At 40.9% G+C, this 129110-nt stretch overlaps 2 protein-coding genes across 3 annotated transcripts; both read left to right on the plus strand.

Moving 5' to 3' along the window:
- Positions 1–16712: 16712 nt before the first annotated feature.
- On the plus strand, positions 16713–24096 carry atp5mc3 (ATP synthase membrane subunit c locus 3). Its single transcript, XM_003226424.3, has 5 exons — positions 16713–16860; positions 16971–17065; positions 19468–19545; positions 20127–20323; positions 23851–24096. Exons 2-5 carry the CDS (start codon positions 17024–17026, stop codon positions 23963–23965), a joined length of 432 nt encoding a protein of 143 aa, XP_003226472.1. The 5' UTR covers positions 16713–16860; positions 16971–17023; the 3' UTR covers positions 23966–24096.
- Positions 24097–26280: 2184 nt separating this feature from the next.
- Positions 26281–106713, plus strand: atf2 (activating transcription factor 2). 2 transcript variants are annotated; one of them, XM_008119223.3, is made up of 13 exons: positions 26281–26439; positions 38542–38616; positions 38957–39026; positions 44989–45085; positions 48272–48390; positions 49448–49576; positions 50417–50595; positions 53004–53118; positions 54022–54108; positions 85535–85684; positions 87519–87725; positions 100580–100685; positions 103799–106713. In XM_008119223.3, exons 3-13 carry the CDS (start codon positions 38979–38981, stop codon positions 104023–104025), a joined length of 1464 nt encoding a protein of 487 aa, XP_008117430.2. In that variant the 5' UTR covers positions 26281–26439; positions 38542–38616; positions 38957–38978; the 3' UTR covers positions 104026–106713. The 2 variants fall into 2 exon arrangements, with proteins under 2 accessions (XP_008117430.2, XP_016852334.1); XM_016996845.2 differs by lacking the exon at positions 44989–45085.
- The last annotated feature ends 22397 nt before the right edge of the window (positions 106714–129110 follow it).

Here is a 129110-nt window from a genome sequence, read left to right on the forward strand (position 1 = left end):
TGCCATAGATGTGGGTGAAATGTCAGGAGAGAATACTTCTGGAACATGGCCATACAGCCCAGAAAACATACAACAATCCTGTGATCTCAGCCATGAAAGCGTTCGACAACACGTTCCTGTGTTACTTTGTTTTGCAAAGCTGAGTGGTGCATCATTCTGCAGTGTGTCTCTGGGCTCACAGGCACACGTAAGAGCTTCCATCTATCATCTACAATCCCCAACAATTTGATTGTATTTTACTGTGTATTGCCAGCCTCCATGTGAGCCACCCCGAGTCCCTTTGGGGAGATGGGGTGGGATATAAAAATAAAGGTGGTATTATTATTATTATTATTATTATTATTATTATTATTATTATTATTAACAGGAGAAATTGAGATGATTGGTGCAGTTTCAGGATTCGCGGTTCCATCGGGTGAAGGGGCTCACCCACCCTTGCCGTTGATAGATTGAAAGTTTAAAGGTCTGGGAATCCTGGCTGCTGACTGGCCGAGCCATCTGGTGGGAATTTCAATTACCTGTCATGGGTTGAATTTGAAATTGTCAGTTGCCTGGTGAATCCGTCCCTTTGGGAGGGTCTGGGAGTGAAAAGAGGGCCGGGTTGGGAGATTAAAGGTGCTTGACAGGATTATCCCATGAGACACAATTCCCTGGTTTTTGATCATTGGATTCCCAGATACTTTGATGGGTTCAGGGATTTAAATATAATGGGTACTTGGGTGCCCTGATGGGCTTCACAAATGTGACAAAGGGGCAAGGAGTGGTTTTAAGCCCCTTCTGCACTGCTATATAATCCAGATTATCTGCTTTGGACTGTTTTATATGAGACTACACTGCCATATAATCCAGTTCAAAGCAGATAACCTGGATTTTATATGGCAGTGTAGAAGCAGACTCCTCCCCCTCCCCCATTCCCATTTAATAATCTCATCATGGTTTTGCGGTCTAGCTGAAGAAAAGAGTCAGCTTTGGGGAAGGCAATGTTACAACAAAAGATAAAACAAGCACTTTTAAGTAGCCAATACCAAAAATGACCATATGGGGTCAATGATCACAACAACTGTTCCATTCTCTGTAAACCCAATGGTCCATTCAAAGAACTACAGTTGTAAGAAACTAATTAATTCATTCCAGTTAAACTAATCAAAATATTTCCGGTATTAATGTTAATAATAATGAATGAATCTCCCAATTTCCATTGAATAGCAATGACAAATTAATATTAACATTTCAAGCTTTGGATCTAGAGTGGAGAGCTTCCTGATATTCTGAGCATTTAGAATGACAGCCAACCATACTATTGTGTATTTTCATGAGAGGTTATAATACTAGTAATCTATATATATTAAAGGATTAAAAAAATTCGGCCTAGGACAAAACAACAAAACTACACATCCCAGAAACACTAAACTTGGCAACACAACCCCTCATCCATGCCTCTATGTTCATACAACAAAAAGAAAAGAAAAATAAAGTCCTAATTAGAGGGAGATGAATAATTGTTTTTTTATCCAATTGCTACCAGTTACAAGGCTAAACTCTGCCCACTTGGTCTCCTAGCAACCTACTCAGCCCAGAGGACAGGCACAGTTAGGCCTCAGGCCTCTTCCCCACTGCCTATAAGATACAGATTATCTGATTTTAACTGGATTATATGGCAGTGTAGACTCAAGGCCCTTCCACACAGCTATATTACCCATTTATAATCTTATATTATCTGCTTTGAACTGGATTATCTTGAGTCCACACTGCCAGATAATTCACTTCAGTGTGCATTTTATACAGCTGTGTAGAAGGAGCCTCATATAATCCAGTTCTAAGCAGATAATAGAAGATTATAAATATACATCCAACATAAACAGGCCGGCAGAACGTTGGATAAGTGAATATGTTGGATAATAAAAAGGGATTCAGAAAAAGCTGATTAAACATCAAATTAGGTAATGATTATAGAAATTAAGCACCAAACATCATGCTATACAACAAATTTGACAGAAAAAGTAGTTCAATGTTCAGTAATGCTATGTTGTAATTACTGTAGTTACAAATTTAGTACCAAAATATCACAATGAATTTAAAACATTGACTACAAAAAACATTGACTACTAAAAGGCAGACTGCGTTGGATAATCCAGAACACTGGATAAGCGAATGTTGGATAAGTGAGATTCTACTGTAATATGAAATAATTGCTGTGGTAATCCAGTCCAACCCAATTCTGCCATGCAGGACACAATCCAAGCACTCCCAACAGATGGCCACTCAGCCTCTCAATACTAATACTACTACTACTAATAATAATAATAATAACAACAACATCAAAGGTTTGGAGTGACCCCAAAGGATCATCCAGATCAACTTCCTTCTACCATACAGGAGGACACAATCCAAGCACTCCTGACAGATGGCCATCCAGCCTCTACATAATAATAATGTTGATGAAGATAATAATAATAATAATAATAATAATAATAATAATAATAATAATAATATAACTGAAAGCACAGCAGACACAAAACCAGTACAAACTAGAGCTGACAGGTGGCACAACAAAACATTGCATGGGAAGTTCCTTGACAAAATTGAAGGAAAAGCTGATAAGGAGAAGACCTGGCTCTGGCTCACGAATGGGACCCTGAAGAAGGAGACAGAAGGCCTGATCCTTGCAGCCCAGGAGCAAGCCATCAGAACAAATGCAATTAAGGCCAAGATTGAAAACTCAGCTGATGACCCAAAATGCAGACTGTGCAAGGAAGCTGATGAAACCATTGATCATATCAGCTGCTGTAAGAAAATTGCACAGACAAACTACAAACAGAGGCACAACTATGTGGCCCAAATTATTCATTGGAACTTATGCCTCAAGTACCACCTCCCAGCAGCAAAGAACTAGTGGGATCACAAACCTGCAAAAGTATTGGAAAATGAGCACTCAAAGATACTGTGGGACTTCCGAATCCAGACTGACAAAGTTCTGGAACACAACACACCAGACATCACAGTTGTGGAAAAGAAAAAGGTTTGGATCATTGATGTCACCATCCCAGGTGACAGTCGCATTGACGAAAAACAACAGGAAAAACTCAGGACCTCAAGACTGAACTTCAAAGACTCTGGCAGAAACCAGTGCAGGTGGTCCCGGTGGTGATGGGCACATTGGGTGCCGTGCCAAAAGATCTCAACTGGCATTTGGAAACAATAGACATTGACAAAATTACGATCTGCCAGCTGCAAATGGTCACCCTGCTGGGATCTGCGCGATTCATCCGAAAATACATCACACAGTCCTAGACACTTGGGAAGTGATGGACTTGTGATTTTGTGATATGAAATCCAGCATGTCTATCTTGTTTGCTGTGTAATAATAATAATAATAATAATAATAATAATAATAATAATAATAATAATAATAATAAATAGAAGCATAGTATCCAAGAGTTTGGAGGGCCATCCAGCCCAACCCTTTCTACTATGCAGCAGGACACAATCCAAGCATTCACAACACATGGACAATGTATAAATACTAGGGTTGTCCAAATATTCGTTATGTTTCTCGTTTCGTAATTATTTCGGATTGTTCTCATTTTTTGAAACGAGTATTGAAACGTTTTCCCTGGGCGCAACTGGCAATGTAATTCGAACCATCATTGGCCCATTCTCTAATTGTTTCTTAAAATTTTCGTTAATTTTTTTCCTTCCAAAAATTTTTTTTAATATTTTTTTTAAATTATTATTTTTTATTTTTTTGTTTCTGCAACCTAACATGAATGGGAGCCTAGCGCAGCCTAACATGGCCACTCTCTGGCCAATCAGAGTCTTCCACGATGGCTGCCAAAGGTGGGGGCTAGCGTCCTCCGTGTCCACGTGGAGGATCTCTATGAAAATCCCCAACCGCAGCCGACCCAAGCCATTCTGGGTTGGGATACCGAGGAGAGAGGGTGTTTGGCGCGCGCTGGGAAGCTGCTGCTTGCTTGTTTGGGGGAGAGAGGGCTAACTGGGGGTAGAGTGTTTCTGTTGTTGCTGGTTCGATATTGTGTTTTTTTGGGGGGAAATTGGCTGGGGGCTTGGGGCAGAGTCCTTGTTGTGGCTGGCTTTAGGGAACTTTTTTTTTCCAAAGGACGTCTGCGTCCCTGCTAGTGCTGAGCTTGGGGTGCTTTCCATCTACTCCTGTGGGAGACCTTTTGCCTTTCTGTTTTCTTTTTTGGAATTTAGCAATCACCACATCAGCCCTTCTTTGCAATCCTGAAAGGGGGGGAACTTGAAAATAATAGTTTCCAAAGGACGTCTGCGTTCCTGCAAGTGCATTGCTTCCCTCCCGCTCCGTTTGTAATCCCAAGCCCCCGGGCTGAGTGTTATTGCAGCAATCACAAAGACACACATTGTTTTCAAACCTAAAGGGTACATTGGAAGAAATAGTTTCCAAAGGACGTGGGGCACCCGCCAAGGCATTGCTTCCCTTCCGCTCCATTTGTAATCCCAAGCCCCCGGGCTGAGTGTTATTGCAGCAATCACAAAGACACACATTGTTTTCAAACCTAAAGGGTACATTGGAAGAAATAGTTTCCAAAGGACGTGGGGCACCCGCCAAGGCATTGCTTCCCTCACGCTCCATTTCTATTCCCAAGCCTTGGGCTGAGTTTTATTTCTGCAGTCACAAAGTCAGACATTGATTTGATTCAATAGAGGGTCCACAGCAATTTATAGTTTCCAAAGGACGTTGCCAATCCTGTCAAGGCATTGCTTGGCGTGTGCTGCATTTCTAATCCAAAGTCCTCAGCCAGAGTTTCATTTTTGCAATCACAAGGTCAGCCAGTGGCACCATTGATCAAAAGGTTCAAAGGCAATTTATAGTTTCCAAAGGACGTTGCCAATCCTGTCAAGGCATTGCTTGGCGTGTGCTGCATTTCTAATCCAAAGTCTACACAAGTAGAAGAGGGACTTTTACAGTGATAAGAACCCAATTGAACAGGAAATAAGACTTTCAAACCAGGAACAGGTTTCTTCAAATATTGAAAAATAGTGTATTATAAAAAGGTATGAAAATTCACCAAAAATCATAGGAGACAGGAAACATTCTGCAATTTGTTGAGCAAAGAGTGTGGAATGTGTTCTCCCACTGTACCAAATTTGATGAGAATAGCTCAAGAAATGAGGGCGGGAGACCCCCAGAAAAGTCCCCCCCCGGTTTCCTGTTTTTTGGCGATTGCACATGCGCGTCCGCCATTTTAGAAACATTTTAGAAACATTACGAATTTTCGGAAATATCCGAAAATTTTGGGTGAAACATTAAGAAATAATTTCTATATCGAAGAGCCGGCACCCCCTACTTTAGAAACGAGAATTGAAACATTTTTTCCATCGATCGGACAAGCCTAATAAATACTATATAATACTACACAGGGACATAGACCCCCTCTACCCTCACCACTTTCACAGCACACAAACAACCAAATCCATACTAAACAAAAAGGCAACCATACAACAGACATTCAATACCACCACTACCTCAACAAGTTTTCACCAACACGACCAGACAACGCCACAGCAATGTGTGGCCGGGCACAGCTAGTATGTTTCTAAAATTGTAAGGGCCCTTCCACGCAGTCATACAACCTACAATATCAAATCAGATAATCCACAATATCTGCTTCAAACTGGATTATCTGAGCACACACTGCCATAAAAACCAGTTTAATGTGGATTTTATACAGCTGTGTGGAAGGGGACTAAGAGGCTGATTCACATTTTCTGTACAAGGAGGGAATGAAGGACATGGGGCAAGATACTTATTAAAATACAGAAAATGCTTTTGAAAGCACTAATATCTCCAAGAACAAAAATGTGAGAGCCAGTTAATGATAACGTATGTCTCATTTCTATCTGTAGTCATGGGGTTCTTAACAAAGCTGCCCCCCCCCCCAAATGCAACCCAAGTTTAAGATACAAAAAATAATATTTAAAACAAAAATGATCCCCATGATAAATAAAATACCTATATCACATAGCTTTTTTACAGACACTTTTGGCTGCAAGCAAGAGACAAATATTCCTAGTCAAGTTCAGAAAATTGGACAGAGCTTGGAAAGGTTTTTTTTATTATTATTATTGGACTAACAGTGTGACCAACATCCATGCTGGCTGAAAAATTCTAGGAACTGGAGTCCAGAAAATTAAAGTTTCCAAGCTCTAGATCTGGAAATACTACAGCTTCGTCCTTCCGATTTCAGACCTCATATACTTCCAACAGACTTACCACAGATTGTGCCAAAAAGCAAAGACTATGGAGGGAAAGAACTGCCAAATTTTGTACCTGCATTAATATTATTTGTTGCATGTGGTGCCAGTTTTACTAGTAAATTATGTCAATTATACATCTTTGGCTATCCTGGCTGAGGAATGCTTTCAGGGGAGCAGTCTTGGATTGTCCTGCTTTCTCCCCAAAGTCTATAAAGCTGTGTAGAACCAATTAAAATCCACCAAGCCATGCAAACTCCAAATATTTCTTAAGATGAAGTAGGGATCTGTCAAAATGTTTCAGTACATAAAGCTTTTTGCTTCAAGGCCCAGCGACACTTTCCCATGCAATATTCCAAGTGCCAACCCAGACTGGAAGAGAGCTCCATTAGATATTTACTGCTTTTATGATGCCTACAAGCACCTACAGATGTGATTTCACATAATGAAGCATGTGGCCCTAAGCTGGAATTATCTGCAAACAGCAGGATCTCCTGGCAGTAGAAATGGCTCTTGCTGTGTTATGGAGGCTCCCCCTCCTCGAAAGCCATGTTTGGTTAACACCTTGCCCTGTTGCAATTGGCACAGCATATTTTCAATGGGATTGGTGCCAAATAAACAGATGGTAATTAATTGAGCCATGCCAGACAACAAGTATGTTCATGTAATTTGAACATTAGAAAGATGTGCCCTTCCAGGAATGTAAAAATGGCAATCATCATAGATAACTTTAAAATAAATCTTGGCTTAAGAGAGTGTGTCAGCCCTTTGAATGACAAAAATAAAGTGCGAGCTGTGACTCAGTAAAATAACTTACTGGTATTATATTTATTTATTTACGTATTTCTATCTTGCCTTTCTCACCCAAAGGGACTCAAGGCGGCTTACAGACCTGGCAAAAATTTACTGCCAATAAAACAACAATACATAAAAAACATAAAGCAATTAAAACATATGAGACAGTATACAAAACTTAAAACATATGAAATGCATAAATCCATTCGTCCAAAGACCTTGCGCATAATCCTTAATCCAGACCATGTCGAAGCCGTTAAAACTTATTCGTTAAACGCTTGAGCACATAGCCAGGTCTTTAGTTGCTTTCTAAAACCCAGAAGGGATATCTCCTGTTAGATCTCTCAGTGGTTTCTACCAACCAGTTGTGTAACAAAAGCTAAAAGAATCTGATTCCTTCCCACTGTAAAGCTGGATCTACTGCATATATGGTCAGTGCAGACCCATGTAAAGCAATTTAACTGCACTGAACCACACTATAGGTCTACACTGACTATATATTGCAGTTTCAAACTGCATTATTTAGCAGTGTAGATCCAGCCTATGTTGACATCCTAATTGTTTTAACTGTTGTTGTGTGCATCAAGTTGTTGCTGAGTTATGGCAACCCTGAAGTGCACCTATCACATAGTTTTCTTGGCAAGACTTGTGGGGGGTGTAGAGGTTGCCTTTGCTTTCCTCTGAGGCTGAGAGGGCATGGATTCAAACCTGACTCTCCAGAATTATAGTCCAACATTCAAACCACCATATCATGCTGGCTCTCTTTTAACTATGTAATACTGTTAATGGTGCAATTTTATAGAAGTTTTATAAAGAGGTTGTTTTTTGTTGGTTTTTTTTCATGTCAGGAGCGACTTGAGAAACCGCAAGCCACTTCTGGTGTGAGAAAATTGGCCGTCTGCAAGGACATTGCCCAGGGGACACCCGGATGTTTTGATGTTTTTTTTACCATCCTTGTGGGAGTCTTCTCTCATGTCCCGCATGGAGTTGGAGCTGATAGAGGGAGCTCATCCACAGTCTCCCCGGGTTGGATTTGAACTGGCAACCTTCAAGTCAGCAACCCAAGCTTCAAGTTACCAGTCCTGCCAATACAAGGGTTTAACACACTGCGCCACCAGGGGCTCAATGAGGTTGCTATATCTCTATCTATCTATCTATCTATCTATCTATCTATCTATCTATCTATCTATCTATCTATCTCTATCTATCTATCTATCTATCTATCTATCTATCTATCTATCTATCTATCTACCTATATCTATCTATATCTATATATCTATATCTGTGTATGTATGTGTGTGTATATATGTATATGTATGTATCTATATATATAAAAGAGTGATGGCATCACAGCGACCCACAAAACAACAAAAGTACAGGCCACCCAACCTCGAAATTTGACAACACAACCCATCACCCACGCCTCAGGGTTGATACAACAAAAAGAAAAGAAAAATAAAGTCCTAATTAGAGGAAGCGCAATAATTGTTTTTATCCAATTGCTGCCAGTTTAGAGGGCTAATCTCTGCCCACTTGGTCGCCTAGCAACCAATTCAGCCAAAGGACAGCCAGGATTCAGTTAGGGGACAGGCAGATTTAGGCCTCACTTAGGCTTCTTCCACAGATTATCTAATTTGCACTGGATTATATTGCAGTGTAGATTCAAGGCCCTTCTACACAGCTATATAACCCATTTATAATCTTATATTATCTGCTTTGCACTGGATTATCTTGACTCCACACTGCCATATAATCCACTTCAGTGTGCATTTTATACAGCTGTGAAGAAGGGGCCTCATATAATCCAGTTCTAAGCAGATAATTTAAGATTATCAATATACAGTAGAGTCTCACTTATCCAACATAAACAGGCCAGCAGGATAAGTGAATATGTTGGATAATAAGAAGGGATTCAGGAAAAGCCGATTAAACATCAAATTAGGTAATCGTTATACAAATTAAGCACCAAAACATCATATTATACAACAAATTTGACAGAAAAGGTAGTTCTACGCGCAGTAATGTTATGTAGTGATTACTAGGCTTCTCCAATCGATGGAAAAAATGTTTCAATTCTCGTTTCTAAAGTAGGGGGTGCCAGCTCTTCGATACAGAAATTATTTCTTAATTTTTCACCCAAAATTTTCGGATATTTCCGAAAATTCGTAATGTTTCTAAAATGTTTCTAAAATGGCGGACGCGCATGCGCAATCGCCAAAAAACAGGAAACCGGGGGGGGACTTTTCTGGGGGTCTCCCGCCCTCATTTCTTGAGCTATTCTCATCAAATTTGGTACAGTGGGAGAACACATTCCACACTCTTTGCTCAACAAATTGCAGAACGTTTCCTGTCTCCTATGATTTTTGGCGAATTTTCATAACTTTTTATAATACACTATTTATCAATATTTGAAGAAACCTGTTCCTGGTTTGAAAGTCTTATTTCCTGTTCAATTGGGTTCTTATCACTGTAAAAGTCCCCCTTCTACTTGTGTAGACTTTGGATTAGAAATGCAGCACACGCCAAGCAATGCCTTGACAGGATTGGCAACGTCCTTTGGAAACTATAAATTACCTTTGAACCTTTTGATCAATGGTGACCTTGTGATTGCAAAAATGAAACTCTGGCTGAGGACTTTGGATTAGAAATGCAGCACACGCCAAGCAATGCCTTGACAGGATTGGCAACGTCCTTTGGAAACTATAAATTGCTGTGGACCCTCTATTGAATCAAATCAATGTCTGACTTTGTGACTGCAGAAATAAAACTCAGCCCAAGGCTTGGGAATAGAAATGGAGCGTGAGGGAAGCAATGCCTTGGCGGGTGCCCCACGTCCTTTGGAAACTATTTCTTCCAATGTACCCTTTAGGTTTGAAAACAATGTGTGTCTTTGTGATTGCTGCAATAACACTCAGCCCGGGGGCTTGGGATTACAAATGGAGCGGAAGGGAAGCAATGCCTTGGCGGGTGCCCCACGTCCTTTGGAAACTATTTCTTCCAATGTACCCTTTAGGTTTGAAAACAATGTGTGTCTTTGTGATTGCTGCAATAACACTCAGCCCGGGTGCTTGGGATTACAAACGGAGCGGGAGGGAAGCAATGCACTTGCAGGAACGCAGACGTCCTTTGGAAACTATTATTTTCAAGTTCCCCCCCTTTCAGGATTGCAAAGAAGGGCTGATGTGGTGATTGCTAAATTCCAAAAAAGAAAACAGAAAGGCAAAGGGACTCCCTCTGGAGTAGAAAAGTAAAGCACCCCAAGCTCTGCACTTGCAGGAACGCAGACGTCCTTTGGAAAATAAAATTTCCCTAAAGCCACAGCAAAGACTCTGCCACAAGCCCCAAGCCAATTTCCCAAAAAAAAACACAATATCGAACCAGCAACAACAGACAGACACTCTACTCCCTATAGCCAGAACAGTCACTTAGCCCTCTCTCCCCCAAGCAAGCAAGCAGCTTCCCAGCACGCGCGAACCACCCTCTCTCCTCAGTATCCTAGCCCAGAATGGCTTGGCTCAGTTGGGGAGGGGATTTTTATAGAGATCCTCCACGTGGACGCGGAGGACGCTAGCCCCCACCTTTTTCAGCCATCGTGGAAGTCTCTGTTTGGCCAGGGAGCGGTAGCCATGTTAGGCTGCGCTAGGCTCCCATTCATGTTAGGTTGCAGGAAAAAAAAATTTTTTTTAAAATATATATATATAAAAAAAAATTTGGAAGGAAAAAAATTAACGAAAATTTTAAGAAACAATTAGAGAATGGGCCAACGATGGTTCGAATTACATTGCCAGTTGCGCCCAGGGAAAACATTTCAATACTCATTTCAAAAAACGAGAACAATCCCAGATAATTATGAAACGAGAAACATAACGAAAATTTGGAAAACCCTAGTAATTACAGTAGAGTCTAACTTATCCAACACTCGCTTATCCAATGTTCTGGATTATCCAACGCATTTTTGTAGTCAATGTTTTCAATATATCGTGATATTTTGGTGTTAAATTCATAAATACAGTAATTACTACATAGCATTACTGCGTATTGAACTACTTTTTCTGTCAAATTTGTTGTATAACATGATGTTTTGGTGTTTCATTTGTAAAATCATAACCTAATTTGATATTTAATAGGCTTTTCCTCAATGCCTCCTTATTATCCAACATATTCGCTTATCCAACGTTCTGCTGGCCTGTTTATGTTGAATAAGTGAGACTCTACTGTATATACTTATCCAAGGATCCCATAGCATCAAGCCCTGTTTGTGGTGGGTCTATATGGTTTGGACTTCGTTTCCCAGAATTCCTGCCCTTGGACACACTGCCTAAGGCTTCTGGGAGTTCGAGTTCCAATGTAGGCTTGAGAGGCGCAAGGGGGCTGACCAGGTCCCTCTGTTTGTTTCTTCTCTCGGCCTCCTTTGCGTCTCCGTCCGGGTGACAAGGAAAGGGCACCACTCCAAGTCCTCTCCCTCTTCACCAGGCGTGGACCCAGCCACCCCCGAAACCCAGGCGAAGGAGATAGAATGGCGCCGGCTCTTCCTCGTGAAAGGTTCCCTGCCTCAATTTTTGCAGGAGGAAGAAACAGGGTACATCTACAACAGGCATGGGCAAACTTGGACCCTCCAGGTTTTTTGGACTTTAGCTCCCACAATTCCTAACAGCCTCAGGCCCAGGGGGAAAAGGAAGGCTGTTGAGGCTGTTAGGAATTGGGGGAGTTGAAGTCTAAAACACCTGGAGGGCCCAAAACAGGCATTCCATACAGGAAACAATCACAGCCAGCTAACACCTCCCAATAAAGGATTCTTCCAGATAGTAACCAGCCAGACCTTGAAGCTGCAAGGCTATTCAATCCTAATCAAGGAGCTCCAGTGCAACATTCACACCTGCCTCAAGCAGACAAGAGTTCTTTCTACCACCATGGACATTGCACAAATATATAAACCCCTTTGTGACCCAGCTTGATTAACACTGAACAGCCTTGCAGCTTCAAAACCAGGCTGCCTCCTATGCAACAGCAAAAAATAAAATCCAGTTCGGTGTGGATTTTATACAGTTGTGTAGAAGGGGCCTCATATAATCCTGTTTTAAGCAGATAATATAAGATTATAAATATAATATGTAATAATTACTGTGGTATAATAATAATACAGGACAATTTAATCTCTAAAATCAGGACACTAAATAAAGAACAACACTCAGAAGACAGGGGAATTCCAGACAGGAAACAATCAGGCCCAGCTAACACCTCCCAACAAAGGATTCCCTCAGGCAGGAAGCAGCCAGGCTTTGAAGCTGCAAGGCCATTAAATGCTAATCAAGGTAACTAATTGCAGCATTCATACTTCCTGCACTGAGACTTTTCATTGCTATTCGACTTGGCCAACCAAGAATTCCACAAGGTAGAAAGCAGCCAGGCTTGCAAGCAGCAGGTTATTCAGTGCTCTTCAACCTGGCCAACCAAGATTTCCCCTAGATAGAAAACCCTCAGGTTTTTTTAGCCATGAGGCCACTCCATCCCATTCAACCAGCCCAAGGAAGGATGCCCCTATATAGAAAGCGGCCAGGCTTTGAAGCAGCGAGGCTATTCAGTGCAATTCCAATTGGCCACAGCAACGCGTGGCAGGGCACAGCTAGTATTATATAATCAACTTTATACCCGATTATGATAATGATGGTGATGGTGATGGTGATGATAATGATGAATTTATTACCCGCCTCTCCCTCTGGCTCGAGATGGAATACCACATCATCAAAACAAAAGATAAAAATGACAACAAGATACACAGGGGTAAAATCCACTGATGAAATGCAGATTAAATTTCACAACTTAAAATTGACTGGGTAGGCTTGCCAGAAGAGATGGCTCTATGGGTCTTCAATAGGGTCTTAAATTCTGACAGCTGATTTAGCTGCCAAATATCTGCCTTCCACAGTCTTGTAGCAGCTGACAGAAAGGTCCTATGGGCAGGGCTGAAGCCAAAGGGGGGAGGGGTTAGGGGTTCAACCCCCCCACCGAATTTTTCAGGTTAAAAAAAACCTGGTTTACTCATGAAATTTAACGGGTTAACCAAATCCCCGTAAGTGTCCCCTGAAGTTTATTGGTGGAGCCTGATTTCGAAATTAATTTGTGTTATGGAACTATTCTTCATGATTCACTTTAAAGAAGTTTCAATCCCCCACCCCTGAAATTGTTTTCTGGCTATGGTCCTGCCTATGGGCAATGGTTGCCAGAGGCATTCTTCCCAAGATGTGATTCAAGGAGGCTAACAATTGAAGTAAGCTGAGGGTGAAGGAGAGACATTATAAAAGCAGCTGAAAGGTAGGATAACAAGATGATTAGTTGTGACTGCTGCCGCCAAATCAAGACAGTTGAAAGGTATATAGTACAAGAATGCATTTATTAACAATGCATTCCATTTGGCAATGAGCAGGATGGGCAATATTGGAGTCACCAAAAGAGTTATGTTGCCACCACCAAAGACTGGCTGCTGCTACATATTCCCACTGTGTTGGTAGTAGCGGTGTTCTCTATAAGGAAAGCAAATATTTGTCTTTCTGAGCCTGCAGACTGACAAAGCATAGTATTCCCTACTTTCTAGAAGTTCAGGTCCAAAACACTGGTTCTCCCTTCCCTTTTGATGTTGATAATCTTTCTGTGAGGCAAGCTTAGCTGAGTGCCTGAACAAGGGTTTAAGCCAATTTCTTCCCAGTTATAGCCTCAGAAACACTGTGCTAGACAATCTGTTCTGTTTTTTTCTCCATTGTGCTGGAGACTAGCACCATATGTGTACCTACTAATGAGAACTGTTTTTTATTTTCCCTTTCTTGAAAACTGACTTTGGTCCATCAGCCAATAGCTTAGAGATCAACACTGATCCAGTACTGCACTACACAATTACAGTGATTTAATATGATTTTGACCGCCATGGAGTCTTGGAAATTGTATTTAGTGGGTCTCTAAAAGAGTTTTCTAGCTATGGATGCCAAATACTCCCTTCCCTAACTGCAAATTCAAGATTCCATTGGATATTGTCATGGCAGTTAAAGTGAAATCATAGTGTTATTGTTGAGATTTCAGCTAGGACCGCCGATAAAGAGGTCTGTGCCCAGTGAGCTACCACTAAATTAGATCACCCAGGATAGAGAACAAGCACTCTGGGTTGGAAACAAAGCTTCAGAGGTTTAGTCAGTTTAGCCAAAAGGGATGCAAATACCAGCAAGGACTTCAAAATGTACAAACATAAATTTACCAAAAAATACAATACATTTTATGCAGTCCTGGCTATTTGGGCCTTCCTGCCGCAGCCTAGATCGACCTTCTCGCCACGGCCTGGCTGAGCCAGGACGCGGCAGGAAGGCCCATCCAGGCTGGCTGGGCCAGGCCGCACCGCGCGGGAGGTGGGGCCAGGGTGCGTGGGTCATGGTGGGAAGGCCCAGCCAGCCTGGATGGGCCTTCTTCTTCGCGCTTGGATGGGCCTTCCCACCACGGCGGGAAGGCCCAGGCCCGAAGGAGAAGGAGGCGGGGGGTGGCGCCATCCTCCCGGGACCTCGACTGCACCCCTGGGATGATTGCGCCACGGCAAATGCTTCCCTTGGCGGGCGGTTGGACCGCCTCTGTATGCAGATGATTCCTTGATTGACTTTAAGTGTTCAGTTCCATGGAGACAATAGTGCAAGACCTACATCACAAAGGGTGACAATCCCAAATAACCAGTGGCTGGGCTGCCTATTCAGGAGGCTAATGTATTTGTATTTATGTAGCCTTCTCTTCCATTGGAACGGCAACCTGCAGCCTTAGCTGAACAGGAAAACATATTAAGCTCATGTTGGCCACAAAAGAATAATCTGTTTCACATACATACACAAAAGATTTGATTTTATCCAGCTTAGGAGATAACTAGAAGGACCCTTTTGTTAAATGTACAGCAATCTCCATTCCCTGGAGCTTATGCAAACAGGGGCATGGGGACAGCAGGTGTCTTCAGGAAACATTTGATACAAGTTTACACATTTAGAAATTGATACAGTCCACAAATAATACAAGTTACATAAAAAGTATCATTTTACATGTATTAGGGCTTAGCTTTGATAAGAGTTTGGGGTACAGTTGATGCTAGGTTCTTCGGGAGCCTCTCATGTAACTTCCTTAGTAACTTGCAATGTATTTAAATGAAGTCTTCTTAAATCACTTCACATTCCTAGATTACATTGTTTCTTATGTAAGGAGACTTCCATCCTTTTCACCAGAGATTCCCCCCATTCATTTTAAGTACTTGGGGGGGGGGGTATAGACCCCCATCTAATGGACTTTCTACACAGCCATATCACCCAGAATATCAAAGCAGACAATTCACAATTTCTGCTTTGAACTGGGTCATCTGAGTCCACACTACCATATTATCTAGTTCAATGTGGATTTAAACAGCTGGGTGAAAAGGGCTTACACTGCCAAATAAAATCCATATTATCTGCTTTGAACTAGAATATATTAGTCCACACTACCATATATTCCAGTTCAAAGCAGATAATCTGGATTTTATATGGCAGTGTAGATGGGGCCATAATTGAAACATCCTGCTTTGCTCTTGTTGTGTGCCTTTCAGTTATTTGTAACTTTTGTGTGTGTCAGGAGCGACTTAAGAAACTGCAAGTCGCTTCTGGTGTAAGAGAATTGGCTGTCTGCAACGACTTTGCCCAGGGGATGCTCAGATGTTTTGATGTTTTTAGCATCCTTGTGGGAGGCCTCATTCATGTCCCCACATGGAGCTGGAGCTGATAAAGGGAGCTCATCAGTGCTTTCCCCGAGTTGGATTTGAACTGGCAACCTTCAGGTCAGCAACCCAACCTTCAGGTCATCAGTCCTGCAGGAACAAGTGTTAAACCCACTGTGCCACTGGGAGCTTTGTAATTTAAGACAACCCTATCATGGGGTTTTCTGAGGTTGAGAAAGGCCCCTTCTACACTGTCAAATAATCCATATTATCCAAGCAGATAATCCACATTATCTGCTTTGAACTGCCAATACTACACTATCATATGATCAAGTTCAAAGCAGATAATCTGGATTTTATACAGCAGTGTAGAACAGGCCAGGGTGTGCCTTTCCCAGGATCACCCAGGCCCCTTCTACACTATCATATAAAATCCAGATTATCTGCTTTGAACTGGATTATATGGCAGTGTTGACTCATATAACCCAGTTCAAACCAGTGGATTATCTGATTTGATAATCTGGATTATATGAAGAAGCCCCAGTGGGTTTCCACAGCCGAGCAGGGAATCAGATCCCAGACATAAAGTGCATCTATGCAGTAGAATGGATGCAGTTTGACACCACTTTAACTGCCATGGCTCAATGCTATGGACATGCGGGAGTTGCCAAAGAGGGGTCCAGCATTTCTATGTTCTCAAATAGTGTCCAGGTTGGATCATCAAGTACTCTGTTGTGGCTGACTTCTCTGGTTGAGTTAGTCTGCAGTGCCTTTCATGTTCCTTGATTCGTGTTTGGGCAATGCAGCGTTTAGGGGTTCCTATGTAGACTTGTCCACAGCCTTATGGTATACCGTAGACTCCTGCAGAGGTGAGAAGATCCCTCTTGACCTTTGCTGAACGCAAAGTACCTGACTTCTCTGGCTGTAGTCTGACATGGTTTCAGATTGCTTCTCCCTCCCCTCCTTTTACAAAAGTCCTTTCCTCCCCCTCCCACCTCTAGCATCCGGGAACTTGGGGAGGGGGAATGAAAACACCCGCCTTGTGCGCATGCGCAGAGTGGTTTGCAGTTCCTTCGACCTCTACCGCTGCACCACCCGGTGAAAGGAGCTACTACTGCTGCTGCCGGGTCAGTGCTAGGCCAGGCCAGGCCCCTTTCCCTGTCTCGCATTTCCTCCTCCGTCCGTCCGTCCGGCCAACGAGGGAGACGCCTAACGGTCTCTTTTTCTCCCACTGCAGCGAGCCAGAAGGCCCGGGACCCGCCACTTCTTTCCTCACCGACAGCAGCCATTATGTTCGCCTGTGTCAAGCTCGCCGCCGGCTCTCCCGCCTTGGTGAGTGAGTGAGAGGGGGCTCTCGGCCGGGCAGGACTCCTCCCTCTCCTGCTATTGCCCTTCTTCTCCATGCCCCCCTCCTCCATCTGTGCTTTCCATGGGTGAACCTACACTGCAGAATTAATGCAGTTTGACACCGTTTTAACTGCCGTGGCAAATGCTATGGAGAGTTGCAATTTAGAGAGGCACCAGCCCTCTTTGGCAGAGAAGACTAAAGGCCATGTAAAGCTACACCTCTCACAATTCCATAGTATTGAGCCATGGCTATTTAAGCGTTGTCGAACTGCATTAATTGTACAGTGTAGATGCACACTTATGTATCCCTTCCTCTTCATTGTTTTTGCTTACGTGCCCTCTTTCTTGCCCTTTCTCTTGCTCTCCCCATTGCTTTAGCTTTCTAAGGGGCCGGTCCTTCCACACAGCCATATAACCCAGAATATCAAGGTAGAAAATCCCACATCATCTACTTTGAACTGGGTTATCTGAGGCCAAACTGCCATATATTCCAGTTCAAAGCAGAAAATGTGGGATTTTATTCAGCTGTGTAGATGGAGCCTAAGCCCTCCTCTCTAGTGCCTTTGTTTTCCATGCTTTCTTCTCTATTGTTCTTGCTGTCCCTCCTCTTCAAGGCTAGTCTGGACTCTTGGACCAGTTCTTAAACATGCTTCTGGAATGATCTTCGTGTATTCCAAGTAGACTGGGACGTACTTAGTCCTAATCTTTTTTATACTGGTTTAAACCACTTCACTGGATGTGTTGCAATAGCAGATTCTCAGATTAATTTAGTGTTTACACCTTATTTTATTTTTTGGGTTATTTAATGATTCGTTTATTTTACTTAAGTGATATTTGTCTTTACTGTTCTAATGTAGCATAAATCCTATATAAAATCATACTACATATTTTTGACATTAATATTGAAATCTGAAATATATTACTTTACTTTCTTGTCTTTGCCTTCCATGCCTCTTTCCCTATTGCTTTTATTTTCTATGTTTCCCTTTTTGTATTGCCCTTCCTAGGGGTCACTTCCTCTTCCTCCTTGCCAGGAGGCCTCTGGGGCAGAAGGGTCACTATCCCTTCTGTAGCTTGTTCTCCCCATTGTTTCTTGATGGCCCTCCTAGCCTTTTCCAGATCTGTGATTTTATAAAAGGGAAAGGTTCTCCTTGTAAAGTGCTTGTGCTGCGGGAAGAGGCTGGAGTGGAAATCCCGTGACCTTAAGCAAGTAGGTGGTCCAAGGACATGCATAGGCCGCAGCCGGGCCATTTTCCTTTCCAACAGTCATTCATTCCTTAGGCCTTCCCTACAGTCTGTACTTGCAGTCAGTTCAAGAAGTGATTTTCCGGAATTGCTCTGAGTGCAGTTTTGATCCGGAGGATACACATTATTAAGAGAAGTTTAGGTTTCATTTCTTTGGATCTGTCTTCAGAGTAAATCTGTTAGAATTCAAATGTCTTGAGTTTCTTTTTAAGTCCTGTAGGATTGGAAGCAAGTGACCTGAAGGTCATCATGTCCAACTGTAATTCAGCATTCTGTATTCAGGTGCACTCTTAATAGAGTACCTCATACTACCTAGGAGTGTTGTATGTTTTCAGGATTATCTATTCAGTGAAGTCAAGAGAACATTTGGCTCAGTATTGTTTGGTTGTAATGTCACAGGAGAGGCCAGAAGCTAGAATTGCTAACACAATCTCCTGCTCTAACCTGGCTCTGACGACTGTCCTTAAAGAACTTCTCCTTTATTTAGTCATTCAGTATACATTTAAAATCAACATTGCCTGTTGTGGAATCTTACTGAGCAACACAGGAAAAGAAACCAAGTTTTAGGCCCCTTCTACACTGCCCTCTATCCCAGATTATCTGTTTATTCCAGATTATCTGGCAATGGAGACTCATATAATCCAGTACAAAGCAGATAATTTAGGATTCGATCCTGGAATATAGGGACATTGTTGAAGGGGCCTTAGTGTCCTCTCAGTGCTGTAATTTCATTATAGTCAGAAATAATACCTTCTCTGTCCTCCACACGTACACATTTTGCTGTGAATTTGCCTGATACAGAGATGAGGTTTGTGTGTTTAGCTCTAGCTAAATGAACTGGGTTCTCTACACATTTATTGAAAGTGAATGTCAAGCTTTCAAACCAGTTGCTGTGGTCAGTGTGGATACTTTTGTTGTGGCTGTGTAGATATAAACGTGCCAGCTTTTTACAACTTCTGCAATCTTACATCCTTGAAGGGGCCAAAGAAGTATTTCCTTTGTGATTGGAATCTTCTGTCATTATGGAGATAACAAACTCTTCAGTTTAAAAACCACTGGGATTTTTGTGTTATGTTGGAAGACTGGTAGTTGAGTTCCATCATTTTGTTGTTATTTTAATACTCTTCCTCTCCCTCTCTCAGATGCGTATGGGATCAAGAGTCCTTTACAGACCAATTTCTACAACAGTGTTGTCTAGGCCAGAAGTCAGGACTGAAGAGGTACCGTAAAAAATTCTGTAGCTTCCTAAACTATCTGGTGAGCCTGTAAGTTCTTGTCCTAGTAACCATTAACCACAACCAGTATTAAACTGTATTTATGGCAAAGGCATGATACCTTTTTGTGTAGTGTACAGTTTTCTCACCTCCCTGCACACCCCAAAACTTTGTGTGAATCTGACTTATTCTAAGCAACCTGTGTTGCAGTAGTAAACTTGAAAATTCAGATTTGCAGGTCAGTTGGAATGAGCTTCATTGCTCTATTTATTGGAATATCCTACTTTTGTTACAAGAACCTTATAGCTGCTCTCTAGTTTCCAGGTGGTCTTCCACTGCATTGGGATCAACTTCCTGAGTTTCCTCCCTTTATTTCTTTAGGTCATAACTTGTAGACTAGATAGCAATTTCTGGCTTGCAGGTTCTCAGTACAGTAGGAAAATAAGAGTAAGTTACTATTAAGTACTTTCCCAGAGGTGACTTAAAAGTTTTCTTTCTTTGATGTGGAATGTTGGTAGCTTTCATAATACAAATCTATGGCTGTCCTTGCATTCAATTAAACGTGGTTTTCTTCTTGTTCTTTATAGGGTAGCGCACTTTTCCTTACTGGGACTCAAAACAATGGAAATCAACTAGCATTAAGGGAATTTCAAACAAGTGCTATCAGCAGGGACATTGACACTGCTGCCAAGTTTATTGGTGCTGGTGCTGCCACAGTAGGAGTGGCTGGTTCTGGTGCTGGTATTGGAACAGTTTTCGGGAGTCTAATCATTGGTTATGCAAGGTAACATATCTTAGATATCTAACATACGACATTATATGAATACATCTTAGTGTCATTCTCCTACACTAGCTCTTCAGGAATGCAGATGCAAGAAACTATAACTCAGGTGTGGCCAAAAATGCCCATTAGAAGGTGTAAGAAACATTTTCATAATGCTTTGGGCCCTCCTTTGCATGAACCCTCCTTTGCATTTTAAGCTCAGTAAGGAAGGTCTTTAAAAATCAAATAAATTAGAAATTACTTCTGTTGACTTGTCTTAAAAAATCAAATAAACTAGAAATTACTTCTCTTGACTTCGTATTAGTAAAAATAGTAAAAATGCCTTCAGAAGCTATGATTGGGTGGCATTTTGGGCAAACACTTGGGTGGAGTTTTCTTGTGTATGGTGGGGGTGTTCAGCCTCCAACAAGGTGGTGTTGGCAGTATTGTAGCTCCCTAAGCTCCCACAGTTGTCCATCCCTTCTAAAGTTCCTGTTTCCAGTCACTTACCATAGTAGACTAGCCTTATCTGTGGAAGCTAATATGGTCTATAAGGCCGGAAACAGCATGTCTACAGCTGTTGTATTTTCTCTGGGGTTAAAGAAGTGCTAGCACATTGAGATTAAAAGATATATTTGTGTAATGAGAGGAAACTGCTGACTGCTTTTTTATCATTTGCAAAAGCAAATGATAACTGCCAAGAATGTAAAGATCTTTCATAAAGGAATGAAATGTAATAATTCATTCAATGTATTTCATTTAGTACATCTGAAGTCACAATTACCCATTCCTGGTTTAAGAGGATTAAGATGTTTAAATTGCCTGGCACCTAAAACACAACACAGCTGGTGTACCACGAAAACCTTGGGAACATGTTTTACAACTTGGGTACTGTGAGCAAAGAACTCTAGTAACTGAAAACAGTCTTTGTTTATGATAGGAATTTTAGTTGGAGAATGGGATCAGCAGATGAACTTAAAGCATGGGCAGGCCAATAAGGGAAGAAGCATTTCCTCAGACAGAAAAAGGCATACTTTTTAAAAAGTGGCTTGTTAGTTGAATTCTTAAGCAAAAACCTTACATTAAATGAAGCTGTTCATGTTAAAAGCAGAAGTGTTTCCCTGTATGTTTAAATACACATAGGATGAGAATGAGGAATGCATATTGTTGAGTGGTGTCTCCCTGACCAAAAAGGATTAGAAGTTTTTACTCTTCAAAAAGCCTGCTCTGTCAGGAAAGTATAGTGTGGTCACATCACAACAGTTTGACCAGGAAGCAAGTCCAACTCAATAACAGTAGTGTGTTCGTGGTTCGCTTACCGCAGAAAATTTATTTATTTATTTGCTCACCCCATTGCTGCTTTTCCTCCTCAGGGCTGCCCCCTTGCTTTGTGCCTGCCATGTTGCTCTGGCTGCCTCTGCTCCTGCAGCCAGGGAAGAAGGAACGCTTCTCTGCCCAGTTAGTGAAAGAGTGAGCGAGAGTGGGAGGGAGAGTGAGGGCGGCAGCAGAAGAGGAGCCCATAAGAAGCGGCCAGGCTCCTTTTTCTGCAGGAAACATGGAGGACTTGGAAGAGGTGGTGGGACTTCCAAGTCCCTCTTCGGAGTCCTCCACGTTTCCTGGCACGGCCCAGCTGGAGTGGCAGTAGCAAAAGGAGCCTGGCCACCTTTTCCAGGATCCTCTTTTGCTGCCCTGCTGCCACCCGCCCTTACTCTCTCGCCCATCCACCCTGCCCCACTCACTCACTTACTGGGCGGAGCGGCGTTCCTTCTTCCCTGGCTGCAGGAGCAGAGGTAGCCAGGGCACATGGCAGGCACAAAGCAAGTGGTCCACCGGCACTGGTAGGAAAGGCTTCACTCTCCCCGGGACTTGCAAGGGGGAGAAAGGCCACTTAATGATTAAAATAATGTTTAAATATTAAAATAAAAAGTGTCCCTACTTTGTGGAATGTAACCCCCGCGATAAGTGAGGACACACTGTAGCTGGATAAATACTTTCAATCTTTTTTCCTGTCTAATATACCTAAACTGGTCCATGTTGATGGTATAATAAGATCTGGGTTATGACAGATGAAAGCAGCTAGCAAAAGGGCATCATATATTAAAGCCCAATGAAATAAACTGCAATATTTGACAATGTCTATGAATCTAAACTGCTGTCTCGGGTGCATCTAGTCTAGCTTTAAAATACATTTTCTTAAATCAGAACTACTGTAATTGCCTGCTTAATGAGTGTGTGATTGTCAAAAATGAATATAAGCATCAGTGAATTAGGAAAGACTCCAATTGAAAACCATTGCCATCCATCAGCTAGCACCAAGTTCTTTAATCACGAAATCTCACTAGGTTAGAAATGATTTTGTGTAATAGAAACTACATGTGTTAAAAGAAAATTCTCCATTTTGCACAGTTAGGTTTTTGAAATAGTGTTCTGTATAATTAGATTTGTAGTATTGGTCAGGATTGCGGATTCAGTTGGTGCTTCAGAAAATAATTAGAAATCCCACTTTGTCACTTGCATCTTGGTTGTAACTATCCATATGGATATAATTGAAACTGTATCTTGTAGTAATCTGCAGAAATCAGTTTTCCTAGTTTGACAGATATGTTTAAGAGTGATAGTGAGCTTTGGAGTCTGACATTTTGTACTATGTACTTACAACTACCAACAGTAAAATTTTAAGCATCTCCCTACAAGCATCAAGTTGCAGGGTTTTTTTTTAAGACGCATCCATTCTCTTGCAACAAAACCAACTTGTGGTATCTTTTGTGTACTTTTGGCAGGTGCTTCTTGCATGTGATGGAAATAGATGTCAGTCTGCAAAAGCTTAGGCCAAATAAACCTTGACTCTTTACTGTTCCACATGACTTTGTTTTTAGTAATTGCAACAGAAGTAATGCTCAAGAGTTCTATAAATTGTGACAGTTTAACTGCTCTTTAGTAAACTATATTTCTGTCTTGCATTAAGCTTTTTATAGTGTTCTGTGTGAGGAGGTGATTTGGAGTGCATTTACACTAAAATTAATGCAGTTTGACCTCACTTTAACTGCTATGGCTCAGTGCTATGGCATCCTAGGACTTGGAGTTTTGTGAGGCGTCAGCATTTTTGTAAAATTGCTCATTTCATGATTCTATACTATTGCACTGTGGTATTTAAAATGGTGTCAAACTGCATTCATTCCACAGTGTAGATTTACTCTTGGATATTGTTACAACCTGTGGGTCCCCAGATGTTTTGGCCTTCAATTCCCAGAAATCTTAATAGCTGGTAAACTGGCTAGGATTTCTGGGAGTAGTAGGCCTGAACACCTGGGGAACAACAGATTGAGAACAACTGCATTACATGGATACGGAAGTTTTAGCACTCCACATGTTTTGAATTACCCAAGCCAAGCTAGTATAGTCAATCAGTAAGGAACTAAGAGTTGTAATGTGAAACATCTAGAGGGCTGGTGATCCCCCTTCTCTTTCAGAGGGTACCATACTGATGTATCTGTTTAAAATATGTTATCTTTATACAAAAATGACATACATTTTGACTTTTATTTTAGAAATCCATCCCTGAAGCAGCAGTTGTTCTCCTATGCTATTCTGGGATTTGCCCTGTCTGAAGCCATGGGTCTCTTCTGTCTGATGGTTGCTTTCTTGATCCTGTTTGCCATGTGAAGAGACCTTTTCATACTTTTGGCATTAATGATCTACAATGTGATTCTGTGAACCTGAGGTTGGGAAAATTTTATCATGGAAATGTATGCTACTTTCAAAGCAGATTAATTAAAGATGGTAATGAGTTTAAACTGTCTGTGACTTATTCTTGTATAATTGTTTTGTTCCAGAGACCACATGTCTACATTTAACAGTCAGAAACTTGTGTCAAGGCAATTCAAGGTTAAAAAAAACAGTGGAACAGCACTATCCCAGGGTGTTAATGATGACATGATCAATTTGGTGATTTATAGTGAAGAGTCTTTTCAAATGAATGTTTATTCAAATAAACTGCTCATGGAGAAAACAATACTCATAGTGCCTTTAATAGAAAATTCAGTATTGATTTGAGAAATGACATCTGAACAAATTCTATGAAGGAAACCCCATTAATCAGAAATAACTTGAAAATACACAACACCATTTGTGTACGATGTTACACCGCAGCCACAATTCAGATTGAAGGTTGCGAAAGGCAGCTGTCATTATACTTAATCAACATACTTCACTGTAGATTTAGATTTCGCTAATGACACAGCCATTTCAGCAAATGTATGTGAAGGAAAACCCCATTTATATAAATACGGATAAATCAGCATTGTGTTGCCAAAGGATTCAATTGCCAGAATCACTGGGTTGCTGTGAGGTTTCCAGGCTGTATGGCCATGTTCTAGAAGCATTCTCTCCTGATGTTTCGCCTGCAGGCATCCTTAGAGGTTGTGAGGTATATTGGAAACTAGTCAAGTGGGGTTTATATAGCTGTGGAACGTTCAGGGTGGGAGAAAGAACTTGTCTGCCTGAGGCAAGTGTGAATGTTGCAATTAGGCACCTCGATTAGCATTGAATAGCCTTGCAGCTTCAAGGCCTGGCTGCTTCCTGCCTGGGAACAATAAATGCTGCATTCAGCAAGGGACAAAAGGGATCCTCTCACCTCTTCAGGAGTATACCGTGCAGCTGTGGACAAGTCTACATATGGATCACCAAATGCAACATTGTCCACAAACATGAATCAAGGAACATGAAAGGCCCTGCAGACTAATCAAACCAGAGAAGTCAGCCATAGCAGAGTACTTCATGATCCAACCTGGACACAGCATATTATTGGAGAACACAAAAATGCTGGCCCACTCTTAACAACCACCATGTCAGACTACACAGAGAAGCCACTGAAATCCAAAAGCATGTAGACAATTTCAACAGAAAGGGGAAAACCATGAAAATGAACAAAATCTGGCTACAATATTTTAAAAAAACTCTAAAATCAGGACAGTGAATAATGAACAACTCTGAAAATGGGGGAATTTCAGGCATGAAACGATCAGGGCCAGCTAACACCTCCCAATAAACACCCCCCCCCCCCCCCGCAGGAAGAAGCCACGCCTAGAAGCTGCAAAGCCATTAAATGCTATCAAGGTGGCCAACTGCAACATTAACACTTTCCTCAGACAAAAGCTTTTTCTCCCATCCTGGATCTTCCAGCGATATATAAACTCCACTTGCCTAGTTTCCAACAGACCTCACAACAGGGTTGCTTTCGGGCTGTATGGCCATGTTCCTGAAGATTTCTCTCCTGACGTTTCGCCCATCTGTGGCAGGCATCCTCAGAAGTGTGAGGTATGTTGGAAACTAGGCAAGGGAGGTTCATATATCTGTGTAAGGTCCAGGGTGGGAGAAAGAACTCTTGTCTGTTGGGAGGCAGGTGTGGATGTTGTCATTAATCACCTTGATTAGCAGAGCTCACAACCTCTGAGGATGCCTGCCATAGATGTGGGCGAAACGTGAGGAAAGAATGCTTCCAGAACATGGCCATACAGCCCGGAAAACAGACAGCAACCCACATCTGAGCATGTTGGGGAATATGTGGCCTTGCAGAAATTCTTTTGACTGCAACTCCTCTGGAGGGCCATATCCTACCCATTACTCATGCTAGCAAGATACAATAAAAAGTAACAAAAGACCTGAACTAGGTGAAATTCAGAATTTCGGATACATCTCCACTGTAGAACTAATTCAGTTTGACTCCCCTGTAGCTGAGTGATGGAATCCAGGGAGCTTTAGTTGGGCAGGGCCTTAGCTTTCTTATTGAGGCTCCATCCTGCTGACGAACTCGCCGCTCTTTGCGGCCGGGGGGGGGGGGCTACTGACTGGGCCGCTTCCGGCCACCCAGGCAGCAATGGGTTGTCCTTGGCCCCGCCCCCGCAGCGCCCGAAATCATGTGTCCGTTTTTCCGCCGCTCTCCTTCTGCCCCTCCCCTCCAGAGCGGGTAGCTCCGCCTCCTCCTGACCCCGCGGCGGCCGAGAAGGGGAGGGGGAAGGAGGAGGAAGAGTATGAGGAGAGAACGAGAAGGAGATGTGTCAGTGAGTTCCCGCGAGATGTGACGGAAGCCTGTGGGGGACACGGGCTTTCATGTGCGGCTCGGCCGGCGGTCGTAAGGGGTGAGGCTTGTGTTTTTCTTTTCGGGTAAACAGCGGAGCGGGCGGGGTATGCAGCGGGTATCCTGCCTCTCCTAACGGGCTCCAGGTGTGGCTCCAGTTTAGGAAGGACCTGCTTTGAGGAGGGGAGGCTGTAACATGGCGCCTCTGCCGCTCCTTCTCCCTTTCTGTCAGGAGATGGGGGCTTTCTCCTTGCCACACAGAGGCTGGAGCTCCGCCGCCGCCCCTTCTGTATTGCTCTGGAGGGAGAATATGGCTTCCCAGCGAAGCTTTCTCCCCCTGCTTCCCCTTCATACTTTGCCCTTGGGTCAGAGCCCTCATCCCTCTGGGAGGAATCACAGCATTCTCCTTCTACTTCAGGCTAGCTAGCAACAAAATGGAAATGCGTTGGGTTGCTGTAAGTTTTACAGGATGTATGGCCATGTTCCAGAAGCATTCTCTTCTGACGTTTCGCCTACATCTATGGCAGACATCCTCAGAGGTTGTGAGGTCTGTTGGAAACCAGACAAGTGGGGTTTGTTTATTTTTTTAAATGTATTTACTACATTTATACCCCGCCCTTCTCACCCAGTGGGAGAAAGAACTCTTGTCTGTTGAAGTCCAAGAACAAGCCATGAGAGGAAAGACAAAGATCCACCCAGAGGAAAAGTGTTTTTACCATACATCAAGGGAACCACTGACCGTATAGGGAAGCTGATGAAGAAACCCAACCTACAAACTATTTACAGATCCACTAAGAAAATCCAAGAAATGCTATATTCAGCAAAAGACAAGAGGGATCCTCTCAACTCTGCAGGAGTCTACTGTATACCATGCAACTGTGGACAGGTCTACATAGGGACCACTAAACGCAGCATTGCTCGGGCACAAATCAAGGAACATGAAAGGCACTGCAGACTAACTCAACTAGAGAAGTCAGCCACAGCAGAACAACCTGGTCACAGCATATGATTTGAGAACACAGATGCTGGACCACTCCAACAGCCACCATGTCAGACTACGCAGAGAAGCCATTGAAATCCATAAATATGTGGGCAATTTCAACAGAAAGGAGGAATTCATAAAAATGGACAAAATCTGGCTACTAGTATTAAAAAAAAACACTAAAATCAGGACAGACAGCACTCTGAAAACAGGGGAATTCCAGATATGAAACAATCAGGGCCAGCTAACACTTCCCAACAAAGGATTTAGGCAGGAATCAGCCAGGCCTTGAAGCTGCAAGGCTTTTCAGTGCTAATCAAGGTGATTAATTGCAACATTCACACCTGCCTCCAACAAGCAGTTCTTTCTCCCACCCTGAACCTTCCACAGATTTATAAACCTCACTCACCTAGTTTCCAACAGACCTCACAACCTCTGAGGATGCCTGCCATAGATGTGGGCGAAACATAAGGAGAGAATGCTTCTGGAACATGGCCATACAGCCTGAAAAACTCACAGCAACCCAGGAATGGGTTCTTTTTGGACTCTGGTCACTCCCAGCTCCCACAAGGGACTGATTCCAAAGGAATTAGAATCCTGGAACTGAAGAGACCCGAGTGGCATCCAGTCTAGTCTCATCCTGCCAGGCAGGAACACACAACAAGAGCACCCCCAACAAATGGCAATTCCAGCCTCTGCTTACAAACCACCACACTCCCAGGCAGCAGCATAATCCACTGCTGAACAGCTCTTACTGTCAGGAAATCCTTCCTAATGTTTAGGTAGGATCTTCTTTCTTGCAATTTGAATCCATTGCTCTATTGTGTCATAGGGCGCTTCCAGACAGGCCCTATATTCCAGGATCTGATCCCAGGTTTTCTGCATTAAACTGGATTAATCTGCATTAAACTGGATTATATGATACCTCACTACCAGATAATCTGGGATAAACAGAAAATTTGGGATCAGATCCTGGGATATAGGACCTGTCTGGAAGGGACCCTAGTCTCCAAAGCAGCAGAAAAGCTTCCCCCCTCCTCAGTGTGACGTCCTTTCAAATACTTAAAACTATTGGACTATTGGATTAAGACATGTTAGGATCATAACCTATTGGGTAGCAGAGTTTCAGGAGTGTTCCTTTAGTTTATTGAGTAATAAAATATCACTGGGCGCATAAATATCTTGTTATTATTCAATGCTCTCAGCAGACAAAGATTCAAGTAGACTTCTTTAAAATAACATGTTTGTTTTACTCATAACTTCATATATAGGTACATTTCTTGTCAGGTTAAGCTTTAAAACTTTTAAGTTTGTATCTTTAACTTATAGTCTTTAACAGTCTTTCCAAAACTATATTGCTCTGTACAGCTCTCTTTAATAACAGTCTACTTCCAGGGATCTCAAGCCTCAACTGACTTCTAATTTATTACACTGGCTTCTGTAGTCAAAAAGACTCAAGCCTCAACTGTTATCCTTTTAAACTGCATTCTAAACAGTCACTGAACCAGTCACATGGTCTGCAGCCCCTCCCACTGCCTAAAGTACATAGAGCTAAGAAAACTGCAAACCAAAGAAGACATACACTTTAGGAAATAAACAATACATTATAAACAGACAAAAGAGGAGGCTTGAGAAGGTTGTTATTTTCAACATAAACAGGACTCTTATGTCCCCTTTCAGCCTTCCTTTCTCCAAGCTAAACAGACATAGTTCCCTCCAACTGCTCCTCATAGGGCTTGGTCTCCAGACCTTTGACTATTATGGTTGCCCTTCTCCGAACACGTTCCAGTGTGTCCATAGCCCTCTTGAATTTTGGGGCCCACAATTGGACACAGGGTTATTTCATGTGAGGCCTGACCATAGCAAAATAGAGTGAGACTGTGATTTTCCTCAACAACAATCCTAATTTACTTGACTATCTCATTGGCCAGAAGCAGGCCCACACTTCCTATTGAAATCCTGATAGGTTTATGCTAGTTACAAATGTTTTCATTTTTAAATATTGTATTGTTCTTTCATTGTTGTTTTGCACTACAAATAAGAAATCTGCAGTGTGCATAGGAATTTGTTCGTTTTCCCCCCCAAATGATAATTCGGCCCCTCCACAGTCTGAAGGATTGTGGACCGGCCCTTTGCTTTAAAAGTTTGAGGACCCCTGGTCTAGACACTATACTCCTATGGGAAGGTCTTGCCTGGCTAAGGACCACACTCACATTGAACCAGAATCTGTAAAAGTGGTTACAGCTTCCCTAATCTTTTTCTGGTTAAAGGCAATCCTAGCTTCATTCACTGGCCTGTTGTGTTCTTTTGTAAATGGACAATAATGGGAAACCGCAAGGCTGCATCTACACTGCAGCATTAATGCAGTTTGACCCCACTTTAATTGCCATGGCTCAATGCAATGGGATCCTGAAGGTTGTGATTTTACAAGATCTTTAGATCTTATTTGGCAAAAAAATGTTGGTGCCTCACCAAACTACAAATTGATACTTGTTTTGACTGGCTTGCGTTTTGTCATTTCACATCAGAACAAAAGTGGGTGTAGTTCTGAGACAGGACGCTTTAGTTGCTGAGGGTTGTGTCTGCAAAAAGGTGTAGCACAAAGTGGTGCTCTGCCTCAAGGCAATTCCTTGTTGATCTTGAAAATACCCTAAAGCAGTGGTTCTCAACCTGTGGGTCCCCAGGTGTTTTGGCCTACAACTGCCAGAAATTCCAGCCAGTTTGTCAGCTGTTAGGATTTCTGGGAGTTGAAGGCCAAAACATCTGGGGACCCACAGGTTGAGAACCACTGCCCTAAAGGCTTCAGATCCCATCTTGTCTTGGAAGCTAACGAGGGTCAGACCTGCTTAATACATGGGTGGGAGACTGACAATAAATATCAGGTGCTGCAGGCTATATTTCAGATGAAGAACCTGACAAAACCATCTCTGAGTAATCCTTGACTCAGAAAACCCTATGAAATTTATGGTTGCCCTAAGTCAACAGGCTATTTGAAGGGATATGAATGCTCACACATCCTTCAGCTGGTGAGGTGTTGGAGAACGGAGCATTGGATGACTTTGATAAAAGTTGGAAAACCCACTTGGCCATTGAAACCCACTAGGTATCTTGAGTAAGTCACACACACTCTTAGCCTCAAAGGAAGGCAAAGCCCCTGTGAACAAATCTTACCAAAAATCCTCCATGATTATTTCACCTTGGGGTCATCATATGTCAGTGGTTACTTAAACTCATCAAACATGTCCTTAATCAAGTAAACACTTCAATATTCTGATTGATATATATTTAAGTAAAGAATAAATGTAGTATAAAGGCAAGCTATTTTCCATAGCGATTATTTATTGGTGTAGCGATTATCCTACTTTTTCATTTGTTGGATCTTTGTGTTATGTATAGTTTGTGTGCTTCTTTTTATTTTAGCTATATAAAGTTCTACAACTTAGATGGTTTAGATCAGGGGTCCTTATACTTTTTAAGCTGAGGGCCCGTTCACAGTTACTAAGTGATAGGCCTTAGTACATTGCCTAAGTATATATCGTCTTCTGTAAGCCTTATAGTGTTCATAGGACTGAATACTTTAGTCCAGTTGAATTCTGTTGTTGTATTGAGAGAACTTTAAATTGACTCCCACTTTCTTGTTCCTATAAATGCAGTTTAATCACATGATTGTGGAACTTGGCTATAATGTATTGCCAAAGCTGTTTTCTTGATAGCCATGTAAACCCAGTATGAACCCCCCCCCCCCCCCTCCACACACACACACATACATTGTTTTACTGTTATATTTAATTAAGCCATTCTACAACTTCAGAATAAGGTAATCATTCTTGATTGGTTGTTAGAAAAGCATTTTCCAAGAACAGATAATTCTGCCAAAATGAAATAGTTTGTTGTTGCAAGAAATCTTTGTTAATAACTTGATATATTACATCTAAGGCCGTTGAGTTTTTATCAAAAATAACTTCAGGAGGAAATACTCCAATTTTCTTTTTTAAAGGTTTGTTAATATGTTTCTTTAGAGACGGTGACTTGCTTTTAGTAGTACTAGCTGTGCCCGGCCACGTGTTGCTGTGGCGAAGTATGGTGGTATGGGTATTGAGGAATTGGTGGTAGTTAAGGTAAAGGGTAAAGGTTTTCCCCTGACTCTGGGGGTTGGTGCTCATCTCCATTTCTAAGCCGAAGAGCCGGTGTTGTCCGTAGACTCCTCCAAGGTCATCTGGGATGACTGCATGGAGCGGCGTTATCTTCCCACCGGAGCAGTACCTATTGATGCACTCACATTTGTATGTTTTTGAACTTCTGGGTTGGCAGAAGCTGGGGCTAACAGTGGAGGCTCTCTCCGCTCCCCCAGTTCAAACCTGCGGCCTTTCGGTCCAGAAGTTCAGCAGGTCAGCGCTTAAACACGCTGCGCCACCAGGGGATATTATTTCCTAAAGGTTGTGAATATACAATATTTCTGATTGTTTTTTTTGTGTCTGTGTGTGTTGGAGGCAAGTATGAATGCTGCAATTAGGAAAAATGATTAGGATGTAATGGCCTTGCAGCTTTAAAGTCTGGCTGTTTCCTCTGAGTGATTTTTTTGTTGGGAGGTGTTAACTGGCCCTGATTGTTTCCTGTCTGGAATTCCCTTGTTTTCAGAGTGGTATTGTTTGCGATATTTTATGTGCTTCTACTGTCTGTGGCCCTGAGAAAACAGAGGATTTGCCAGACTTTGATGATGGGAATACTTTGTTGGGAGGTGTTAGCTGGCCCTGATTGTTTCCTGTGTGGAAGTCCCCTGTTTTCAGAGTGTTGTTCTTTATTTAGTGTTCTGATTTTAGAGATTGTATTGTTCTGTTTTATTATACCACATTAATTTTATATATTCTGATTTTAGTGTTTTTGAATACTTGGAGCCAGATTGTATTCATTTTCACGGTTGACCGCAACACAATAATAATAATGATAGTAATAATAATGACTTTGGTAATACACAGTGCTTCACTCCCTTCTCAGCTTCCTTTCTGGTAGAATCCTTTCTTGGGAGGTGTTAGCTGGCCCTGATTGTTTCCTTTGTGGAATTTCCAATTTCCCTGCTTTCAGACTGTTGGTCTTTATTTACTGTCCTGGTTTTAGAGATTATATTGTTCTGCATTATTCTATCCCTTAATTATTTCATATTAAAGTAGAATCTCACTTATCCAACATTCGCTTATACAGTGTTCTGGATTATCCAACGCAGTCTGCCTTTTCATAATCAATGTTTTTGTAGTCAGCGTTTTAAATTCATTGTGATATTTTAGTGGTAAATTTGTAAATACAGTACAGTAGAGTCTCACTTATCCAACATAAATGGGCCGGCAGAATGTTGGATAAGCGAATATGTTGGATAATAAGGAGGCATTAAGGAAAAGCCGATTAAACATCAAATTAGGTTATGATTTTACAAATGAAGCACCAAAACATCATGTTAGACAACAAATTTGGCGGAAAAAGTAGTTCAATACGCAGTAATGCTATGTAGTAATTACTGTATTTATGAATTTAGCACCAAAATATCACAATATATTGAAAACATTGACTCCAAAAATGCGTTGGATAAGCGAGTGTTGGATAAGTGAGACTCTACTGTAATTACTACATAGCATTACTGCGCATGGAACTACTTTTTCTGTCAAATTTGTTGTATAATATGATGTTTTGGTGATTAATTTGTATAATCATTACCTAATTTGATATTTAATCGGCTTTTCCTGAATCCCTTCTTATTACCAACATATTCACTTATCCTGCTGGCCTGTTTATGCTGGATAAGTGAGACTCTACTGTATATTGATAATCTTATATTATCTGCTTAGAACTGGATTATATGAGGCCCCTTCTTCACAGCTGTATAAAATGCACATTGAAGTGGATTATATGGTAGTGTGGAGTCAAGATAATCCAGTGCAAAGTAGGTAATATAAGATTCTAAATGGGTTATATAGCTGTGTGGAAGCGCCTTGAGTCTACACTGCCATATAATCCAGTGCAAATTAGATAATCTGTGGAAGAGGTCTAAATCTGCCTGTCCCCTAACTGGACCCTGGCTGTCCCTTGGCTGAGTTGGTTGCTAGAAGACCAAGTGTGGGTAGAGATTAGCCCTCTAAACTGGCAGCAATGGGATAAAAACAATTATTGCTCTCCCTCTAATTAGGACTTTATTTTTCTTTTATTGTTGTTGTATCAACCTAGAGGCGTGGATGATGGGTTGTGTTGTCAAATTTCGAGGTTGGGGGGGCCTGTTGTTTTGTCCGGTGCCCTGATTCCATCACTCATTTATATATATAGATGAAATTACCATGTGTTCAGATCTGAAAAAATGTGTGATTTGTTTGACAATCCTGTGCCATATGTTATCACTTTTTCTTTAATAGATACGTATGATCATATCTAGGCAGCATTGTGTTTAAAATTTATGAATTTCTGTGGGAGAGAATTAAATACATAATAATTACCTCTTTGAATGTAATTAGGGAGCAATCATAAATTCCTAAGGGGAGCAGCTGAAATGCCCATAGGAAGATTCAGGCCTGCCTCCTTGCAGTGAGGGAGATCTGCTGGAAAATAACAATGAATGCCATTTTGATAGAGCAGTAGATAGCTTTGCTGTCATTGCTCCTTTGAGACTGTTCTGACAACAGTACTGTAGTTGAAAAAGCATGTATGCTATAGACCAGTGGTTCTCAACCTGTGGTCCCCAGGTGTTTTGGCCTACAACTTCCAGAAATCCCAGTCAGTTCACCAGCTGCTAGGATTTCTGAAAGACCAAAATACCTGGGGACCCACAGGTTGAGAACTACTTCCATAGACCTTGTTAGCTCTTAATTTCATCTTACACTCCCCAAATGGGGAAAACTGGGCATGGGATGAAAAAACTATTCCATTCCTCTTCTGGCTAATTGATACATCTGTCATGGATCTCCCCCATCAAAAATACCTTAAGATTGTTTTTGGGTTATGTCTGTACATACTACTGATAGGTTTTATGTAGTCATAATATATTTCACTGTTACCATAGGTGCAGTCTGCCATGGCTTTAAAATCCCCCCAAATACAATGGAGGGGGAAAGTATTTAGTCAGATACCAATTGTACAAGTTCTTTCACTTAAAATGATGAGAGAGGCCTGTAATTGACATAATAGGTAGATCTCAACTATGAGAGACAACATGAGAAAACACATCCAGAAAATCACATTGTCTGATTTTTCATGGATTTATTTGCAAATTATGGTGGAAAAGAAGTATTTGGTCACCTACAAACAAGCAAGAATTCTGGATCTCACAGACCTGTAACTTCTTCTTGAAGAGGCTCATCTGTCCTCCACTCATTACCTGTAGTAATGGCATCTATTTGAACTTGTTATCAGTATAAAAGACACCTGTCCACAACCTCAAGCAGTCACATTCCAAACTCCACTATGGTGAAGACCAAAGAGTTGTCGAAGGACACCAGAAACAAAATTGTAGCCCTGCACCAGACTGGGAAGACTGAATCTGAAATAGACAAGCAGCTTGGTGTGAAGAAATTAACTATGGGAGCAATAATGGAAGAGATGCAAGACCACTGATAATTTCCCTCGATCTGGGGCTCCACGCAAGATCTCACTCCATGGGGTCAAAATGATCACAAGAACGGTGGACAAAAATCCCAGAACCACACTGGGGGGGGGGGGGGGGCTTAGTGAATGACCTGCAGAGAGCTCGGACCAACGTAACAAAGGCTACCATCAGTAACACACTACGCCGCCAGAGACTCAAATCCTGCAGTGCCTCAAATCCTGCAGTTCCAGACGTGTCCCCCTGCTTAAGCCAGTACATGTCCGGGCCCGACTGAAGTTTGCTAGAGAGCATTTGGATGATCCAGAAGAGTATTGGGAGAATGTCATATGGTCAGATGAAAACAAAGTAGAACTGTTTGTCAGAAACACAACTCAGAGTCATGTTTGGAGGAGAAAGAATGCAGAGTTGCATCCAAAGAACACCATACCTATGTGAAGCATGGGGATGGCAAGATCATGCTTTCGGGCTGTTTCTCTGCAAAGGGACCAGGGCGACTGATCCGTATACATGAAAGAATGAATGTATTGTGAGATTTTGAGTGCAAACTTCCTTCCATCAGCAAGGGCACTGAAGATGAAATGTGGCTGGGTCTTTCATCATAACAATGATCCCAAGCACACTGCCAGGGCAATGAAGGTCCTGGAGTGGCCTAGCCAGTCTCCAGATCTCAACCCTATAGAAAACTTTTGCAGTGTTGCCCAGCAACAGCCCCAAAACATCACTGCTCTTGAGGAGATCTGCATGGAGGAACCTATACATCTATAATTTTCTGATATGCGAGGGTAGCTGTTGCTCCTTTACTCTTTCCTTTCTATTTTGCAGTTTAAACATTCTCAGCTCACCTTTCCTGTTGTATGTAAGGACACACAGCTACAGTAGGATCATCGAGGGGAATCCTGTTATTTCCCCAGTCAAATGTTACTGCATTGTTTATTTTATTTATTTCCAACATCAATATCCTGCCCATCTTACCTGAAGGGATTCAAGGCGGCTTACAACAATTGGCAGAAATTCAATGCCTACACATAGTTAAATTCACAAACAGTACATACAATCAATTAAAACTATTAAAATACAGTGTAAAAAATTTAAAACATATGATTAGATCCATTTGTCCAAGAAACCTCATGCTTTAGCCATAAATCTGTCCATGTCGTCTTTGTCATTTATTCATTAAAAGCCTGAGCACATAACCATGTTTTTAGAGTTCTTCTGAAGCCCAGGATGGTTGGGGCTTGTTGAATATCTCTCAGGGAGGTGTTCCACAGCTGGGGAGCCACCACCGAGAAGGCTCTGTCCCTTGTTCCCACCAGCCGTGCGTGCAAGGCAGGTGGGACTGAGAGCAGGGCCTCATCAGATGATCTTATGGATCTTGCTGGCTCATAGGAGGAAATACATTCGGACAAGTAGATTGGGCCAGAACCATTTAGGGCTTTATAGGTCAAGACCAGCACTTTGAATTGGGCTCGGTAGCATATCGGCAGCCAGTGGAGCTGGCCTAGCAAGGGGGTGGTATGCTCCCTGTATGTCGTCCCAGTTATTAATCTGGCTGCCGCCCTTTGTACTAATTGGAGCTTCCGGGCCGTCTTCAAAGGCAACCCACGTAGAGGGGTCTTTCTCTAACCTTTCATCACCATTCTCCCAGTACCAGTGATTGGGAGAAAATACCTTCCATCTAAATCAAAGAGTTGGGCTCACTGGGTTTCCATAAAAAGGCTTAGTGAAAAAGACAACTTTTTTCAGAACCTTTATTAACTGAAGTATGACTGTATATCAATATTTCTCATTATACCTGATGTGGTAGATCAGCAATTTTCCCACCCAGTGTGTCATAGACTGGTGTCATGTTTATACCATGTTATGATTGTATTTGTTTAGTTTCGTGGAAACATGCTATGGGACAGCAGCCAATAACTATTGGACTGGCACTCGTCTATAGACCATCACCGTACAGCATTGGTTTACATGACATGTGTAACCTGGTTCAGACTTAGGTAATGTAGTAAGAACCCTGAATACTTGGGTACATTTCTGCCTGAACCACAGTTACATGGAACTGCATCTATGACTGAAAACTATTAAGTTATCTCTGGTCCCAGCATACCATAAAGTTGTGTTGGAGGACTTAGAGAATCTTGGAGAGATGTTATCTCTAGGAACTTGCTGGGTTCTCCTGTGCGACTCTGTGATAACTTCTGGACTTAGCAATTGTCTGGAGGACCTAACAAATTCCTATAGAGAACATGAGTTCTGAGGTAACAGGGGTCTTACTGTGTTTTGCGATTTGTAGTGGTTCTCTACAAAACGTCCAAAGCATAGAATGCTTGTCAAAGATCTTTAAACTGATCTTTAAACATCAGAGCATTAATCTACAGTGCTATTAAATTATATGACAGAGATATGTCACCAATCCATGTCATTTGCATAGACAAAAAGCATTGCCAGTGTGAATGGCTATTCATATTAATGTTGTGTGGACATATTAAATGTCTATGTAAAAACCTACCCTGTTTCCCCGAAAATAAGACATCCCCAAAAAATAAGACCTAGCAGAAGTTTTGCTGAATTGCTAAATATAAGGCCTTCCCCAAAAGTAAGACCTAGCAAAATTTTTGTTTGGAAACATGCCCAGTACCTGCCAAAAAGAACACCAGAGCATGCAGGATTGGTAAACGTACATACCAGTTGTACATGGAAATAATGGTAGTAACAATAAATTCTTGATAGGATTCAGTTTGTCTGGTTATGTTGGTTTGTGATGACAACTACTGTACAGTATATAATAAATGTTCATTTTTTGTTCAATAAATGTGAATTCTTCTTCATAGAAAAATAAGACATCCCCTGAAAATAAGACCTAGAATATATTTGGGAGCAAAAATTAATATAAGACACTGTCTTATTTTCGGGGAAACACGGTCTGACAGAAATCCCTAGTTAATTGTATTTAGTCTCTGTTCAGCCTATCTCCCCAGACACTTTTCTGCCAGAAAGATTCACTTCTAGTATGAAAGCTCTGAATGAACAAATTACAAGGAGGTAAACAGTTGAGTTGGGCAGCCTAGCCATCCTTGCTGTTTTGCCTGCTTTGCCCTTGACACTGAGCCTCCATTCCTGCTTGCAGTGGAGAACAGATATGCTAATTTGCTGCCTAAATTTATTTTATTTATTGAGGTTCCTCTGAAAGTGTCCCTGCTAAAGTGTGCAAAAGAAGGTCATGCTATTGCTTGTTTTATTGAGCACTATTGTTATCATACTAATTGTGTGTCATATTCAGACAATGTCATTGCCTAACTTAACTACAAGGATAAATTACAATTGTTGGAGAAAGTGCATGTGTGTGGGTTTTGATGTTTTCCATATTCACAATCATCTAGTTTCATCCTTTTGGTTTGTTCATGTCTAGTGAGAATTAGGAACTGTTAGGAGTACTTGCATGTGCAAAATTTAGTTTTGTGAGCCAGCTCTTCAGATTATCTTCTTCAGAACATTGCTGCAAGGATAAATTGGATGAAGAGGTGTTTTAATCCACTCTTAACAATTTCAGTTAGGATAGAAAGTGGTAATGTAATCTCTAACCTTTCCTTCTTAATTTGCAGAACCATTGTCATGAAAAGAAGGCTATAATAATCTGTTTACCTTATGGTTGTGGAGTTACATGTGAAATCTGCCAGGTATAGCTATTCCAAAATGTTTTCTTATCTATTAATAAAACACATATTTTCTATTTTGTAGGTATGTTCCCCAATTTAGTATGTGTAGGCAAATGTGAGATTCAGTTTCACCTCTTACAATGCAAATGTTCCAAGTCCTTGGTTTCTTTTCTTCATGCGATTTTGGAAAAAAATATTTAATTACATTTTTGTGTTAATTATATATTTCCTCTTATAAAGCTTAATCATTTAGAAAGTTTTATTTCTATAACTATCAAAATATTAATTCTTTTGGAGTTGTTTAGGATGTTAATTCGGGTAACTTGCAGCAAATTCCTCTGACTTTTTAATTTGTATATAGGTAATACAAGGACCTGTGGAATATGAGTGATGACAAACCCTTTTTATGTACTGCCCCGGGATGTGGACAGGTAATATATATATTTGATATATTAATGATAGTCAACAGGTCAATATTTATTATATCCCAAGAAGTAGTTTGCATTTTTGGTTTAAATCCTGAGAACAGTTTAATGAGGTGATTATTGTAATCCAGCCACATGTATGCTAAAGGGCATTAAGATAGCCAAAACTGTTTGTTGCGAAATGAGGTGAACAGCAGAAGATTTAGTCCTTTTAGCTTCCAACAGAGTAGTAACTGTAAATACGAACACATGGAACAGTAGGCACCATGGTAATTGTTTGTAATCTGGAATCAAACATCTCTTAACATGTTAGCCCTTCTTTTATGGTGGTTTTTCAATCCAAGGTGGAACCCATGTGCAGAAACTTTGGTGCATTAGGAAAAGCAACTCAACATCTGTTAATGGCCTGAATCTAATGTGAACTTTTTCTGAATCCCATGGCTTCTTCCAGAATCAGAGACACATATACCATTCCTTGCTCCCCATAGCCATCAGTTAATCTAAAAGTCTGCTCCAAAAGGCAGAGGAAGCCTTTTGAAACAACAAAGCAGAGTTGTAGCAGGAGGAGGAGGAGGAGAAGAAAACTGAAGTTCCACCAGAGTTCGGTACAGAAGTACAGCCAGCCCTTCACTTTTGTGAATTTGAATATTCACTCCTTTTGCCATTTTAAAATATGGACTGCAAGCCTTGCAAGACTGAGGAAGACCACAAATGCACAATGAGGCTTGTAAGTTGCCTTGACTGCCCTTCAGGGTAGAGAAAGGCGGGCTATAAATAGGGTAAATAAATAAATAAATCCCTATACAAATGATATAAGACAATAGAAAAGACACCAGGTAGGGGAGAAGAGTATGGAGAAAATAGGCATGGAACACAGCATGGTGCTCAGTTACCCATACAGAACAGAGACTCATGCAGTGTGCAGTAATGTTGTGGTTCAGTCTGATGATGAAGGGGGATTTGGGTTTCAGCAGGCTGACCAAGGAAATGTTGAAGTCTCTGAGTTGTTAGAAAGGCTAGCAGGGAAGCTCAAGTTAGTGATAAGGATGACCTTTCACAGGATTTTGAACATCAACAAAATCCAGGTGGCTTTGGCAGCGAGCCAGAGGAGTCTTCCTTAGATCGAGATACAAGGTTAAGGTTAAGGGTTCATCGTCCCAGGCGTTCTCTGGAAATAGCTGGGAAACGTGTGGGAACTCAAGGACAGAGAAATGCTTTCTTAGCCTGTAAACATGGTTAAATAGAGAGAAACAGGGAAAGATTTCAGACAAAGCAACGTTGATTTTGGAAGTTTAACTCCTGCCTTGTCTTTGCTCATGAAAAAGACTTCTTGTTTTTGTTCATCTTTTTTGTACACGCTGTACAAGGATCATCTATCCCTAATAACGGTCCATGTCAACCCATTTGGTTATGTATTCTTGTTCCTTCTGGTTGTTGTGATTGTTTCTTATGGTCTTTACTGTTTTACGAGTTGTATAGGTCTTTAATTTTGTTTAATAATGTGTGTATTGCGTTGCTTGCAATGTATGTTGCTATTTTTATGCTTGTAAACCGCCCTGAGTCCCTTCGGGAAGAGAGGGCGGTATATAAATAAAGTTTTACTTACTTACTACTTACTAGTTTCTGAGTTTTGGATTGCATTTTGGAGTTCACGTTGCCTTGTTTTTCAGGACTGAGTTTCTATATTCTACAGAGACTTTGAACTATATTCTGCATATTGCCTTTACAATTGGATTACTGCTTTCTTTACTGCTTTTTATTAAGACTTTGCTATCTTTTATCAATAAACTGAAAAAACCAAGTCTGCTGAGGTGGAATGTGTGTTAAGAGCAAGGTGAAACCAGCACTGAGGTACAATAAGTAGTAGCTGTTTTCACTCAGACCTTTTCTTCATGAGAAGATGCCTGAGCCTGGCCTCTGGCCAGCCTCTTCCTCCTTGCCTTTTTTCACTCAAGCACCGGTTTCCTGCCTGCCTTTCTATACCCACCTCCCCATTTGCTCACTACCTTCCTCCACCCAGGGAGCAAGAATGATATTGAGCAAGCTGTGTGCAGAAAAAGGAAGGGATAAATTAGACACTTGGATAGAGGGAGGTAGCAGGCAGGCAGAGAAAGACAGGGATGCCTGATCCCTCCCTTTCTCAACCTGGTAACTGCCTTTTTTTTGCTCACTTGTTCACTCCCCTGCCTCTTTCTCCTGTGGCCAGAGCCAGATGCCGTATGCCAAATGGACACAAGAAGGCAGCTGGGCCAAGTAGTAGAACTGTATTGCCCTCCCCTGGCTTCACCCAATTTTTAATATTTCAATTTCTGCATGAGGCTACAACCAATGGTGTACAGGTGTGGGTGAACTGTACACCATTGGTTCTTGGCCAGTATTGGTACATTTTGATACTACTACTTAATAAGGATGGGATTCATTTTATGAACAAAGCTTGGATGCTTTATGACAAGAATATATTAAAGGATTAATACATGTAGTCCCTGTTAAAGTATTTTATGCCTTAAAACTGACACAAAGTACATTTAGATTCTGATATGTTCGTGCAGTTTCCATTGATTTTAAAATATTTAGTGCATTTCTAATAGTGCATTTCAATTTTTTTGTATTCCTACTCCTTTTGTGTGTGTGTGTTGTGTGTGTATCTGTCTCACACACACAAATGGCAGCTCCACTGGCTTCCAGTTTCCTACTGGATGGAAATTACAGTACTGGTTGTCACCTTTAAAGCCCTAAATAGTTCAGGTCCAGATTACTTGGCTAACCGCATGTCCTCATATGAGCCTGCCCGGGCACAGCACATATCAGGGGAGGCCCTCCTCTCAGTCCCACCCTCATCACAAACCTGGCTGGTGGAAGCGAGAAAGAGAGAGAAAGAGGGCCTTCTCTGTAGTTGCCCCCCGCCTCTGGAACTCCCTCCCGAAGGTGGTCAGAATGGCCCCATCATTGTCCTCCTTTTGCTGCTGCTCAGTTGTGTAGGAAACAAATAAAAACTTCCTATGTACTCAGGCATATGGAGATGTGAATATTTAAAGATTTGGCACTATGAAATAAGGAATGGAATTTAGACATGGCTTTTAATTTTGTTTTATTAACATCGTGTAATTTGTTATTTTCATATGGTTTGCTTTATTGTTGAATGCTCTGTTATGTTTATTTTGAATTGTTTTAGTCTATTGTTGTATTTTACTGCATTGAATGTTTGCCTTTTATGTTGTGAACCACCCTGAGTCCACATGGGGAGATAGGGCGAGATAGAAATAAAGTTTACTTTCACTTACAAATTTACTCCGGCTAGCAGGAGTTCATACATAGTACAGCTTTTCTATGAATTTTGTAACAGAATGTGTGTTGTAATTTTGATGTATTTCTATAAATTTCTTTGAAAAACCTTTAAGCTTTCAGAAGTATCTGTTTTTGTTCTGTATATGAAACATTTCTGTCATCCTCAGATCATTTAAGAACAACTGGTTAGTTCATATGACTGTTCACCATTCAATTTCTGGATTTTATGATCTTTATTTATAATCATATAATTAATTAGGCTGAAAAATACTAGTAATACAAAATTATGGGAAATTGGATTGAAAAAACTGGTAGCCTTTTGACTGCTAGGTATTTTGATGTACATCTCTCATTATTCCTTGGCTTTGGCTGTGCTGACTACATCTTCAGTTAGTTAAAAGTCCAATTTATCTAAGGGCCAGATTTTCCCATCTTGGCTTAAAGAATCTTGGCTTAAAAAGTCTCTTTTTTATAGATATGATTAGAAGGAAACGTAGCTAATTCACCCAAACCATTTAGAAGCCAAAGGCACAACTATACAAGAGCACTTTTCTGATGTCACCTAGAGTTGTCAGTGGAGCTATTTTAAAAAAGACTAAAAAGCATTTAGTGGCCAATTATTTAATATGAGATTATGTAAGTTTAGAGCAGCACGAGGTATGCAGAGTAGGGCTATAAGTCCCATCAACACTAACTTCAGGGACGATTGAAGTCAGTCCAGCAACATCTAGAAGGCCACACATTGCCCAAATCTTCAATAAGTTCTTCAATGACAAAAATGTCATTGCAGACCTTTGAGCAGGAACTCACTTGCAAGACTAATAGAAGCCAATAATAGCATCAAACTATGTTAGCCAACATCATGCAAAAAGGCAGAACTTGCAGGATGGAGCTTCTCCTGCAAGTTTTAACGGATGGAATCTGCATCAACACATATGATCCAGTAGTTCTAAAACTTTAATATTTCAATACCAGTAAACTTTATATTGCAATCTACATCAGGTTTTCTATAACCACTGTGATGGGGCTGCCCTTGAAGATGGTTCAGAAACTGCAGCTAGTGCAAAGGTTGGCTGCCAGATTACTAACTAGAGCTAGCTACAGGGTATATACCACACCCCCTGCTGAAGCAGTTCCACTGGCTTCTGACAAGTTTCCGGGGTCAATTCAAAGTGCAGGTTATTACCCATAAAGCCCTATATTCTTTGGGTCTAACCTATCTTCATGACCGCATCTCTTTATATGAACTGGCACAGGCTCTGAAATTGACTGGGAAGGCCCTTCTCTTGGTCCCACCACCATCTCAAGCGCAGTTGGTGGGGACGAGAGAGAGGGCCTTCTCTGTGGTAGCTCCCTGGCTCTGGAATACCTTCCCAAAAAGGATAAGATTAGTCCCCACCCTTAAATTCTTCCGTTCCAACCTGATAACATTGATATTCAAATAGACTTTTGACCTCAAGTAGGCTGAATGGGCCCATATGAATTTGACACTTGGCACTTTATGAATTGATGGCAGTTTTATCTACTGTTGTTTTTAAAATTGTATTATTTTGATTTTATGCTATATATGTTGACGGGGGTTGTTGTTATAAAATTATAACAACAATCCCCGTCAACATATATAGCATAAAATTTTATGTGACTCTTTTTATACTTTGGTACTGTTTTTACCTATTGTATGTTATATGTGCACCCTGGAGTGCCTTTGCAAGCCACCCTGATTCCCTTTGGGGAGATGGTGGTGGGATATAAATAAAATATTATATATATATATATATATATATATATATATATATATATATATATTAAAAAAACACAACACAGCATTAGGAGAGTGACAAAATTAAAAATGCAGATATATCAGAGTAAATACCATTGAAAGACTATTTTGAAAGTGTTCATTATAAAATTACAAAATGTTTAGTTGTCTGGAAGATGTTCCCATTTAATCTTTTGAGCAATTCCAGTTTAGAAATAAAATGCCAATATGACCATACTGCTGGTGCTGAGAACCATGACCACTATTCAGATGGAGATGCACATGTATGGCTCTGTGAATCTAAATATGTACAAAGTTTACTTCTCAGGCGGTGATTTTTTAGCAATTCCATCTGCACCAAGGAGTTGGGAGTTTCTTCTTGTTTGTCCACAGTTAATAAAGCTCAACGATTAAAATGAGTCACTTAATAAATTGACACATCTGGTTCTGATGCTGTTGTATTTCATAGAATCATGAGTTGGAAGAGACCTCGTAGGCCATCCAGTCCAACCCCCTGCCAAGAAACATGGAAATTGCATTCAAAGCACCCTCGACAGATTGATAGATTAACCCTCACATGTATGATTGCTACATGTTAGGGTAGTTGCGCTCCTGAAGTTCATAAGCAGATGTTCATCAAAAAGGTTTAGAGTGAGTTGAAATCTTCATTAAAAGTTTAAGAGGGCCTCAAAATGTTTATAATGTTGCTGCCTAAATGCGGAGAACATTCTGAAGATTTTAAAAAGATCTTTTAAAAAGATCTATGATTGTGAAAAAGTATTATCTACTGTATCGTCAACAACTTCTATTAAAAAGCCCAGCTATTAACTAGATTATATTTTATCGTAAAAATGATATAATTTATTGTTATCGCTTCAATCAAAATTTGAATTTATAACTGTATTTTAAAACTTTTTGCCACAGCGTTTTACCAACGAGGATCATTTGGCTGTCCATAAACATAAACATGAGATGACACTGAAATTTGGTCCAGCTCGTAATGACAGTGTCATTGTAGCTGGTTAGTATATATTTTTATTAATCCTTCTTTTAGAATGTGCACGTATTTTGTGTAATTTTTTAATATGATTTCAACTTTGTAGGCTTCTCAGAGACACTATCAAAGAATATTGTACAAATAAAGTGCACGTAGAAAGTATGTCTTTGTTGTTCAAATCATTCTTACAGAAATCGTTTTTGGACTACATAGGATTTAGCTACAGTAGAGTCTCGCTTATCCAAACTCCGCTTATCCAACGTTCTGTATTATTCAATGCAGTCTGCCTTTTAGTAGTCAATGTTTTTGTAGTCTATGTTTTCAATACATTGTGATATTTTGGTGCTGAATTCATAACTACAGTATTTACTACATAACATTACTGTCTATTGAACTGCTTTTTCTGTCCATTTGTTGTAAAACATGATGTTTTGGTGCTTAATTTGTAAAATCATAATGTAATTTGAGGTTTAATAGGCTTTTCATTAATGCCTCTTTATTATCCAACGTTTTCGTTTATCCAACATCCTGCAGGCCCGTTTATGTTGGATAAGCGAGACTCTACTCTATTAAGTACTAGTAAACAGCAGTCCAGTTAAATTCTGTTTCATAAAGGATGTTGTAGCACATTGTGCATGACAGTAACAGCAAAATATAAACCCTAGGAAAATAAAACACTTCCATACACAGTCCTTTTAAAATGACTGTTATGCGCGCATAAGCCATTATGGGTTTAAAGTTCTTTTGCTTCTTTTAATAAATGTAGTTATGTAGTTCAAAAATATAGTTATAACTACAAATAGTCTCGGTCTCAATATAACACTTTCTGATCTCTCTATATTTCTGACAGCCTTTTCCTTTTCAGTGATGTTTTATTCTGAAACTTCCCTTTAACAACTTCTTTGCCGGTACCAGTAGATGACAATGTTGTCTTATTATGCTCAAAATATATGTTTTAAAAAGAGCCTGACAAGCAATCTCACCTGATTTCATTAGATTATAACAGCCTGGTGCCTTCCAGATGTTTTTGATGACATCTCTTATAATTATTGGCCACGGGTCTGCTACATGGGGATTATTGGAGCCACGCTCACAACATCTGAAGGGCTTCTGGGCAGTGTTCCTTAAGCTATCTGATCTGGCAGACCAGCAGACATTTTTTGCAATGTGCATTCAGCAATGCCATATTTGTGCAGAGTAGTACTGATCTAGAGGAATGCCATGCTTTTTTAAGCATTTCCCAGTGATATATACATATTCGTTTTTCATAAACCAGTTTCATCCAAAAATGCATGGCATAGGCTGGAAAGACACATCCATATCCATTGGATGTTTCCACATTATGCCAATCCCAATCTTTCTTCCCATTTTCCCAATGTCTTTAGAATAATATACGTATTGATTCTTTAGGATCAGACTTTTTAAATGAGTCAGGAAGACAGGAAAAGCGCCATTGCACAATGAGAATTGTAGTAATATTCCTCTGGAGTGCATTCTTTCAACAGATAATAAGACTAAAGATACTGTATATACTCGGTACAAGCCTAGTTTTTCAGCCCTTTTTTAGGGTTGAAAAAGCTTCCCTCGGCTTATACTCGAGTGAGGGTCCTGGCTGGCTTATATTCAGGTCAGCTTATACTCAAGTATATAGGTAATCAGAGTTGGACAGTCTTATCTTATTAAAGTCTTATTATTATCATAAATTACAATTTTATGTAAACATTCAAAAACATTTAACCTATTGATGCCTCAAATAATGTAATTTTATTAGTATCTATATTTATTTTTATTTTTGAAATTTGCCAGTAGCTGCTGCATTTCCCACCCTCATCTTATACTAGAGTCAATAGATTTTCCCAGTTTTGTGGTAAAATTAGGTGCCTCGGCTTATATTCAGGTCGACTTATACTCGAGTGTATAAGGTATTTGCAAACTGTTGTCTGTTTTCCTCAACCTAATTGAAATATATTTTATACCAATCTGTTGTGTATTGGATGCTCTACAGGAAGTTTTAAAATGTGACTTCCTAAATAATTAGGAAAGAAATAGACAATTGCTTTCAAAGCAGAAACATGTTTCCTTGTAGTCTCAATTAACTGTGTGATATGTAACATGTGCCTTGCTTTATTCCCTCATTTATGCACATGTTTTTAATATTGTATTGCACCAACTAAGAGGAATTTCATGATTTCTAAATATCTTTGGTTGTCTTCCACCCAAGTACTAACCATAACTGCCCCTGCTTAGTTTCCAGGATCAGATAAAATCTGGTGCCTTTAGGTCTAATTTTATTGAACAGAAATGATACCACAACAAATGGGTGAACAATTACAGGTAAAGTATAAAACATAGTCCTCATGCAAGAATATTTTAGCTCAAATAGTTTTATCCATAAAGTGATATATCATTCTATTCCCTCCGCATTATTGGATTGCAGTTTGCATTAGCAATATCAATGAAAGGGGTAATAAAAGTTGCAGTTCAACCACATCTGATAGGCCTTGCATTTCCCATCCATTCCTGCTCCCCAAGTAAGAGAAAACATTGAAAATAGTATTCTGAGCTATTTTAAGTTCTTATCTCATTTACCCTTATTAACATGAACATTTTCTATAGTTATGTGGCACCTTAATTTGCCATTGTCTGTACAGTGTCATGCTTCCTCTCATACCCAACAATCAGATGGATGAACATCAGAAAATGTCCCTCTTTTAAAAGACTAGCTGTTTTATTCTCATCTAAAATAGATTGAATCTGTGAAAACTTTGTAAGTCAATACATATGTAAGTCTCAGTAATTTACTTGGTTACACCATGATATTAACATGGCTTTAAGTCTCTATATTGTATACTTTCTGCTCATAAAGTTGTTCTGGTTGTAATGTTTGTGTAACAAATACTTTTCGTAAAAATAAAGCTTTTGCTTTACTTACAAAAGACTGTGGACTAGTGTTTCACCTAGAATAGATCCACTGAAAAGACATGAACTCATTAGTTATAATTAATTTAGGTTTTGTTGATTTCCCTTGTTCTGCTCTAGGTGAGATTAATGTTGGATTTAAACTTTTGTTACTATATTCCTTATTAGGATCAGTTGCATCTGAAAATGCTTTGAGATGCTAATAATATTGGCATTAAATTGCAAATATGTAAAAAATCAAGTATGCATCTAAAGTGGAAAGAAAATCATATATTTCTCTTTTAACCTTAGATCAGACCCCAACGCCAACTCGATTCCTGAAAAATTGTGAAGAAGTGGGTTTATTCAATGAGCTAGCAAGTCCTTTTGAAAATGATTTCAAAAAAGCTTCTGAAGATGATATTAAGAAAGTATGTTAATACAGAAAATTCAAGCCAGATTGCATGGCATGCTGTTAATAATCTGAATGCTTTTTGTGACTAAGATTGGTAGAAAATGAGAGTTTTGTGGGTTTTAAAAAAAGATTTATACTTGTCTCGCACACAACTAGGCAGCTAGCAATAGCACTTTTGGAAAAAGGAAGATGGGAAGTCTATCAGATGAAGTACAGTGCTAAATCCATAGGTATTTAAGCACTTATATAGTTGCTAGGCTGAGATCATAGCCTAATGGGATGTAGAAACATGCGGATTGTGACCATGAGCCTTCAAAGACTTATGTAATATGATAAAGGTCTGTCTTGAGATTTCAAAACACAATACATTCTGCTTACTTTGAAGTCTTTTGTTGTAATAGGGATCTTGTCTGCAGATATTTTTTTGTTAAGTGTCTAGCTGTCATAAGGCCCAATACATTAATATAAGAGAAGTGACAGGAAACCATTATTTCAGTTCATATCTCTTCCATAGATAGGAATTTATGAATATATCCCACTGAGAAGGCTCTCTCTCTCATGGTCTCATTAAGTGAACCTATGATGGTGGCAGAACTGAGAAAACTCCCTCCGCTTGGCGCTTGGGCCTAGAATCTGGGTTATCTGATTAATCCGGGTTACCCGAGTTGGGGTCCACTCGTTTAAATCGGATAACCGAGATTCTACTGTAGTTAAAATACTGTTGGTCAGGATATTATAAGTTGCTTATAAATAAATAATAAATATATAAAACTTTATTTATACCCCGCCACCATCTCCCCAAGGAGAATCTGGGTGGCTCACATGGGGCAAGGCCCAACCAGCACAATTTACAAAAACAACAGCATAAATACATTGCACAATATACAAAAAATAAAACACAGTAAGACAATAAAACAGGAGTTAATACAGCAGTAATAATATCAATCCACCACCAAGTACAATTCAGTCGACTTCATTGATGTGGGGGACTGCAGCAGCAATATAAAAATAACATGCTTACTCTTTAACAAGATGGCTGACTGTATATATAATGTATCTGACTGTTCTTCTAGATGCCACTAGATTTATCACCTCTTGCAACACCAATTATTAGAAATAAAATTGAAGAGCCTTCAGTTGTTGAAACAACTCACCAGGATAGCCCTTTACCTCATCCAGAATCCACTACCAGTGATGAAAAGGTCAGTAAGTAAGTTCAGAAGTATAATCTGTATATGGAATTTGCGCTTGTTGTTCAAGGAACATTGAGAATCTAAGCTAAAGAAAAAAGGCCCTTGCATATTGCAAAAATGCTCATCTCTGGTCAACTAAAGCTCACTGTTACTACTCTGAAATGGAGCTTTCAAAATTACTTTCTAAAAGGATTTTATTTCTGTTACTTGTTCACTGGCAGTTTGTTACCTCTGCTCATTGGAACGTTTAAAAGGAAGCTCTTTGCATTCGCCATTGTTGATTTTCATTTACTGTTCAAAATAATAAGGAAATGGTAAGAGAGTGACATGAAATGTAAAAATATCAGACCCATAAGAATGCCTGAAATGCACTGTAAAAAAACTAGACAGCATTTGCGATTATACTAGTAAAGTAATATTGTCTCCACTTATTCTGTACGTTATGAAAAGTTACATTTTTGCTCATTCATAAACAAAAGTGATTCAATGCTGGTAACTTTGTTACTTGCAAGCTTTACTCTTTTAATGCAAATGTATTCCTCACCTTTCGCATGTTGTCTCTAAACCAAATAGTCTTACCTGTCCCACCTCAAAAAGAGAATGAAGAAACAGGTCCATGGGGCAGAGCCATACTAGTGCAATAGTGTCAGTGACTGATTTGGGGGGGGGGGGGACTCAGAGAATATCTATGTAATGAGACTAATGTAAGATATGACCCTAACTTGAAAAAAAAAATCTCCAGAGTTTTTATTGATAGAATTGGAAAATTTTCCATAATGCGGTATTTTGTTCTAAAGGGATTGCCAGTGGGTTGGAACTACAATGACAACTTCGTTATGTTTCCTGTAGGAAGTGTGTCTCCAGCCGACTGCTCAGCCGACATCCACCATTGTTCGTCCAGCTTCTCTGCAAGTTCCCAATGTGTTGCTTGCAAATTCTGACTCCAGTGTCATTATTCAGCAGGCCATTCCTTCACCAACCTCCAGTACTGTCATAACCCAGGCTCCATCTTCCAATAGGCCCATAGTGTGAGTTCCAAATATATATGTATATGAAGTTATTTCTCTGTATATCTTACTCCTCTTATCAAAATACTTTTAAAGTGTCTACATATTTTATTTAAGGCAGTAAAAGATCTACAGGGACTTTGTGTTTTGAAAAATTGGGATTTCAGTTGATTTTGACTGAATAACAAGACATTAAATTATATCATTTCTCTGGGTGTCATTTTCAAGGTAGACTTTTTGTGGGTTTCAGGAATTTGGCAGACCAAGAGAAGAGACTCAAGCAACATGTCTTCTGCACAATCCTCATCTCTGTGTTAGGCATTGGGAGCTTTGAAAATTGCCTCCTCCCTGCAGTGAAGTGCAGTTCTTCCACAAAGAGGGCAACTCTGGATACAGCCATTTGTTTCCAAATCATGAAATGGTTGTAGTCAGCCCTCCACATTTGCTGGTGTAAGGATACAGGACATCTGTGAAAGTGAAAAACTGTGAATTTTAAAAAATTGCCATTTTTAACTGGTTGAACATCTCTCTAGAAATTTCTCAATCCTCCTGCAGCATGTTATGTCTAATTCCCGCTGGAATCTGACCATAGAATAGCACTAGAGAACCCAGAGATTTCTAGATGGAAATTTTGTCTAGGAATCTCTGTCTTCTCACAAAAAGAAAGCCTTCCTCAACCTCAGCAACATGGAGTGGATGAAGGATTGGGGAAAATCCAACCCCAAATAGGGAAACAAGTCATCCAGGAATACCTGGCTGCTCTAAACGAATTCAAGTCACTAGGTCTGGATCAACTACATCCAAGAGTATTGAAGAAACCAGCGGAAGTTATTTCAGAACCACTGGCAATCATCTTTGAGAGTTCTTGGAGAACGGGAGAAGTCCCAGCAGATTGGAGGAGGGCAAATGTGGTCCCTGTCTTCAAGAAGGGAAAAAAGAACGACCCAAACAATTACCGTCTGGTCAACCTCACGTCGATACCAGGCAAGATTCTGGAATGGATCGTTAAAGTGGTCTGCAAACACTTAGAAACAAATGTGATCATTTATTTATTAAAAACAAATCATGCCAGACTAATCTGATCTCTTTTTTCGATAGAATTACAAGCTGGTTAGATGCAGGGAACGCCGTGGATGTAGCGTATCTGATTTAAGTAAGGCCTTTAACAAGGTTCCCCATGACCTTCTGGCAAGGAAACTAGTCAAATGTGGGCTAGGCAAAACTATGGTTAGGTGGATCTGTAATTGGTTAAGCGAACGAACCCAAAGAAGTCACAAGTGGAGTACCACAGGGTTCTGTCCTGGGCCCAGTTCTGTTCAACATTTTTATTAACGACTTAGATGAAGGGTTAGAAGGCATGATCATCAAGTTTGCAGATGACACCAAATTGGGAGGGATAGCCAATACTCCAGAAGACAGAAGCAGAATTCAAAATGATCTTAACAGATTAGAGATATGGACTGAAACTAACAAAATGAAGTTCAATAGGGACAAATGCAAGATACTCCACTTAGGCAGAAAAAATGAAATGCAAAGATACAGAATGGGGAACGCCTGGCTCGACAGCAGTACGTGTGAAAAAGATCTTGGAGTCCTCGTGGACAATATGAGCCTACAATGTGATGCGGCGGTGAAAAAAGCCAATGGGATTTTGGCCTGCATAAATAGGAGTATAGTGTCTAGATCCAGGGAAGTTATGCTGCCCCTCTATTCTGCCTTGGTCAGGCCACACCTGGAATACTGTATCCAATTCTAGGCACTGCAGTTGAAGGGAAATGTTGACAAGATGGAAAATGTCCAGAGGAGGGCGACTAAAATGATTAAGGGTCTGGAGAACAAGCCCCATGAGGAGCAGCTTAAAGAGCTGGGCATGTTTAGCCTGCAGAAGAGAAGACTAAGAGGAGACATGATAGCCATGTATGAATATGTGAAGGGGGAGCAAGCTTGTTTTCTGCTGCTCTGGAGACTAGGACGTGGAACAACGGCTTCAAACTACAGGAAAGGAGATTCCACCTGAACATTAGGAAGAACTTTCTCACTGTGAGAGCTGTTCAGCAGTGGAACTCTCTGCCCCGGACTGTGGTGGAGGCTCCTTCTTTGGAGGCTTTTAAGCAGAGGCTGGATGGCCATCTGTCAAGGGTACTTTAAGTGTTGGACTGTACGGCCTGTGAGGTCTCTTCCAACTCTTCTATGTTTCTATCCAGCATGACTCTTGCACTGGAAGACCTAGAGATTCTCAGAGAGAACATTTTTTATGAAATCCATGAATAATCTAATCCGCAAAATTCAAACCAGCAAATGTGGAGGATCAACTGCAATAATATATGCACAAACTGCACAGAATTGCTGTCATGAGGAATGAAATATGCAGTGTATTTTGTACTACATGTGCTGTAGTGATTTTCCTTCCTTCCCATTTCTTTTCTTAGACCAGTGCCAGGTCCTTTCCCTCTGCTATTACATCTTCCTAATGGACAAACCATGCCTGTTGCTATTCCTGCCTCAATCACAAATTCTAATGTTCATGTCCCAACTGCAGTCCCGGTAAGTGTGTATGTATATATAGCATACCCACCTGCTTCCTATGTTTGAACAAGTTGCAGCTCCCAAGCTGTAATGCTAGAAGCAGCTGTAACTCTGGCACTACTCAATTCATACGGGCATACGTGGGAGAAATCAGTCAGAAGGATGGGAAAGGAATAGATAATCACAGCATTGTGACAGTTGGGAAAGTGTAGCAGTATTCCAGCCAGGATCCTATGAGAAGAGGAGTTTTAAGAGTTTCCTTGGGGAGAGGAAGCAGAACTATATTTAACAGTTGAACAGTAGGAGACATTTCTTAATGATGAAAATAGTTCAACAATTGAACTCTTTACTAGAGTTGACTCTGTTTTGAACCTCCAGCACTGAGTTTCCAGTTGAAGTGCCTCAACTGTATCATTCTTTTCTATCCACTGTTCCCAATTTTCTCCATCAGTAGTTCTGACAGTAGACTTGAAGTAATAAATCATGTGTTAAGGCCATAACATTAAATAACTTGTAAAAATATGTCCCCCAAATACCTGTGAACCAGATTAAAAGTAGCCCGATGCAATTAAACTGTCAATAAAACAGTGATTACTGACCCATTAAAAGTGTGATTACAGTTACTTGGCACTTCAGTTATAGCAATATTTGTTTCTGATGAATATGTCTATGGGAAGAATATTCCAGAGATAGGAGGTCACAACTGAGAATACTCTGAGCCTCAGCCTTCAAGTCTTGGATAGTAGAACAATTCAGAAAATCAGTCCGTAATTAATGCTGTGACAGTACAACATAATCACTGCATTGCAGTTGTGTAGTCTTGGGACTTTCACAGTAAGCACATACATCATTCTGGCTGCTTATAAAGTAAATTTAACTGTTTTAATCTAACGTAGTAGTAACACTGAATCTCTTGGACAGCTTGTTAGACCTGTCACCATGGTGCCTAGTATCCCAGGAATTCCAGGGCCCTCCTCTCCACAGCCAGTGCAGTCTGAGGCAAAGTTGGTAAGTGGTCCTTTATTCTTTGTTACGATTAATCAAATTATTACATAGAGGTTTAATATATATGTGTGTGTATGTGTGTATACACACCCACCCACACCCAATTGGTTGTTCTCCAGTTTCCATTTGGATCATTTGTTTTATATATTTGATGAGCAACTTCATTTCAATGCTGAAGAAAATGGAGTTATGAATTTATGTTTGATCTACTTGTATATTTTGGAAAGCACACTGTTGAGAACCAAATAGTAAATTTTATTATAATGCTACTTAATATTTATGTAGCCTTTTAGACTACTACCCTGTTTCCCCTAAAATAAGACATTCCCAAAAAATAAGACCTAGTAGAGGTTTTGCTGAATTGCTAAATATAAGCCCTCCCCTGAAAGTAAGACCTAGCAAAGTTTTTGTTTGGAAGCATGCCCAACGAACAGAACACCAGAGCATGCAGGAGTGGTAAATGTACATACCATAGAGTGTTGTACATGGAAATATTGGTAGTAACAAGAAATTCTTGATATGCTTCACAGTTTGTCTGGTTATGCTGGTTTGTGATGACAACTACTGTACAGTATATAATAAATGTTCTTTTTTTTTGGTTCAACAATAAATGTGAATTTTTCTTCATGGAAATATAAGACATTCCCTGAAAATAAGACCTACCGCATCTTTTGGAGCAAAAATTAATATAAGACACTGTCTTATTTTCGGGGAAACACGGTAGATCCATTTATCATATGTAATAATGCCATCAAAAGCTCAGTGCAAATGCAGTTTGATATACAGTGACGACTAAATTGCACATATCTATCTTTGATTATATCTTTGTAGTTAGTTAAATCTAGTATATGTTGATTCTGATCTTTAAAAAGTGATTTGCTTTATAGAGCACAACAATAGTTATTCTTACCTATTCTTATCTAAGGAAGAAAGGTGTGATCTGGCCATTATGTCCTAATAGTTTATCTGTTAGATTACAGTAATTGAAAAAACAATGTAAGTTCTTTTTGAAATCTAAACAAGTGTATAGGTTGGACAGTATATACGGTGGACATCATGTTGAATAATTATATCAGCACCCCCAGTCTTTCAAGGCTGCATGTAATTTGGAATTTTGTGACTATAATGGGGGCTTTCCAAATGGCTGCCATGGGGGCATTTACAACAGTGGTTGCTATGGTGCATATAACCAATCACAAAATGCCAATTTCAAGGAAAGACTGCTTTGGGGGAAAACAGAGGCTAAAAAATCAATAAAGATGCCCTTAATGTAAGACAGAATCCAAGAACACTGGCAACATAGGGTTTGCAGTTAACAGGGGGAGGGGGTATCAGGAGTGAGGAAGTATGGTGGGAGTGTGCAACCTTTGACTCTTTACTTGGTTGCAGTAAAACATATGCAAATAATCCCCATTCATTCACACTCACGCCATTCATCCATCATGCCAGAACACACACCTAATTTCTCTGCCACTCCACAATCCTCTAGCAGTTCCCTCCAGTCTCCCTTGACTGCAAGGTAACCTGACTGAGCTGTTATGGGCAACTACGAGCCACAAGCATATCAATAGTTTTGCTCCTCCTCAGACATGTTTCTGTAGGTTGTCTGTTCCACTGCTTTTTAAATTCCCTTAGCTCAGTATTGGGGTCACGAAAAAATTTGTGACAGTAAAAGGTTTCAAACCAACCATTATAAACCTATTTACCTTATCTTAGCAACAATATACAATGTTTACCATGGACTCTGCAGTAAATGTTTCAACTCTACAAAAAAGAAAACCAGCCTGTTATCAAGCCTTCCAAATGCTGATTATTATTAGTAAATGTTAAATTTTTGTGCTGATTTTCTATACCTATATACTTGGGGTCACGTAAAAATTTCTCAGGTGGAATGGGGTCACCAATGATAAAAGCCAAATAAGCCCTGTTGTGCTGCTTTGGAAAACATATTTCCTGTAGTTGCCCACTGTTTTCATTCCCTTAGAGTTTTTCTAGGCCTACATCAGTCCAGTGACAGTCAGGGGAAAGAAATCAAGAGTGACTGCATCCTAAGCAAATTTCTCTGTTGCTTCCCAGGGTAAAAAAAAAAAAGCAAGAAAAGAAAACTTAAAACTTTTTAAAGATGGAAGTGATCTTGACAACCACCAAGATTCATATTCATAGGTGCCCACCTGCTCATGGAATATAACTCTCAAATATCTTCCACTTAGTACATAATCATACAGCTGTTCTGATTTTTTTATTTATTTGTGCGTGTGTATGTGTGTACCCACACACATATATGCACACACACATTTGCAAATACCAACTGTTCAGTGCAAATGGCATGTTCTGGAGATAATAATTCAATATTTACATGTGATAACCATAAATATAAAAACGTTGAAACAATTCAGTTATTTTTTCCAGGACCTTCATGTCTACATATGAGTGATTTATGTAATGTGTCTGTAACATGTGCAATCATTTAAATCTGTAATATCTATGTTAAATACAAATGGACCATTTACTTTTTAAATGGATCAAATTTCTACTTACCCTTCTAAGATTTGTCAAGGGTCTTACAGAAGTGTCTGACTAAATACAACTCTCTGAAAAATTACTTTTTAATTTTTTTTCTTTAGATATATTGTTGTTCAGAGATATAGACCATTGCATTTGATGGTGTTGCTAATGTTTAAATTCATGCTTTTCCTATTTTGGTTCTCAACTTGGGAGTAAAGGTGTTAATTACTTCAGAATTCTAAATACTTGCAATTACCAGATACTCTTTACACAGTATTATCTCAATGTGATAACCTTTACTCTATAGCAGAACAGAAATAATACAATGTATTAAGAAATTTCCTTCAGATCTTTTGAAGCCTTGGGAACTGTGTTTGCATGTACTGATACATAGAAATTATTATCACAACATGAGGGCAGGAGATTTTACTTACTGTCTTTCAACAATTCTGTACTTTGCTATTGAGCCTTAAATTGGCTGTGATCAAACCGCTGTTGAAGAAGCCATCACTGGACCCCACTCAATTGGATAGCTATCGGCCTATTTCCAATCTCCCTTTTCTGGGCAAGGTTGTGGAACGTATGGTGGCGGCGCAACTCCAGGCATTCTTGGTTGACACTAATTTTCTAGATCTGGCACATTCTGGTTTCAGGCCGGGGCATGGTACCGAGACAGCCTTGGTCGCCTTAGTCGATGATCTACGCCGCGAGCTGGACAGGGGGAGTGTGTCCCTGTTGGTTCTGCTGGACCTCTCAGCGGCCTTCGATGCCGTCGATCACGGTATCCTTCTGGGGCGCCTTGCCGGGATGGGGCTTGGAGGTACTGTTCTGCAGTGGCTCCGGTCCTTCCTGGAGGGTCGATCCCAGATGGTGTCATTGGGGGACACCTGCTCGGCCCCACAGACATTGACTTGTGGGGTCCCGCAGGGTTCAATACTGTCCCCCATGTTGTTCAACATATACATGAAGCCGCTGGGAGAGATCATCCAGAGTTTCGGGGTGCGGTGTCATCTGTACGCAGATGATGTCCAGCTCTGTCACTCCTTCCCACCTTCCACTAAGGCTGTTCAGGTCCTGAACTGGTGTCTGGCCGCTGTGTCGGACTGGATGAGGGCTAACAAATTGAAATAGAATCCAGACAAGACAGAGGTCCTCCTGGTCAGTCGTAAGGCTGAACAGGGTATAGGGTTACAGCCTGTGTTGGACGGGGTCGCACTCCCCCTGAAGACACAGGTTCACAGTCTGGGGGTTCTCCTGGACTCATCGCTGAGTCTGGAACCCTAGGTCTCAGCGGTGGCCAGGGGAGCCTTCGCACAACTCAGACTTGTGTGCCAGCTACGCCCGTACCTTGGGAAGTCTGACTTGGCCACGGTGGTCCACGCTCTGGTCACATCCCGGTTGGATTACTGCAATGCGCTCTACGTGGGGCTGCCTTTGAAGACGGCCCGGAAGCTCCAACTAGTACAACGGATGGCAGCCAGATTGTTAACTGGGGCAGCATACAGGGAGCGTACTACTCCCTTTTTAAGCCAGCTCCACTGGTTGCCGATATGCTACCGAGCCCAATTCAAAGTGCTAGTCTTGGCCTACAAAGCCCTAAACGGTTCTGGTCCAATTTACCTGTCCAAACGTATCTTCCCCTATGAGCCCACGAGAAACTTAAGATCATCTGGAGAGGCCCTGCTCTCGGTCCCACCTGCCTCACAGGCACGGCTGGTGGGAGTGAGAGACAGGGCCTTCTCGGTAGTGGCTCCCCAGCTGTGGAACTCCCTCCCCAGTGACATTCGGCAGGCCCCATCCCTTTTGGGGTTCAGAAAAAAACTGAAGATCTGGCTATGTACGCAGGCATTTGAAGAATAAGCATGTGTTGGCTTCGACACGGTCTGAATTACGGTTCTTGTATAAGGTCTGGTGGATGAATGGCAATAAGCACTTTGCATTGTTTTAAACTTTGTATATTGTAATTTATGACTGTTTTAACGTTTTAGTTCATTGTATATCAGTGTAACGGCATCTTGTAAGCCACCCTGAGTTCCCTCGGGTGAGAAGGGCAGGGTATAAATGATTGAAATAAATAAATAAATAATAAATTTAGTTGATAAGGGTCACTGCTGTTGCGGTAAAGATTTTTTTAAAAAAATCAGTGAGAAACACAATTAAGATGTATCTGCTTTAGCTATAATCCTTTTTCATGTTGATAGTTTACTTCTTTTAGTTATAGCTCCCATTTCATATTTAGAAAGCATAGAATCTTTCAACGACTATTCTTTTTGCTAAAATCAAACTGCGGTAGATTCAGTTAAAACACCATCACCAGCTCAGCATTTTCTGTGAAGTAAGCTATTGTGTTGGTTGTATATCTCTGTCTCTTCTCTTGCCTGGATTTGCTGGATGAACTGTGGAGTGACTAACAAAATCATTTTCTTAGGTTTGGTTCTCTTCATCAGTTGAATCTAATTGTAGTGGATAAGTAAACTGACAAAAGGTGCCTAATAGCTAACCGTTATGAGATTGTGAAGAGTGAAAGTGTTGAGAAGCACCTGCAGCATTTCATTGTGATTACACACAGTGGGACTGACTGAAAACATGCTCCATTCTAATACCGCTATCTATAGAGAGAAAAGTATTTATGGAAAGCAACAATTAAAATTGCCTAATAGCCAAAGTAATTCACCACTACCTGGGCGGGATGTACACCTTTAATTATACAGTTACAGGATCATGATCATTATTGCTTGAAGCAGTCATTGACTCCCTACATTACATAAATTAATGCTTTCAGTGAATTTTAATATTATTATCTTTGTTTATCATCATATATACTTATAGCCTTCCACTGTTTCACCATGGCACATTGCCATGAAACAGCAAACTGTTAATGGACAAAAGACTGAAACTGTTGGCATCACAGATGCCTTAAAGGGCCAGACTTAAAAGTGACTTCAAAACAGAATTTATTAAAACAAAAGAAAAGAGATACTAAAATGCAGTTCCGCTGGTCAAAACTCAAAAAGCCAAACCAGACCTGGTCCAAAAGGTTAACAGAAATATAATCCAGATTAACTAGATGCAAAGACCAACAAGTCAAACAAAATGCTCTGAGGCAAAACAAAAAGGCACAGTACACAAATGGTTAACAAAAGGAGTCACAGGAAGAGAAGTGTCATCAGCCGAAGCCGAAGTCCAGGGTCGAAGCGGGAGAAATCCAAAACAGCGTTTCTCCAGTGTCTGCAGATGCAGTGTCTTTAGCCAAACCAGTCCAGGTCCAGAAAGACAGAAATCCACATTCACGAGAAGCAGATTTGTGTCAAAAAACACACAAATGATCAGGAGGTCCAAACTGCAGATCTGAATCCAATGCCGAACACGAAACAGGCAACAGCAAGTCTACAAGAATCTTTACCAATTACTTACTTAGGCAATCCCTCGTAGTTCGAGGATGATTGTCTTCCATTTTGGGTGTGTGTCCGTAGATGGCTGAAGAGACCTATTATTGATCTGCATGTTCTCCCACAGTGAGGACATCAGTTTCCAGGTGGAATGCGGTCCCGGTCAGGGTTGGCTTGACGGGCCTTCCTCTTGGCACGTTTCTCCCTTAAGCCCTCCATTCGTGCTTCTTCGAACTCCGCAGCACTGCTGGTCACAGCTGACCTCCAATTAGAGCGCTCAAGGTCAGGGCTTCCCAGTTCTCAGTGTCTATGCCACAGTTTTTAAGGTTGGCTTTAAGCCCATCTTTAAATCTCTTTTCCTGCCCACCAACATTACATTTCCTGTTCTTGAGTTCAGAGTAGAGCAACTGCTTTGGGAGACGGTGATCGGGCATTTGGACAACGTGGCCAGTCCAGCAGAGTTGATGGCATAGGAGCATCGCTTCAATTCTGGTGGTCTTTGCTTCCTCAAGCATGCTGACATTTGTCCGCCTGTCTTCCCAAGAGATTTGCAGGATTTTTCTGAGGCAACGCTGCTGGAAACGCTCCAAGAGTTGAGTGTGACGTCTATAGACCGCAGGATGTTCACAAATTTGTCAGGGCACCCGATTTTTTGGAGGATCGTCCAGAGAGCGCTGCGATTCACTGTGTCGAATGCCTTTGCAAGGTCAATGAATGCCATGTACAGAGGTTGGTTTTGTTCCCTGCATTTTTCTTGGAGCTGTCGAGCAGTGAAGATCATGTCCACTGTTCCTCTGGAGGGGCGGAAGCCGTTCTGTTATTCTGGGAAGGGTGTCTTCTGAGACAGGGAGAAGGCGGTTTGCAAGGATTCTTGTAAGAATTTTCCCAGCGGAGGTTAGGAGGGAGATACTGCGATAGTTCGCACAGTCTGTTCTATCCCCTTTCTTGAAAAGCGTGATGATGGTAGCATCCTTGAAGTCTGCTGGGATTTTCTCAGTCACCCACACTTTTTCAATGAGTTGGTGGAGTTTTTGTATCAGCTCAGGTCCACCCTGTTTGAAGATTTCCCATCAGGTCCGCTGGCTTTGTTGTTTTTTTGTTGGCTGATGGCATTGCTGACTTCTTCCAAACTAGGCAGTGCTGCAAGCTCATCCCTGGTTTGTTGTTGTGGGATTTGTGAGAGGGCCTCTTCAGCCACATTGGAGCTGCGATTCAGCAAGTTCTGGTAGTGCTCTTTCCAACATAGTGCAATTGATGTTTTGTCCTTCAGAAGTTTGGTTCCATCTGATGAGCATAGAGGCTGTATGCCATGGTTTCTTGGTCCGTAGATGATCTTTGTGGCTTTGAAAAATCCCCGAGCATTGTGGGTGTCTGCAAAGTGTTGGATTTCTTCAGCTTTCTTTGTCCACCAGATGTTCTTGAGATCTCTGATCCTTCTTTGGACCTCAGCTTTTGCACTGGCATAGATCTTTTTCTTAGCAGCACAGTTGGTGTCTCTCTGCCATGTTTGGAAGGCTTTCCTTTTGTTATCAATTAGCTGTTGGATCTCTTTGTCGTTATCGTCAAACCAGTCTTGATGTTTCTTAGTTTCGTATCCAATGGCTTTTTTGCAGGCTGTGATGATGGAGGTCTTCAGTTCGTTCCAATGTTCCTCAACATTTTCTGGGTGTTCTTTGGGTAGATGATCCTTGAGTGTTGTTTGGAGAAGTGCTCGTTTGGAGGGCTCCTGAAGGGCTTGGGTGTTCATTTTACGCTTTATTTTTCTTCCTTGGAGTCTGCATTTGGGGACGATCTTGATAGCCATTTTGGATCAGATTAACCTGTTGTCTGTCCAGCAGTCATCGGCACCTGTCATGGCTCTTGTAAGAAGCACATCACGGCGGTCTCTGTCACGTGTAATTACATAGTCCAAGAGGTGCCAATGCTTTGACCAGGGGTGCTTTCATGATGTCTTGAGCTTGTTTTTCTGGCAGAAGAGCATGTTGGTGGTGACAAGGTTGTGCTCTCCGCATTTGGTGAGAAGCAAGATGCCATTCGAGTTGCTGTTTCCGACCCCATCTTTTCCTATTATCCCTGGCCACAGGTCGGAGTCCCGTCCGACTCTTGCATTAAAATCCCCCAGGAGGATGCTTTTGTCCTCCTTAAGTATCTCCGATAGGATGGTGTCCAGCTGACAATAAAAATTTTCCTTGATGTCTTCGTCAGCATCTAGTGTTGGTGCATAGGCACATATGATGGTTGCCTGTTGGTTTTTGGCAAGGTTAAATCGGAGGGTTGAGAGTTGTTAATTGATGCCAGTGGGTGCTTCAGTTGGGTGCTTCACCAGGTTATTTCTGATAGCAAAGCCAACTCCGTGTAGTCCCTTCCAGAAGAAGGTGTAGCCTCCTTTTCCTTCCTTCAGCTGTCCCTCTTCTGCTCTCCGGGTCTCCTGAAGCGCTGCTATGTCGATGTTAAAGCGTCACAGCTACCTTGCAATGATAGCAGTCCTGCGTTCGGGGCATTTGCTGTCAGTGTTATCCAACAGTGTCTGTACATTCCATGTTCCAAAGTTCATTTCTTTTTTTTTTGGCTGCAAGACTGGTGACCCCTCTGGACGTGGCAGTCCAGTCAGGGATAAGAGAGGCAGACTATGTTTAGGGCACCTTTTCTAGCCCCTTCCCCATGTGGGGTGAGCAGAGCGGATCCTAAAAAGGGCTGCTGAGTCATGCATACAGCTGCCGGACTACTCAACTGCCTCGGACCTTGAGGTAGAACAACTGAGTCCATATCCACCGCCCATGTGCCAGTCTGTAACTAGGGGCTTCCAGATTTCACAGTCCTGCCCCTGTCGCCACTCGCTGTTCGCCATGGGACTTTTGTAGGTTTGTTTTTGTTTTTCTTGGAAGATGCCCATGCGTGATTTTTTTTAATGTGTGGAGGTCGGTGTACAGCAATACACAGCACCCAGCACACGAACGCACATCAACACCTTGCCTTCTGCAAAGACCCCTCACCCCTGAACCCACTTTTATCTACAAACCATCATCAGAAGATGAACTTACCACCGCCCCATCGCTATGCCCCGCAGCTGCTCCCAGCTCTTCACGTGAATTCCCTTGACTTTCCTTCCAATTCCTCCATCTCCTGTCAAGACTTAGATCCCCCCAAGACTCAGTTGGATCCCCTGATTGCCAGTCTTCACCCCCAGAGAACCCCATAAAGGTATCACTAGTTGTTGGCACCTCACAAATAGCTTGCACTTCTCTTATCTTAGTCCAATCCATGGTGTCTCCTTCTCCTTCACTCATTGACCCATCGTCCCCAGAGAATCCCTCAAACGACTCCTCATCTGTAGGTGCTGTAAGTATGTCCAAGATCCTCTTTCTCTGCTGCTCATCATCAGATTCCTGCTCCAAGTAACCCTTTTCCCCTTCTGGCACCCCTACTACTGTTTGTAACATTACTCACAGGCTCTACTACAACAATCTGTATATACATCATGATAAAGAATTGTTTTCTCTCATCTTTAGAAATGAGATAGATAATTTGTCTCATATGCTGAATTTACGTTCATGGTTTCCTTCATTTGAAGAATGTTCTTCTTACCATTATGTGCATTCTAATTGCAAGACACTCCTGGGGGGTTTGTCTTAGATTTGAATCTCTTTTGTGCTCTCTAATGGTATTTCGTAGTGTTGCCAGCTTGAAATTATGCATCTTACATGATAGTCGGTGCTAAAAAATTAGGCCATCCAGTATACATTGTTATGTATTTCGTTAACATAGCCGTGTCTTGTTCTCATATGTGCAGATTTTCACATCATTGTTTTAGGTCTGAATTTATAAAGAATACTTGTATCAAAAAGAATGAGTGCCTTTGGGGGTGCTGATTGTCAGGGAGAAAAAATGCTAGATCATAGAACAGATAAATTCGGAAAAATTGATTCCATTTGGTTAGCCTTTACTTAAAGCAGGTCATTAGCCAGAAGTTGAAATTACAAATTACAAATTTAATGTATATGAGAAAAATAATAAAGATTTTATGCTGTCTTCCTATTTTTAAAAGTGTATCATGATAATAATTAAATAACAATATGCAAAAACAATCTGTTAAACACTTCAAATGAAACAATTTCACACAAATGAAAATTTAGCACTGAGGATGAAATTTAATTTAAGCAAAGTAAGGTGGATCCAGGTCTTGTTGAACTTGCTACCAGCTGTTGAATGGTAATATGCGGGACTGAATTGCAACTAAGAAAAGATTAAGTACCTACATATAATGTTGCTGTAAAACAGAGATTTTGTATTAAATTCTTTGTACAAAGACTTTAATATACATTGTCTTGCTTGAAGGTTCGTACGCCCCTTTGAGTTTTCCACTCATTGAATCACTACGAGTTACATAATGGTTGTCTTATTTTCAATAGTTGTTTCAGTGAAACTACTTAAATTGGAACTAGCAGTGGGATTGATTTTTTTTTTACTTATGGTAGTCTGTTACGTAAGCAGTATTTGTCAGAGCCTGCAGGGGTTACAAAACCCATTGGACCAAGTGGCTTGGAAGACCCTCCAGTACCATGTAGGAGGCTGTAGGGGGGAGATGACTTCTGGATAGTTGCTGAGAGAAGATCTCCTCGAGCAGTGCTATTCTAAATCTAAGTCATTGTGTTCAGTATCTGGAATGTTTTAATTTTCCAATAAACATCAAACATTTTATCAAAAATTGCATGCAGTATAGATACAGCCGCCTAAGTAGTACAGAAACTCCATGAAGCCATTATCTCTTCATGAAACACTAACTGAACCTGTAAGCACTTGTTAAATGTTTTCTTAGTTTTTATTTCTTAGCTAATTTATAGCCTGCTTTTCTTCCATATGGGTCTCAAAGCAGCTCATGTGTATGTTAAAATAAAAAACAATCTGGAATGCTAAGTTTTTTTAAAAAAAAAATACAACCATCTTAAATAAAACATTAAATTAAAACAGTTAAAGGCACATTAAAAGCTGTTTAATTTTGAACTCCCAGGAGTGACAAGGGATTGACTTTTTCTCATGTATTCATTAAATCGTCATTCACTCTGCTATTACTGAATAGATAATCTAGATAATATTGGCACGTAGGTATGGTATATACTCGAGTATAAACCAAGGCACCTAATTTTACGACAAAAAACTGGGATAACTTATTGACTCAAGTATAAGCTGAGGGTGAGAAATGCAGCAGCTATTGGTATATTTCAAAATAAAAATAGATACCAATAAAATTACATTAATCAAGGCATCAGTAGGTTAAATATTTTTGAATATTTACTGTATTTCAAAGAATCATAGAATCATAGAATAGTAGAGTTGGAAGAGACCTCATGGGCCATCCAGTCCAAGAAGCAGGAAATTGCATTCAAAGCACCCCCGACAGATGGCCATCTAGCCTCTGCTTAAAAGCCTCCAAAGAAGGAGCCTCCACCACGGCCGGGGGAGAGAGTTCCACTGTCGAACAGCTCTCACAGTGAGGAAGTTCTTCCTGATGTTTTTCCTAAAGAAAACCAATAAACTAGCTAATGGGAAAAGTAAGGGGCAACAAAAACAATGTATTATCAACAATAACTTAATAATAATAATAATAATAATAATAAGGCAGGTGCCACCTTGACGTGGGGGGGGGGGGGGGGCTTAACCATTCTGAGGACGCTGAGGGCTGTGCTGGCAGTAGTGTAACTACCGGCAGATCCAACCAAGCCAGAGAGGCCTCAGCTGAGGAATGGAACCAAGAGCACCTAACCCATTAGCATTATGGAGAATCAAACCAAAACGAAGTCTATATTGGCTCGGTCGTCACCCAGGATAAAAAGGACCGCAGTGGATTCTGGACATCCATCAACAAGTGGGCTATGGAATCAAAATACAAATGAACAGTCACAGAAGCGGCAGAAATATACAATGCCAGAAAACCGCACAGTTATGAAATGCTATTACAACTTTGAACCTGAAAAGTGCGGCTACCAAAAAAGGATGCATCAGCTGTGGAAACAAGAGTACCCTGACTCACAGATAACAGAACCCCGACTGGCTGACCAACGAAGATTCATAATCAGAAACAAAGTGTTCAGTGAAGTTGAACTCGAAGAAATCCAGAAAATCTGCAAAGCAAATTACCATCAGACCACAGCACAGACAGCAGCAGAGACTCCAGCAACACTTGGAATGGTGGAACAGATTGAACCAGAAGAAAGTGTGGAGCTTTTGCAAGAATTTGAAGAACCAGCATTTGAAACACCTGTTGAACCATCAGATACCTTGACAGCAAGACAACAAGAGCTCAAGGATAAGATCATGGCTCATGCTGAAGGACTTCCGGTGAGCGACCAATGACAATGGACACGGATCACCAGTGCTCCTGGTGACCACCCGAATGTCGCGCCTGGGTAGAGCCTAGCTCTCCCCTCCTCGCCGCGGATCGAGACGGGAGGAGTTGCAAAGGTCGGCTGGAGAACCTGATGGCCCCAGCAGGCGCCCATTCCTCAAGAGTGGGTGGCTGAGAGGGTCCGGGAAGATCCGGACAGGCAAGGCGCGGCATGGGAAGCAGGGGACCCTGCACAAGCCGTACGCTTCGCTCACAAAAAGAATAACAAGATTCAAGCAGAAAGCCACCTGAGAGGGGGCAGACGGCAAGAATAAAAATTGTTCTTAGCTTCCAAGGAAAGAAGGAAACTACGGAGAATTAAGAATGAGAACGAAAATGTGAGTTGATAAATGTTTTATTTTCTTTTTTCTAGCTAAGCCGGGACTTGGGGATTAGGGTAGGTCAGAGACTTGAGGAGACTGAACCTGGGAAATATAAAACGTGTAGACTACAGCTCAACTCTCCCCCATTAGCTCTCCTGCCAACACCCCAATAGATCAGCCCAAGCCTCAAGATTCGTTTTTCTATGCCTACATGCGAGATTTGACTCATCTTGTTTGCTTATTTGCAAGCCGGAAAGTGGTAAAGAACAGACAGCTTAGTTTATGCATCGAGTCCCCGGTCTGCTAACAGGGAAGGCACAGCCTGGAGACATATTATAAACAATATTCCCTCCCACTAAACAAAAGTCTGTCTGACCTTGAAGTACTCGGCACGTTTTGTCTACGACGCTGTGTGGATATGTGACCAAATGGAAGGAAGTGGCTGTGCGTGAGGAGGAGGAGGAGGGGCAAGCCTACTATAGGGAGGAAGAAGAAGAATAGGACGTGCTGCACCACGGACGCCCATTCAGGAACACAAACCCAAGAGACTTAAGGAAGGATAGAGTGGCAGGAAAAGACGGACCTGGACAGGATTGTGGGGAAGTGTGTTAATTCCTGAATGCGCCGTTTGTTTTGGTCTAGAAAGGGCATCTCTCACCATTAATTCCTGAAGGATAGAAGCTACAACTAAAGAGCTCGACACTGAGGGGCGGCAAGACACAGCACACAATACATAAAGAAGACGGTAGTAGTCCGAAGAAGATCAAGAATTGAGGTGTGTGAGAAGATAGCATTGGATTAGACAATTCAATAGAGAGTTTAAGAGAACTGAGGCAAGAAACCAACGAAGGTGAGATAACATATTTGTCAAGAACAATCAAATAAAATGAGAAAGCAGAGCTGAGAAGAAAGGAAGGAGGAGGGGAGAGGCGAGGGAAGGAAGAGAGAAAAGGAAGAAGAAGGGGGTTCCCCAGAGGTGGTGGACAGTGGGTCTCCTTCCCTCTTGCTGCGTGGTTTTTTTTTCCTTTTCTTTCTTTTCTCTTTCTCTGTTTAGAAAATAAATAAAAGTATTTAATTTTAATTTTGGATACAAAACTACATTATAACAATTAATTAAGCACTTAAATAATTAAGTATTTCCTATTTAGATCAATTGTTTTAGGGAAGGGGAAGAACGCTAGTCTTAAAATCAAATTGGTTATTTGTATGTATGAATTATTTTACCAATTAATTAATCAAGACCTTAACAGATAACAAAGGAAGTGCTAAGAGAGTGAGAATTCCTGGGACTTCAAAGCAAATAATGATAACAGCAAAGTGGAAAATGGAAAAAGACCCTAAAGACAACAAATCTATGCTACACAGAGGATCATTGAATGATGATATAAACCTAAGGGATCTATTGAAGGAGATTCAGTCGATTTCAGCCAAGCAGGACATGCTCCAAAAGGAGGTAAAAGCCATCGCTGCCAAGCAGGATCAACAACAGAAATCTCTGCAAGAAGATATGAAAGACCTGAAGGAAGAATTCAGTTCTTTAAGAAATGAAATGCTTAATAATACGAAAGAAATTCAGGAAATAAAAGCTGAAACGATTAATAATGCAAAAGATATAAAAGAACTGAAAATGGACAATAAAAAACGGAAAAGACCCAAAGTAAAATACAAAAGAAATTGGAAAGTTTAGAATCCAAAAGTCAAAAATTAGGAAAAAATACAAGAAAAATGTGAACAAGAATCAGAATTCCAACTGAGATTCAGAAATATTGAAGATTCTAAAGAAAATATCAGAATGGTGGTGTCACAATTAATCGCCAAAATTCTCCAATGTTCGGAATTAGAGGCCGATTCTCAAATTGACCGGGTCTATAGAATACAAACTAATTATGCAAAGAAGAACCAATCAATAAGAGATGTAATTGTTCGCTTTGTCAAGAAAAATACCAGGGATGAAATACTAAAAAGCAATTCGACTAACCCACCCTACTACAAACAAAGAAGAGTAACAATAATGAAGGAAATCCCCTCATCAATAATGAATAGAAGAAGGAGATACTACTTTCTCACAGACGAATTGAAAAAGCTGAACATCAGATTTAGGTGGGAAAAACTCGAGGGGATCGTGACAAATTACAAAGGAGAAAAATATTGGTTGACATCAGAAGATAAAGCCAGGGACATTTACAGAAAACTCAAGAGAGATACAGACCCAGAATCAATATCCCCAAATAAAGAGAAAGTGCTTAATCCAAAAAAGAGAAGATTTGACTCACCAAAAGAAACTGAGGAAAACTTAGGACAGAATGACAAGACGGACAAAGCAGCCCCATCCTCAGAGGCAGATGATGAAGATGAAGATGACAGCCCAATTGATGAATGATTTTACCCAAACAATAAAATGTTTTTCAAATAATATTAATGGTCTGAACTCGCCATCTAAAAGGAAAAGATTATTTAATAAATTATGGAAAGAAAAATATAATATTACAGCCCTACAAGAGACACATATAGCAAAAAAACATGTAAAGTATTTGGTAAATGACACGCTGGGACAGGTATACTACTCCTCGGATATTAAAAAAAAAGAGGAGTCGTATTATATATAGACAACAAATTTAAGTCATTGGAAAAATTTAAAGATAATGAAGGAAGAGTACTAGGGGTATTGATAGAGATTGGAAATGAGAAAATTCTTCTATGTAACATATATGTGCCAAATGGCCCAAAAACGAAATTTATAAAATTTGTTTAGGAACATATCAGTCAGACAGATTTTGATCACATCATCATTTTTGGAGATTATAATGGGGTGTTAGATAATGAATTAGATAAAACTCATAATCAAAAGAGGAAAAAAGATTTTAGTACCCTGTCAAAAACGTTCATAAGATTTAAGGAAGAATTTGATCTGAAAGATACATGGAGGGAATTTAACCCTAATCAAAAAGACTACACTCATCTTTCTAGTAGACACCACCAATGGTCAAGAATTGATATGATTTGGGTGTCCAAATCGTTGTTAACCAAAATTGACAAAATTAAGATATTATCAAGGGACCTTTCGGACCACTGTCCACTTGTTATGGAAATAAATCACAGAAACCATAAAAGAAAATGGAGACTAAATGACAATCTAATGAAATTAGAGAAAGATATAGATAGAATAAAAGCTAAATCAAAGGAATTTTTTGAAATAAATCATACCCCTGAGGTGAGCCCACAAATAATCTGGGATGCCTATAAGGCTGTAATTAGGGGGGACTTAATTCAACTAAGTGCAAGTAAAAATAAAAAAAGAATCAAGAAATAAATGATTTGGCTAAACAAATTGATTCAGAAGAAAAGAAACTTAAACTAAATCCCAAAAATCAACTGACAAAAGGAAATTAGAATTATTAAAAAACAAAAAGATACTTAGGAAATAGAGAGACTAGCTAACCAGTTAAAATGGGCAAAACAACAAACGTTTGAAAATGCCAACAAGCCAGGTAGGTGGCTGGCTCGGACGATAAGAAAAAAGAAACAAAATAAACATATTGCTAAAATAAAGATAGGAGACAAAGAGATAATTAGAGATGAGGAAATAAAAGAGGAATTCAAATTTTTTTACAAAATCTGTACTCAAAGGAGTCCATAGTTCAGGAAAACATTGTAAAGTACTTAGGAGAACAAAAGTTACCAAAAATAACGGAAGATCAGAGGTTTGGACTAAATAAGGAAATTACAGAGGAGGAAATAAAAAAAGCAATAAAAGACCTTAAAATAAACAAATCACCAGGCCCAGGTGGCTTTACAGGAGAATTTTACAAAACAGTACAAGAGGAAATAACACAATATTTGAAAAAAATAATGAATCAGGCGTTAAATCTGAAAAAAATTCCTGAATCTTGGAAGGAGGCTGAAATAATTATGTTACACAAGGAAGGAACAGAAGCAAAAGAGATTAGTAACTATCGGCCTATATCCTTAATATAGATTATAAAATCTACACAAAAGTTCTGGCAAATAGATTTAAAGAGTTTTTAAATGATTGGATTTCTGAAGACCAAACTGGATTTTTGAAAAACAGAAGTACAAAAGATAACGTAAGAATCATATTAGATACAATAGAATATTATGAATCAAATCCTCAGAAAGAATTAGGACTTGTCTCAACAGACGCCGAGAAGGCGTTTGACAACCTAAATTGGGAATTTTTCAAATTACTGTTGCAAGAAATAGACATAGGTTGGCAATTTCAAAATGGCATTAATGCCATCTATGACCAACAAAAAAGCTAGAGTTAGAATTAATGGCCTGGTATCAGAAGAATTCCATATTGAAAAAGGAACTAGACAGGGTTGTCCTTTATCTCCGTTGTTATTTATTTTTGCCCTAGAAGTATTACTTAAAGCCATAAAAAAGGATAAAAATTTACATGGAATAAAATTGGACAAACAAGAAATAAAAGTTAGAGCTTTTGCAGATGATGTAATTTGTATAGTAGAAGACCCACGAAGAGAGTTAAGCAATTGGCTGGAAAAAATTGAGGAATTTGTCAAAGTGGCAGGTTTTAAATTAAACCAAAGGAAAACAAAAGTTCTAACCAAGAATATGACCAAGAAAAATCAAGAAAAACTACACAAAACCTCAGGACTAGAAATAACAACAAAAATTAAATATCTGGGGATCTGGATATCTGCAAAAAAACAACCAACTTCTGGAACTAAATTATTTAGCTAAATGGAAAGAAATAAAAAAAGACCTCAAAAATTGGCTAAATCTAAATTTATCATTATTAGGGCGAATAGCAGTAATAAAAATGAACATACTTCCTAAATTATTATATCTTTTTCAAAATGTCCCAATTATAAGAAATATAAAAATATTCAAAGATTGGAATAAAGAGATATCCAAATTCATTTGGAAGAATAAAAAACCTCGAATCAAATACTCGATTATGATCACTCCCAAATTAAAAGGCGGATTTGGTCTCCCTGATCTAAGATTATATTATGAGGCGTGTTCTTTGGAGTGGGTGAAAGAATGGGTAACCCTAAAAAAAGAAAAAATCCTCACTTTAGAAGGATTTGATTTAAGAAGGGGTGGCATGGATATATCTGGTACGAAATTACCAAAGTGGAAATTTTTTTTGGAAATCACTTTATTCGCTCAGCTCTGTTAAAAGTTTGGATCAAATATAAAAATTATTTTTACACAAAAACCCCACCGTGGCTATCGCCCCTTGAGGCGAACCAAAGAAGACTCCTAGGCTGGACAATCTGGCCAACATACAAGGAGATTTTGGGTGGATTAAAAAACAGAGATGAAGAGCCCTTTGTAAAAAGTATGGAAGAGATACAAAATAATTATAAAAACGTCTCGTGGTTCCAATACATTCAAATTAAGGAATTTTATAAAAAAGATAGACTAGTGGGGTTCAACCAAGAAAGTGGTTTTTGGGACAAATTCCTGCAAGTGTAGGGGAAAAGTATAACTATTCTATATAAAAAATTATTAGATTGGGTTACCGAAAGAGAAGAAGTCACTAATTCAATGATACAATGGGCTAAAAATATAGGGAGGCCAATAAATATAGAAGAATGGGAATCAATATGGAGAAAAAAATTAGATACACTTATGCCTCAGACTTAAAGGAGAATTGGTTAAAAATAGTACATAGGTGGTACTTAACACCAAAAAAACTGAACTTAATGTATAAAAATGTTAGTAATAAATGTAGGAAATGCAAAGACCAAGTGGGCTCCTACCTACATATGTGGTGGAGCTGTAAAAAAATCGAAAAGTTTTGGAAAATAATACATTTAGAATGTAATAAGATTCTTAAATTAAACCTGATTTTTAAACCAGAACTTCTCCTGTTAGGGTTGTAAGATTCTGTAATTAAAATGGATACAAATAAAGATAAACTTTTTACTTATTTTATAACGGCAGCGAGGGTACCTTTGGCGAAAAATTGGAAATCCGAAGAACCCCCCACTAAAGACCAATGGTTAAATAAAATTATAGAAATAAGAGATATGGATAATTTAACTTTTTGGATGAAGAGTAATTCTGGCAAGGCCATGAAAAAAACAAATTGGGAAGATTTTGATGAGTACCTTAAAAAAGAACATGAATGAAGAGAGAAGAAGCCATATTGGAAGAGAAGAACGGAAGTCACCCAACCGACCCCCCCCCATCCCCCAAACTTTAGGCAACATTCTTTCCTTGGCCCTCCTTGGCCTTTCCTTGGCCCTCTCCAATTCATCCCTACCTTTTTTCCCTTACCCCCCTTATTTGTTCCTCCCATATCTTCCCACTCCCCCTCCCTCAACCTAACCCCATGATCTTTTCCCTTAGTCTCCTTCCCCTGGATCACTGTTATGTACAAGTAAAATTTCAATAAAAATTATTATTAAAAAAAAGATCATGGCTCATGCTGCAGCAAATGCAATAAGAAAGTGGCTCCCAACTCTAAAAACAGTGCCCAAGAGACACCTGGCGCCTCTCATGAAAGATGTGAATACAGTACTCTCCACTGTCCAAATAACATCAATTGAACAAACAAACCACTTTGCCTACAGTGCAGCAGTGATAGTAACAGAAGAGCATGGGCTCCTACAACCAAGGCAGCCCCAAAGACAATCGACTGGAAAATCAAAGTGGAAGGTCAGGCTAGAGTTGAAAATCAAGAAACTTAGATCAGATGCAAGTAACCTCAAAAATATGAAAGAGAAAAAACTGAAGAATGACAAAATCAGGGGGGATGCTGCGCATGCGTCAGATAAGATAGACGTGCCTAAGAGAGCTCCCTAACTGCAAAAGAAATAAAGCTTATTTTTAAAGCCCAGGAAGATCATAAATCTCTCTCTCCAACCTGGACCCGGTCGTGAAAAAAGAGGAAGCAAAGCAGATCGCAGTTTGAGCGTCTGAAACTTGAAACCTCAGAAAATAAATCAGAAGACCGGGTGAAGGAAAGAACTGAACGTGAGTGCCATAATGGCGGAGGGAGTGGAATGGGGGCGGAAGCTGGACCAAATATTACAAACATTGAATGAACTAAAGATAAGCTCTGATAGCTTAAAGAAGGGGAATGATGAATTAAAAGAACAAGTTGAAATGATTAACACCCGGCTGGGATCAATGGAGTCAAAGGTGCAACAGTATGAAGGTAAATTTATGGAGATGCAAGAGGAGACTAGAAAACAGAAAGAGGAAATAGCCAACTTAAAAAAACATTTAGAAAGTGCAAACCAAAAACTCCTAAACAAGATTGCTGACCAGGAAGATCGGTCACGAAGAGCAAATATACGCCTGAGAACAGCAGGGCAGGATTTTCAGATGAGTGACAATTTAAAACAAAATATTGTCAGTTGGCTACAGACTTTGATGGAAATCTCACCGGACGATATAGAACGATCGCATTGGGCTTATAGAGGTAGAAAAAAACCCAGAGACATTTTGATCCGTTTTTCAAGGGAGGCAACGAAGGAAAAGGTGTATAATCAGCTTCGGAAAATAAAAGACCTTACCTTGGCAGGTAAAAAGGTCTGGCCTCTCCTGGATCTTTCATCAGAGACACTGGATAAAAGAGCACAGATGAAAGAAATTACAAAAGTCCTGGAGGGGAAGAACCAGCGATATACTTGGGCTTTTCCTGCCACCCTGATCGTCTATAGAGATGGTAAATTATATAAAGCTACTGATTTGGCTAGTGGAAAGACCATGCTTAGACTTCTGAGATTTTGTACAGAAGGGGGAGTATCGGATGAGACGGAGGAGTCAGATAATGAAGAGGTCCATAGAAGCTTCAAAAGAAAGAAGGGGAGTAAGAAGGCCAAGGACACTCTTCAGGCAGCTGGACAGATAAGATCAACAGAGCTGGAAGCTGCAGACAGAGGCAGGCAAATAGAATCATGCTCGACTCAGAGTATATCTGTTATTGGAGACTTGATGAATAGGGAAGGAGAGCATGGTCAAGATTTACAAGAGACTATAGACTTAAGAAATTTGAAGCAAATGGACTTAGACCAAATACGAACTTTGGAAAAACAATTGAGAGAACTAAAAAAGCAAAAGCTGAAAGAGGAAACAAGGAGAATGGAAACAAGATCCAAGATGTAAAAAACCACTTTGATAAACTGGGTTAAAATAATTTGCAGGTGTGGGAACTGGCGAAGGGCAACGCAGCCGCCAAGTGGAGTCTGGGAAGGGAAGAGAATAGAACTCTTTCGAGTCCTTCTCTGATGGGAGAAGGGAAAGGACTGGACTCTGAGGGGAAAGGGGCACAATGGGGATCCAGGGTGGGGGGCAAAAAGGGGGAGAGGAGAAGAAAAGAAACTGAAGAGACAAGGGGGAGAGATAAAAATGGAATTATACAAAACAAATGGGTGATTTAACTATATTGGCACTGAATATAAATGGAATGGCAGATCTTAAGATTTATAGGATGTTGAAAATGGCAAAGGAATGTAGGATAAATGTGATAATGTTATCGGAAACTCATAAAAAGAGGGGGAGGGATAAATTGATTAAAGATAAAACATGGAATAGAATTTATGAATCTCGAGGGACAGGGAACTCACGAGGGGTAGCAATTCTAATCAATGAAAATGTTCCATTTCAGGAGCTTGATGTTCAAAGAGATAGGGAAGGAAGAACAGTTTTTGTGAAAGGCAAGATAAATCAGGTTAAAATAACATTAGCTGTGATATATGCACCGAACAGAAACACAAAACAGTATATATTGAATACTAAAAAGAAGCTGGATAATTATGCGGAAGGGACATTGATTTGGGCAGGCGATTTCAATTTGGACTTAACTAAAAAAAATAAAAAAGCAATAAATGTAAATAAGCTTAATATGGTGGATGCACACGCAAATCAAAGTATTAGGGATACTTTTTATTCAGCAAGACACAATAAATTTAGCTGTATAGATTATATCTTACTAAATAAAGCAAGCAAAGCCCAAATAAAGAAGGTAGAAAGGAAACCAATATTTTTGTCAGACCACAGTCCTCTGATTGCAACCTTGGGATTGAGTAATGAGATTAGTCAAAGAATTTGGAGATATAATTCGGTGGTAACAGAAAAAGATGAATATAAATTGAAGCTTCAGGAGGAGATAAAAGAATATTATAGAATAAATGATAATGGAGAGTTATCTAAAACTGTGGTGTGGGACTCATTTAAAAGTGTATTAAGAGGTCAATGTTTTAGTATTGAGTCCTACATAAGGAAAAGTTGGAGAGAGAAAAGAGAAAAATGTATAAAAGAAATTGAATCAATACAAGAACAATTGAGAATAACGAGGAGAAGAAATATAAATAGTATATTAAGGCAGAAAAAGAAAGAATTGGAATTAATGGATGAGGTGCAATGGAACAAAATGAGACAGAGTGTGAGGCAACGAATTAATGGATGGGGTACAAAATCAATGAAACAAATGGTGAGATATTTAAAGAGGAGAAAGGAAAAGTCATGTATAACAAAACTTAAAGATAAAAATGGATTGGTGAAAGATGGAAGAAAGGAACTCGAAGAAATAATGAGAGATTTTTACAGGGAGTTGTACCAAAAAGAACAGGTGAATAATGAAGAAATAAAAATTGGGAATAAAGTAAATGAGGAGGATAAAATTATGCTAAATGATGAAATAACACAGGAAGAAGTAATTCAGGTAATTGAAGGACTGAAACAATATAAGGCACCTGGTATAGATGGATATACAGCAGAATTTTATAAGACCTTTATGCATGAGTTGGTACCATATATGGCTGAAATGTTTAATGAGGTATATATGAGAGGTATTGTCCCGGAAACATGGAAACTTTCTGAAATTATTCCAGTTCTGAAGCCAGATAGACAACCGGAGCTCCCAGAATCATATCGTCCGATCAGTTTAGTAAACCAAGATTATAAGATATTCATGAAAATCATAGCAAATAGATTGGAAATTATTCTACCAAAGATTATAGGAGAAGACCAATATGGATTTGTTAAAGGGCGGAGTATCAGTGAACCAATAAGAAATGTTGTTAATGTGATTTGTCATGCGACAAAAACAAAAAGAAAATTGTCAATTCTAAAGTTAGATGTGTATAAAGCTTTCGACAAAGTAAACCATGAATATCTGTATAGATTATGTAAAGAACTAAATTTGGGGAATAATTTCTGTGAAATGATTAAAAATGTATATAGGGAGAATACGGCTTGTATTAGAGTGAATGGACAAAGAACGGAAAACATTCAAATTGAGAACGGGACCAAACAAGGTTGTCCATTATCCCCAATGTCATTTGCTCTGGTAATAGAACCCCTAGCATATAAAATAAGGATGGATGAAACATGGGAAGGGTATAAGATTGGGAGGAAGGAGGAGTTGAGATTGAACCTGTATGCGGACGATGCAATAATTTTAACACAGAGACCAAGGGAAATGATTAAATCAATGAAAATAATATTGAGGGAGTTTAAAAAAGTATCAGGGCTATCAGTAAATATGGAGAAATCAGAGATATTATTTATTAATACGCCACCGAAGGAACAATTAGAGATAAGGAAGGAATCAGGTTTAAAATTGGGTATTAAAAAGATGAAGTATTTGGGAATTTGGATATTTAAGACACTTGATAAAATAATAGATGGAAATTATAGAATGGCATGGAAGAGAATGTTAAAACAAATGAGTAGGTGGAAGAATAAAAATTTGAGACAGATGTCTAGGATAAGGGCATTGAAAATATTGATAATTCCAAAAATGATGTATTTATTTCAGGCTCTCCCAGGAATTCCTCCCATGGCAAAATTAAAGGAATGGGATAGGAAACTAAATTATTGGGTTGAAGGAGGGAAAAGACCAAGAGTAAGGAAAAAATTGATAATTGCAAAAGAAATGAAAGGGGGATGGGGCTGTCCATGCCTAGAGCTATATAGTGATGCCTTCCAAATTGAAAGAGCAATAGAATTACAAGTGACAAATAAAAAATGGGTGAGATTTGAAAAGGAAATGAATGGAGTTAATTGTGAAGAAATAATCTTTAGAAAATGGGATAAGAGAAATATAGATAAATTAATAGGACCAATGAAAGGAACAATGCAAGTGTGGAAGAAATGGCAAGGGAGAATAAGTAGCTTAAAATCTAAAATGTCAACAGTATGGATAATCAATAAGGATAAGGAATCAAATATGAATAGAAATATTCAAACATTGAAGGAAAAAGGAATAGAGAGACTAGAACAACTATATGACAGAGAGGGAACGGTAAGAGAAAATAAAATTAAACAATGGCTTGGAGAAGAAAATTGGTTACAGATAAGAGCAATCGGTGCATATTGCAAAATAAAAGAAAATATTAATATGGTTAAGAGAGAAGATAACGCCTTTGAAAAGATAATAAGAGAAAAGGGGGAAGGAAAGAAGGCACAGGCCAGCAAAATATATACAATGCTCATAGAGGCTGATGGATGTATAATACGGGATCTGAAAAGTATGTGGGAAACGGAGCTGCAAATCACAGAACAAGAGATGAGAAATGTGGTAGAGACAATAGGGATGAAAAGGAATACCAGAGTACGAGAAATGAGGAGGAAAATATTGCACAAATGGTATCGTACACCCTGCCAATTAGCATATTACTATAAAAAGGGGAGTAGTCACTGCTGGCATGGATGTCGTCAGAAAGGGCGGTTTATGCACATGATGTGGGAATGTGAACATGTACAATATTTTTGGCAGTCTATACAAAATGAGTCAAATCAAATACTAGGAAATGAGTGGGTCATAACAAAGGAAATAGCGGTATTAGGGAAAAGAGAGGAAATGGGAAATAAAAGGGAAATAAAAGAAGCAATAATTGAATGTGCACAAGCAGTAATAGTATTAGGGTGGAAAGATAAATCAAAATGGACAGTAAATAAATGGTACCAATATATGGTGGAGCAAATGGAATTTGAAATTATGAATGTGAAACTAAATGTTGTAAAAACTAATGAAAATAGAACAAGAGAAATGGAAGAAAGATGGACAATGGTAAAGAACTATATCATGAATCAATCTGGAGATCAAGCCATAAGAAATAAGATACAAATGTTATATAGTATATAGGTTGGAAATGGATTAAGATAAAGATATAAAAATTGTCTCATAAAGAAATGAATATGTAAAAAGAAAACAATCCTCGTGTTGGTGGTGGGAATTGTAAATGTTTTGTATGTCTACGGTATGTATTTTTTGTGTTTTAAAAAATAAAAATTTATTTAAAAAAAAAAAAAAAAAGAATGACAAAATCAAGCAATACCTGATCAGAAAGTACTGGCTGAACACCAGAAAAATTGAAGAAGCTTTGGAAATTGTGAAAGAACAAATTACAACAACAGCCAGAAAAATTGAAAGATATGAAGCCAGAATCATCCAGTACAGGCAAAATCAACTGTTTCAATCAGACCAAAGACGGTTCTACCAGAGTCTGAACCAAACAACAGACACAGTAACTATAAAGCCAGAGAAAACTGTAACAACGAAGTTCAGGAAAGAGCTTTGGGAAAATAATAAGAACTACAACAAAAATGCTGGTGGATAAAGGAGTTTGAAGGAAAATTCTCACACAACAAAATGGAACAGATGGAAATAACAACTGAATTGATCAGCAAACGAGTGCAAAAAGTCAAGAACTGGACATTGCCTGGTAGTGATCAACTTCATGGATTTTAGCTCAAACATCTGATTAGTTTACATGGAAAAATGGCTAACAACTGTAAGAACATACCTGATACAAAAGGATCCAGCAAAAGGAGCAGCACCAGGAAACTACAGGCCAATAACGTGTCTGCCCACTATGTTTAAACTACTGACTGGCACCATAGCTGACAAAATTCAAGACTATCTTGAAGAAAAAGACATCTTGCCAGATGAACAAAAAGGCAACACATGGAAAAGCAGAGGCACAAAAGACCAGTTATTAATTGACAAAATGATTCTGTAGAACTGTAAAAGCCGAAAACCTAATCTTCACATGACGTGGATTGACTACAAAAAGACCTTTGACTCACTCCCACACAGATGGATCATCAAGTGCCTGGACACCATCGGGATTAGTAAAAACGTTGGCACCTTTATTGAAAACATGATGGAGCACTGGAAAACTGAACTGTTTGTTGGAAATGAAAGCTATGGACTTGTTAACATCAGAAGAGGATTTTTCCAGGGAGACTCATTGTCCCCTCTGCTTTTCATTATTGCCTTGATCCCTCTGTCAACAATCTTACAAAAAACAAATCTCGGCTATCAAACACCTAAGAAATCTCACAAAATTTCACATCTGGTGTACATGGATCACCTGAAGCTATAGGGGAAAACGGAAACTGAAATCCAGTCTCTGACTAACACTGTCCGAATTTTTAGCACTGATATCAGCATGGAGTTTGGCTTGGACAAATGCTCAACAGTGGCATTGAAGAAGGGAAAATCATTGAAAGTGAGGGCATAAATATGCCTAATGATCAAGTGTCACCAGCCAGAGGCCTATAAATATCTGGGCATATTACAGCTGGACAACATCAAGCATGAACATGTGAAAACTGTGGTCAGCAAAGAATACACACAAAGGGTCAGAAAAATTCTCAAAAGCAAGCTCAATGGAGGCAACACCATCAAGGCCATAAACACCTGGGCCATACCTGTCATAAGATATACTGCTGGCATCATAAACTGGACACAGGTGGAACTGGATAATTTGGACAAAAAAACAAGAAAACTCACGACCATTCATCATTCACTGCACCCTCGCAGTGATGTTGACCGGCTATATCTGCCTGGAAGATCGGGGGTAGAGGACTCTTACAAGTAAAACAAGCAGTCAAAGAAGAAGAACATGCCCTGGCAGAATATGTAAAGCAAAGTGAAGAACCTGCTTTGATTGAAGTCAAAAATCAGAAACACCTCAAAGCACAGCAGACAAAAAACCAGTACAATAAAACCACATTACAAACTAGAGCTGACAGCTGGCACAACAAAACATTGCATGGAAAGTTCCTTGACAAAATTGAAGGAAAAGCTGATAAGGAGAAGACCTGGCTCTAGCTCACGAATGGGACCCTGAAGAAGGAGACAGAAGGCCTGATCCTTGCAGCCCAGGAGCAAGCCATCAGAACAAATGCAATTAAGGCCAAGATCGAAAAATCAGCTGATGACCCAAAATGCAGACTGTGCAAGGAAGCTGACGAAACCATTGATCATATCCTCAGCTGCTGTAAGAAAATCGCACAGACAGACTACAAACAGAGGCACAACTATGTGGCCCAAATGATCCATTGGAACATATGCCTCAAGCACCACCTCCCAGCAGCAAAGAACTGGTGGAATCACAAACCTGCAAAAGTATTGGAAAATGAGCATGCAAAGATACTGTGGGACTTCGAAATCCAGACTGACAAAGTTCTGGAACACAACACACCAGACATCACAGTTGTGGAAAAGAAAAAGGTTTGAATCATTGATGTTGCCATCCCATGTGACAGTCGCATTGACGAAAAACAACAGGAAAAACTCAGCCGCTATCAGGACCTCAAGATTGAACTTCAAAGACTCTGGCAGAAACCAGTGCAGGTGGTCCCGGTGGTGATGGGCACACTGGGTGCCATGCCAAAAGATCTCAGCCGGCATTTGGAAACAATAGACATTGACAAAATTACGATCTGCCAACTGCAAAAGGCCACCCTGCTGGGATCTGCACGCATCATCTGAAAATACATCACACAGTCCTAGACACTTGGGAAGTGTTCGACTTGTGATTTTGTGAAACAAATCCAGCATGTCTATCTTGTTTGCTGTGTCATAATAAAATAATAATAATAATAATAATAATAATAATAACAATAACAATAATAATAAAAAACTTCATTTGGATCCCACCCTATCTCCCCATGGGGACTCAGACCAGCTGCCAACATAGAACAGGCAAACATTCAATGCTTATATAAACAATGTGGAGCTAGATATAGATCTATAATTATAGATACTAATTTCACATATGCATTTCCCCCTGAAACGTTTGCAAATCCTCTCTGTGTGTGTGTGTGTGTGTGTGTGTGTGTGTGTGTGTGCATTTCCCCTACAATATTTGCAAGCTCTCTATATATACACACACACACACACATATATCTATCTAGGCATGTCTATATATATTTGTGTGTTCATTTCCCCCCTGTAATATTTGCAAGCCCTATATATAGGTAGGTAAGAATATATTCATATCTATCCAGACATCTTTCTTTATATAGATAACTAGCTTTGCCCGGCCACTCGTTGCTGTGGCTTATGGGAACCACTTGTTGGCCAGGTGGAATAGCAGTGAGTAGCCTCAAAGCCTGGCCGTTTTCTACCTAGGGCATCCTTTCTAGGCCTGGTTGTATGGGACAGAGTAGCCTCGTGGCTTCAGAGCTTGGTGATTTTCTATCTAGGGGAAATCTTGGTTGGCCAGGTTGAAAAGCACTGAATAGCTTTGCTGCTTGCAAGCCTGGCCGCTTTCTACCTTGCAGAATCCTTGGTTGGCCAATTTGATTAGCAATTAATAGTGTCAGTGTGGAAGGTATGAATGCTGCAATTAGCCACCTTGATTAGCATTTAATGGCCTTGCAGTTTCAAAGCCTGTTTGCTTCCTGCCTGGGGGAATCCTTTGTTGGGATTAGCTGGACCTGATTGTTTCCTTTCTGGAATTCCCAATTTCCCTGTTTTCCGAGTGTTGCTCTTTATTTACAATCCTGGTTTTAGAGATTATATTGTTATGTATTATTATACCACAGTAATGATTTCATATTACAGTAGAGTCTCACTTATCTAACATTCGCTTATCCAATGTTCTGGATTATCCAACACAGTCGGCCTTTTAGTAGTCAATGTTTTTATAGTCAGTGTTTTCAATACATTGTGATGTTTTGGTGCTAAATTCATAAATACAGTAATTACTACATAGATAGTAAGATAACATTTTGAACAATTTAGAAAAGATTTACAAAAATGCTGTGTGATCTCTGGAATTTTTTTTCTGTGTCAGAAGTGACTTGAGAAACTGCAGGTCGCTTCTGGTGTGAGAAAATTGGCTGTCTTTAAGGATGTTGCCCAGGGGGACGCCTGGATGTTTGATGTTTTACCATCCTGTGGGAGGCTTCTCTCATGTCCCTGCATGAGGAGCTGAAACTGACAGTCGGGAGCTCACCCTGATCCCTGGATTCGGACCGCTGACCTTTCTGTCAGCAGTCCTTCCGGCACAAGGGTCTAACCCATTGCACCACTGGGGGGCTCAGTCACCCAAGTTGCATTGCCTGAGTTTGAAGTGGGAGCTTCATAGAAAAAACAAGAGTGTCCTGCAAAAACCAAATCTAGAAAACAGGAGAGGCCCCTCTGCGACCATGTTGCTCAGATTTCTAGGAGCAGGAATTGCAAAAAGGTGGGAACTGGAAAGGGCTGCCTGAGGTATTGCTGGAAAATTCCTGAAGTAAGAAAAAGGGGAAAGTAGGAAACAAAACTACCCATTTTGAGTGTTAAGATATCCAGGTGGCATATCAGAAAATAGTAGTCTGATACAAGTTTCTTCAAAAGTGAGATTGGGAATTGCCTCTACTTTGTTTCTGGAAGCATGTTAAATTGCAGCTATGCAGCAAATGAAGCATTAATAGATATCTCTGTATAAAAATGCAATATCTTACAAGATGATCTTGTATGCTAAACATTTTTCTTAAAGTGGTATTTTCTGGAATGCCCTTCACACATTTTTTCCCCGAAGCAAAACTATAAAGAATTACATGAAGCATTGTGAGTAGCCAGTAGGTTTTCTGTAGGGGTTACTGCAGAGAATTGAGAGAGGGCAGCTTGGCAAATGTTCAAAAGCTCCCATTAACTTTGTTGAGCTCGGCATGGGACTTTGTGTTCAGCAGAACTCTCCTGACCTGCCTCTCTGCCTGCAGAGCTAACCAGCAAACACTTAATGAGCCTGCTCTCAAAAAGCAGACCCTCTCCCAACCTCCTTCATTTCCATGCCTTCTCTTGGGGGAAGGGAGAGACAAGGCTTCATGAGGACTGATGATGCTGCAAAGACCACAATAATGATAATTAACTTGCTGAATTTAGAAGATTATGCTGTTAATTAGTTACAAAATAAAGATAAGTAATAGAGCAGCAGATGGTGAGATAACACCCAGGAGATGAAGGGTTATTATTCTGATGAGGTTTGTGGCAGATATGAAATATGGATCTGACTTTTCCTGAATTGTTATAGTATTATTGTTTCTATAAATTTGTGGTGAAGTGATCTATTCCTATCAATTCAGACGAGTCATTAAACACATTTGTTTTCAAGGATATGTAAATTGAATCTATATTAGTGTAGTTTATTGTGTATTTTATTTTAAAAGGGGGTAGGAAACCTTTGGACACTAGCCACATTTGGCCAATCCAGCACATAGGACCTCATGTGAGACCCTTGTTCTAATTGGGGAAGACAGAAGCAAAACTGGGTTAGGACTCCATTGCACTTCTTTCTAAACACCAATTATTTTGTCTTTGGGGAGAGGCAAACTGGAAAAAGATAATCCAAGCTTGTGGTGTGGGTCTTGCGTCCAAGTTATTTGAAGGACCGTATCACCAACCTGTTAAAACACCAAGATTATTTGGGAAGCGCGTTCTTTCTGTCTCACCATCCTCTCAAGCGTGAGAACAAGAGAAAGAGCCTTTTTGGTGGCTGCTCCCAGACTCTGGGACTCCCTCCTTAGAGAGACCAGGATGGACCTATTCCTGCTGGCCTTTCACAGGCAGGTCAAAATGTAAGTCTGACATCAGACATTTAATAAATGTGTGATGGGGGGTTGTTTTTAAATTAATTTTGATTGAATTTTATTTGTATTTTAGCTTTTTAATTCATGGCCCAAATGTTTACTTGGTTTTTAAATTGTTATATTTATATGCATTTGCCTTGTTTTAAAATTCTGTTGTATTGCGACATGTTTTCTGTTAACCCTATTGAGTCCCTGTGGGGAGAAAAGCAGGATGATGCTGGAGAGATGTCAGTAGTTGGCACTTGCACCATTATCATTCAGACTGCCAGGTACATTGTGCTGGCACCCTGGCTCCCACAACCAGTCGAGTTCTTCAGCCTGGTTCAAATGTATTTTTATATAATGGCACATGTAATCAAAATCAGCATATCACCAGTTATAAAGCTTACTGGGTGGCTTAATTGAAACTGTTCTCTTTTCAGCCTCTTTCATAATATGGTTCCTCTGGTATTGCTCTGAGTACCGTGGAACAAGAGGAGGCTGAAATAAACTGAGATTTCCTGATATAGGGCAGGGTACACATATTGAAATAGTTTGGAGTGATTAACAAATTGCAGTTTTTGGAGTCTATTGCTTGAGCATTTTGTTCAATAAGGAAGTCATTCTAAGATATTTCAGATAAACATTTGTGTTTTTAACCGCAGTTGATCCATCGCATTGTGGCATCATAGATAGGATATATTTTCTGCAGGCTACTTGAGGTGATGTCTGAGTTTTTCCAGTTTCCTGACTGCTACATTCAGTTGCTCTGTTTTACAATTTCTTCTTTGTGTTACTACTTATAATGGGTTATATTGCTTACAGTCAGCCACTGCTGTCTTCAGAAAATCTCCACTGGGGTTGAGGGACACTCATAAAAAGCCTGGGATGTGCAACAGAGGGAGCTACAGGGGGTCGGGGAGAAATAATCCCAACTCAGGTCGAAGTAGCTTTTCTAAGCAATTTTAAACTAGAAAAAAAGCATTAAGTAGGTATTTCAGAGCATTGTTCATCACAGAACGTTTTCTTCCTTTTAGAGATTAAAAGCTGCATTAACCCAGCAGCACTCTCAGGTAACAAATGAAGATACTGCAAAAGGACAAACAAGTGGATTGGTTAGAAATCAGTCAGAGGAAGCCAGGCCACAGTCACTGCAACAACCTGCTACATCAACTACTGAAACGCCGGTATGAAGCCTTGCTTCTGACTCTGTTTCCTCTCATTTAAAAAATTATACAGTTCATTTTTCCTTCTTCTGAAACAAAGCAAAGTTGATAATACAGTAGGTAAAAGGTGGAAGACAAAAGAAAAGGGAAAGTATGGATGTATCATGACTTCAGATACATCTACACTATAGAATCAATGCGGTTTGACACTACTTTAACTGTCATGTGTCAATACTATGGAATCATGAAAGTTGTAGTTTTACAAGCCCTTTCTACCAAAGAGTGCTGGTGTCTCACCAAACTACAAATCCCAGGATTCTATAGCATTGAGCCATGGCAGGTTAAAGTGAGATCAAACTGCATTAATTTTACAGTGCATAGAATTCATAGGTCATGTGGCCGGCATGACTGCATGGAGCACCGTTACCTTCCCGCCGGAGCGGTACCTATTGATCTACTCACATTTGCATGTTTTTGAACTGCTAGGTTGGCAGGAGCTGGGGCTAACAGCGGGCGCTCATTCTGCTCCCGGGATTTGAACCTGGGACCTTTTGGTCTGCAAGTTCAGTAGCTCAGTGCTTTAACACACTTCACCACCAGGGCTGCCGGCTTAATTCTTAGGCACAGGCTTAGACTACCACTGTTGCAGAATACAGATCAAGCGAATCTGTTGTGGCCATCTCAAATACATAGCACAGATCAAAGCAATCACCAAAAACACAACAATTACAGCCAAAATCATACAATTGGTAAATTAAACAGCACCCTCTTTTGTCCATGTATTTCCTATGTGCATGCACTTTTTCCTGTTTCTGTTTCTTCTGCCCCACCTTTAACAATGCTACTTGGACTAGCAATAGTTACTTCAAACTCTGGAACATACATTCTGCCATACAGTTGGACGCATTTGCTAACACTTGGAGTACTCTTGCAGCAGACTCTTTTCCTGCAGTTTTCAGCTTTGCCTTGAGCCCACCTGAGACTTGCCTTAGCAACATCCCTACATGTGCTACTTCCTACCATGTGACTGCTCTTTTGCCCTTTGTGGTGCTTCCGGCTTCTTGACATCTTCCCTCTCTACTGTTCCTGCCTCACTCCTCCAACCAGTATTTCCTTTTATGCGTTGCATCCACTGACTTGCTCTGCAGAACCTTCTGCAGCCTGTAGCTGAATTCACTGTGATCCCATACCCTTTATCTTAGTTTATCCTACAGTATCTTCTTCTAACTTTGGGTTCTCTGCCAAGAAGTTCCTTCACCTTTTGGTTTGGATGCATCTTCCCTGGATTATTTGAACCAAAGAATGATGTTATGTCCAAAATGAGGAACTTTATCTTAATGTTGGTTTGCCAACTGGAATCTTAAGCAACAGTTCAATTTTAGTTAGTAACTGACATCCGATGACCCTATTTTTGACTGAAATAGGACAATCTGATTTTTAAAAATTGACTGAAGTGCCAAAACAATCATGTAATATAGGAAGGAATGTGGGAGTTTGCCACTGATTTCTAGCATGTTCATTCATAGTTTAGGAAGCCATGATAGTTCTGTCTGAGCACTGAGCAGCATTCTACCTAGTGTAGGTGAGGCTTTCAGTAACCAAGGGATGGCTTACTAGGTTTCAGACTTTTATTTTATGCAGAAATGTTACATTATTGATCTTTTTAACATTGTAAAATGAGATCACAGTATTGTGTGTGTTTTAATTCGATTTGGTACTAAATGAGACCGTTATTTATCATAACAATGTTGGTTTGTAGATTCCCAGAATATGTCCAACATTTATCTCTAATGAAACACTTTTGGTAGCAAAGTGTAGCATTTATTTATTCCTTTGTCCATTTGGATTCTTACAGGCTTCTCCAGCTCAACCTGCACCACAGACTCCAAATACTGGTGGTCGCCGAAGAAGAGCAGCTAATGAAGATCCTGATGAGAAAAGACGCAAATTTCTTGAGCGGAACAGAGCAGCTGCTTCCAGGTGTAGACAAAAAAGAAAAGTTTGGGTGCAGTCTTTGGAAAAGAAAGCAGAAGACCTAAGCTCATTAAATGGCCAGTTACAGGTACCTTAGATATTCTTGCTTACAATGTAAAAACCTTACTTATGTGTAGAATAAAACACAATATTGTGGCTTGAGCAATATTTAAGAAAATTAAAATTAAGTTATTATTTTATACCTACAATTATTCCAATGAACATTCCAGAAACTGTATACATATTGGATTACATTTGGTGGTTTTGCACTAGTTGAAAGAAGTGAAATCTTGATTTCACTGCAGTTCTTCAAATCCCACCTGCATTCATATCTCTTCCTTTGTTCACATCAGGTTCCAAGACTTTTCTCCTTGCATAGAAATCCATATGCATTTTCTGATGCATCTTTTTAGTATGTACAATTTTCTGCATTTCTCTCATTAACCAAAACATGCTGTGGCATATTGTTCATTTCTACCTATTTATATTTATAAATCCATTTGTGTGGGGAGGGGTAGATAATAACATTTGGGCTGTGTAACACAAAGGAGAGACAACCAGGAAGTTTACTATATCGAGATACATTGACTTCAAAAGTTTATGTGACTTAAACTAGTAATCTGATAGACAAAATGCAGACCAGCAGTCTTTTAAATTATTTTAGGATCAGCCACATGAAGAAGAGTAAGTCTGTGCAGGATTAGATTCTCTCCAGGCCAGATACCTGAAAAAGGGTTTAAGTCTACACAGATCTAAGTTTGTACAGTAGATAGGTCCTTTATGGTATAGTGGGGTTCTTTCCCAAGCTCTTTATAGGATTTTACTGGTTATAAATGGCTTGGAGCATGGCTAAGATATCTAGACAGGCTCGTTAATGCAGCCCTACCTACCCACCCTAGTTATCCTTTCCATTTTTCTGGGAAGGTGTTTACCTCTTTAGTGGTAGCTTGGCAGTCCAGTATTCAGTAACTCCCTCCACCTTTGGGGTTCATTACTTGCTTTCATATCAGCTCCCAGCCTGTAAATTTCTATGGGCTAGAATACTAATCATCTAATTCTAACCTTCTCATCACTGTTCAAGCTTCTAGCTGACAACTTATCAGTGTATGAGAAACAGCAAGAAAGGGAGATGGTAGCATCACTATCCCTCATACTTTCTTACATTTAGATTTTGTGCTTATTTTATTCGTTCAACATGTACAAGGAGGTAACACTGGAATTGGTCTCAGCCGCAAAAGATTTTAAGTAGGAAATGGAGAAACATCAAAGCCTATTTGGGGAGGGGTCTGTTACCAGATCTGGTACTGCAAGAAATCACAAAAAAATGTTCACTAAAAATTATAAAGATACACAGTTTCCAGTTCATCAGCAGAAGGTCAATTTATTTTTTAAAAAAATGGAAGCAATCTTTTTCAATGGGAAGAGAAACAATGCTAGCCAAACCAGCATGAAGCGGTTTAGGAACTGGAATATTTATTTATTTATTTACAGGACTTTTACCCTGCCTTTCTAAACCCCGGAGGGGACACAAGGCAGCTTCACAACATGGCAATAATTCAATGCCTTTAAAACAGAGAACAACAAACAACCATTTAAATAAAATAAAATATTTAAATGCAATTAAAAACAATTTAAACATTTAATTCCAAACAACAAAGTAAATCATAAAACATAAAACAGATTTATAAAAATAGCCAAGCAAAGCAAATATTCTGAGTGGAAATAAAAATCTTATCCAAACAATAAGAGTAAAAGTTTTAAAAACAACAACAATCAAAAAGAAAGAAAATGCAAAAGGAGTTTTTTTAAAAACATGACTATATCCATATTTTATGTCTGTACAGACATAAAATAGGATTTTTTTCATTTTTAAACACTTCATTCATTCTCTGCATTCCATAGACACACATATAATCTCTTATTCAAGCAATTTAAAATGTAAAGTTTCATTTTGTTTGTTAGCTATCATGGTGGTCTTTGAGCTCTGAGGAACAGTAGAATAGTATTCATATAATTTAATTCCACTATTCAAACATAGACATGAAAAAAAAACTTGTAAAACATGCTCAGTAGATTGACTGGGAGTGTCTACTTGAATGCCTATGTTTGCTCCTTTCTTTTGCTATAAGGTTGTGCTTGTGAGAGGAGATCCAATTTGTGGCCATAATTAGCCTGTATCTAGTTCAATATTAACAGATGACCTGTTGCCTTCCTTACTCTTTCCTACCTCCCTATGTCTGTGGTATTTGGCCAATTATGAAGAGCAAAACACAAGAAATTACTGCCTTGTCTGTATATGGGCTACATTGAGCATAAATAGTTTATGTGGAGTGTGTACTATTGCTGTGCTGAGGATGTAGGGGTTAGATCCAAGATATATCAGTAAAAGCCTTTGTCCGCATTAGCTGCAGTTCTGTAAGAGGAATAGACTTCAGGTTTTTCCTCCCTGGCTGCTGGCCAGGGAATTTAACTTGGCAAAGGGACACAAACAGGGTTCTTCCTTGCCTGCCCCAAATGGCCTTCCACTTCTCAAAGAGACAACCAGATTTTCCAAATATATTATCTTGGTTAAACATTTAATTAGATGAGGGTTATTTTTATTGCAGATTCTTAAGAGTTAATCCCATTATAATAGATTTAAGGGAAAGGCATTTTCATAGTCTGCTAGCAGCAGAACTGTTAACTGTGAAGAACAGAACAACTTGTAAAGAAAATTGAATGTCAAAGAAATAATTAAACTATACTATATGTGGGTATATTAATTCTGCATTTCGGTAGTAATTCTTCACCTGACAAGCTGGCACGACTGATCAGCATAGTAATGACCTGTGATTACTTATGTTTAATATCAAATTTAATAAGTTCAGGCTCCCATAGCTTGCTGGCTGTGAAACAGTGCTAGGGTCCAATAGTTCTTGTTCTGGCTTTGTCTAGTCTACAAAATAAACAGCGCAGGGATTACAGTTAGAAGTGTATTAATATGAAATATATAAAAAGAGTGTTCAATTCTGCTGTATTACTTTGAGAAGCTAAACTAAAAAGTATTCATTTTCAGTGGATTTGATTAATCACTTTTGTTCCGTTTCAAAATATACTGTAAATTGACTGAAGTGTAATATAATGGAGTTCAAATATACTTTAAAGGACTCCTCTTAGAAACATCTGGCCAAAAATAACTATTTAACTGTCCTTGTAATAAGATGGGGCAACTCTTGTTTCAATAAGTAGCTGACATTTCTGTCATCACTTTCAGTTATTATAGCCAGCCATTGACTCTGGCCTTGGGCCACATCTACACACAGACACTTTACTCAAGGGCCAATCCAGAGTGCAAAACTCCAGATCAGCCCCAGAGAAGACCATACAGTCAGGCATTACAACAGTAGGAAGGAGTCCTATTGTCCAGTGGCGCTGAACCGAGTTCAACACCACAGGACAGTCATTCTTACCATCACCTTCCTTTTCTCATCAGCTACATTGTCTTCATTTTTGTTATCACTCTCATTCATGATGCTAATACTTACCTTTGAAGCCCTATACAGCTTCAGATAAGCCTTTCCTTCCCTATCAATCTGCCCCTGCATTAAAACAGCCAGAGAAGGCCCTTCCCCATATTCTTTTTATGGTGACATAAGCTGTTCCAAAGAGAAGGACTCAATTGAAGTAATTACCTGAGTTCAGAATACTGAGTAATGCCCCACATTAGAAATATTGGAGAAATACAATTGATGTCAACATAGTATTCTTTTCAATGGCAGATTTATTTATTTCTCCTTCGTGGTCTGCTGAAATCAGCACCTGTGATAGTAGATGCACCTGTGCAGCAATCAACTGGAAACCTCTGAAAAGCTATAGGCTTGTGGTTGTGGCCCCGCCCAGTCTCCACAGGAGGCAATATAGGCCACTCAAGGGGCTGCAGCCTCAGTTCCTTTTTTCCAGCCGCCTTTGCAGCATGGATAAGGAACCTCTCGGATTTATAACTCAATAAGATATTTTGGTTACAACTTGGACTGTTAAGGACTTACATGCTATCTCCATTTTTGACTCGGACTGCTTTCTGACCACTCTTTCGTCTGACCCTGGTCTGTATAATGGCTTTAACTCCTAATAAGAAGTGTGTGTCCTGTGGGGGGGGCTCTCCCAGAGACAGATGGACATACTGTGTGTCTTGTCTGTCTGGGGGAGACACATTATGTTCACTCCTGCGCTTTTTGTAATGATTTTACGCTGCAAACAAGGAGAAGTCGTGAGCGTCGGCTCAAAGCTCTTCTCCATGAGAAGGCTCTCCTCCCCAAGGGAGCTTCTCAAAGCACTGCACACTGCCAGCCTCCGGTACTTGTGCAGGGAGTCAAAGAGGCTCAAAAGGATGTTGATGCCACTAGCGCTGAAAGGAAGCGCAGAGCTGCCCACGCAGCGAAAACCCCCTCCCCAGAAAAGAAGGGAGGCACAAAGAAGCAGAAAATGTGCGGCGTTGTTGATGCCCAGCGACCCTTACCACTTCTTCAGGAGGCTGTTCCTGCCGCTCCGGCAGCCCAAGCCTCAGCTCCGCCATCTTCCCGGCCTTCCCCCCTCATGGAGGCAACACAGGCGGACGCCAGAAGTGGAAGCAGGGCCTCACTCCTTCCACCAGCACCGCCCTCGCCGCCCCTGCAGCAGGCTTTGGCCTCTTCTGTAAGTGGCTGGGCCAAGCCGGGTTAACCGGCTCCTAAGTCCCCAACACCCACCTATCCAGTGGCAGCCATATTCACCATGGGAGTCACGAAGAACGCGGTCTCCCTCTCGGTGCTCGGCAGGCTCTTGGCGCTCCCGCTCACGGAGCCCTTCACCAGACCAGCGCAGCGACTATTCTTGCAGCCACAGTCCTGCACGCTATTCTTACGAATCTCCTGGCAGGCATTACCGGGCAGCTTGTAACCCTCGGGTCTACTCGTCTGATTATGTGCATTACTGTCCTGGAGGTAAGGCCTACCATTTTGTGCCTGTTCAAGAGTCACGGCCTGCAGTTACTCCCAAGGCCACGCCACCCCCACCAGTATTATCACCTCAGGTACGTCCACTCCCACAAGGCCCGCCGTCTTTGCAGTGTCATGGGGGTGAAGGCACTTCATCTGACTCAGGCTCCTTGGTAGATGTGCCTAGAGAGCCTGATCAGGCTGACGCTTCAACAGCAACAAGTCTAGAAGAGGCCTCAGCCTTTGCAGCTTTAATGGTTCACATGGCAAAGTCTCTCCACAAAAAAGGCCCAGCAGCCAGTAGACAATCCAGTGTATCCTCCTGATCAGCAGGCAGCAGCTGTGGCAGCCTTACCATCGTTGCCATACTTGATCCAGTTGACTAAAAATCCTGATCAACCCCCATCTTTGGTTCCAACTGTGTCAAAAAGATGGCATACAAGATAACACATTGATTTGGCATCAGCAAATTGCGTCTCCCATCCTCCCAAGCCAAATTCTGTGGTAATTGATGTGGCCAAATGTAGGAGGTCTACTAGATCCCATCCTACTCCATCTGATAAGGAGAGTAAAAAGCTAGAAGGAATGGACAAAAAGGCTCATGCTAATGCCAGCCTAACAACTTGTATGGCACATTATGGCGCATACATGGCTTCCTACAATGCTTTTTGTGGGAAAAGATTGCATCATACTTAGATTTCTTGCCATCTGATCAGCAAGTTATGGCTAAGGCCTATCACCGTGAAGCTTTATTGTTGATAAGAGCCCAAAAGGACTTGAATCAGCATCTTGCTGATAATGCAGGGAAATTAGTTTCATCATTATTATTTTATTTTATTTACAGCATTTATATTCCGCCCTTCTCACCCCGAAGGGGACTCAGGGCGGATCACATTACACATATAGGCAAACATTCAATGCCTTTTAACATAGAACAAAGACAAGACAAACATAGGCTCCGAGCGGGCCTCGAACTCATGACCTCCTGGTCAGAGTGATTCATTGCAGTTAATTGCAGCTGGTTTGCTCTCCTGTCTGCGCCACAGCCCCAGGCCATTATCCACCTCTCTTCGGCGACATGCCTGGCTATGCACCTCAACCCTCTCAGAAGAGGGCAAGTTGTTAACTGAGGATCTTCCGGCTCATGATGACAGCCTCTTCAATCCTAAAACAAATACTCACCTAAAGGACACACAGGAGGTGAGACAAGGGGTGAATAAGTTTGGCTTCCCCCAATCCTCTTCTCGTCAACAATCAAGAAGCCAGTAGTAGTCTTCCTACACTCGTAGGCCATTTTTTCCTTCCTTGCGAGCCTCTTTGCAAACCAGGCCACCACACTCACCAAAACAACAGAAGCAAGCTGCCTCACATCAGCAAGGTAAAGGGAAATCTCAGAGTAAAACGAAACATCGCTTTTAGTAACGTCTGTTTCTTCTCCTCTCCATGGGTCTCCTCTGCCTTCACATGGTGATGACTCACCTGATCACGGGATACACAGTACTCACCTAAATCCCTCACACCTTTCCCTCTCAACACAGCGCTCGCTCTGTGCAATTTGGTCCAAAGGCTAGCTGGCTATTACGCAGCTTGGCGTAGCATCACCACTGACAAGTGGGTACTAGAAATTATTCAGAATGGCTACGCCATTGAGTTTAGAGGTCTACCACAGTTAGGAGTTGTTAGGACGACATCTCCCTCTTCTTTTTGTGGGACGAAGTTCTCACTCTTTTCCAAAAGGAAAATGTTCTAGGCTGTCCCAGCACTGTCCTTTGAGAAGGGATCTCCGAGGGCTGAATCTTTACATCTGGGCAGACAAGTTCCGTATGGTCACCCTTCAGACCATTCTTCCCCTGATTCCATGGCACACCTCGTTTGCCACAATTGATTTGAAGGATGCCTATTTCCATGTAGCCATTAATTCACGCCATCACAAGTACTTGTCCTTCAAGATAGGCCACAGGGCCTTCTCTTTCAGGGTTTTGCCCTTTGGGATATCCACGGCACCTCGCGTCTTCACCAAATGCATGGCAGTGGTGACGGCTCACTTACATCTCCAGAGTATCACAGTGTTCCCTTACATCGACGTTTGGTTACTCGTTGGAAATTCCTGTTCACAACTTCTGGATCATATTCAGTTCACCCTTTCCCTCTTGCAGAGTCTGAGGCTTGTCATCAACCTCCAAAAATCCCATTTGGAGCTGATGCAGGACATACGTTTTATAGGCACCCGGATCAACTCCCTCGACTGTAAGGCGTATCTTCCCAAGGACCGTTTCTGCAATCTTCGATCTGCCGTCCTGGGGATAATCCAATCACCATCTGTTGCTACCAAGCATGTGCAGTCCACACTTGGGCACATGGACTCAACAACAGTGGGCACACCATTTGCCCAGCTGCACTTCCGCCCACTTCAGTCATGGTTCCTTTGCGTGTTCAATCCTCTTCAACACAGACAGAGCCGGATGTTATCTGCCCCACATGCAGTATGCCGCTCATTGCACTGGTGGATGAAGTGCAGCAATGTTTGTGTAGGCATGCTGTTCCGGCCCCCAGGGCCCTCAACAGTCATTACGACCGACTCCTCCCTTCAGGGATGGGGAGCCCACTCCGGCTCCGAGATAGCCCGTAGGCGCTGGTCAGCAGCCGACACCAAGCTCCACATCAATGCTCTGGAGCTCATGGCAATCCAGAAGGCTCTGCATGCATTTGAGAGCTCCATCCTTGGTCGGGTGGTTCAGATTCGTACAGACGATACAACAGCAGTCTGGTATCTGAACAAACAGGGGAGCACTCGGTCTCGGACCCTCCTCCGCCTTGCGCTGGAGATTTAGAACTGGTCCCTCCCCAAAGGGATAACACCTGTTGCCATACATCTCCCTGGCCAGGACAAAAGCACAGCGGACGAGCTCAGCAGAGTGGGTCTTGACACTCACGAGTGATTACTTCATCCTCGCACGGCAACATTGCTGTTTCAGAGGTGGGGTCAGCATAGATTTGTTCGCAGCCCCCGAGTACACCAAATGCGACCGCTACTGCTCCAGAATGCCGCAGGGTGCATAACAGGGCTGTCTAGGGGATGTCTTCCTGTACAACTAGAAAGGTCCTCTGTTGTACGTCTTCCCGCCCATCCCTCTCCTCAAAAGAGTGATTGCCAATATGGACGCCGACAATGTTGATGCCATTGTAATAACACCAAAGTGGCCACGACAGCCTTGGTTCATGCTACTGAGCTTGATGGCTGCAGGAGAGTGTCTTCCTTTGGGCAACCTGCCAGGTTTACTGACAATCCAGGATGGCCGTATATGCCACCCAGACCTCGGCCTCCTTCGCCTCATGGTATGGCGAGTCCGGCCCTGCCACTTTCCTGACCAGTAGCGGACATCATAGACGCTGCACATCTCCCATCCATGCAGCAATCCTATGTTGCGAAATGGAACTGTTTTGCTCAGTTTGCCCACAAACAAGGAGTGAATCCTCTGCAAGCCCCTACCTCCCTCCTACTTGATTTCCTAACGATGTTGGTTCAAGATGGCTTGGTACTTTTGTCATTGAAATGTTACCTGGCTGCTTTTTCTGCTTACCCTCGCAGGAAAGGTGGTGCCTCCTGGTTCCAGGATCCTCTTGTACAGCTCTTCCTCAGAGGGTACAGGAATCTCCGACTGCCAATCTCCCCCCGCCGCCCTCATGGCAGCTTGATTTAGTGCTCTCTGCACTTATCAAACCGCCATTCGAGCCCGTGGCTACTGTCAACTTTTCCTACCTGTCATGGAAGATCGCTTTTTTAGTTGCAGTCACATCAGCACGAAGATCAAGTGAACTGCATGCTGATGGACCTTATCTTCGCTTTCACTGGGATAAAGTTGTTCTGAGAACAGATATTGCCTTCCTCCCGAAAGTTGCAACTGCTTTCCATATAGAACAAGATATAGTTCTTCCTGCTTTCTTTCAAGACCCGTCAACAGATATGGAATGGACATTGTATCTCCTTGATGTCCATAGGGCATTGGCCTTCTACCTGGACAGAACAAAGGACTTCCGAAAATCTCCAAGACTTTTCCTGTAGTATCAGAATGATGCTAAGGGTTTGCCTGTCTCTCCGCAACGCCTCTCCGCATGGGTAGTATCAACAATTAAGCTGACCTATCAGATGGCAGGCAGAGATCCGCCTCCCCACCTTCAAGACCACTCTACAAGGGCTGTCCTTTTGCAAGACATCTGCCAAGCAGCAATCTGGGCTACTCCGCTCACATTTGCCACCCACTACAAGATGGACGTCCAGTCGAGGAGGCACGCCGCCTTTGGTCTTCTCGGCACTGGCATAATGCCAGCCATCCAAGGTTTGTGGCTTGCTATTCTATCACAGGTGCTGATTTCAGCAGAGACCACGAAGGAAAAAGAATGGTTGCTTACCTGTAACCATGTTTCTTCAAGTGGTCATCTGTGAAATTAGCACCTCCCTGCCCATCCTCCCCGCAATTCATGCACAGTCCTTGAGTTGCAATACGGCAGCGAAAGAGAACTGAGGCTGCAGCCCCTTGCATGGCCTATATTGTCTCCTGTGGAGGCTGGGTGTGACCACAGCCACAAGCCTATAGCTTTCCAGAGGTTTCCAGTTGATTGCTGCACAGGTGCATCTACTATCACAGGTGCTAATTTCCCAGATGACCATTCAAAGAATCATGGTTACAGGTAATCAACCATTCTTTATATCTCTAGGCATGGCAATTGCTAGATATTAAAATTCTAAAATTACATGTGTCTGGATGAAATAGTTTTATGCCTCTTAATTTAATTGTGTAGATGTTTATGTGATATTTATTTTCGTAAGTGTGTTGTTTTATTTACTTCTGCTCTAAAGTACATTCTAAAGTGGAAGAGTGGTTTAACAGTTTTTAAAATGTGCAAATAACATTTTTCTTGGCACATTTTGAATTACAATGATTATCTAGCAAAACCAGCTTTCGATCTGGCCTAGATCCTTCCCTGTGGCCATTTGTTCAAGCTAAAGACATTGGCTACCTACTTGACAGCTATGTAGCCATGCCTCTTCTCACTTGTGACATTACCTCCCCCATCCCTCATGTCACTGTCTCCCTGGCTTTGTATTCCCATTTCCATTCTGTGGGGAAAGGGAGGAGGGAGCAAAGCTTGAGCACACATCCAATGGTCTTGACATGTCTGAGGAGCTTTGTCTGCTCTGTGCTTTCCATTCTGGGCTAGGCTTCCTCATGTTACCTCCAGTATGAGATCAGAAATCACAGCAGGGTTTTCCTTGTGAAATGATTGCTTTCTCATGCAGATCAACTGCATCTGCAGACATTTGGTAGCCATACCACGCCACATGTAAAGATCCCAATTCATATTTTACCAGAGCCTTTGACGTTATTTTCATTAGCAAGCTATTTTTTACCAAGTTCTATTATCAAAATTAAACTGGCAATAGAACCAAAATTATCTCATTAAAAAAGAAAATTAATAAAGCAAATTCCTAAAAGCCCTTTCTCCACAAAGCCCTTTCTCCAGCCTTGTCTTCAATTCCTTTCCTTGGACTTGCTCTTGAACTTTAGAAAAGACTTGGACATTTTCCCCACTTAAACTGCTTGGAAGTTTGAGTGCATTTCGGTTTTTTGGATTACAAACTTTAAACTCTAATATAATATATTGGACAATATATTACTGGACTATATTTGGCCTTCCCTGGAAGGTCTAATGATGAACTATATTTTCTGCTTGTTTTCATTTTAATTCCTTAATAAAGATATTAGATTGTTTATTGGCCTCGGTGTATTGGTTTCCAGTGCTCTCGCAGCCAGGGGCGTCACACCCTCAAGTCTTGCAGTAATTAACAAAACATGAAGTCAATTCAGGTGGGATACAAAGAATCATGAGAAAACAGAAACTAGGAAATTTCCCTATCTTTTCTGCTAGATGGACACATATTCTAGTCCAGTAGGCCTTCTCCAGCAAGGGCTCCTTTTATGTCTCCAACCTGAGCAAGATCTGGATAACACATCATTCCTCTTTATGAAAAAATAAGACATCCCCTGAAAATAAGACCTAGCATATCTTTGGGAGCAAAAATTAATATAAGACACTGTCTTATTTTCAGGGAAACAGGGTACCAAGAAGGATGTTTCATCCTCGGCTCCTGCATGACCAGGTGCAGCAGCTGAGGATAAAATATTTGCTGTAGTGTAGTGTAGACACTCTGTGTCTGAGGTCTGTAGGCCAAAACAACAAAACTCCAGCACAGAGTTCTGGGACTTCCGGTTAGGGCTTTAAGGGATCTTTGACCTCACTTCCGGCCAGCGGAGCAGAGAACAGTGGAATGGCACGGTGGATGCATCTCTGGGGGCCCTGTGATCACCATTACCAGCAACCACATAACCACAGCAACCATCATCTACTGTTCTGGGGTGTCATGGATTTCTAACTGATCACTATTACTGAGATAAGTGAGAGGGAGGCTGGGAGAGGCTAGGGCCTGTGCTATGGGTGTTGTTTTCCACCATTAGAAATGGTGAAGTGACACACCACCTGAGTTATGCTCAGTTTTTTAGTGAATTTTGACACACCGAGCTCAAAAGGTTGCCCATCACTGAATTAGACCATGGATGTTGGATTGACTATGTTCCCTAGATTTGAGTGGCGGCAGTTCAAATACATTGATTAGTAATAAGAGGAATAAGAACACTTTATTTATATTCCGCCCTTCTCCCCAAGGGGAGTCAGAGCGGATTCCAGTATATAACAAACACAAACAACCATTCAATGCCTTGTTACACTGAGAGAAGTTTTTGCCTTTGTCTGTGTATACTCTTTTCATTTCCAGCTAGAGTTAGTCTTCATCTCTGGCTCTGGGAGGTACTCTTTTCCGGGCCCTTTCACCCAGCCATAGAACCCAGAATATCAAGGCAGAAAATCCTACAATATCTGCTTTGAACTGGGTTATCTGAGTTCACACTGCCATATATTTCAGTTCAAAGCAGATAATGTGGGATTTTAGTCAGCTGTGTGGAAGGGGCCTCCATTTCCAAGCCAAGGAACATGTGTTGTCACCTCCTGGTCATGTGACTATCTTTTAGCCCCAAGCAATATCTTAGTAGTACACTTGTGTTATTGCTTTAGGGATAAACATTGATGTTGAAAGAATTCTTATCTTTTGACATCTATTGTCTGTCACCATTTCAAAATGGTTTTGTAAGGCTGCTCAGTTCATCTATAAGTCAAAGTATGGATGTATGTTTGTTTGTCTTTCTGTATCATAAAGGCTGTTGCTAGGTGAAGTGGCCCTCTGTGAAGTCACTAGGAAAGAAATGTATATGAGGAGAAGGGAGGGAGGGAGGGAGGGGAAAGAAAGGAAAAGGAGGGAAAGAAAGGAGCTAAGATGTGAGGAGAGAGAAGGAAAGAAAAAGAAAGGGCTCCTCCAACACCAGTAAATATATGCTAATTTTTTTCTATAGGCTTCAACTATTCCAGCAGCAGACTCTCTTCCACCTCAGCAGCAGAGTTTAAGTGGACTGGGTCTTTAAACTGAGGGCTACTTGTGTAGGAAATTGAAACACTGGGAGGATCAGTGGAACACATTTTATAAGCGTCTTAATAGCATCTTAAATCATATTGCAAGGATTCATTCCTAAGTTGTCTATTTGTTATTTGTTATGACAACAAATTTGTTATGACAAAAAAATCTCCCTTATAAAACATGTACAATTTAGTATCTATAGGTGGGACTGAATATAAAATCCAGCAATCACAAGCAACCCAATGTATCACATTAAATGCAAGGCAACTTAGAATATGTTTACCAAACTGTAAATAATGAACTAGCAAACCAGAACTGTAGTAGTTCAAAGACTGACTTGTATTGAAATAATGTGCACACAGAGTGTGTGCTGTGTCTTTTATTTGTCATTATAAAACCTTGTAAAGCTCAGTCTGAAATGTATGTAACTTGATCTTGGTAAAGTATATAACTTTTCTTCTTCAGAGTGAAGTCACCCTGCTGAGAAATGAAGTGGCGCAGCTGAAACAGCTTCTTCTGGCTCATAAAGATTGCCCTGTAACAGCCATGCAGAAGAAATCTGGCTATCATAGTGAGTAATGTTCCATTACCAATAGCCCTAGGCTGTACCAGTAAAATACTACCAAAGCAAACAGAGAAAATATTAAAACTGAGAAGTGATGTTGAGATACTTCTCTTTAAATATAACAATTCCTACAAGGTTATTGCAAGATAAATGCAATGACATATTGAAGCTTCTGGATTCATAGAATCATTTAAAGCCTTACGCTCTTCCTACAAACGCTTCCTGGTTATGGCATTGCGCATGTGAATGTTGAAGAACTGTGCTATTTGAATGGCGACAGTAATATATTTTAATCAAAAGAGACATGTCTTGTCTTGTTATTTCACAGAAAGCTCAGTTAGAAGATGGAGGCTCTTTGTGGTGTCTTTCATAGTTTGTACACATTCACACGTTTTTGCTATGACATTTGTACTGAAGGGCAAAATTAATATTTCTAGGTTTAGCAGTGAACATGCAAAGTAAAGTCAGCTTTCTTTCTTTTCCAGTATTTTAAAGGTTAATTGTGTTTCTCTAGTTAGGGTTTTCGTTTGGTTGGCTATAACACACAGTCCTAGAACCAGCTGCTGCTGTAGAATAAATGGCCAATTTTGTCCGTTGTACACAAATTTGTAACAAATAACCGAGCTGGGAATGCATTAGACAACATTTATAATGTATAACCTGCAGCTTTTGTTTTTATGATTTAGTGATATTTCAGGATATTTGTAAATGTGAAGATTGTTTCTGCCATATGTAGCCACTTCATTTTAATTTGCCAGTGTCAGTAATTTAGGAGAATAAGAGAACATTTTGTATCGCACACAAACAGTTCCTCAGGTGCTTGCGATAAAACTTAATGGCCACCATCTTTACTTGTAGTCATTGTAAGCAGTTTCATCAGAATGGGCAATATTTTTTAATTTAAAGGATTCAGGAGATTTAGCAAGCCTCTGTGGCTGTGTATATTTAGAGCACTGATTTTGTCAGTTTTGTGATTATAAATCTCAGTCCTTTTGATCCTCAGTCGTTTTGGCAGGCAGCAAAGCAAATTGAAACAGTTTAGAAATACGTTTTGAATTTATATTAACAATGATTGTTGCAGGGATGAGAACATTATAGCTCCCATCTGACAAAATAGCATTATTTCATATGGGAGAAGGTGCTATGGGACCACATTATGCATGCATAGTTTGCTGAACATAGTTAGATGTCTACAATATTAACATTATGAAAAACAACTGTTCTGTTTCTGTGTTTAACTACGTCCAAGCTTAGAGCACTAATATGTCCACATACACACAGCACTCCCAAATCAGCAACACTGTTGCACACTAATGGTGTTGCATGTAAGAAGTGAATGGTGAAATAGCTTGAAACATTACCGCTCATAACAAATGGTTCTCAGATTATGGGGTACATAAAGTGCTATACTTAATTGCTTGTTACAAATATGCAGTAAAAATGCAAGGAATTGGTTTAGACTGCTTGAAATTTATTGTCCATACAGCCTAGAAATTATTTGCAAACACAATTATATGAAGAAAATATTGAGAACAGTGGTTACAGTTCTTTGAAGAAACCAAGAAACATGGACATGATGGCTCGACAAAATGCTGCCATTGCTTTTTCTCTCTCACACTCTGCTGAGCAGCTGACGCATGATCATCCTGGGGAGCCATCCTGGGTCCTTATTAGGATATTCAAACCATAAAACCTGTAATAATTGCCACAGTATTGCTGACTTAGTGCAGAGATTTAACTGTCAGGTCAATGAGCATTAAAGAAGGTGAGGGTTTATGCTTTACGTATACCTGAACTTGACAACAGTGGTGCTGTTGATATTGTAGAATAACTTTTGCTGCAGCAGAACACCTCCAATAATGGAAAATGAGGCTTTGGTTTTTGCTGATGCTCACTTCCTGCACCCTCCAAAACCTATTCCAAGAGGCCTCTTCAGACTTGTACAGTATGTTTCAGAGAGGGAATGTGGATGCTTAGCAGAATTACCTCGCCATCTTTTGTATGCAAAAAAAGTCTGCTGAATCCAAGCTGTTTCCCAAGTCAAATTGGTCCATTAGATTCACCCTTACATCTTTCATTTATATGTTATAACGTTCAACTATAATTACATTCAGGAGATTTGCTGATAATACGTCTGGTGCTCTGTAGTTGTTAGACAATTCTAGGTGAACCCATCTGGCAAAGAAGTTATGTGTTGAAGTTAATTGATCCACTTGGACCCTAAATTTCCCATGAATGATGAGATGGGGTTTTTTTTATTCTTTCTTTCTCCACCACCATCATTGCTCATCTCCTCCAAAGAGACAGTGGGGCTTTCTGGGACAGTGTTGGAGGTTAGCTGCCTTTTTTTTCTTCATATATTTTTTATTGAGAAAAAATACTTTTACAGTAATTTAAAGGCAGATCTAGCCAGGTGGGTCGGGGAAATGGAAGGGAGAGGGGAAAAAGGAAAAAAGGGGGGGAAAGTAGAAAATGTTATATATACATTATAGAATAGATACAATAAGGGAAGGGTTCCAATCTCCTCCTTCCGGATATTTAGTCGTCATATTGTTTCATATCTGTTTTTTCTTTTCTCATACTGCATCTCTGATTTATCTATCTATATCTTCTTCTAACATTATAAAATCATCATTTTTTCTTAGGTTAGTTTAGCTGCCTTGAGTCCCTATATTAGGAGGAAAATGGGATTTTAAAAAGTAAATACATGAATATAATAAATAGGAGGAGCCACTAAGGGAGTGCAGAGATAAATAGGAATTGTAAAAAAATCCACATCCCCTTCTCATGGAAGCCTCATCTGGATCATTGTTCTTTCCATTTATGAAACAACAACTCAAGACCAACTTATGTTTTCGCTTGATAACCTCAGGAATTCTTTCTCTCTTGCTTAATTTTTTAAAATTGATAACATTAATGTTGCAGTTTGTCAGCGGTTATCACTGCTGCTGTGAATAAAGATTCAGGTGGGTGAGTTTGATATTATGTCACTGTGATCTTAAAATGAATGGTCCAAATTGTACTTACTAGCTACTCATTTTGGTATTTCTCTAACGAGAGAACTGCAATGTTTTCCTTCCTTCCTTCCTTCCTTCCTTCCTTCCTTCCTTCCCCCTCAGCCACAGATAAAGACGATAGTTCCGAAGATATTTCTGTGCCAAGCAGTCCTCACACCGAAGCTATTCAACATAGTTCAGTCAGCACTTCCAACGGAGTGAGCTCCACCTCCAAAGCCGAAGCAGTGGCTACGTCGGTTCTCACCCAAATGGCAGACCAGAGTACGGATCCAGCACTTTCGCAGATTGCAGCAGCCCCTCCATCCCAATCTCAGCCATCAGGCAGTTGATTAAAAACTTGTGTTGTTTTTAGATATTCCTTAGCAACTTCAAAGGGAAACAAGGAAAACGGCCTTCACCTAAGAGAAATCTGTATCTTAAAATTATTCATCTGTAAAATTCAAACTTGAATTTGGCTTTGAAAGTTGGTAGACAGGAATTGCACAACAGGTTGTAGTCTTGTAATAGACACCCAGGTTTGTTTTTCTTTCCTAGGATTGCTTGTTATTTTCAGTGCTCGTCATGTGAAGTGTCGGTACAGTTGAAATGTCCTTCTCTTTCATTTGATGGTATTCCAAGAAACATTGAGAACAGTCGCTTAAATGCTCACCCCAAAAACTGTGATAGTAATCATGTCATATTTTATACCAAAGTTCTGTGTAGATTCCTATTGATTTCGTAAAATCTACAAGATCCTAAAGCACTAGGCAAGAGGAAAAGACAGGAACAATGCATTTGCTTTTAGTCTTTTTGCCTTTATGTTGTTTTGCACATTATGAAAGGAAAAAACATTGGGAGAATATATTTGATTATGTTATTGTAGCATTTTCTTTGGCTTTTTAACTGTTTGGGTGTTGTTGTTTTTTTTAAGGATTTTGTTTAACAGGGCCAGTACAGTATATAATATACAGTACTTTTTATGCACATATGTAATCTTGATCAGGGTCATTAATAGCTACATTTTCTTTAAATTTGTGTCAGTTTAGTTAGCTAGCACTTCCATTTTTTCTGCTGCAAAAAAACTCTGCATCTGCCTTCTTGTAACAAAGAGCAGTAGACTCAATGGGCTTCTGAAAGGTGGGATACTTTTTGGATGCTAATTTGCTAATTTATAGTTTCTTGAGTCTTAAACTGAGGGAGCTTATTTATATTCCAGTGGTATAGATTCCACGAAAGTTTAAATTCCTTCATTGAAAGCTCAACTTTTTTTTTCCTTTTTTAAATTTTCTTTTTTGTGGTTATTGTCTTGTATTTGCAAGGTAACTTGTACTTTATTCTTGTGTAAGCACTGTTATATTTTAGTAGCAAAATTTTGATACCTTTCAGGGGGGAGGGAATCAATTATCTACCGTACCATGGAAACAATGTAATTACAGTATGGTATGCGTGTGCACATGTATGTGTTTCCTTGTGTGTGTGTGCATTTGTGTGTATGAGAGTGAAAGATAAGGGGGAGAGAATGGTTCAGTAGTTTATGCCAGCAATCAGTGCTTGAATGTTTAAAGATGCCTTCAATGTGATGCTGGCTTGATAGATGTTTGCAGTTTTGAAATTCTATTTACTGTGTGAACCTGGATAACTAACATTCCATTACGTAGTTTGGTTCTGATGATATGATTGTAGGTACAGTTTTTCTCATTATCCAGTCATCTGTAGGATATTGAGTTTTTTAATGTGCCATTGTCTATTTTTAATTCTGTACTCATGTTAAAACAACAACAGTATACTCTTTTATGATTAAGTTTTAAAAGTGCAAAAATAGGTGTGTGCTTTCACATCAGAAAACTTTGTACAATTGCAAAGTAAAACTACACAGTAGAATCATCTGGCAGTAAAAAAAAGAATTCCATTATGTATATAACCAACATTTAATGCATTTATGGTGGGTTGTCTAACTCATATGTTCTATGCTCTGTTTTAACTTAAGGTGCCATCAGACTAAGAAATGAAACATTCTGTTTTCAATCATGGAATTGTAATTGGTGGTAACAGCAGAGAGCAGCTAAAATTTGTATGATGTACAACCAAACTAGAACAATGCTAGAGGAAGTCATCAAATTATGTATATATCATTTCAGTGCTTTAACTCTGAAAATAAGAGTTTAAATATTTTGTGTATTAAAAATGTAAGGAAACCGATTTTTGTGTAGTTTGAAAAAAGTGCTCTAAATACTTTATCATTTGTAAAGGAATTTTATTTGGAAAGCAATTTGACAAAACTTAAAAACCCAAGCCCCCAAGTACAATGAGAAATTTCCAGCACAAGACATGAATTCTGCAGGAAGCCTCTACAATTAATAGCTATAATTGAATTTTTCACCCTGATTTGGAGATTTGCTCTCAGTTGGAAGTAGTGTAGCACAGGTAGGACCTCCACATTCGAATGCATGGCTCATGTACATCCTCGTTCCTGATTATGCGCATTGACATCTGTGCAGAAGCCAGCTCCTTATACACAGTTTCTTACCTGAGGTGGTTGTTTCCTCATTGTGGATTGGGTGAACCACATAGATTAATTTGGTTATATTTTATCCCATAAAAATGATGGGCATAATCTACTGGACACTGCTATGCTCTACTACATCCGTTCATTTCTGTTTCCTAAACGGTTTACTGAAATGAATGGTGTTGGTGCAGTAACAATGTCTGGTGCTATATGAGGCAGTCCTATTTTTAAAATCTTATTTAATAAAAAAGGGTTTTTTAGTTATAAAACTGTTACCGTTGTAAAGTAAATTAAATATGTGTGAGGAAATATGTAAATGATTTGAATGGAAGGGTTAGTGGAAAATCCTATCTATGTTTGGCAAACAAAGTTGTACAACCATAGATTCTGTTTTAAAATGTATGTCACACTACTTCTGTACTTGGCATTTGAGGTCATTGCATTTGACATGTTTCACAAACTGTACAGTTTTCTTCAATGTGCAGTTAGCATGAGTAAATCATCAGAGAATAAAATCTATCTTTAAATTGTATCTCTTGCATTACAGTTATAACTTCTCAAAAGCCAAGATGGTATCAGGTTTCTCTCCTTCCATAATGGTTCCTACTGTTTCCGGAAAAACAGTGACACAGTACAGAATTAATTCCTTGCACAGTTTATATCCAAACCACCCTACTCTCAACATCCTTTTGCTGCAGAGCTTCAGAAAACTAGGAACATCAGTGAGCAAGATGGGCCTTACTTTGGAGTCTGGGTGCATCACTTCTCAAAGGACAGTGCTGGGACAGCCTAGAACATTTCTCATTATGAGCAGAATAACCTGAATAAACCACTGTTGAAACACTATCAAGGGGGAGAGCAGCCATCTTAGCATTAAACAGCTGCAAGACCCTGCTATTCCATACTAACAGATGTATTAGAATATCAACAAGTAATAAAGCACTCTTCTCTGGTGCATGAATTGTGTGATACATGTTATGTTTGGAGACACATCAGGCAAGAATGGGGTTTGGAGAGAGAAAACCATAGCAAGACGGATTTATGTTGTAAATTGGGGGAAAACACTATAAAATGAAAAGGTCAGCAACAAGTTTGATGGCTAGAATCCCTGTTGGGCAGGTACAAATGTCTGCTCTAGAATCCCTGCATAGCCCTGAGTTTAGGGAATATGTTTGTCTTGTGAGTTTTTAAGTCGTTTCTCACTTGTGACCAATACATATTGTCCATAAAATCCTCCCTTACTGGGAGGCAGCCATTGTGATCGGTGGTCTGTTCCCATGTAAATTGGGAAGCAGAAGACTGACATTTCTACCATTACTGAGTACAAGGAGGAGATGTGACAAGAATTCTATTTCTAATGTCACAACAGAGGTGGTTCATGGAAGGGGGGACATTGGTCAGCTGCTTCCTGAGCAACAGGAAAACAAGCCCCCATTGATCCTAATAGCTACTTCCCAGTAAATGGAATCCAAACAAGATTCACTGCAGAGCTTTGGAACTCAAACTGGATTCCAGACAATGTATTTGAGTTCTACATGGAAGAAAATATCAATAAAGACATAAAATGCTGATGTTTGAAATTGCTTCTTTTGAACTGCAGTAGATTTATACATACAAAAGTAAAATGTGAAATTTAGGAACTTCTTAAAATAATTTATTCCTGTTTGTAATAGTCTTTTAGAAGAAAACTATTACTTAAAAAAACTTTCTTCTCATCTTTTCTTAAACATTAGGATCACAAGAGAATGGCATAGAGATCCAACTGATATGCTCCTTAAAATGTCTAAAATGTCCCTTAAAGATAATCTAAATATTTCTAAAAGAAATCAAGCATTATTCCCACTTGTATTATTTTTGAGGTGTAACTTCATTACATTGTAATTGCCCCTACAAGCAGCTCATTACTTGGAAACACAGAATGAATGGACGAATCAAGTTAGGCTAGAGTTTCAAGCAAGCATCTATAACATTTAGAGCCTGCCCTAGGTATTTTTCAAGTGTAGGCGAACAGAATTTTGGTGCCCCCCCCCCAAACCAATCACTGAAAAATAAAAGCGTTGGATAAGCAAAAATGAGGATAATTAAGGAAAAGCCTATTAAAAATCAAATTACATTAAGATTTTACAAATTAAGCACCAAAACATCATGTTTCACAAGAAATCAACAGAAAAAGCAATCTCAACTGCGCCCCCATATGTTTTGCGCCTAAAGCAACCGCTTAATTTACCTCATTGTTGGACCGGCTCTGATAACATTGGAAAACTAGCTTTGCAAAATATGAAAGGTACCAAAATGGAAACCATATAAGCCTCACAGTACTGTTTTGTCACATACTGGAAATCATTTGGAGCTTGTACAAGTATTCAATCCATTTTGTAACATGCAAGTTATTCTTATGAATGGTGTATATATAGTGTTATGTTTTGAATAGGAAGTAATAGAAACCTCCAGAACTTTCTAACAATGGCAATTAAAATTCAGAACAATCTGCTTGTGCCCAATAAATCACACCTTCCTAGAGCTCACCTTCTACAAACAATCCTTCCCAGCTTTCCCAATCTACAGATTCCTACCCCAGTTCACTGTACTGTTCTTTCTATGTGAATATGATAGCCATGTGAACTGATGATATATGGAAAATGGAGCAAGCTTCTTTTTTGCTGCCCCAGAGACTGTAACATTAAACATTAAAGAAAAGAGTCTCAGACATTAGAACTTTTTACTGTAAGACCTGTTCATCTACCTCAGAAGTGATGGATTCTCAGCCTTTGGAGGTTTTTAAGCAAGACAGGCATATCTCAGGAGTGTTTAATTGTATATTCCTGCATGGGAGAAGGTTGGATTACATGGCCCTTGTAATATCTTCTGATAACATTCTGTGATTCTAAATTTATTAAGAATCTCCCGCCACACCCCCAAATGATTTTGCTCCAAAATGTCAGGAGGGGAGGGAATCTGGTTTCATTTCATTACATTTGGAACATCCAGAGGTCAAGGAGCCCCCGGTGACGCAATGGGTTAAACCCTTATGCTGGCAGGACTGCTGACCGACAGGCCTGTGGTTCGAATCCGGGGAGAGAGGGTGAGCTCCCTCTGTCAGCTCCAGTTCCCCACAAGGTGATATGAGAGAAGCCCCCATAAGGATGATAAAATATCTAACATCCCGGCATCCCCTGGGCAACATCCTTGCAGTTTCTCAAGTCACTCCTGACGTGGAAAAAAAATCGAGAGGTCACGTAGCATTTTTGTAAATCTTTCCTAAATTGCTCAGAATGTTATCTAGGGGAGGTGCGGGATACATTTCCACCACCTTAAATTTGGCACAAACTGTCCCCTTGTCCCCTTCAGGACATTTGGAGCTAATTATTTCTTCTTCCCTTTCTTTTGTTTCTTCTTTTTTGTGTGTGCAGGAGTGGATGTGGAGGGAGATATACGCACCAGGGTGTCCTGAGGTACTCATGTGGCCCTCAGCCTTCCACAGTTGCCCACTCACCCTTGCTTTATATATGTAAAAAAATCCTTACATTTCTTCTTGGAGTTTTTAGACGTATTTATTTATTTATTTATTTCATACATTTGTATCCCATCCTTCTCACCCCCTGGGGCGGGGGGGACTCAGCGCTGCTTCACAACCTTATCCAACATTGGACTAGGGCAAGGGTCCCCAAACTAAGGCCCGGGGGCCGAATGTGGCCCTCCAAGGTCATTTACCTGGCTCCCGCCCTCAGTTTTATAATATAATATATTGTATATATATATTATATTAATATTGATAATAATATTATAATGTAATACAATATAACACTAATAATAATACCATATAATAGTATTAATTATATATTCTATATTACAAATAATATTACTAATAATATCATAGTATAGTGGTATAGTTCAATAAAGTAATATATAATGCTAATATTGTGCTATGCTAATAATATAATATATTGTATGTACATATAATTTGTAAGCCACTCTGAGTCCTCTTTGGGGTGAGAAGGGTGTGATACAAATGTAGTAAATAAATGCAGTAAATAAATAAATAATAAATAAATACATTTTAGACTTTGGCTTGCCCAAAGTCTGAAATGACTTGAAGGCACACAACAACAACAACAAAAACAACAACAACAACAGCAACCCTAATTAACTTGACTATCTCATTGGCCAAAAGCAGAAGCACACTTCCCATTGAAATCCTGATAAATGTATGTTGGCTAAAATTATTTTTATTTTTAAATATTGTATTGTCCTTTCATTGTTCTTGTTCTTGTTGTCTTTGCACTACAAATAAGACATGTGCAGTGTGCATCAGAATTTGTTTGTATTTTTTTTTCAAATGATAATCCAGCCCCTCAACAGTCTGAAGGATTGTGGACCGGCCCGCGGCTTAAAAAGTTTGAGGACCCCTGGACTAGGGGATGGACTAAAATGTTTACGTTCTTCTGTACTATGAAATGACAACATGGAAGAGAGATTATTGGACATGGGGAGAGAGAACATACATGTATCGTATCAGCTTTCTTGGTCCCAAGTTGGGAAAAAGTAAGCGATTAATTGGATGCATAAGGTGAAAGGCTACCAATACAGTTTCATCATCATCACCATCATCACCATCCTCACACCCTTACTTTGCCTAAAGGAAATTATTTCATAATCAAATTCACTTCCATGTAGATTGTTCAACCTTCATATCTTCAGGGTATACACACCAAGCCCCATGGCTACCTAAGACAGCAGGTAAAAACAAACTATTTTGGCTATACAGAAGCACTCGATAGAATAGCAGTGGAAGACCGAGAGAGATACATTTTCATGGCATCTATTACTGCTTGCCAGAGCTCAAACTCAATTTCCAAGATGGAAGTTTGAGCTCTGGCAAGCAGTAATAGATGCCATGAAAAATGAACTTCCCAACCCATGTTCTCCTGAATTTGATTGAGAAGCTTCCATGCCTGATTTTCACATATGGGCAAGAAGCAGATAAGCTCCCCAGTGTAAAAATTCATGCAGCCTATGAACGCAGCTAACAAATGTTTCCATCATTCAGTGACAAATACACAGCATCTGTTCTGCATTTAGCCACATTATCTATTTTCCTCCACAAAAATAATTAGCTCTTTAGCACACTATTGCTTGGTTTCTGTTACAAGGCTGGGAAAACAAAGTTATAAATTAGAACATCAGCCTCCTATGAAATAGAAGATAAAGCACATACAACCCAATGAGCAGGGAAGTGGCAGGGAGACAAATTCTGCACTCAGGGAAGACATATTGTATATGCTCGAGTATAAGCCAACCTGAGTTTAAGCCGAAGCACCTATTTTTACCACAAAAAACTGGGAAAATTTACTGACTTGAGTATAAGCTGAGGGTGGGAAATGTAGCAGCTACTGGTAAATTTCAAAATAAAAATAAATCCAAATAAAATTATATTGAGACATCAGTAGGTTAAATGTTTTTGAATATTTACCGTATTTCAAAGAAAAACAGTAGACTAGCTCTGTAAGTGGAAAAGGAGGGTCAACAAAAACAATATGGTATTAACAATAACATATACTGGACTTAATGTCAGGTGAAAACCTTTACCTTTACCTAATAATAATAACAACAACAACAACAACAACAACACTTCATTTGTATGCCGACCTATCTCCTCATGGGGACTCAGACCGGCTTCCAACAGTAACAGGCAAACATTCAATGCGTATATAAACAATGCAGAGCTAGATATAGATCTATCATTATATATACTAATTTCACATATGCATTTCCCCCTGAAATGTTTACAAATCCTCTCTCTATATATGTACATTTCCCTCCTGCAATATTTGTAAGCCATATATATATATATGTGTGTGTGTGTGTGTGTGTGTGTGTGTGTGTGTGTGTGTTTATATCTATCTAGACATATCTATACCCCATGCAAAGAATCGTTACCTGGTTGTGGTGCTGGGGCTTGCGCGCCTCAAAGATGCCATGAGCTAAACCATGCAGGGCAACCCAAGACGGGAAGGTCATGGCAGAGAGGTCAGACTAAATACGATCCCTGGAGAAGGTCATGGCAACCCACCCCAGTATTCTTGCCATGAAAACTAAATGGATCAGTACAACCAGAGAAATGTCGGTATACCATCAGAAGATAGGACTCCCAGGTCAGAAGATGGGTCAAAATGCTACTGGGGAGGAACAGGGGACTAGCTCAACTAGCCCCAGATATGATGCTCAAAGCTGATAGGAAGGCTAATGGCCGACGATGCTGGAGGTGAATGACAATGTTTTAAAGATCAACACACTATAGGAACCTGGAATGTAAGATCTATGAGCCAGGGCAAACTAGACATGGTTATTGGTGAGGTGTCAAGATTATAGAAAGACATTCTGGGAGTCAGTGAACTGAAATGGACTGGAATGGGCCACTTCACAACAGATGACCACCAGATCTACTATTGTGGACAAGAGGAACACCGAAGAAATGGAGTAGCATTCATAATTAATAATAAAGTTGCTAAAACAGTGATTGGATACAACCCAAAAATTGATAGAATGATCTCAATTCGAGTTCAAGGCAAGCCGTTTAACATCACAGTGATCCAAATATACGCCCCAACCACAGCTGCTGAAGAAGCAGAATTAGATCAGTTCTATGAGGATCTGCAGCACCTACTGGATAACACACCAAAAAGAGACATTATTTTCATTACAGGAGATTGGAACGCCAAGGTGGGCAGTCAGATGACAACTGTGATAATTATTGCACAATTTAGAATCAGACTAAAGAGAATGGGAAAAATACACAGACCAATTAGATACGTTCTCCCAAATATTCCTAGTGAATATGCAGTGGAGGTGAAGAATAGATTTCAGGGACTAGACTTGATAGAGTCCCAGAAGAACTATGGACAGAAGTTCACAACATTGTTCAGGAGGCAGCAACAAAGTACATCCGAAAGAAAAAGAAAGCCAAGAAGGCAAGGTGGTTGTCTGCTGAGACACTGGAAGTAGCCCAAGAAAAAAGGAAGGTGAAAGGAAACAGTGATAGGGGGAGATATGCACAATTAAATGCACAATTCCAGAGGTTAGTTAGAAGAGACAAGGAACTATTTTTAAACAAGCAATGTATGAAAGTGGAAGAAGACAATATAATAGGAAGAACAAGAGACCTCTTCCAGGAAATCAGAAACATTGGAGGTAAATTTCAGGCAAAAATTGGCATGATCAAAAACAAAGATGGCAAGGACCTAACAGAAGCTGAAGAGATCAAGAAAAGGTGGCGAGAATATACAGAAGATGTGTATAGGAAAGGTAATAATATAGAGGATGGCTTTGACGGTGTGGTGAGTGAATTAGAACCAGACATCCTGAGGAGTGAGGTTGAAGCATTGCTAATAACAAGGCAGCAGGAGACAACGGGATGCCATCTGAGTTGTTTAAAATGTTGGAAGATGATGCTGTCAAGGTGATTCATGCCATATGCCAGCAAATATGGAAAGCACAAGAATGGCCATCATATTGGAAAAAATCAATGTATATCCCCATACCCAAAAAGGGAAATGCTATTAAAATGTATTATAATGGGATATAATAATAATAACAGAATATGATGATAATAATATGGTAATAGAATAATAGTATAAAATAATACGTTTCATGACATAGGATAAGAATAAGAATGGGAGGAGAATCCCAATGCGTCCTGTGCCTTTAAGAAGCAGGAGCAGGACGAGTGGAAAGGGTGTTCAAGCCCTCTTCCTTCCACCCTCCCTTGCCCTGGGAGCCAATCAGAAGCCTTGGGGGCGAAGAGGGCATGGCCAGGACGGAGCCTTGTCTCCAAGGAAGAAACGCAGCGAGGGAAGGTTCTTCGAGAGCTGCGGCTGGGGGACAGGCGAGAGGCAAGGCAAGGCCAGCCAGGGAGGCACAGAAAGCAAGCACTTTCTCTCCCTCCCTCCAGTGCGTGAGTGCTGCTTCTGCCCTGCAGCCATGGAAGGTCCCATTCTTAGTTGCTAGGTCTTACTTTCAGGGGAGGCCTTATATTTGGCAATCCCCCCAAACGCTTACTAGGTCTTATTTTTTGGGGAGGTCTTATTTTAGGGGAAACACGGTAGATTTACAGGTACAGGGAAATCTCTAGATATCTATATGTATATAGGATTTGCAAAGACCTACAAACATACGAGTGGAAAATTCATATATAAAATTAATGTATATAGATAGATACAAATATTTAGGTACATAGGGATTGCAAAGGCTTGCAGGGGGACATGCCTATATATCTGTAGCAGAGATTAACAAATATTTCAGGGGAAAATTATTTTATAAGATTAATGGGTATATACCGTGTTTCCCCGAAAATAAGACAGTGTCTTATATTAATTTTTGCTCTCAAAGATGTGCTAGGTCTTATTTTCAGGGGATGTTTTATTTTTCCATGAAGAAGAATTCACATTTATTGTTGAACAAAAAATTGAACATTTATTGTATACTGTACAGTTGTTATCACAAACCAGCATAACCAGACAAACTGTGAATCCTATCAAGAATTTCTTGTTACTATTATTATTTCCATATACAACTGGTATGTACATTTACCAATCCTGCATGCTCTGGTGTTCTATTTGGCAGGTGCTGGACATGCTTCCAAACAAAGACTTTGCTAGGTCTTACTTTTGGGGGAGGCCTTATATTTAGCAATTCAGCAAAACTTCTACTAGGTCTTATTTTTCGGGGATGTCTTATTTTCGGGGAAACAGGGTATATATATTATTCCTGACTTGCAAGGGCTTCTTTCCCTTTTCAAAACATTCCCTTGGTCAAGAGCGAGGGAGCCTTTGTAAAACAAAGCACACTGATAAGGGAGGAGAGAAAAATATCATATATTGCAAGCAATGGCCTCCAGACTCAGCTGCCTGGCTTGACCTTGGCCGTTTACTTTACTTAGGTGATCCCTTGTAGTTCGAGGAAGATGGTTCTCCATTTCTTGGAAGACGCCTGTGCATGATTTTTTTTAATGTGTGGAGGTCGGTGCACGGCCGGTCAACACACAGTCTTCACAGAGTGAAGTCCCAGCAGTGGTGTGATTACACAACGACAGTGGCTTCTCAGACTGTTGCAGCCTTCTTCCACCTTCACAGCCATTGTAACATGTACCATGTTATCCTCCGCCTGCTCCGCCGTTGAGGTCTTTGGGTCTTCGGATTGTGCTTGGTCTGGAACCTCCCCTGTGGCCACTCCTGGGAGTGTGTGACTCCCGTGGTTGTGCCCTCAGGTTCATTGGAACACACAAGCCCCCTCACCACGTCAAGGTGACACTCCATCAAGGGGGTGACCCCATTATAAGCCGAGGGAGGCTTTTTCAGCTCATAAAAAGGGCTGAAAAACTTGGCTTATCTTCGAGTATATATGGTATTTTGCCTTTCAAAATGCACTGTCCAGTCTATGCTCCTCAAATTCACTATCTACCCAATTAAGGGCTGCTGACACATCTACTAGAATGTGGCTTATGGCACAGCTGGCACAGTTAATGGAAAAAGTGAAACTCCCCAACATGATTGGATTTATAAATCAATCATTTTCCCAATATTACCACCCTGAGATAATAAAAGACAAACCACACAGGAACAACGTTTCCAGAATTAGACTCAGGCTTTGACAAGTAAGGCATATCAGGCACTTGAGGCAGGTGATGTTTCTTACAGATGACAGGTGGTAGCAACTAGCATTCTTTGGTGAAAATGCAAGGTCCCTCTACTCCAGGTATGGGGAAACCCAGGCCTGGGGGCTCTTTTCTCAGGCCCTCCTCTCTCTCGCCATCCTATCCTCCCTTCCTTCTCTGTTTCCTTCCTTCTTCCCTTCCTCTTTCTCTTTTCCTTCCACTCTCATATCCTTCCTTCCTCTCTTTCCTTCCTCTTTCTCCTTCCCCCCTTTCTTCCCTTCCACCCTTTCATCCTTCCTTTCTTCCATGTCTCCCTCTTTCTCCTTCCTTCCTTCCTTCTCTCTTTTCTCCCTCCTCTCCCTTTTTCTCCCTCCCTCTTTCCATCCCTTCCTCCCTTTAATCCTTCTTTCCTTCTCTTTTCTTTCTCCATCCCTTCTACAGTTTTGTACCTCCCTCCCTTTTGTCTTTCCTTCTCTTTCCTTTCTCCTTGCCTCCCTCCCTTCCCTCTCTTTCTCCTTCCTTCCTTTTGTATTTCCTTCCTTCTCTCTTTCCTCCCTCCTTCCCTTCCTTCCCTCTTTCTCCTTCCTCTCTTTCATCCTTCCTTCCTTATTTCCACCCTCCTTCCCCTTTCTTCCTGCCTTCTCTTTTTTCTTCCTCCTTTCCTCCCTTCTTTCCTTCCTTTCATCCTTCCTTCCCTTTTTGCCTTACCTCCTTCCCTCTCTCCCTCTTTCTCCCTCCCTCCCTTCCTTCTTTCTCTTATTCCTTCCTCCTTCCCTTCCTTCCTTCCTTCCTTCCTTCCTTCCTTCCTTCCTTCCTTCCTTCCTTCCTTCCTTCCTTCCATCCATCCATCACAGGGCAGGGAGTGCTAGCATGCAGCCCCCAAGTTAGAAAGTTTGCCTATGCCTGCTCTACTCCCTTTTAAGACAATTACTAGTACTGGAAAAAGAGAGAGAAGCTTTTTTTAAAAAAAATGTAATTAATATGTTTTATTTTCAATTTACATATTCATAAAAACAGTGTATATATGTATGAACCAATAAAATACTTCCTAACATCAATACAATATTCGCATTTAGTTATATTCTCCCCTCCTCCCAATTTAGAAGCTTTTAAAAGGCAGGTGAGGAGTAGAAGTAGCATGCTTATATACGGTTGTATTCTTATATTGGTAGCTGAAGGACTGGCAAAGTTGGAGAGTCATTCTAGCTTCTGTTAGGGTTTTGGAGTTATGGTTTCCCCTGACGTTTAGTCCAGTCGTGACCGATTCTGAGGTTTGGTGCTCATCTCCATTTCTAAGCTGAAGAGCCGGCATTGTCCAAAGACATCTCCAGGTCATGTGGCCGGCATGACTGCATGGAGCGTCATTACCTTCCCGCTGGAGCGGTACCTATTGATCTACTCACATTTGCACGTTTTCGAACTGCTAGGTTAGCAGGAGCTGGGGCTAACAGCGGGCGCTCATTCCGCTCCCAGGATTTGAACCTGGGACCTTTTGGTCCGCAAGTTCAGCAGCTCAGCGCTTTAACACACTGTGCCACCAGGGGCCCCGCTTATCCACTTACGGTGGCTTAATTACCAAGGAATTGTGACCAAGCTTTGGGGGGAATTCGGGAAGCTCCAGCAAATGCAATAGTAGTGGGTGTGCTTTGATAGATCAGACCTCAAACTGAAGTTACAAAATTTTATCCAACATACAGTAGTCTCGCTTATCCAACCTTCACTTATCTAATGTTCTGGATTATCCAACGTAGTTTGCCTTCTGCTCAGATCCACAGCTGTTTCTCTAGGCAGCAAGGACTGAACTTTTTACAGATTTAACTTCCAACAATGTTATTGCTGTAAGTTTATTTTATTCACTTTTATCTTTATTAGTAGCCATTTTTTAGTAGTCAATGATTTTGTAGTCAATGTTTTAATACATTGCTATGTTTTGATGCTAAGTTTATAAATTCAGTAATTACTACATAACATTACTGTGTATTGAACTGCTTTTTCTGTCAATTTCTTGTAAAACATGATGTTTTGATGCTTAACTTGTAAAATCATAAAATTTGACATGTAATAGGCTTTTCCTGAATCTCTCCTTATTATCCAACATTTTCTCTTACCCAACGTTCCGCTGACCCGTTTTTATTGGATAAGCAAGACTACTGAATTTCCAAAGGGACAGGGACTACTATAGAATGTAAAGGCAGATGTCCAGGAAGGCATGCCACCTGTTCTCTCTTTGGGCTGTATTACTGGGTAGGAGCTATGACACCCAACTGATAATCAAGCTGGAAACAAGAGCCAGAGAAGCCATTTTGCATCTAGGTATAATCAAACACTTTCAGAAATCACAAAACAATGAAGAAAACTATTTTTGATCATGAAGAGAGCTCACGTACCCTTCCTGCCAAGGGGGGCACTATTGAGATTTATGTTGCTGTCTTGTTTCCTCACTATCACAATGGCCGCTTGTTTCTGTCCTGGCCTAGGTGGGCTTGGATGTCCATTTTGGGAGACAGGTTGCCTTATCAGAAAAAAAAACAACTTTTCTTGTGTTTCTGAAATGCACATGTCATGTTATAACAGCATTTTACATACTAGATCTGGGGTTCTCAAACTTTTTCAGTCACAGAGCCCTTTTTGTAAACAGCTAGAGCTGAGATGTCCTCACCCGCTCCAGCCCTTTGTACAAGGAGGGAATGCTGGAGATTTGCAGGATATTATTGAATATGGATTTCTGCTTTTCTAGGAGGAAGGGGAAGTGCTTTGCTTTCCTGCCTAGAAGTCCTCCATTTGAAGAGAGCAGGAGGAAGGGGAAGGGTTTGTATGTTCCTTATTCTTGTTTGTTATATGTTATATATTCATTGTTGTTATATGGAGCCTCCGGTGGCACAGTGGATTAAACCGCTGAGCTGCTGAACTTGCTGACTGAAAGGTTCTGCCAACCTAGCAGTTTGAAAACATGTAAACGTGAGTAGATCAATAGGTACCGCTTCTGCAGGAAGGTAACGGCGCTCCATGCAGTCATGCTGGCCACATGCCCTAGGACGTGTCTACGGACAACGCAAGCTCTTCAGCTTAGAAATTGAGATGAGCACCAACCCCCAGAGTTGGACACAACTAGACTTAATGTCAGGGGAAAACCTTTATCTTTACTTTGCCTATCTTGTTTGGACTATTTAGGTTGAACATGCCCAAATAGGGCTTCTCTATCCCCATAGTGTTGTTATGGGTGTGCAAGATCCCTTTACCCAAACTGCCCCAAAACTCCAACCCCTAGGTATTCTGCCACTCACCCTACCCTTGTTCCCCCAATAATTCCCTTGTCAGATTTGCTTCCTGGCCATCAGGGCAATGACTTAAATCTAGGCTTGTGACTGTGTTTTTACGTGAGCCCTTTAGTTTTTGATATGTGTAGCCTGACTTTAATTCAGTTTTTATACAATAAGAATAGTTTAATTAAACACATTAGAACAATATATTACAGTTCGGGCCCTGCCTATCTCTATGATCACATCTCCCCCTACAAACCGGAGCAGGCTCGAAGATCTTCTGGGGAAGCCCTCCTCTCGCTCCTGCCACCGTCACAAGCACGGCTGGTGGGGATGAGGTAGAGGGCCTTCTCAGTGGTAGTTCCCCAGCTCTGGAACGCCCTTCCCAGAGAGATTAGGCAAGCCCCTTTTTTATCGTCTTTCCACAAGGATCTGAAAACCTGATGGTTCTTGCAGATCTTTGAGCAGAATTAATCCTTGGCCCTCCCGGCTATGACCCTGCTCAGCACTTTCTCCACTTCCTGGCCCATGCCATATTGTTGCACTTGACCTGCCTGGCACCTTTAGTTGACTACCTCAACATGAGGTGGCTGTATCTTGGCTGCTGATGGAGTATTTTGTTATTAGTTCTTAAGTCTATGGTCAATTGATTGATTTGTGTGTTCTATGTACGGTAGAGTTTTGGTTATCTGAGATAAAGGGGTGGGCCCAATCTCAGATAACCAAACTGCTTAGATAATAGGGAGGCAATCTGGTTTAGGGAAGCACCCCGCGATCACTGCTGCCTAGCTGTGCTAGCGGGGTGCTTCCCAAGGGGTGAGGCCTCGCTGAGGGATGTCCCTCAGTGAGCCCTTGCCCCTTGGGAAGCACCCCGTGAGTGTTGCTAGGCAGCAGCGATTGCACACCACTATAGCACTCAGGGGGTTGCAGTTTAGTGGGAGAGGCATTTAGAATTCTTAGAGAAGGAGCTCCTCTTGTGCCTCTGACCTAGGGTACATCTATACCAGGGGTCCTCCAACTAAGGCCCGTGGGCTGCAAATGGACCTCCAAGGACATTTACCCAGTCCCAGCCCTCATTGAATCATGACAAACTGTATTAATTCTACAGTGAAGGTGCACCCCAAACTATAAGCGCAAGGGGTCAATAGGATGGAACCATGGCAATTGAAGTGGATTCATAGTGTTGTAATTATATAGCATGAAAGAGTCCCTTTAGATGTGGCAGAATAGATGGGAAAGGCCCAGTGGTCCTTCAGTGAATGTCATTCCACTCTCTGTTCATCCCCCTCACTCACCTTCTGGTACAGCAGAATAATGATGGTGAACAATGTCTTCTACATATTTATAACTGCCACAAATCTTTTTCCTCAGAAAATTTACAAAATATAAAATGGTGTTCCATGATATTTGACATTGACTTTCGGATCTAGCACTTTATTTATACTTTTACTGACCATAATTGCATTGTTTCATCACCTACTGTTGTTAATTATTGGTTTATGAGATCTCTATCTAGTTTTACTATAATATTAATTTCTGGCTGATGATATCTGGTCCATATTGATTGATGAAATTACTGGTTTATGAAATTTCCATCAAGTTGCTATAATCTGTGGTTAATCCTGAAATTGTGCAGTTGAGGAGGGTTGTGGGGTGGGGGCTTCTTATGGACGGGGGGAGGGAGGGCGGGCTTTGTTACTGACCCAGTTTATCCATTTATAACCGACCTGAATTCATCAAGCACTTAGTCACTTTACCATCTAAAAACTGTGAACGCTCTTATAGGCACTGGCACTTTAATCTGGAACTTTCTATTGCGTCATAGATCCTTATGTGTTGAGACCCTCTCTGCTTGCACTGTGCACTTTTATAGTTAGTCGAAAGAGGGTGGGAGCTGTAAGGCTCCGTGTGCACTTTATTTATCAACTCTGCAAAGGAGGGGTGAAAGGAGTGGCCCTAAATATCGGGCAAAGCTAACTTTGTTAGAAAATCAAGTGCCATGCTACGTCTACAGCCAATGTCAGCTGGATGCCGGAAAGAAGGGATAGTGACCATATGGGCGGGGGGGAGTTGTCCATTAGCCAGGGGGCCCCCATTGAGGTAATTCAAGGGAGGGAGAGATACGGGAAAGGGTGACCAAAACTAATTCGGCCTAGGAAACGGTTTCTTGTAGATTTAAAACAATCTCCTGATACGGTAAAATTGGATATCCGATCTGGCGGTCCCTCCGGACTAAAGGTGTTGCTGTTGAATGCCAGGTCCATAAATGGAAAATCGGCAATAATCCAGGATCTTATTCTGGACAAAAAAGCGGACCTGGCATGCATAACGGAGACCTGGTTGGACGAGGTGGGGGGGGGGTCAACCTCACCCAACTCTGTCCTCCCAGGTACTCTGTGCAGCACCAACCTAGATGCGGAGGACGGGGAGGCGTCGTCGCAGTGGTCTACAAGGAATCCATCTCCCTGACCAGGTGCCCCTTCCCACAGTCAACCCTGTTCGAATGTGTCCATCTGAGAGTGGGGGACCAGGACAGATTAGGGATTCTGCTAGTGTACCATCCACCCCGCTGCACTACAGTCTCCCTACCTGAGCTAGCGGGGGTGGTCTTGAGCCTGGTGTTGGAGTCCCAGCGACTTTTAGTGCTGGGGGACTTCAACGTCCATGCAGAGACCATCCTTTCGGGGGTGGCTCAGGACTTCATGGCCACCATGGCAACCATGGGGCTGTCCCAAGTGGTATCTGGCCCCACAGAGCGAGACACACACTGGACTTGGTTTTCTGTCAGGGATGGGAGGAAGATGGCGGTGTGGAGGAGCTCACCATCACTCCGTTGCCATGGACTGACCACCACCTGATTAGGTTTAGACTGTCTGCACCTCCTAACCTCAGCAGGGGTGGAGGACCTATTAAAAAGGTCCGCCACAGGAGGCTTATGGATCCTGATTGATTACTGACGGCTCTTGGGGAGTTTCCCGCCACTTCAGTTGGTGATCATGTTAATGCTCTGGTCTCTCTCTGGAATAGGGAGATGACCAGGGCAATAACCACGATTGCTCCGGAACGCCCACTCTCGAGTAGCTGAGCTAAACCTTCTCCTTGGTTCACCGAGGAGTTGGTAGCAATGAAACGAAAGAAGAGGGGACTAGAGCGTGTGTGGCATTCGAAGTGGAACAAATCAGACCGAACGCGACTGCACCTTTATTTAAAGGCGTATGCCGCAGCAATAGATGCTGCAAAGAACGCTTTCTTTGCAGCTAATATTGCATTCGCAAAGAACCGTCTGGCAGAGCTGTTCCAAGTTGTCAGAGGTTTGTTAAATCCCATCTCTCAAGATGGGATCCCTGACAGCTCGGCAGCCCACTGTGAAGCATTTGCTCGGTTCTTTGTGGACAAAGTCGCTCTGATCCGCTCTGGCTTTGACACCATGTAAACGGCAGTCTCCGAGGATTGTCATATTTTGATGGATTCATTTCAATTGGTTGAGCTCGAGGATGTGGACAAGGTGCTTGGAGAGGTGAGGGCTACCAGATGCATCCTAGAACCCTGCCCATCCTGGCTGGTTAGAGAAGCCAGAGGGGGATTGGCTGAGTGGGTGAAGGTGGTGGTGAATGCCTCCCTTCAGGAAGGCATTGTTCCAGCGAGCCTTACATTGGCTGTGATCAAACCGCTGTTGAAGAAGCTATCACTGGACCCCACTCAATTGGACAACGGTCGGCCTATCTCCAATCTCCCCTTTTTGGGCAAAGTTGTGGAACGTGTCGCCTGGCCGCGCAACTCCAGGCATTCTTGGTTGATACTGATTTTCTGGATCCGGCACAGTATGACTTCAGGGTGGGACATGGTACCAAGACAGCCTTGGTCGCCTTAGTCAATTATCTATGCCGTGAGCTGGACAGGGGGAGTGTGTCCCTGCTGGTTCTGCTGGACCTCTCAGCGGCCTTCGATACCGTCGATCACGGTATCCTTCTGGGGCGCCTTGCCGAGATGGGGCTCGGAGGTACTGTTCTGCAGTGGCTCCAGTCCTTCCTGGAGGGCCGCACCCAGATGGTGTCACTGGGGGACACCTGCTCAGCCCCACAACCATTATCTTGCAGGGTTGAACCGCAGGGTTCAATACTGTCCCCCATGTTGTTTAACATCTACATGAAGCCACTGGGAGAGATCATTCGGAGTTTCGGGGTGAGATGTCATCTATACTCAGATGATGTCCAGCTCTGTCACTCCTTTCCACCTGTCACTAAGGAGGCGGTCCAGATCCTGAACCGGTGTCTGGCCGCTGTGTAGGACTGGATGAGGGCCAACAAACTGAAATTCAATCCAGACAAGACAGAGGTCCTCCTGGTCAGTCGCAAGGCTGAAGAGGGAATAGGCTGTGTTGGACGGGGTCGCACTCCCCCTGAAGACACAGGTTCGCAGTCTGGGTGTGATCCTGGACTCATCGCTGAGCCTGGAGCCCCAGGTCTTGGCAGTGGCCAGGGGATCATTCGCACAACTCCGCTTTGTGCGCCAGCTGCGCCCGTTCCTTGGGAGGTCTGACTTGGCCACGGTGGTCCATGCTCTGGTTACATCCCGCTTGGATTACTGCAATGCGCTCTACGTGGGGCTGCCTTTGAAGACGGCCCAGAAGCTCCAGCTAGTACAACGGGCGGCAGCCAGGTTAATAATGGGAGCGACCTACAGGGAGCATACTACTCCCCTGTTAAGCCAGCTCCATTGGCTTCTGATATGCTACCGAGCCCAATTCAAAGTGCTGGTTTTGACCTACAAAGCCCTAAAGGCTCCGGTCCAATTTACCTATCCAAACGTATCTCCTCCTATGAGCCCATAAGAACTTTAAGATCATCTGGGGAGGCCCTGCTCTCGATCCCACCTGCTTCACAGACATGGCTGGTGGGGACGAGAGACAGGGTCTTCTCGGTGGTGGCTCCTCGGCTGTGGAACTCCCTCCCCACTGACATCTGGCAGGCTCCTTCCCTTCTAGGGTTCAAAAAAGAACTAAAGACATGACTATGTGCACAAGCGTTCAATAAATGAACCTTCGAGCTTGGCACGGTCGGTTTTTAAGACTCTGGATTAACAAGGTCTAATGAATGAATGGACATTACCTCGGTGCATGGTAATGTTTTATTATTGTATATTGGTTTTTATTATGTTTTAAATGTTTTTAGTTTTTAATGCCTTTTGTATTGTATTGTTGATATGATGGCACTGTGTTGCCAATTTGTAAGCCGCCCTGAGTCCCCCGGGGAGAAGGGCAGGGTAGAAATACCGGAAATAAATAAATAAATAAATTGTATTTGATGCAATATAATCTGTCCTCTGAGAGCTTATATTTTAAAGACAATAGAGTGGGATTGTGTGGGAGCGCTTGTGATTTGGCTAGTAATAAGCTTTCCTAAATCGCTCTGATTTAGAGCAAGAAATCAATACTACCAGCCTAACCCAAAGCATTTGGATGGAAGCCAATTTAACACAACTGAAACAGATGGGACAAATCTTAAGTATTTGATTTCAAGTAGTTTGTGTAGTTGACTGGAAGTTACTAGAAGTCTGTCTGTAGTAGGATTTGACTGCATATTCCTATGAAATATAGCCTGCAGCATCTAGTGTTTGGTTGTAAAAAAAAAGTTCTACGTAATTTTGTTGACAGAATGATGTAACCTACAAAGCTACAAAATAGTAAATTCAATAAGCACTGCCACAATTCCAAACTTGTGCAGAAATCAAAAACTACATATCTGAACTCTAAATGCATGTCAGTAAACACATACAGTAGACCCTCAACGTTTGCTGGGTGAGGCGTGCAGGACCCCCACTAAAGTGGAAACACTGCAAAAATATCAAAAAAACCATATTTTTTTTAACTATAGAAAGCACCTCTCTAGGGATCTCTAGGTCCTCTAGCACAACTTTATCATCTAGGTCATTTAGCACAAATTTAATCTGATGGAGGTTTCTCCTAAAGTCATGTCGGGATACCCAGAAACTCCTAGAGATAATATATTAATCAAATCTGTGAATAACCAAAATTTCAAATGTCAAGCCTGCAAATGTGGAATGCTGATTATATATACTCCATAAGCAAAGTGAACAAAACTGTGAAACAGAAGTATGATCACTTGCAAAATAAATACCACCAAATCAGGCAACTATAAAAACACAGCAAGCTCAGTGGGACTTTATGATAGTGAATGGACATCCAAATAGTACCATTCCCTGGGGCATTGTGGAAAATATGACTTGTTACTATTTATATCAGACAGATTTCAAAATACTGAATTATCCCACTCTGTTCCTTTTCAATTGTTCCTCCTTTTTCTAAAACCCAGGCTTTCATAATATGAAATAAGGCACCATCTAGTGGCAAGTGAAAATACGAGGGTTGAATAAAAAATAATACCTCTACCTTTGTTACTTGGGTTTGAATGGGAATATTTTAATAAATCAAATGCAGAAATAATCCTTAGAATGTGCTCTTTAACTACCACTATTCACTTTTCCACATAATCACCAGACAATTGGATACATTTCTGCCAACGATGAACAAGTTTTCTGAAGCCGTCACGGAAAAAGTCGACACTGTTTTAGCAACCATCATCTCACAGTACCCATCGTGCACAGATCTTCTGATAGCCAAGCAAAGCAATAATGTGACCCACACATTCTTGTGAAATGCCGATTATGCTTGAAATTTCTCTCTGAGTGATATGACGATTGTCCTGAATCAATCTGCCAACCTTTTGCTTGTGAAACTTGGTGGTTGCTGTCACAGGATGCCCAACTCTTTGTTTGTCACGCAAGTCAGACGTTCCCACCTCAATATCTTTAAACATGCTCACCCAACGATGGACAGTACTCACATCAATGCAATCACCATAAACAGCTTGCATTCTCTGATGAATCTCCTTATAGAGTAAGTCTTGTTGGGATGGTCGTTGCCACCTCCGATGATGGGAGAAGGAGAGACGGTCCCTAAGATACGATGGGCCCTGGCCGTAAAGAGTTTTAAAAGTCAGGACTAGCATTTTATATTAGACCACGGTAATCAGTTGGAAGCCAATGCAGATGCTGCAGCACTGGTGTTATATGGCATTTCATGGGTGTTCTTGTGAGGAGCCTGGCTGCCGCATTCTGAACAATACGGAGCTTTCGTGTCGTGGCCATCGGAAGGCCAACATACAGGGTGTTGCAATAGTCCAGCCTAGATGTGACCGTGGCATGGATGACTGTTGCCAGAGCCTCATCAGATAGATAGGGTGCCAGTTGCCTCGCTTGTCGTAGGTGGAAAAAGGCCTGTTTGCTGGCAGCAGCGACCTGAGCTTCCATTGTCAGCTGCGAATCTAAAACGACACCCAGGCTCTTAACGGTGGGCGAAGGAGATAGGGCAGCACCATCGAAGGTGGGTAGCAAGTGGGTCAGACCAGTTGAGCGGCCATGCCAGAGAATCTCAGTCTTCGCCGGGTTCACCTTCAATGTACTAGCACGTAGCCAGTTCGACAGAGCCTCCAGACATAAGGTGAAATTGTCTGGTATTGACGTTGCTCCAGGCTCCAAGCGCAGAAGGAGTTGGGTGTCGTCTGCGTATTGATAGCAGTCTAGGCCGAAACTCCGAGCCAAACTAGCAAGGGGTCTAACGTAGATGTTGAAGAGAAGAGGGGAGAGAATTGCACCTTGGGATACCCCACATAGGAGGGGAGATCTGTCAGAGACTTGATCCATATTGGCTCCGGTTTCGCAGAAATGAGTTGAACCAATTGAGGGCATGACCGCGTACTCCGGACACAGCAAGACGGTGAATCATTAGATCGTAATCAACGGTGTCAAACGCTGCGGTAAGGTTGAGAAGTACCAGTAGCGCTGATCCGCCGCTATCAGACTGGCAACGAAGTTCATCTGTAATGGCAACCAGGACTGTCTCCGTCCCATGGCCAGGGCGGAAGCCTGACTGGAAAGGGTCCAGGCCGGCTGTATCATCCAGAAATTGTTGCAATTGTCCCAGCACAGCTCGTTCTATCATCTTACCCAAAAATGGGAGGTTGGAGACAGGACGATAGTTGGCAAGGGTCATGGGATCCAAGCTAGGCTTCTTTAGCAAGGGACGAACCCTTGCCTCTTTTAGGTTGTCCGGGAAGACCCCCTGTTCAAGAGAGCCATTGATGATATTACTCAACGGATTGAGTAGACTTTCCAGGCAGCTCTTCACCAGCCAGGAGGGACACGGATCAAGGGAACAGGTGGTTGGTTTTGCAGCAGCTAGGATTCTAGCGACATCTTCCTTGTCAAGCGGAGTAAATCGGTCAAAGATAGGCCCACTAAGCGGCCACAAAGTCTCAAGCTCACTTAAGGTATCAACTGTAGGGGGCAGTTCCTGCCGAAGCACGGTGATTTTATCAGTGAAAAACTTCTGGAATGCCTCTGCTGTAAGAGCCGTGGTTGCTGGGTTTTGGACTAAGGGAGCCGGACTGGTCAAAGCACGAACGATTTTGAATACTTGAGCTGGGCGCGATCTAGCAGAGGCTATTAAGGAGGAATTGTAAGATTTTTTAGCATCCTTGACGGCTGATTCGTAGAACCTGCGAAAAGCCTTGAAAGTGGACACTGACACCTCGTCGGGTTTCCGTCGCCACCAATGTTCCAGCCGCTTTCGTGCTTGCTTCATCGTCCATAGCTCATTAGTGTACCAAGGAGAGTGATTCCGGCGAGGGCGAAGGAGGCGTCTGGGGGCAATCTCATCCAAGGCAGCCAACAAACTGACATTCCAGGTGTTGACTAGCTCATTGAGAGTGACGCACACAGTTCCCAAGCCCTTAAGGGCATTCAAGAACCTAGTAGGTTCCATGAGTCTCCTAGACCGAGCAAAGATTGGTGTGGCAAGATGGGGAGGAGGAGATGGAATCTCAATCCGGGCCTTCAGGACAGCGTGATCAGACCAGGGAACATCAATTACTGCGGATAGAGATGTTCGTACTCCGATATTAAAAATCAGGTCCAGAGTGTGGCCGGCCCAATGAGTAGGGCGAGTCTTGAGTAGTGAGAGCCCCAGAGCTTCAAAGGTTGGTACTAGGTCCTTAGTCACAGATGAAGATGGCAGTGCCTCGACATGTACATTAAAGTCACCCAGAACAATAAGTCTGGGAAACTTCAGGACCCAGTCCGCCACAACATCTAATAAATTCAGCAGACTCTCTCCCGGAGACCCAGGCGTGCGGTAAACTACAAGAATGGCTAGGGATTCCCTGCTAGCCAGGACCACACCAACACACTCAATACCAGCTATCTTTGGAGTTGGAATAGCTTTGATGGTAAAATAATCATGGGAGAGTATTGCTACCCCTCCACCCCAACCCCCACTCCGTGGCTGTTGAAATATCTGGAAGCCTGGAGGTGTCAGTTCATGTGAGGGAATGTTATCACCCTCACGGATCCAGGTCTCTGTAATACAAACCAGGTCCGCTGCTTGATCGAGAATAAAGTCAGAGAGGGTAGCAGTTTTGTTAACAATAGACCTAGCATTGAATAGTAGCAGGGACAGGAGGGGTGTTGGTAGCACCTTCTCGGCTGTATGCCTAGAGATGGAACGCAAGTTGGAAAGAGAATGAGTTTCCAATCGACTCGACCTCACTCTGGCACTTGACCTAGGACCACAGTTATCATACTTGAGAATATCACGTAGGACAGGTGAAGGCCGAATCTGTCGCTGACTTTGTCTCTTTTTAGAGACCAGGATGCTATCATTCTCATATGTCCCCACATGGGGAGCTGGAGATGACAGAGGGAGCTCACCTGCTCTCCCCAGATTTGAACCGCCGACCTGTCGGTCAGCAATCCTAGTGGCACAAGGGTTTAACCCACTGCGCCACCGGGGGCTCCACACTATGAATGAAAGACCACCAAGTCACCCTGGAATCAACAATTCTGTTCAGGTTTTGCCAACTCAACGCTGTGGATTCCTTGACTGAGTTCCTCCATCTGTATGACAGTCATTGTTTAAGTTAATAGGAGTTATCTGTAAACATT

The sequence above is a fragment of the Anolis carolinensis genome, chromosome 1 (assembly GCF_035594765.1).
Source record: "Anolis carolinensis isolate JA03-04 chromosome 1, rAnoCar3.1.pri, whole genome shotgun sequence".
NCBI lineage: Eukaryota > Metazoa > Chordata > Lepidosauria > Squamata > Dactyloidae > Anolis > Anolis carolinensis.

Excerpts from the sequence above, each read along its gene's own strand:
- atf2 (XM_008119223.3), top strand. The coding sequence starts at position 38,979 with ATGAGTGATGACAAACCCTTTTTATGTACTGCCCCGGGATGTGGACAG. Across the intron at positions 48,391-49,447 it reads CTGAAGATGATATTAAGAAA|ATGCCACTAGATTTATCACC; the intron begins GTATGTTAATAC and ends CTGTTCTTCTAG. Across the intron at positions 53,119-54,021 it reads ATGTCCCAACTGCAGTCCCG|CTTGTTAGACCTGTCACCAT; the intron begins GTAAGTGTGTAT and ends TCTCTTGGACAG.
- atp5mc3 (XM_003226424.3), top strand. The coding sequence starts at position 17,024 with ATGTTCGCCTGTGTCAAGCTCGCCGCCGGCTCTCCCGCCTTG. Across the intron at positions 17,066-19,467 it reads CCGCCGGCTCTCCCGCCTTG|ATGCGTATGGGATCAAGAGT; the intron begins GTGAGTGAGTGA and ends TCCCTCTCTCAG. Across the intron at positions 20,324-23,850 it reads CTAATCATTGGTTATGCAAG|AAATCCATCCCTGAAGCAGC; the intron begins GTAACATATCTT and ends CTTTTATTTTAG.